This window comes from Diospyros lotus, chromosome 6, assembly GCF_014633365.1.
Source record: "Diospyros lotus cultivar Yz01 chromosome 6, ASM1463336v1, whole genome shotgun sequence".
Classification (NCBI taxonomy): domain Eukaryota; kingdom Viridiplantae; phylum Streptophyta; class Magnoliopsida; order Ericales; family Ebenaceae; genus Diospyros; species Diospyros lotus.
Genome location: NC_068343.1, coordinates 16154131 through 16291756, shown reverse-complemented (window position 1 = coordinate 16291756; position 137626 = coordinate 16154131). Strand labels below are relative to the sequence as shown.

General features: G+C 35.7%; 8 protein-coding genes, 1 long non-coding RNA gene, 2 other non-coding genes and 1 pseudogene across 24 annotated transcripts in view; 6 read left to right on the top strand and 6 right to left on the bottom strand.

The window, feature by feature from the left end:
• Positions 1-783: 783 nt before the first annotated feature.
• Positions 784-7833, bottom strand: LOC127804172 (14-3-3-like protein D). Its single transcript, XM_052340966.1, has 4 exons — positions 7247-7833; positions 3071-3193; positions 1863-1979; positions 784-956 (listed from the first exon to the last, which is right to left on the bottom strand). Exons 1-4 carry the CDS (start codon positions 7745-7747, stop codon positions 936-938), a joined length of 762 nt encoding a protein of 253 aa, XP_052196926.1. The 5' UTR covers positions 7748-7833; the 3' UTR covers positions 784-935.
• Positions 7834-16027: 8194 nt separating this feature from the next.
• Positions 16028-20654, top strand: LOC127803215 (14-3-3 protein 1-like). Its single transcript, XM_052339293.1, has 3 exons — positions 16028-16649; positions 18579-18701; positions 20309-20654. Exons 1-3 carry the CDS (start codon positions 16152-16154, stop codon positions 20432-20434), a joined length of 747 nt encoding a protein of 248 aa, XP_052195253.1. The 5' UTR covers positions 16028-16151; the 3' UTR covers positions 20435-20654.
• An 18460-nt stretch (positions 20655-39114) lies between these two features.
• Positions 39115-47213, top strand: LOC127804631 (protein CURVATURE THYLAKOID 1D, chloroplastic). 2 transcript variants are annotated; one of them, XM_052341511.1, is made up of 5 exons: positions 39126-39407; positions 39818-40047; positions 46478-46582; positions 46693-46764; positions 46864-47213. In XM_052341511.1, the coding sequence occupies exons 1-5, from the start codon at positions 39278-39280 to the stop codon at positions 46927-46929; spliced, it is 603 nt and encodes a 200-aa protein (XP_052197471.1). In that variant the 5' UTR covers positions 39126-39277; the 3' UTR covers positions 46930-47213. The 2 variants fall into 2 exon arrangements, with proteins under 2 accessions (XP_052197472.1, XP_052197471.1); XM_052341512.1 differs by lacking the exons at positions 46478-46582; positions 46693-46764; positions 46864-47213 and adding exons at positions 44726-44809; positions 44924-45064 and having other exon boundaries at positions 39115-39407.
• On the top strand, positions 43307-43396 carry LOC127805432 (small nucleolar RNA snoR128). Its single transcript, XR_008024158.1, has one exon. It is a non-coding gene; the product is annotated as a small nucleolar RNA snoR128 (small nucleolar RNA).
• LOC127805434 (small nucleolar RNA snoR128) lies at positions 43816-43910 on the top strand. The gene has a single exon (XR_008024160.1). It is a non-coding gene; the product is annotated as a small nucleolar RNA snoR128 (small nucleolar RNA).
• A 1502-nt stretch (positions 47214-48715) lies between the features above and the next one.
• Positions 48716-77397, top strand: LOC127804619 (uncharacterized). 7 transcript variants are annotated; one of them, XM_052341498.1, is made up of 25 exons: positions 48716-48876; positions 49024-49154; positions 49329-49405; positions 49517-50137; positions 51088-51217; positions 51294-51339; positions 51424-51486; positions 51643-51777; positions 52155-52273; positions 52363-52668; positions 56014-56101; positions 56188-56293; positions 56379-56492; positions 69125-69288; positions 69405-69525; positions 70962-71186; positions 71273-71463; positions 72619-72786; positions 72872-72977; positions 73910-74047; positions 74583-74744; positions 74828-75028; positions 75659-75853; positions 76064-76135; positions 76741-77397. In XM_052341498.1, exons 3-25 carry the CDS (start codon positions 49358-49360, stop codon positions 76891-76893), a joined length of 3672 nt encoding a protein of 1223 aa, XP_052197458.1. In that variant the 5' UTR covers positions 48716-48876; positions 49024-49154; positions 49329-49357; the 3' UTR covers positions 76894-77397. The 7 variants fall into 7 exon arrangements, with proteins under 7 accessions (XP_052197458.1, XP_052197459.1, XP_052197463.1 ...); XM_052341499.1 differs by having other exon boundaries at positions 48789-48928; XM_052341503.1 differs by having other exon boundaries at positions 48858-48876; positions 48977-49154; positions 74828-74893.
• LOC127804620 (uncharacterized) lies at positions 52697-55077 on the bottom strand. The gene is made up of 3 exons (XR_008023697.1): positions 54630-55077; positions 54460-54507; positions 52697-53131 (listed from the first exon to the last, which is right to left on the bottom strand). It is a non-coding gene; the product is annotated as an uncharacterized LOC127804620 (long non-coding RNA).
• Positions 77398-95611: 18214 nt separating the features above from the next.
• LOC127803779 (ubiquitin carboxyl-terminal hydrolase 17-like) lies at positions 95612-118196 on the top strand. 3 transcript variants are annotated; one of them, XM_052340257.1, is made up of 13 exons: positions 95612-96183; positions 99502-99625; positions 99729-99827; positions 99914-100495; positions 100594-100682; positions 108200-108285; positions 108696-108861; positions 108972-109086; positions 109232-109389; positions 116571-116655; positions 116734-116946; positions 117318-117379; positions 117467-118196. In XM_052340257.1, the coding sequence occupies exons 1-13, from the start codon at positions 95915-95917 to the stop codon at positions 117969-117971; spliced, it is 2553 nt and encodes an 850-aa protein (XP_052196217.1). In that variant the 5' UTR covers positions 95612-95914; the 3' UTR covers positions 117972-118196. The 3 variants fall into 3 exon arrangements, with proteins under 3 accessions (XP_052196217.1, XP_052196216.1, XP_052196218.1); XM_052340258.1 differs by having other exon boundaries at positions 95614-96183; positions 99502-99638; positions 100380-100495; XM_052340256.1 differs by having other exon boundaries at positions 99502-99638; positions 99729-100495.
• Positions 110531-110649, bottom strand: LOC127805330 (5S ribosomal RNA; annotated as a pseudogene).
• A 102-nt stretch (positions 118197-118298) lies between the features above and the next one.
• Positions 118299-119041, bottom strand: LOC127803780 (proline-rich receptor-like protein kinase PERK2). The gene has a single exon (XM_052340259.1). It carries the CDS (start codon positions 118969-118971, stop codon positions 118576-118578), a length of 396 nt encoding a protein of 131 aa, XP_052196219.1. The 5' UTR covers positions 118972-119041; the 3' UTR covers positions 118299-118575.
• A 9388-nt stretch (positions 119042-128429) lies between these two features.
• LOC127804354 (protein PELPK1-like) lies at positions 128430-128855 on the bottom strand. Its single transcript, XM_052341215.1, has one exon. It carries the CDS (start codon positions 128853-128855, stop codon positions 128430-128432), a length of 426 nt encoding a protein of 141 aa, XP_052197175.1.
• A 4472-nt stretch (positions 128856-133327) lies between these two features.
• The window catches only part of LOC127803794 (GPI ethanolamine phosphate transferase 2), a 52868-nt gene continuing 48569 nt past the window's right edge, over positions 133328-137626 (bottom strand). For 4 of the 5 annotated variants that reach the window (XM_052340285.1, XM_052340288.1, XM_052340286.1 and 1 more), the window contains exon 17: positions 133554-133831. In XM_052340285.1, coding sequence (XP_052196245.1) covers positions 133699-133831 — 133 coding nt within the window. In that variant the 3' untranslated portion in view covers positions 133554-133698. Of the gene's footprint in view, positions 133832-137626 lie in introns of all 5 variants that reach the window. The other variant, XM_052340287.1, reaches the window with a different exon arrangement.

Here is a 137626-nt window from a genome sequence, read left to right as displayed (position 1 = left end):
TTTTTAAATCGAACTCTCACAATCAATATGCAAACCTCTCCAAACCACTATACTCGTAATCCGTATCCAAGTTTAATTACGAAAAATTAGCACATACTATGCTTGAAGCTTGACAAATTTTCATTTTTTAGTTGTGAATATAGAAAGAAATATATGGAAGTCTAGAATTCATGTAACCGACCCCACATAATGGGATAAAGACTGAATATGTTGTTGTTGTTGCTGTGAATATAGAAACAAGTATTTATAAGTTTTATTTATAAAAAAATAAAATTAAATTATTCTGAAAAAAATATATTTCATATAAATAATTCTTTAGGATGGTAAAAACTTAAAACGCTAAATAATTTAAATTTTCTTATAAATAAAAATTTAGACCAATTTAATATTGAAATTAATAAAAATGAGCCAATTTCATACCATGATTGATCAACAATTCGTTTTAACTAACTGTGTAGTATAAGTTGAAATAATTTTGAGAGTTCAATTGTTCAAGTACTCAATTGATCCACACACACAAAAAAAAAAAAACATCTGTATTAAATTGACCATTGACATATAATGAAAAAAAGACAATCTCATACATGAATTGAACCTTACATCACAGAATGAGAGATCTCATACATTAGAAATACCATTTTTATGGTTTAAAACATAATACAACAGTAACAATACCAAAATTTAATCCATTAAGAAGGATTGACAACATGGATTCTAGTTCTCCAATAACTTTAAACACAATAATAACTAGGAAAACAAAATATATGAGAGCGAGAGAGAGAATTGGATTAATCAGCAACTTAAAATTATCCGGAATTTGAAACCAAGTTGAGTTTGAATACAAGCTACAGGTATATGTTCAACTATATATGCAAATTACACACAAATTATGACATTCAAGCCCACCTCCCTTGAGGAGCACCTGGCCCATCAGCTCAAGCCTCATCTATTTGTTCCTGCATGAATCCCCACAAAGTTGTAGTTTAGCTCAAAATGAATTTAGATTTCATAGAACTTGATCCTTAGAACCACGATTCATGATAGCTACAGAAGTTTAAATTAATATAATAACCAAGTCACGTTTTGAAATGGCTTTATCAAGACTATGGGAAACGCAAAAATCAGTAACAACAACAACAACATATCAATGTTGCCTAACATCATCCGAGCTGGCATTCTGCTCAAGATTTCGAGAGGTCATTGAATTGTATATGCTCCTAGCACTTCCTTTTCTTCTGGCACCTGCCACCACCTATTTTTCATTTTAGGAGCATAACTTTAGATGTTTTATCCAAGTTAGGATCACACATTTTGACTTGGATGCTGAACCACATGTTCCCAAAGATCTATGTGCTTCAACTAGGAACTGAGTACATCTCAATGTCAAAACTCTCATCCAGAGAGCAATAGTTCTGTTAAATGCTATAGCACATAAACCTTTAAAATCAAGGGATTGCTTCTTTGCACTGCATTATCAAGAAAATTAGAAAGTGAAGTTCCCTGTTGGCCTAATTTGATTTAGCAGCAGGCTTTCTGGCAAAGTGATTCATACTTGTGATCATTAATCGAATGTCATGCCCACAGAAACAATTTAGAAAATAATAATGATAAGAAGAAAAATATCCGAGGAAAAAAAAGTTGAGAACCTCCAGAACATCAAGTCAGCTTCTACACCTGTTTCTCTATACTGAATCTATAACTATAAACCTGGGGGCAGAAAGTGAGGTAACTGCTCTTCAAAATGAACAGCAAGACTATAAGCTTCTGTATGCCGTACAACTAATCTAAATCCGATTTACCAAAAACACTCTAGAATCTTGCTTAAAATGAATAAATTCCACCTAATTGCAATGTAAACTTACTTGCATATCTGAAGTCCAGAGGGTGAGATTGTCCCTCAGCAGTTGCATGATAAGGGTACTGTCCTTGTAAGACTCCTCACCCAAAGTGTCCAGCTCAGCAATGGCTTCCTCAAAGGCCTAAATACAGAAAAATAATTGATGAAACATTGATAATGTCAGGTGGTCAGGTTCTTGCTACATTCACATGCAAACAGCAATGGAAAGGACAGAATTCAAATTAGGTTAGGTTAAGATTCAGGGACATTCGGAGTCCCCTTAAAAAATAAAAAACTTTGATGGAAATGGTTTTTGATCAATCACTATTTGTCTGAAATGATGAAAACAGTGATTGATCAAAAACTTTGATGGAAAGTTGAGAACCTTCCCTATTTTTTCTCAAAAATTTTGATGGAAACAGACACAATCACTTAGATAAACATTAAAGGGAAAATGTAACAGTGAACAAGTATACCCATGGACTCTGGAGTATATAGCTGCACTCAAGTAAACAAAGGGCATGAGGAAGAGCAGAAATTTGAATTATAACTAGATAAGACACGTGGGGCCTAGATTCTACTCTGAAAACCAGAGACGTGGAAGTGTCCAGCTTCTTCTTTTAACATTAATGAACTTTTCCACATCCATTTCAAATCATATAATTCTAACCACATATCACATGTGGCATCACATATTTCTGAAACTCGCATCTTAGCCTCATAAAAATTGTAGTAACTGCAAACATTTTCTCATTTCACAATGCAGAAATGGGCAGTTTATGGTCTAAGTTTCTATCTGAATACAGTTACATAATCTCAAGGATAGGAAATAGAAGCATATGCACAACACCAACCCAAATGGATGGGCAAAAAGGCTTTTTACAGGATAATCTCATAAAGTTGATAAACTTCAGCTGTGGCTTGGGTAATCCCATCAACACTTCAATTGTTGAAGGTGCCCCTTATCACATCTCAAGCCCAAACAAAAGAGGAGGGTTACATTTCGGTAGCCAACAACAGCCAATGTAAAAATCATCGGATTTTTCAACAAGAATTATTGACAAAGATTAGAGAGTGAAGATTCACGCAGTCAACCCCACTTAGTAGGATTATGGCTTGCAATGACAATAATAATGAGCTCATAAAGAGAGACAATGCCCACAACCAATCCATGGGCAAAATTAAGGGGAAAAGGTCACATACTTCTAGCAGTGGAAAAGGAATGGAACAAACCTGTTTAGCCATGCCACAAGCTTTCTCTGATGCATTTAAAATCTCATAGTAGAAAACTGAGTAGTTGAGAGCTAAGCCCAACCTAATAGGGTGAGTTGGAGGGAGATCAGCAAGAGCAATATCCTTCAAAGAAATAAACAAACAAAAACGATTATTAATAGCGGTTATTATGTACAATGAGCAGGACACAAATTCATAATCAGCTACCATTTTACTTGATGAATAAACACAAGCATGTCAGAATCAGAGTAAGAAACAAGCAAGGAAAACAGTGATGTGAGCAATATAGCTGTGACCTAAGGAGCTCCCCAAAAAGGACCTAATTAATTGGAAGATGGTATCTGTGTTGGAATCTCTTCCATGGCTACATTAATCAAACATGCAGATTGCTACCAGAACCTAACCAGCCAAGCCATTGGTTCAACTATCTTTTCAGTCAAATGATGAACAAGGAACAAAGATCTAAATTTAAGGATAAGATAATGCTAGATAACTCCTTAAACTCTGTTCTGATAGAGATGAAGTCTCTTAGACAAAATCCAATTTGGTTGTGAATCTGAAATGAGATCGTAAGTAATAAAATTAAAGTGGCATGTACAGGAAAATCGATGTGGGAGTAATGATTAAGTTGGTTTTGACATGTGAGAGGAAAACTGATAAGATACACATCAGCACATGTCAGATGAGTGAATGAAAAATAGAGAAAGTTTGAAGCAAAAGAGGATGAGAAACACCAGAAAGAACCTGGTAGAAACCCTTAAATGTGAATAGAATATAATGGCCTTACAAAAAATTTGACCATGGATAGAGATGGCTGTGAGGTATAGAATTCATTTAACCGACCCCACATAAGTGGGATTAAAGCGTGGGATTAAGGCTTCTGTTACTGTTGATGTTGTATTTTTACTCTATCTGCACGAGAAGTGACTTATGAGAAGCTTCTTCTTTGAGATCTCCATAAACAATTAAACACAACAATCTAACATCATAATTCCTACATGTCTATGATACATCATTTATCATCTTCTACTTTTTATTGAAAATGCATTACATCGTGTTCAAAATGTAGTGTATATTTATGTATTTTCCTTCATGTAGGAATGTTTTTCCCTCTTTGCTAAAATTAGGGGCTCAAGATTTTTTTTTTTGGGTGGTCCCCTTCATATCCATAGAAACTAATCTGCACAGGTTAGTGCAATCCATTTTCTTGGGACTCCTTGCATAGTTTTTTATGTGACATAAAGAACAAAATGGAAATTTTCTAACATGAAGTGCTACTATTATTGTTAATAATTTTTCTTCTTTCCTACAAAGGAAAGACGGTTTGAAAGATGCATGTAGGAAATTTTAAAAATTTCAAGATTCTCACAATTCATAGTTGATTCTTGATGTTGTAGAACAAACAAGAAGCTAAGGGCCTGTTTACTTGTGGAGAATGTTTTCTGTTTTCTATCTCCAATTTTCATCTCTATTTCCATTTCTAAAGAAATCAGAGAAAAAGGGAAAACGCATTCGTTTCTGTCAAATAATTAGGGGGTGTGAATCTGGGAACAAACGAGGGCTGTGAATCTGGGAACCAAGGAGATGAAGAGGGCTGTGAATCGGGGAACAAAGAGGAGACGATGGGAACGAAGGAGATGAAGAGGGTTGTGAATCTGGGAACAAAGGAGATGAAGGGAAGAGGGCTGTGGGGAAAAAAAAAAAGAGAAGCAAAAGGGAAATCAAGTTGTTGACAAGGTTTCAAAGTGGGGGGTCAAATTAGAAAAACAGTGTGTTTTCCCTAGGAAATAAGTGGAAAACAATGAAAGTTTTATAAAGGAAAAGAGTAGAGAATATCTTTAAGATGTTTTCTAAAGTCTAGCACAATTTTTGAAAACTGAAAATTTGTTTTCAATTCTCCAATTAAAAAAAAAAAAAACTGTTTTGAACACAGTTTCCAGTTTCTATCTCTGTAGAGATTTTCTGAAAAATTACCCTAGTTTTCCATAAGTAAACAAGGCCTATGTGGCTACTTAATTGTGGAATATGTTTTCCAGTTTTCTATCTCAAATTTATATAAAATCTCTAGTTTTCATTTTCCATAGAAATTTTCAAAAAAAGCATTCAAATGTTAGAAGTAATGAAAACTAATTCAATTTAGAAAATTGGAACACATGTTCAAAAAAGAGATAAAGAGGTTTTTATTTTTTGTAACTTGTGTTACAGAAGGAGATAAGATGATTTTGAAAAATTTTTGTGAAGAATTGTATTTTCTAAATCTCCATTTTCGACTTAAGAAATCTTTGTATTTGAATAAGTTTTATAATTTTCTATTTCCTGTGGAATAATTTTCCAAAAAACTAGAGGAGTTTTCCACAACTGAACAGCCCATAAACTTGCTTGGGTTTAGATAGAGTGAAACAAAGATCCACTACTTGTTGACTCTTTGAATGCCAAAAGAAGTGCACTAAATCTAGATTTTCCTCTCAACTATGAATATTCAATGCCTCGATACCTAGGATTATTCACACTTGATCACTAAGAACACTAGGGTACTGAGAAGTACAGCAAGGGGCCTAGATATCTGCAGCCGCAATGTCTTATAGGAGGCATTTTTTCCTCAAATTGGATAGGATCTTTAGTGTCATCCTAATGCAAGCACTACAAATTTAACTTACACATTATGTCTTGATAAGCAAGCAAATTGAACCAATTCCACTATATGACAGATATTATTCTTTGTCAATGAAACTAATGATAAGACCCTTTCTTATAACCCACCACAAAATCAATACCCGCTAAACATAATCACAAATAAGATGAGGGTTAAATTCTGAACTCTATTTTATTTATTTCTAGTCCTTGAGTCTTTTTGGGTAAGTATTCTAGTACTTCATTCACCAATCCATTACTAAATAACCACTAGTGACTTTACAACATATATATATTTTTTAAAAAGAAGACTTTATTAAATAAAAAATAAATGCCAAATTAGAAAGCAAGTCCAACAAATAATATCAAAATAAATTTAGAAAAAATTCTCTTTAATTCACAAATTTAACAAAAAAAAATGAGATTTTTATTCACAACATAAGAAAATTCACATACAACCTTTAACCACAAATATTGCCGTCATCTATTTCTAAGTTACAACAAAAAAAGAAAATTGCATGTCTAGAAATTGTTGCATGATTATCTCATCAGAAACATATCTTTCTCAGCTGAAAAAATAACACTCCACCATCTATACATTGACCTTCCAAGTTTTGGCTTTGTTTGTTATTAACAGTATATTAAATTTTACGTTATTAATATTTATGATTATCAATTGCTCATGCTTTCATTTCTTGATACAAAAATGCTACATTAAGTGGAGACAACAACAACATAATAACACATAAGGGCCGTCCAATTACATAGTATATACAAACTACGAAAAGAAGTATAAGATGACTTCATGTATTTTCTTCTCCCCCCCAAATTTAGAAGGGTACTTGTATATTTCCTTTCCCCCTTTTAGATGAGCATTTATCAAAATTTCAATGATTTTAATTCCGTTTCCTTCTCTTTTTTGTGGAGCTGTGAGGGGGAAGGCCCTTGCTGGCCACTTTCCTTTTGTGTATGATTATCTAGTCCCATTCCCCTGTCCAGGACTGTTATTAATTCCAATACAAGTAAAAATACAGCAAGAGAACAGAAAATTGAATTTTGCTTAGTCATGACTCATGAGTAAATAATAGAACATAGAAGTAAAACAAGTACGCATAGCCTAATATATGCACACATACAAATAGATGTAGGCATCCTTAAGATATATCCAGGTACACATCCAACAAATCATACAGCGACTATCCACTCCCCCAATCAATCCATTACGCATATATCGACATACATGAACACCCTGCACATGTGCATGCATAAGGATAATCAATCCTACAGAAAACCTCAATATTAATCTAGATCCAAAATTCAACGTCCAAGCTTCAAATTTTCTCTCGTAGTCTGATCGTCCGACTATTAATTGTCAAGTAACTTGCGTGTGTACCGTGCAATGCATCTTAGGAGGCATATGTGCATAAATCTCAAATCTTACCCGATCTCACGATCGAAAAAGTCAATATAGTCAGAGAAATGGTAATACTAGAGAAAGAATTTTAAATTGGACAAAAATAGAACAAGGTAGTAGATAAATTAAACCTGGGCAGCCTTGTAGGAGAGCATGGTCTCCTCAGCAGCCTCCTTCCTTTCGGCCCCAACCTTAAATTCCGCCAGGTAGCGGTGGTAATCCCCCTTCATCTTCAAGTAAAATACCTGGGACTCGCTGGAGGAAGCGGAGGGAATCAGATGCGAGTCCAAGAGCTTGAGGATGCCGGCACAGACCAGGGAGAGCTCGGATTCGACCTTGGATCTGTAGTCCTTGACGAGGAGGACGTGGTCGTCGTTCTTGCGGCCCTCCTCCTTCTGCTCGATCGAGGACACAATCCGCCAGGCGGCGCGGAGGGAGCCGATGACGTTCTTGTAGGCGACGGAGAGGAGGTTGCGCTCCTCGACGGTGAGCTCGCGGGCGCCTGCGACGGTGCAGCCTTCTACGAGCTTCTCCATGAACTGGACCATCTCCTCGTAGCGCTCCGCTTGCTCTGCCAGCTTCGCCATGTACACGTACTGCTCTCTGGTCAGGTTCTCCGGCACAATCGCCATCGCAAATCGCAAATCGCTCCGAACTGAATACAGAGAGAGATAGAGAGAGGAGTAGGCGGGGGGGTTAAAATATATTATGTCCAATGACTTCCCAATCGGCTAATCCAAGCAACGCAGAGTCTCCCTCTCTCAACTTGGTTTCCGCCGAAAGGGGAGGGTAAATACGTAATTTAAGATAGACGGAGACCGCATGATGACATAGTTGGGAACGGCGTCGTCAGGGGCTTCAAAGTCGGCGGGCGGGAGTATTAGTCTGACACTGACAGGAGAGTATTTGTCAGACTCCACTAAAACTCTCTCTCTCTCTCTATCTCTATCCCAGTGTCGCCTCAAAGTCAATTTCAGCGCTGGCCAATATGTATGAGATGATGATGGGGGCATCACCCCCACGCCCCCTGTACGGGCAGGGGGTTTCCGTCTGATCTCAATCAAGAATCTTTCATTCTTAATCTCCGATTCATACTTGTACGGGGAATTACAGTCTACATCTTGGCCCGAGGCTAAGCTTATGGGTAAATTAGACGGTCATTTTTTTTTATTTTTGTATTTGTATTTGCTAATAAATTAGTTTTTATTTTTTAATTTTTATTGTTATATTTCTTATTTTTATTAAATTCAGATAATTTTTAAATTTATACTAATGTATCTTACTTTAATTTTTGTTAATAAAAACACTAAACTATAACAAAAAATAAATTCAGTAGTTGTGATAATAAAAATTAAAGTATTATCACAGCTTTAATATGAAGTATAAAATTTATGACCTAATAATGTAATTAGCCCTATTAATGACTATTTTCTTTATTAATTTTGAATAATTGTTTTTAAAACTTATCTTCATTATAAAAATTATTCCCCACAATAACAAACTCCATGCTTACAAAAAAATAAATAAATAAATAAAGCCTAGGATACTTAGAAAAAAGTAAAGTAAATTACACACAATCTTTGAACTTTGATAAAAATAAATAAATACGTATGATATATACTTCTAAAGCCTAGGATACTTAGAAAAATTACCCTCACATTTAAAAAAAAATACAAGCATTCCTGAGGTTTAATGCTACATTGTAAGTTTCCTTTCATCATTTAATTAACCCCATTAAATATTATAAAATAGTTAAATTATCCTTATATTCTCTTTCCCTTATTCACTATTTTCATTTCTATCTCCTTTCCCTTTCATGGCCGCTACCTTCATTGTCAGCCTCCCACCAACCTCTTTTCACCATCATAAGTTTCTTTTCCCTTTCTTTTTCTTAGGTTTAATAAAATCTAAATTTAGGTTACGTTATACATACGATTATTCTTCTTCCTCTTATTCTTTCTCTGTTATGTATTTGATAGAATTCAAGCCCAAATGTAGGTTTCATCAAACCTTTATTCTTTTTTTTTTTTTTTTTACTCTTTATCTCGTTCTTTTTTTTCTACGTTTTAGGTTTGATGAAACCCAATCAAGGCATTCTTCTTGTTCTCTTTCTCTCCCTCTCCCTTTCCTTCTCTATTCTAAGTTTGATGGAACCTAAATTCAAGTTCCATCAAATTTTTATTTTTATCTCTCCCTTTCTCTATTCTAGATTTGACGAAACCTAGATCTAAGTTTCCTCAAATTCTTATTCTTATTCTTTTTTTTCTCTCTCTCTATTTTGGGTTTAGTAGAATTTAGATATTCTCCTTATTTTTTGCTCATCCTTTTTCTTTTTCTTTTTTTTCTTATCTCTTTATCTCTATCTTTTTCTTTGTTTTGGGTCTAACAAACCCAGGCAAATCTAGATTTCGATAAACCTTTCTTTTTTTACTCTTCTCTTTTTCAAATCTAAATTCGAGTTTATCACAGTCAATGATGAACCCATCTAAGTTCATTGTAATTTGTTGCAATAAACTTAATGGGTTTCGTGCCAACATTGATTTTTTTTTTCAATTAAAGGGGAGCAGAGAGAGAATGAAAAATAAATTAGTCATTTTATCTCATTCTTTAACAATAGGGTGGTTATTGCTATTTTTTAAACGTTAGAGAATTTTTGGCAGTTACTTCTAACATTTTAAGAAAGATATATTCCTTGAATTTACAATTTTATCTACACTTTCTCTTTATTGTTACTTCATAGATACTTAAAAATTTAATATCACAAAAATATTTTCATACTTTTTCTCCCTTTCTCACCTTTTCATACAGTGACCTAACCGGAATACATGTTTATGTTGGTTTTCTTATCTAATATAGCGACCGCTAAAGCATCATCGAACCAAAGAAAGAGAAAAAGAAATCGAGAAATTATCAAATTCTAATTAGCTTGTCGAACATAAAAGAAAGATAAAGAGAGAGGTTAAAAAACATAAAAGAGATTCTCGTCATATTAATAATAAGAATAATCAATGTCATTTCTCAAATATCAAAGTCTGTCCCTTTGTTGAATCTTGAGAGTGTCAATTATAACTTTTCTTAAAAAGTAAAATAAAAATGATCAAGATCGTTTTTACCCTAGTTTCTCTCTTGTCTTTATTATTTCAAACAAAAATTATATATTAATTAATTATAAAGTATATTTTGATGTAGGAAAAATATTTTTTAATTATAAAAAAATATGTTCTAATTTTGTACATAAACAAAAAAATATTTAACATAAAATATATTTTTAATTTATAATTATTTAAAAATAAAAATTACAATATATATATATATATATACGAGACATCCTAATGTGGTTGCATGTTGCAACTCCATCGCAAAGGTCAAACTTTAACCACGAGCCAAAGGGGATGGAGCCAAATCTATTTATTTATATGACATAGTCTTGGATATATGGATTTGTCTATAAATTTGGCGTACCTAATATATATTAAATATATATTTAAAATATTAGTATTCTATATATTATTATGAGAAATATTATTAACTAATACATTACTAATATTTTTATATAATTATTATATATGTTATTATATAATTAATTAATAATTAAAATTTTTAAAATGAGTGATGGAAAAAATCAAGGTCAACCCGATTTTCGATTCACCGGTCCGATTACATTTTGACCGATTTTGATCAGCTTGAAAGACATCAAATTTTTTAAGGCAAATCGAATCGAATAGGCAATCAATAGTTCCTAGTTAAATTGGTCCGACTAACTGATCCGATCTGAATTTTAAGACATTGATGTTTTTGGGAAGCGAGGTATAAGAGAACTAAGCCATCAAATTTTATAGAGATTTGTAAGGTCAATTTTGTGAATAGCAGTAACTTTGACTCCCGTTGATCATACAAATTTTATATCATTTGTTTGAAACCTACAATCATCTTCTCCAACCATCCTTTGTCACTCAGCCAATTTAAATTTTGTTAATGAAAAACTGAGGTTGCGTTCTTTTTGCTATTTTCAAGTTATTTTTAATTTTTAATTTTTTAAAATAATGAAAACGCGTTCTCTTTACTGTTTTTAAAAATATATTTTTGAAAACAAAAAAAAAATTGTAAAGAAAACTCAAAACAACAAAAAGTTGTTTTGAGTGTTTTCATTCAAAACAAATTCAAAATTCAAAACACATTTATTTATTTATTTATTCATATTTTATTATTATAATAAAAAAAATATTACAAAATTAATTAACTTTAAAATGTAGATATTTTTTTAATAATTTATAAACATTAAATATTTTTAATTTACTGAATAATCAAATTTATTGAATAAAATATCATTAAAAATTTATTTTCAAAATTTCAAAGAGAACTCGTTTTCTAATTTTCTGTTTTGAGAAATGATTTTTCAAAATGACAAAAAGAACGCGTTTTCAATTTTCTAAAAACAGACTACCAAAATAGAAAACTGAAAATGAATTCAAAACTCAAAACTGAAAATTAAAAAGTAAAGAAAATGCAACCTAACATTGTGATGAGCGGAAATTTCCAACAATAAAATTTTATTTTTTATTACAAGGCTGGCTCTGATATCTTTAATCAATCCTCTTTTATAATAGTGGAAGCACAAATAAATATTAATACATACTTCGTGAGCTGCCTAACATAATAAAATATATTGTCAGTGTCCCTGCACATGTTTCACTCCCCCAAAATCTTTTGGGTCAGGAAAGTCCTATACATATAGTTAGACAAAGATCTGATACTACTAAACTCGACCTTAAACAACGTCTTTCTCAACCTTTATGAAGAGCAATTAAATAGAAAAGATTACCTAAATGCTGAGAAAATCTACCCCAACTTATAGCTCTAATCTAATAAGAAGAAGAAGAAGAAAATAAAATAAAAAAATATAAGAGAAAATGGAAGGAAGAATAATATATATAGTTATAGATTTGAAATCCATCCAAAACTAATTGGAATGAAGACTTACATGCACGACCTTTAAATCCCACATTTACCCTTTATCTTTTCTCATTTCTCATTCCTAATACCCTCATTAAACTTATTTTGGTCATTTAACCATTTCACTCCTATTTAATTTTAAAAATTCAAAATATTTGCACACTCAACCATTTGACTACCCTCCTCCTTGCTACAACTTAGTATCACATACTAAATAAATGCCCATTTTCTAACTTACATTTAAACCCAATAAATTTCATCAACTCTCAATTATTCCCTTCATTTACAAAAATAATAAATTTAACATTTTTTCATTAATTTCTCAAGGCCACAAATCACTTTAAATATATATATTATTTACTATATTATTTTTTTAAAAATCTAGCATATTTTATTTGATATTAAAATTAATGTAAATTCCATAAATAAGTAATTTTTTAGTTTTTGTTAATATATATTTTGTTAATAGAATTTGATAAAAAAATTAAAAGAGTGACACTATTTTATAGAAAGTAAAATTTAATTATTACAATAATAAAAATTAAGATATAATAACTAATTTATTATAAAATGTAAATTACAATTTAACCCTAGTTCTTTGAACAACTAAAGAACTAAGAAAGTGCTTAAAATATTAAGGGCTAATAATAGTTTTTAGATAATATACATTTAGTCTACTTAGTTTAAATTTGAAAACTATTGTAATACCTAAGAAATTTTTGAATGAATAAAATTGGAATTTTGTAAAATAATTGCGTCTATATGCAATTTTTCAATCTTTAGGGCTAAAATGTAATTTTTAATTCTTGGCCAAAATACAGTATAACGTCTGTGTTAAACAAAATTTTGGAGATAAGAATGTGTAAGAAAAGTTGGAGTTCATGAAACTGAAGAAACTTGCAAAAATAAGGGCAAAAATGTAAATTTTCAAATATTCAGGTTTAAGTGGAATTTCTAAATTTTGATCAAAGGTGGTCAAATTGGAATTTTGATTCTTTGGGGACTGAAATGAGAAAATTAGAGTTTGATATCCTTGAGAAAATTTTAAAAAAATAGGGAAGAATCAATCTGTAAGTTTAGAAAATAGGAATACGGGCAAATCTGTAAATATCACAAAGCTAGGTACGGCACTACAAATCTCTAGCCAGCCATCATGTCGACGTCAAGGAGGGTCATCAGAGGCTTCTAGAGTAGGTTCAGACCATCATGGGTGAGTTGTGGTGGAGATTGGTAGAAGATCGACCATGATATAGCAAAAAATCGATCGTATATGGTCAAAAAATTTGAACGGAATAATCAACAAATTTTCTCAATTTTAAGGACGAATCGAGGTGATTACGGACTAGATATAGCATCCTAGGGTATCACTAACCTAAGAATCGACGGATTTCCAACCCAAAATCGCCTATAAATAGTAACTCGCGGCCAAGAATATTTATACAAAAATCGAGTTCAATCCATAGGTTTTGAGAGAGAATCGAGCGATCTAAATAAGGAGCTTTTGTTTCTATATGGGAGAGGAGTAAATCTAGAGATTTTGGGGTGGTTTTGAGCATTTTAGAGTAGGTTTTAAACATTGTTGGAAAATCGTGAATAGTTATCGTCGGCGGACTAAAATTGTCGATTTCGGTGTATCTCCAGTTGGTTTTTTAACCATTAATCGATGCCATCGTGGTCAGAAGATCATGGGATTCATGCTGGGGTCGTCGGATCGTTCATCAAACTTGCCGGTCGGTCATCGTCGCCTTAGAAGATAACCAGAGATAAGAAAAAATAAAATAAATAAATAAATAAAAGAAATTAAGAGAAAAGATAGAAATAAATGGAAAAAAATTATGAAAATTTTCAAGAAAGTCCTAAAAATAGGGAGATTTATTATTTAAAATTTTTATTAGGAAAAATAATTGAATAAGTATTTATTTTGAATTTTTAGAAAGAAAATTTTATGAAAATAAATAGGAGAAAAATCTAGAAAATTCTGAATAAATTTCAGAAAGCCAAAGGAATTATTTTATGAGTTTTGGTGAATTTTAGTGGGGAAAATAATGAGGAAATATTTATTTTTGAGAGAAAATGATTATTAAAAAATAAAAAAAATATTAGAAATTTGGAAAAATTATGATAAATTCAGAAAAAATATGAATAATTGATTATCAAGACAAAATTTGACTTGAGAAATTGAAGATTTGAGTAAATTTTGAGGCTAGCACACATTTTGAGCAAAGACGATTTGCTATTCGAAAGTGAGTGGTACTACTCTGTGTAGTGATTGACTTGCTATATTCTCGATATTCTATTTCAAATGTTGTAGTTTAAGAGAGGTTTAACTGTTTCCAAATTCATATTATTTTACGCATATTGATCATTATGTGATATATTAACTGGACATGATATTTTGATATACATGGCACATAATTTATATGTTATTGTCATTCGAATCATGTCATTATTATGATCGGTGGGTCAGGATTTCGGGTCTCCTTATGGACGAGGTGATGTTCGTTCCTATTGAAAATGTGGGAATGGTGGTTCCCACAGGCGGTGGCCAAATTACTTTTCAATAACTAAGTACGCCAAGGTGATGTCCCAATGTTAACATATTGAGTCTAATTTTTAGCCATGCACATGATTTCTCATGCATTTCATGAAAATTACTTTTATACTATTCACTTAGATGATTCAGCATCTAACTTGGATTATATCTCTGGAACATTCAACATTCCAATCAGGGCTTGCAACAAAGAGAAAGGCATAGCTAATTAGTTGAAGAATGGTACTAAGCATGTTAAATTACTTCTGTTATTACATTTTATACGATTGGCATCTAATCCTTATTTTGGTCTATTTTAGTCACGAGACAATTATGTATGAACATGCTATGTTAAGGTAACGCATGACAATCTATTAGAATTTTGATCATATTATTTTCGTTGTACACTTGAAATGCCTTACTTAGCTTTAGTCTTTAACCCCTATATTAGCTAAATAGGTAGGGTTGAGAAATTTTGGGATTTTGAGCATGCGAGGTTTTCAAGATTGGCTGAATAAAAAAAGAAAATTAATAAATCTTGTGAATGTATAAAAAAAAATCCTAAGATTTCTTGAGTAACGACTCGATTGGAAGAACGAATCCTTACAACTATGTATAAATTGGTTGTTGGCAATTATATATAAATTTGACAAGATAAACATAATCGTGATATGTCTAAACAATCGAGTCAAATCTTATTAGACTTTATTGACGACATCATTTATCTCTTCACTCTTTCTCTGATGTTGAGGAATTTTTAAAAATATTATAATTTCTTAAATATTTTAACAAAATATTATATTTTTCAAACTATTTAACAAATTACTATACTTTTTTTTTTAACTTAAAATACAGGTCTTTCAGAGAGTTAAACTTCCCATTAGAAGTATCGTATCGAGATATAATAAAACAAGTTATTCCTAGTAATAAGTTTCATTTATCCCAATTTCTCTTTCTTCATCTCCTTGCACTTATCATTTATGCCTAAGTAATTTTTTTAATTTTCTCATACTTGTTATTTGGAATAGTGTGTTTCATTATTGTCACTATTATTAAGATAGTATTTTGTTAAAATAAGTAAAATAATATTATATTAAAATAATTTATCTGTAAAATTTAAAATAATTTATCCGAAAAGACAAAAATAAATTTATTTAAAAAAATTTAAAATAAGAAATCATATGATTTTTTTCTAAATAAATTTAACAATCACAATATCTTAATATTTTTGAGATGATCGTTCTTACACAACCCTCAATATTTATATCGAAATAAATCATAAATATAAAAATTTACATCATTATATAAGATAATAATTAAACTTATAACTCATTAAATTAATATTGGTATATCACTTGCCAACGCGTCCAGTGTACCCGTCCCGTCAACTTTTATTTCTTCACGACATCTCTTCACCAAACCCACGTGCAATGGCTGAACCATGATGTCAGTGCTTCGAATTGCGATGTTTAAGGAGAGAGAATCAAAAATGCCTCCCCCGACATTCCGTACTCTCTCTCACTTACTCAGAGGTCGGTTCGGAGCGATTTGCAATGGCGAGTGAGTCCGACAACCTGACCAGAGAACAGTACGTGTACATGGCGAAGCTAGCCGACGACGTGGAGCGCTACGAAGAGATGATCCAGTTCATAGAGAAGCTCGTGATCGGCTGCACCGCCGCCGGAGGCGATCTGACCGAGGAGGAGCGGAATCTCCTATCCATCGCCTACAAGAACGTTGTCGGCCCCCTCCGCGCCGCCTGGCGGACCATCTCCAAGATCGAGCAGAAGGAAGAGGGCCGCAAGAGCGACGACCGCGTTGTCCTCGTCAAGGACTACAGATCCAAGGTCGAATCCGAGCTCTCGCAGGCCTGCGCCGGGCTTTTCATGCTCTTGGACTCGCATCTGATTCCCTCCGCCTCCTCGAGTGTGTCCAAGGTGTTTTACTTGCGGATGAAGGGGGATTACCAGCGGTACCTGGCGGAACTCAAGGTTGGGGCCGAGAGGAAGGAAGCTGCTGAGAAAACTGTGCTCTCCTACAAGGCTGCTCAGGTATAATTTATATACTACATTGTTCTATTTTTATCTAAAATTTGAAACCGTTTTCTCTATTATTAAGATTTCTCTACCTATCTTCTCTTTCAGAATTAGATGGGTGAAATCTGAATACCTGAATTAAAAAAAAAAAAAATTCTGAGTAGATTTGACTTGTTCAATCTTGAGATTGGAGAAGATTTTGAAGATCTATGCACAAATGCCTTGTAAGATGCATTGCACTGTACACAAACAAGTCACTTGTCAATTAGTAGTTGGATAATGACACTACGAGAGAACATTTGAAGCATTGATGGCGAATTTTGGAAGACAAAGATTCCCCTTGTGATTGATTATCTTTATGCATGCACATGTGCGGAATGTTCATGTATGTCAATGTTCGCATAATGGATTGATTGATGGAGGGGATAGGATAGTCCCTGTATATATCTTAAGGATGTCTGCATCTGTTTGTATGTGAATATATGTAGGCTTTGTGCAAGTGCTTTACTTTTTTGTTCTCTGTGTACTTGTACAGGAGTTTATAATAGGCCGTGGAATAGAGGACTACATAATTATATATAAATAAAGGGAGAGTTCAGCTCGTCCCAAGACATAGATTAAGTGATTGAATCATGATAAAATGAGATTTGTACCTGTAAATTATGAGTTTGATTTTTTATCTTACGCAATGAGACAAAATCTTCATTTGCGATTTACCTTCTCTGTCAAAATCGAAAGTAGGACCGATGAGGGATCATACAAGAGTGATAATTTTAAGGGAGAGTCCAACAAGTGTCTTTCCCTTCCCAACCCCACGAAACGAAATGGAAAAAAAAAAAAATTATCATTCAAATTTTGCTAAATACCCCTAAGGGGAAATGAAAGTGGATAAGTGCCCTCCTGAAAGGGTAAATGAAAGTATATGAAGTCCTTGTATATGCCATAATTTGTATGTACTTTATAATTTGGCCTTCCTTATGTGTTTATGTAGCATCTTCTTATTGAGAACTGAGAGCATGAACAATTGTTAAACGGACAACATATTAAAGATAATTGTAGTACTCCAAGTTAGAAAAAATTTCATTTGTTCCTTATGTTACATAAAAAAAACTATGCAAGGCCTCCCTACAAAATGGATTACACTATCTTGTGTGAATTCGTTTCTAACAATATGGAGGAAACCGCAAAAAAGAAAAGCCCTTAATTTAGCAAAGAAGAAAATAAAAAAAAATAAAAAAAAGTCCTACATGAAGGAAGATGTATAAGCTAAAATACATTTTTTAGACAATCCAATTCATTTTCCATGAAATTAAGAAGACGATAAATGATAGACATGTTGAAATTATGGGGTATTATGGAGATCTCAAAGAAGAGATTCTCACAAGTCATTTGGTGTAGGTAAAGAGAGTAAAAACAACAACATCGACAACAAAAGACTTAATCTCACTAGGTGGGTTCGGTTAGATTAATTCTAAATCTCCAACCATCTCTATCTATGGCCATTATATTTTATGCTACATGCAAGGGTTTTTTATCAAGTTTTCTTTAATCTTCCTCTTTCTCTCTAACTACGAACTTCCTATTTCATTCACTCGCCTCCCATGTGTGCCTCTCAGTTTTGTTCTCACATGTGGAAATCAAATTAAGCATTACTCCCACATCTTATTTTATTACTTATGATCTCATTCTTAATTCAAATTCAAATGGGGTTCTATCTAAGGGAATATCTCTATTAAAAAAAAAAGGGAGGAGTTATCTAACATTATTTTATACTTAAAATTTAGATCTTTGTTATTTGTTCATCATTTGATTGAAAACATAGTTGAACCAATGGCTTGGCTGGTTTAATTGCTGGTTTCGGTTCTGATAGCAGTCCCCAAGACCTCTGATATACCTCCATGAAGCTGCTATTATTAACTGTTTTGTTTGTTTATTTCTCTGAAGGATGTTGCTCGTGCCGATCTTCATCCAGCTCACCCTATTAGGTTGGAATTAGCTCTCAACTTCTCAGTTTTCTACTATGAGATTTTAAATGCACCGGAGAAAGCTTGTGGCATTGCTAGACAGGTTTGTTCCATTCCTTTTTTTGCTAGAATTATGAGATCTTTTTTGCTTAAACTTTGCCCATGGGTTGGTGGCAGCCATTGTATCTCTTTATGAGCCCATCACAACCCTTAATCCCGTTAGGTGGAGTTGTGTACCTGCATTGTATCTCTTTATGAGCCCATCACAAGCCTTAATCCCATTAGGTGGAGTTGGGTACCTGCATTCTAGCTCTCCGATCTGTCTAGAATTCATCTCGAAAAATCTGATGATTGGTATATATGATGGCTGTTGACTACTTAATACAGCCCTCCTCGTTTATTTGGATTTAGACTGGTGGTGATAATGGGGATTACCTTCAATAATAGAAGTGTTGAGTGATTAGCCAACCCACAGCTGTAGTTTATCATTTTATGAGCTCATACAGTAAAAAGCCTTTTTGCTCATCCATTTGGGTTGGTATTGTGCATATATGCTTCTTGCTTCCTATCCTTGAGATTATGCAACAGTATTCAGATAGAGAAGATTGGACCACAAAATGCACATTTCTGCAACAAGATGTGTCTTATCTAGTTACAATTCAAATGTATACTCTCCCTCATGCCCTTCGTTGACTGCATCTGCTCTCCTAACTCCAGGTAGAGCCGGCTCAATCAATTTGAGGGTCTTACGAAGAAAAAGTTTGTCGGAGTTTTTCAAGAGTATTAATTTTTTTTATAAAAAAATAAATAATACATCTTTCACTACAAGAAAACAGGGGATTTGAGATGAATTTTTTTCGTCTCAAATTTGAGACTGAAACAAAAAATTTTGAGACGGAAAAAATCCGTCTCAAATCCCCTATTTTATTATAGTGTATAATGTGTGAGAGATCAAAATAAACTAAATAACTTACTACAATAAATAAAAAAATGATAAAAATTGAGAATAAAAAATTAGGAATAATGAGATTTTTTTAGGATTGCAATTGAAAGATTTGTTATAAAAAATAAATTTACAGTCTTAAAGTCTATGAAATATTAAAAAAGAAACAATAAAAATTAGGAAGAAAAAATTGGGAACAATAAAAAGAGAACGTAAAAATTGAGAAAATAAAATGAAAAAATAAAATGTTATAAATTGATTATTGGACTAAGTGTTCATGAAAATTTGGATTAAAAGTTAAATTTTATTTTGATTTAAAATTTTTCTTAATAAAATATTTATTATTAATATATATTGTAAAATTTTGGGACCTTTGTAAATGCCGGGACTTAGATGGCCTACTAAATAGTTTCATGGTTGAGTTGACTTTGACTTTAGGGTTCATTTGTATATTTGTTGACCGTTAATTACATTTTCCCTTCAATTTCTATGCTAACTAAATGATTGTTGACCATCTAGAAACGAAGCTAGCTAGGAAAACGTTCTTCATTTTATATTTGAGTTAATTTGATAATAATATATTTATTGATCAAAAACCATTTCCATCAAACTTCCTTGCGTCCCGAATCTGAATGGCACTTAAATCTTAACCGAACATGGTTGTAATCCAAATTCTTTCCTTCCCATTAACTGTCTTCATGTTAATATAGCAAGAACTAGAGCACAAGAAATCGTCCACATTTCACAAATTACTTCTTTATGTATAGGCCTTTAGGGAAGCTACTGATCGGCTGGACGCTGCGGCTATAGAGTCTTTCAGGGACAGCCCTTTTTACGTGCAAGTGCTGAGGGACAATGTCACCCGTTGGACCTCAGATATGCCGGTAAGTTGACATTGCGAGTAGGTGGGATTTATTCATTTTAAGTAAGATTATATAGACCTTTTTTTTTGTGGGTAAATATATAGGATTAGCTTATAGTCTTGCTGTTCATTTTGAAGAGCCGTTTACATCACCTCTCTCCCCCCAGGTTTATAGTACATAGAATTCAATATAGAGATATAGGCATAGAAGCTGAAAATGTTGTCCTGGAAACCCTCAAACAGTTTTTTTTTCCCCTTATATAATTCTGTTTCTTATTATTTAATAAATTGCTTCTGTGGGCATGAGATTTGATGAATGATCACGAGTACGAGTGACTTTCCAGAAAGCCTGCTGCTAAATCAAATTTGGCCAACTGGGAAGTTGTCTATCTAATTTCCTTGATTATACGGTGGAAAGAAGTAATCCCTTTGATTATAAAGGTTGATGTTCTATAGCATTTGACACAACTTTCGGTCTCTGGATGAATGTTTTGACATTGGGTGAGATGCTGTCCTCGTGGTTCCTTGTTGAAGCAAATGGCTATTGGAAACACAAAGTTGAGCATCTAAATCAAAGTCTATGATCCTAACTCGCATAAAACATCTAAAAATATGCTCCTAAAATGAAAAATAGGAAGTGGCTCGAGTAGGATGTGACATGGCCAGCTTCAGAATCAGATGCTGTTGCTTAAGTACATTAAGATATAAATATACTGTTGGTGGTGGTAGTACTGAATTTTCCATTCCTTATTGTTAAAGCCATTTCAAATGATGACTTGGTAATATTAGTTTAAACTTTTTTGAACTATCATGAATCATGGTTAGGAATGGCAATGGACTGCCTAATAGGTCTTAATTATTTATTTAAAATTGAAGTATAGAAATTGAGGTACGGACATAAGTCTTATTCAAAAATTTGTTAAAACAAAGTATGTAGGTTTCCAATGCATCTCAATTATTCATTTAAAGTTAAAATAAATATAAAAATTGAGATATAGATATAAGATTCATTTGAAAAATTATTAAAATAAGTGTGTAAATAAATAAATGAGCGATAATCATGGTTTCATTGTGAGCTAAGCTATAACTATGTTGAGATCCATGTTCTCACAACCCATCAGAGGTCTATGATCAATGCCTAACTCTTAATGAACTAAAGAGTCATTAAGATTATGGAAGTCTCTATGTGTATCATATCATGACAAGAATATCAAATAACATTAGCTGAATTGAAATAAAATCAATTTCACAAATTAAATTAATAATTATTTGAACAACTCGAAAAATCTTGGAGCAAACTACTAAAAATAATTTAAAAAAAAAAAGACTACTAAGATAAAACTATCGTCTACATGCACAAATTGGGACATACCAAACGAAATAATTAAGCTAAATTGGACTTGGACTTGATTTCTTCAAACGATTTGATGACAGTTCAACCACCACTTAAAAATTTAAAAGAACCAATAATGAGTTGAAACCCAATTAAGAGAATAAAGACAAGAAACAACGTTATTTGCATATAAAATAAATGCAAGATTTTTTTTTTCAAATAATGTACAACATTGTCAAGGTAATGCAATATTAGTAAACAAATGTGCTGTTTGAGGGATAAATTGAGTGGTCGGACAAGTGATATACCAGTGTCAGTCTGATGGGTCATGAGTTCGATTTTTGTCCTGTACAATGAGGCGAAGTCTCACACTTGCGATTTACTTTTTTTTATGTAATCAAGAGCACAAGCATCATAAATCATGTAAGGATGATTATCCCAAATAAACAAATATGCTTATAAAATAGAGTGGGTGGTAGTCAATTAAGTGTCAATAAATAAGAGTGCTAGTAAAGCATGTAACGATAATATACTGTCAATCAATAAGCAATGATGTTAGTAAAACAGTGTGGGATGTGATTAGAAGAATTTGTAATCAAAAGTGATGTGGAATCCATGTCAAGGTTGTCCAAGCCAATAAATATATCACTGTACGTGTGATAGAAGTCTACACACTTATCATTCAACTAAGGTCTTATAAACTAATCCCATACGCAAATGACAAAATGTGACCCTCACCTAACATATAACATGTAATAATAACAAAAACATAATATTTTATATACATATAATGAAGTCTCATGTAACATATGAAATCACATTTTGACAATTTGAATATCATGCCTTAGTTATTGAAAATGATTTTCCTTTTATAGAATATTTAAAACAATTCATATTGTTGTTGTCGAGATACAATAAAAAATTTATTTGACTAAAAACATTGTCGTCAAGTTGTTTGAATTTACAAAAAAGAAAACAACCAGAAGGTATGAAGAGATCTTCACACAAACACTCTAATACTTAAATCAGATACTGAGATAATGAAAACTCTATTAAAACCAGTATCAGAGACATACTTTTTTTGAAATGAGTGTATACTTATTTATAGAGGAGTAGAGTAATATTAAGTAATATAAGATTATGATTTTCACATATAACATTTATTTTGACATTTCGGAACCGATTAGGATTAGAATTCTTAAGAATGATATTTATCCTAATATTCCGAAATCATTTTAGAATTAGAATTCTTTATAAATAATTGTCTATTATTTTCTTGAAAGATTTGGAGAGATTTTTGAATATCAGAGTTATTTAATTTGCACATTTGTGCGGAACCGCCTGTTATGAAAAAAATTATGTCTTTTAGCCTAAAGAGATATTTTAGGCTTTTGGTCTTTTAATGGACTTTTGTCTATAACACAACAATTGCTCACCACTCTTTTATCTGAGTTTCTTAGATAGAAGAGTAGATTGTGTCATGACTTGTCCCTATTTTTTATAGATTATTCTCACACTTTTTGACTTTCAGATTTTGGATCATTTTCACGATTTTTTGTGTTTTTAGACTATTCTTGCGCTTTTATGCTTTGATGTTTTTTAACCATTCTTGCACGTTCCCATTTCAGTTTTTTTAATCATTCTCTTGCCCTCATGCTTCGATTTCTAAACTGTTCTCGGATGTTTGCGCTTTAGTTTTCGAACACCCGCATGAACCGAGCCGAGTCTTTTTTCTATTAACGTTGTTGACCCCCAAACATCATAACGATTTTGTTAGGTGATGCGTGTTAAGTTTCCAATGGTCTACTCCTTGATTGCTTAAATTTCTACCTAACATCCTAGTAACATACACAATATCCAAACATGTACAAACTTGAGCATACATTAGACTTCTTACTGCTGAGGCATAGGGAATCGTTTACATTTCCTTTTACTCAAAATCATTCGTAAGGCACTGATTGAGACTAAACTTTTCTCCCTTAGCCACAGGGGTAACACCTGGTTTGCAATTCTACATGCCATACCTTTTGAGAACATTTTTGATATAACCATTTTGTGATAATCTAAGAATACCCCAAGAGCGATACCAGTGTATTTGAATGCCCAATACAAAAGATGAGTCACCAAGATATTTCATCTCAAAATTCTTAAATAGAAATCTCTTGGTTTCGTGTAATAAGCCTATATCATTGTTGGCAAGTAAGATCTCATCGACATATAAAACTAGAAAAATATGTTTGCTCCCACAAAACTTCTAGTACATACAATCATCGACCAAATTCATCTCAAAACCAAACAAGATGATCACTTAATGAAACTTGAAATACCATTGTCGAGATGCCTATTTGAGTCCATAGATGGATTTCTTAAGTTTGAAAACCATATTCTTTGGGTCTCCCAACACAAAGTTTTCTGGCTACACCATATAGATCGTTTCATTAATGTTACCATTGAGAAATGTTGTCATCACATCCATCTAGTGTAACTCAAGATTGAAATGTGCCACCAATGCCATTATATTCTTGAAAAAGTCTTTCAAATATACTGGAGAGAAAGTCTCTTTATAGTTGATGTCTTATTTCTGTGTAAAGTCCTTTGCGACAAGATGAACCTTGTACCTTTTCACATCACCTTTTAAATCACTTTTGGTCTTAAATATCCATTTGCAACCAATGAGTTTTGCACCTTCTGGTAATGGGACAAGATCATGCTAGAGTTTGTTCTTCTAGAACAATTTCTTGAATAGGAGGTTCTCCGACATTGTTTTGATCTATTGTGTCTTGAATAAGGTTATGAATGAAATCTTGATCAATACCAATACCACCTATGGGAATATCAACACATTCCTCTTCAAAAACAACGTCCCTATCTACATTTCCCTCCGCAAACTCGACATCCTCAAAGAATCGGGCATTTCTCGACTCCAAAATCGACTTAGTTGTGGGATCATAAAACTTGTACCCCCTGGATCTTTCAGAGTATCTAATAAAATAACAACTCACCATCCTTGAGTCCAGTTTCATTTCATTCGGCCTATAAGGCCTAGCCTCAGTTGGACATCCCCAAATGTGCAAGTGTTATAGACTAGGCCTTCTGCCCATCCAAAATTCATAAGGGGTTTTGGCAGTCGATTTAGTTGGAACTTTGTTAAGGATATATGCTGCAATCTTAAGTGCTTCTCCCCAGAGTGATTTCGGTAAGGTAGAATAACTAATCATACTTTTCACCATATCCTTAAGTGTTATGTTTTGTCTTTCAACAACACCATTCATAGTAGGCGAACTTAGCATGGTGTACTCTGGGACGATATTGCATTCTTCTAGGAACTTAGCAAATGGCCCTAGACGTTGTTCACCTGAATCATCATATCTGCCATAGTACTCACCACCACAATTAAATCTGACGCTTTTGATCCTTTTGTTGAGTTGGTTTTCAACTTCAACATTATAATTTTTGAACACGTCCAGTGATTGTGACTTTTCATGAATGAGATATATGTAGCCATATCTAGAAAAATCATCTATGAACGTTATAAAATATTGTCGACCATTCAAAGCAACCATAGGGAATGTCCCACAAATATCCATATGTATAAGTTTTAAAACGTCCATAGTCCTACTGATTTCAAATCTCTTTTTGTTGGTTTGTTTTCCCTTTATACAATTAACACAAACATTAAAATATGTGAAATCTAAGGGATTTAGAATTTTGTCTGACACGAGTCTCTATTCTCCGTCTGGAGATATGACTTAATCTCTTGTGCCATAATGCAGCCAAATTCTCAGTGGTTAATTTTCTCTTTACACCTTGTGTACTTAATTGTGGGGATTTATTATATGGAGCAATTGTATCAATTAAATAAAGATTATCGTAGCCTGACAAAAAAATCGAAACCAACCAATTTTGAATCATAAAACAAACTAAATTTTTCATTTCCAAATGAATAATAATAACTAGATTTGTCCAAAACAGAAATAGAAATCAAATTCCGTCTAAAAGACAATACAATAAATGTTTCATCAAAATCCAAATAAAATCTAGTCTTTAACAATAATCTAAATTTTTTATTGCCTCAACTTGAACCGTCTTGCCATCGCCCACATAGATGTATCTTTCAACATCACTTGGCTTTCGGCAACTCAGGCAACCCTGCATAGACACACGGATGTGAGTTGTTGCACTAGAATCTATCCACCACGTGTGTCTAGGTACCGAAATTAAATTAACCTCTGAACAAACCAAATTAATAAGCATACATGTAATACTCGGGAATAATTTAAGGATAAAAATGATATTTGATAAAGGGCATAAATGGAATTTTGGGAAAATAAGACTATAAGACACACTAACATAGCTTTGGACGATCGAATTAGTCAGAGGGAGTACCCCGGACCCTAGATAGCCAAGGAAAATTGTATAGTATCGACGAGTGATTTAAATTATGATTTTTAGTGATAAAAGAAATGAGATCGAGAACAGTTTTCGGTACAGCAAAAATACAGCTGCCAGTTAGGTCGTATTACCGAATTTTTATAAACGATATCCAAAAAGTCAACAGAGAGTGTCAAGGACTAGTATTCGATGTATAGAACAACCCTTAAGTGGTTTCAGGTGGAATCGAATGGATTTGAGGTCAAATCAATCAATCGGGCCTAAGTGTAATTTTCTAAAAATGCCCGAGGGAGGTCAAAACGGTAAATTTTTAGAAATTTCAAGGGAGAAATGAGAATTTATAATCTTGAGGGTCTTAGTGATGGTGCTAGAAAGATCAGGGGCTTGAGGATAAGGGCCAAAATGCAAAAGAGAAATTTCAAGGGGCTAAAATGCAATTTTCAGAAAGTTGCACATGCGTGGCCGATTTGGCCAGGAAATCCAGTGATTTGGCAGCCTAGGTTCGTCAGGGCATGGCCTAGGGTAGTTTAGGAGGCGTGGGAAAGAAGCTTTGGCCGAAAATCGGCCACGTGGGGGTCGGATTTTGGCTATAAATAGCCAAAGGTTTCGGCCGAATTTGAATTATCAAATCGCTCAAGTTTGAGAGCGAATCGAGGGAAACCAATAAGGGAATTTTGATCCTTGAGGCAAGAGGAGCATTTCTGGAGAATTTGGTGAGTTTTCGAGGCGTTTTGAAGGTGGCCGGAAAAGCCCTAGGTGGACCGCCACCGCAACCTGCAACTCGATTTTTAAGGCATTTTTCGGTGGCCTTTCGACCTGAAACCGGTGCCAATAGGATCGACTCTTCATGGGCTTTCAGGGGGTACCCGTTTCATGGTTATTAGAGCAACCGCCGACGGCTGGCTCAAGGTTGAAGACGGTGGCGCGTGACTGCCACACGCCAGCCCAAACCAACCAGCCACTCGCCCTCGCGTGAGGGTGCGTGAAGGCTCAGGTAATTTTAGAATTTTTTTTATTATTTTAAGAAAAATAAATAAGGAATTATGGTGGAAGAAAATTTTGAAAAATGTTGGGGAAAATGGTCATTTTGTAATTTTCAAGGTAAATAAGGCTTATGAAAAATAGGAGGAGGTATTGGAAAATTTTTAGAAAATTCTAGGAGTTAGGAAATATTTATTTATGAATTTTTGTAAAGAAAAATCGAGGAAAAATCTTGAGTAGGCATTTATTAGAATTTTTTAGGAAAAATATAGAGGAAATAGGAAGAAAATTATGAAAAAAAATTTGGAAAAATAGATATTGATATGATGTTGAACAAACGTGATGTCTAGGGTATCGTTGAAGCTTGAGGTTGAATTATAAGAGCGTCGGGCACGAAAATCGAGGTCAGACACGTAAATCGAGGCGTCCCGCGCTCTTCGAGAAAAGTTGAGTTACAAGGTGAGTGATTCTATCGAAAAACTCGTTTGTGGCATATGAATGGTTTACTGTGAGTGTTCATCCTCATGACTAAGTTTATTGATGGTTTTACAAATGATTACTTACACATGTGTTATATTTCGTACGGTAAATTGCATACATTGAGATGTTGATTTTATGCATGTTATGATTTTTCGGCATTGGCATGTTGTGTTGTCCATGTGGGACGTGGGTTGTTAACCTGTGACGTAGCTCTCGAGTGTCAGCACTCGGAATGTGTGCCAAAGATTAATGCTATGTGACCCACTTGGGACGAGGCTAAGACGGACTTCACCCTACGGTACTCAAGTAGCGGGGCTGAGAGTGGACACCATCCCCAGTTCCTTTGAGCAATAGCGTTAAGGCCGAGGTATCGTTGATTCCGAGGACAGTGTTGATGTGACACTCTTGAGGCTAGGGTTGCGACGGGTTTTGGAATGCTTTTGAGTAGGAGCGTAAAGCCTAACAATGACAATAGGGTGATTCCCAGGTTCATATGTCGAGATTGTCCCTCTTAAGCAGGACTGGTTTGCCAATGGGTCGGTGTGGTCGTGTCGCCTTTAGAGAGATTGCATTTTCCCCAGTTAAGGCTAAATGCTGTGTGGGATTCTCTTAGGTTGGGGCATGTCAGGATTTATCGGTTTTATGCATATGATTTTGCATATCTGCATGAAAATATTTTTGAACTCTTACTTAGATGATTCAGCATCTAATTTGGACTATGTCCCTAGAATATTCAAACGTTTCAGGTGAGAGCAGTGGCGCCAAGGGAAATGAGTCGTCGAGAAGTAGCTGCTAGGTTCAGTTTTCGTAGGTTTTTGTCTATGATTATGATGTTCAGAGATGATGTAATATTTTGATAATTTCATGTGAAACATCGATTTGGTTATTGTAAAAAGAATTGTCAATTATATATATAATTGAGGTTTCAATCTTGCTTCCGCTGATTAAATTTTGATATGCTAAGAAGGTACGATTGGGATTGTCAGGAAATGACTATGATGAGGGTATGTATGTCAAGAGGCTTATGTTGTATGATATTAAAAAATATATATATATTTCTGAAATCTCGAGGTAATGCACGTTCTGGAGAAACGGGGCGTTACAATACATTTCTTAGCACTCCATGCGTGATAGTTGGTGCAATGCTTCTTCTGATGCCTTTTAGTTCCATATAAGAAACAACCCTTACCAACTAAGTCAGTCGGTTTCCTTTGTTGTTTCTTATAAAGTGTTGTACTTGCAACTTTTGTATCCTTCTTTCTTTTCCTTACTTTGTCCTTAGAGGTTGAGGCCAGATAAACACTATTTGTCTTATCTTGCTTCAATGTTTCCTCTTCTTGAACACAATGTGAGATAAGCTCATTCAGAGACCAAGTCTATTTCAAATAGTTGTAGCTTACCTTAAATTAGTTAACTGTGTTGGAAGTGAAATCAAAACCAGATGCACCAGCAATTCCTCCGAGAGTTCAAGCTTAAGTGCTTTTAACTTAGAAGCAAGATGAGACATCTCCATGATATACTCCTTGAAATTGCCTTTGCCCCTATACCTCATTGAATTTAGATTTGTCAAGATTGTACCAATTTTAGCCTTTTCATTCTTGGCAAACCTCTTTTCAATGTCCACAAGAAAATCCTTAGCCGTAGTGATCTTTTCAGATATTGTGACCCTGAATGCTTATAGAATGGCCTTCTTCATGATCATCATGCATATGCGATTTGATCTCTCCCACTTTTTCATCTCCCTTCTTTGATCAGATGTACTCGTATCCATAAGAGGTGCAGGAGAATCAACCCTTATCACAAGGTCAAGATCAATGACTCCGAGAACTATCTTGAGGTTCTCTTGCCATGACTTGAAGTTAGAGCCATATAATATAAGAATAAAATTGATGGTGGCAATGATATTAGCAGGAGTGATTTCTGAATAAAGAATAACAAACAAACAAAACAAGCTCATATAAGTCTCAAAACAAAAATAAATTCAAATAAAGGCAAATCCTATTGAAATTTGAGCGAATACTTGTGTATGCACAAGTTAAACTTGATCAGATGGATCATGAATTGCTTAGCAGCAATGTGCTCACAAGATAGCTAGAGAGAGCTCAACGTGAGTTTTGAATAGCTCACAATAGCTTAAGCTAACTCATTCCAACTCAACTCCAGTTCACCCAGCTCACTCTAGCTCAAGTAAACTCAAGGTAGCTGAACCCAGCTCGGGGGAGTGACACTAGCTGAGTGACATGTCATTGAGTGAGGTGGCAGTGATGTAATAACCTAGATTTTTAAAAGGGCTCAAGAGTAAATTATCTTGGGGTGATAGTGAAATTTGCAGATAAATTGAGGATATAGGGTAATTTCTTACCGCTATGAATGATCGAATTGACTACAGGGAGTGCCCTGGAGTCGAGATGGAAAAATAAAATGTTATGGCATTGAAAGGATTATCGAGGCATGATTTATGGCATCGAAAAAAATTTGATCAAAAACGATTTTCGGTACAACTAAATTGCAGCTGCGATTTAGGCTGCAAAATCGATTTATCATAGAGGGATTTTGGGAAGTCAACGGAATCTTGAGGGGGTTCATATTCAGCATGTAAAGCAAACCTTCAGTAGTTTTAGGAAGAAACGAAAAGGTTTGTGATCAAAACAAAGATTCGGGCCTAAGTACAATTTTTTGAAATTGCCAGAGGGAGGTCGAAATGATGTTTTTCTAGAATCTTTGGTAATGAAATGGATGTTTTAGGACTTAAGGGTCTTAAATGCAATTATGAAAAGTTGAAGGGCTTTGTGAAAATGGGCCAAAGTGAGAAAGCCAAGGTTTGAGGGGCCAAAGTACAATTTCAAGAAAACTAGTAAACAGCCATGGTAAACCAGTCCATCCCATCGTCGAATTCGGCCACGGGGAATCCACGAGGGTTGGTCGGGGACGCCTTTGGGTCAAGTCATGGCTAACAATGGCCATCGGGGTGGCCGAATTTCGAGAAAAAACCAATCGGATAGTTGGCCGATTTTATCGCGCCCGCAAGTTTCATTTTTGGTCAGCTAGGGTCGATTCCAGGTTAATCCAGGGGAGGTTGAGGCGCCTAAGAATTTGTATTGAACGGCTAAGACCACTTCATTGCTCGAATTTGCCTATAAATAACGATGGGTGACCAAGGGTTTCAAACCAAATGGAGCTTCAAATTGCTCTCGATTTTGAACGAATCAAGGCTAAAAAATAAGGGACTTTTGTTCCCCATGAGTAATAGATGCATTCTGGAGATTTTGAGGCGTTTTGGAAGAGATTTGAGGGATGTTTGAAGGTTGCCGGAGTTGGGAGGCGGTGGCATCGGCCGAGGCTTTAAGCCTCCAGTTGAGGGTCGCTCGGTGCTCCTTTCAGGTCGAAAGATAGCCCATGGTGATCAACTGGACGAGGCAAGCAAGGGGGTGGGGTCAACCAGCATCGCCGGTTAGCCATCACTGGAGAAGATGACTGGCAAGTGGCTGCATGCGCTAGGATAAGTGGCCGCGCGTAAAGACCAACCTCGTTTTGCATGCAAATGGGGTCCAAAAAATTTGAAAAAAACCCTAAAAAATTGGGGAAAATAAGATGAGAAAACATGTGCAAAAAGATTTGGTGTTTGGCTTCCCGATGTCTCAGTTTCCACACCGACTAGCCTCGTTTTGCATGCAAACGAGGGTTTGAGGTAAGTCTAGTAATTTTCCTTTGATGTTCTTAGATTTTAATGAATTGTTGTGGAAAAAGAATTGAGAAAATATCCCGAAGGTATTTATTTGGATTTTTAGAAGGGAAAATGGAAGAAAATATAAAAAAATGCATAGAAAATGAGAAAATTGATGTTTTGAGATATTTAGTGATTAAATATAATTTATAGGATTGTTGTGCTCGAGATAAAGTGATTGGTGCAACTTTTGAGGGTTGACACGAAAATCAAGGTCAGGCACACAAATTTATCTAAAGATTAGGTCAAGATAGAAAAGATTTCTACTTTAATAAATCCTGCAGATATCCTAACTAAATCAGTTCCTGTAGTTAAGTTTGAGCAGGCTTTAGATTTGCTCAATATTCTTCCAACGTAGCTGTGGAAGATTTGTAGGGGTTTCTAGTCATTATCCACTATTTAATTCATTCTTGAATCAATGTGGAATTTGTTGATTTTATGTGATTTAAAATGTTTTCTCAATTTATGCTGATTATATGAAATTGTCGAGCTGCATTTGTTATTCTTTTATATTGAATTTAAATGCTGTTGACATTCTGTTGATATATTTTTTTGGACTATTGATTATATGTGGGCTGCTGAGTTTTATGGGCCGAGCCCATATTCGTTTCTTGTGGTATTTTTCGTTGCTGGCCGAGCCCATATTCGTTTCTTGTGGCATTTTTCGTTGCTGGCCGAGCCCATTTGTTGGTCCATGTTGGCGTTGCTATAAAAGGGCAATCTGATGCCTTAATCTCTAGAATGTTCTGATATTTCACTCTTGTTCTCTCTTTCTAAAACCCTAAGTTGGCGACTCTTGAAGCGAGACACGTCATGTGAATCCTTCATTCTGATCCTTGTTTCGATCGGTTGGTTGTTTCCATGGTAAGGTCAGTCAGTAAGTAAGTGTATTGCTTAATCTCTATGTTGTTTTAAACGCTTGAGGCGTGAGAGCTTGGTTGACTGAAAGAACAGATACTTAGTCTTGATCGTGAGATCGGTATAGAACAGATATATCTTGATCTTGTTGTTTTGGTTTCTGTTTTCAGTTGTATTTTGCAATACTGTTTTTACTTTCATTTGATGATCTTGTAATCGATTGTAAACTTGAGATCTAGTGGATTGACTAGAGGCGGAGCCTCTGCCGTGAGTAGGATCTATTAATCCGAACACGTATATTGTTGTGTCTATTTGTTTGGGTGTGCGAGTTGTGGTTGGAATCTTTCATTTTTTCTGTTTACTGCGCTAGATATGTGTTTGGCCGAGGAAATAGGTTAGTTAAAACCTACAAATTGGTGAGATTAGTGTTGCTCATAAAGTTCCATCTATTTAACCTATTGAACCTGTGCTTGATAAAAGACCTCATAAACAAAGAAGACCTTTTTTCGACGTTGGGAATTGGTAGACCATGATTTGTTTGCCCACACTGAGGAAATGAACATGAAAGGGAAAAAGAGAAGGCACACCAATGAATTTTATGTGGTTCAATTGGCGTTCCGACTGCTAGCACCTGCAAGCACTCTGATGCTCAAGTAAGTAAGGGCGTAAGGAAAAAGCCGTGTATCAGTAGGTCAGAGGAAAAAATAAACATCCTCTCTCCCGAGAGATGGCTCATATAAGAGGAGGAGATGTCCTTCTCTCTGCATGCGTCGTGTGTTTGTAGGTGATGAGATTTGAGTTTTCGATGCTGGTAGAGGTACCTAGGTGGCAGCATGGTGTCGACGGGACCCTCATTAATGTGGATGTGATCCACTATTAATGAGGATGAGATCTGTAGAGGGCACATGGATACCCAATAGAGGCTGCAATGATGTTGTTGCAGGCAGGTACAGAGCCAGAATGGGACCAGCATGAGCTAAGAGATGGGCCGAAAGGGTGGGGCCAGAACGGCTTAGCCAAAATAATACCTAGTTCACGACTGTTCTCTGGTTGTCCCGTTGTCTTCTTGCTATGCGAGCTGAACAGTTAAGCCAGCGAGCTGGGAGCATAGATGGGAGCTCGCTTGGTTCCGCGGTCTGAGTTTGGGTCTCAACGACGTGTGATCTTATTCTGACGAGCTCGGCCTTGGGCCTATTGGACTTCAAGAAATTAGGCTAGCAAGCTAGGTTGAGCCCAGCCCATAAGAAGTAGTTCAAAAAATACCCATAACACCTTTTTTGTCAGATGATTATGTTGTTTATTTTGGAGAAACATATTATGACATTGGATAGATTGTGGATCCAAACCATTTGTAGTCCGCAATCTGATAAATGGAGAGTTGTCAGAAGCAAATGTCATCTATGTCCAACAATAGAGTTTGGGAATTAGTGAAGTTACCTAAAAACTTCAAGGCTATTGGATACAAATGGGCCTTCAAGACCAAAAGGGATGCAAAAGGTAAAATTGAGAGATTTAATATTATATTAGTTGCAAATGGGTATACTTAACAAGAAAATATTGATTATATTGAATCCTTTTCTCCTATTTCATCTAAAGATTCTTTTAGGATTATTATGGCCCTAACAACACATTTTGATCTTGAACTCCGCCAAATGAATGTGAAGACGATCATTCTAAATGGAGATCTCTTTGAAAAAGTATACATGCAACAATCTAAAAGTTTTATAGTTGAGGGAAAAGAGAATATGGTGTGTAAGCTAACCAAATTAGTATATGGATTAATACAAGCATCTTGTCAATGATATTTAAAATTCCATTGATATTTAAAATTCAATGGGAGTGAATTCACATGCTTGGTACTTTATGTGGATGACATATTACTTGCTAGTAATGACTTGGGTTTTCTTTTAGAAGTGAAAATAATGCTTTCCAAGAGCTTTGAAATGAAGGATCTTAAAGAAACTAGTTTTGTTTTGGGTATAGAGTTCATAGAGATAGGATAAAGAAATTAATGGGTTTTTTCTTTTCTCAAAATACATACATTGATTATGTTCTTGAGCATTTTGGTAAGCAAGATTGTAAGGCTGGTTTGGCTCATATAAAAAAAGAAGATAAATTGAGTAAATAGTAGTAGTGCTCTAAAAATGATGTTGAAAAGAAGTACAAGAGAAAAATTCCTTAGAGTAGTGTTATGGGAAGCCTAATGCACTCAGTAATATGTGCTAGGTTTGACATAACTTTTGTGCTAGTATTTTGGGTAAATATCTATCAACCTTGACTATGAGCATTGGATTTCGATAAAAAAAATTATGAGATACTTTCAGGGCCAATTAAATGGGTAGGTTGGTGAGGCAATTGCTTAAGGTCCAACCCCTTTAACTTAATAAATAATTATTTTAATTTTATTATTAAAATAAAATTAATAAATTTTTAATTTTTCATTAAGGGGTTGGGCCCCTAAATTAGTGATGGCTTAAGGCCCCCTAAGCCCTTAAATCGGTCCTAGATACTTTCAAAACTCGAGATCAAATGTTTGTTTAAAGAAGGGTTATTGACCTTGAAGTAGTTGGGTTTATAGATGTCGACCTAACAAATTGTTTAGATGATAGAAAATCTACCACAGTTATATTTTTATGTTAGTCGGATGTATTACATCTTGAAAAAGCTCTAGTCTCTATAAGCCTCTTTTACCATGGAAGCTAAGGCTATTGCTTGTTCTAAAGTTGGGGGTCATTTAAAATGGCTAAGAAATTTTATTTTAGGGCTTAAAGTTATTAATTCTATTTCAAGGCTATTGAGGATTTATTGTGATAACTCTTCTGCAGTGTTGTTTGATAGAAGCACTAAAATCACTAGCGGTGCAATGTATATGGAGTTAAAGTACTTCAAGCTTCGAGGATGGTTTGATAGTGGTGATGTTGAAATAACCCATATTCCTACTGGTAATATACTTGCAGATTCACTATCCAAAGGTCTTTAGGCCCTTTAGTTTTATTAAGCATGTTGAGAATATGGGTCATTTCTTGTCTTTTGATGTAATGGTTAGTGAGAGTTATCTTATATACTTTCTAGTTTTTGTTGTTATCATATTTAATTTGAGTATTTTTCTTAAATGTTTCCTCCTTGTGTTATTATTTAACTTGTTTGAGCTCATATATGTTAAAATCTTCATACATCTAAAGGCTTTGTTGAAGCGTCAGCCATAAGGCTAAGGCATTATAAGTAAATTATTTCTTATACATTCTCATACAAAGATTCTATGAAACCATAAAGAGGATTGGTTGGGGTATTGGCATAATTTATTACATAGAGATTAATAGTGTCAACCCATATTATAGTTTACCATAATTAAGGGATTCATGTCGATGTAATGTTACTAAATGACATAATAACTGTTATAATTCAGTATTAGTATTTATATTCAACGGAATTTTAGAATAAAATATTTATTGTATAAGACCATTAAAGTAAATTCGATCTGTGAGTCATTTTGAAATTTATTTTTTAACATGTCAAAAATTAATTAGTGTTGCCCATGCGGGAGAATGTTGAATATTTTATGTAAATTGGCTTCTCTTAATTACCTTTATATTTGTAAAAAATGATCCAATTAAGAGCCGATAAAGCCCAAATTAATTATGTGATCATACAATTGGGCCTAAGTTCATCTCATTATTTTGTATTAAAAGTGTGGTATGAAGAGGTGCAGGCCTGATATACATAAAGTTGGACTCGTTAATGGGATGACCCAAATTAAGAATAATTGTGGGTTGGGTCCCCTCCCCTAACTTAAAAACCTTGGTACATATATATTATCAAAAGGGTTATCCATTGACGACCACTTTGAAAGTTGGAGAAGGAGAGGAAGAAACTGTCACATAAACTACTTATGAGATCTCAAAATGATTGCTCATAAATCGAATAAGAAATTAAAATCGGCATTCAGAATAATATTCAATTTTGATTCATTGTTTACTTTTTGTTAGTTTTTAGGGTATGGGGTAACTGGTAAAGCTCTTAAGTTTTCTTAAGGAGCGTTTGGTATAGGAGAAATTTTAAGATTCTTGAGAATGTTAGATTAGGAATCTGTATTTTCATATTTGGTACAACTTTTTTATAAAAAAAATGCTAGGAAATAGGATTCCCGAGAATAATTTTTAAGCAACTTTCCCACAAAAAGATTTTCATGGGGGGTTGAGAATCCAAGTTTTCTATGAACTTGGGAATGTTTTTAACAAATAAAAAGACTAAAACACCCCTTACCCTTTTATAACCCCATACAAATATATTATATATATGTAATATATTTATATTAAATATTATATATATGTATATATATTTATATTATTTATTATAAAATACTATATATATTAAAGTAAATATTCATACAAATATATATATTATTATGTATATATATACACATGTATATATATACATAATGTGTAAAAAAATAACATTTTTTTATTTTCTAAAAATATTGTGGGTCCAATATTTTATATAGTAGAAGAAATTTATCATTTTTAAATAAAAAATTAAATAAGAGTAATTTTGAAAAAAGAACATGAATTCCCAAGAATGTTACATTTAAACCAAACATAGGAATGTAAGATTCTTACAAAAGAATACTCAACATTCTTGAAAATGTTTAAATCTATTCAAATATAGAATTGCATAAATCTTGGAAATCAAAGATTTTTAAGAACATTCCCAACAATCATGAATCCCAGAAATTTAAAAACTTCTCCCGTACCAAACGCCCTCTAAGAGTGATGGATGATCAACTCCTAATGAATATGTAAAAATGCCTCATTTGATAGAGATTGATCGCATATTCACTTGAAAGTATATAAGTTTGCGACCGCATCTAATTTATTCAAAAGTTAAATAAGGGGAAAGACTGGTCTCCTCCAAAACTAGGCGGGCGACGCCCAAATACCTAAATCATAAAAAAATAAAATGTGTTTTGATTTCTAATTTAGTTCAAGAAAATTTTACTTATAATTGACACCTATTTGTTATTTTTTATAGTAACGATGTTAAATAAAATTAAAATAAAATAAAAATAAAATTTACCACCAGCTATCGACTATTCTCACCTACAGCCATCTGCTTGTCGTGGATTTTTTTTTTTCATTAGCAGAAAAAAAGAAATAATATGTGTTATGAATTTGACATATAATAAAGTATTGATATTGATAATATGTGTTGTATTTTGACAGGAGAAATAATTGATTAAAATTCTTTACCCAAAAATTTATTTTTTATGGATTTATTTGTTAAAATAAGGTATATATGTTTTAATCATTTAACAACTTATATGACAGCTTATAAACTTTTATTTTACTAAACATATAATTATATAATTAACAATTTAAAATATATTTTATCTAAACACTTTAATAACTTATTCTTATTATAAACTTTTACACCTTAAAAATACTAAAAATCACTAAACCAAACAGGGAAAGCTCAAAGGGAGCTTAAAACTCACCAGCTTGGAGACGTTTGTTAAAATAAGTTAGATAAGAGGTATCAAGATAAGTTTGAAATATATTCCAGATCAAGATATAGAATGATCAAGATAAGGCTGGAAAGTATTCTAAGATTTCTATCAGAGTGTTTGTTAAATTTTTTGAAATTCATTGATAATTGTATTTTTTTCTTTTTATGTGTTTGTTAATGCATATGATAAGTATCAAGATAAAAGTTTTTTTTACCAAAATATTCATATTATTAAATTTATGATTAAAATACTATTTTATGATTAATATGAATTGTCAAAAAAATAAAAATAATATTTTATTTTCTAAATTCATGTTAAAAATAAATTTAAAAGGAGTTGAAAAGTAGAAATAATTATTATTAGAATTATAAATTGGTGAAATGATAATAAAATATAAAATTAAATAAAATAATTTAAAAATTAGTGAAATGAATTATATTAGTTAATAAAAAATATATAGAGAGAGAGAAATTTAAATTTTAAAAATAAATGAAATGAGTAATGTCATTTAAATTTTAAAAATTATCAAAACATATAATAATTTAAAAATATATTAAATAATATTAATTATGAGACTTAAATAAATAATTTGTTTAATAAATTTAAATTTTTAAAATGCATTAAATGACATTAACTATCTTACAAGGGGCATATAAAGTAATTGAGTCTTATCTTGAAAGAGTAAGATAAATTTATCCGATAGGGGAGATCGGATAAATTTATCTCGAAAGGGGAAGATAAGAGATCATGTGAGGTTTTTTGAGAAATTGTTAGATAAATTTAACAAATATGTTGAAAATACCAAACATGCGAAATGCTTCTCATATCTGACATTTTCTCCCTTTTATCTTGATTTAACAAACACCCCCTTAATAAATTCAATTTAGGTGCTCTCCTACCATGGTGTGGTAAATCACTTGAAGTTTTACATAAAGTATTAGAATTTAAATTAGTATGACAATTTGAAAGACATATTTATTGTTAAAAAATAATATTTAATTAGAAAGTAGCAATAAAGCAGGAAGACAATTCCATCGAATGTCCAGTTTTGAGTGTATCACCAGGAAGGTCACCCATTTTTAAGGATTAGTCGAACGAAAGTCAAACACTTAAGAAAATAAAAAAATAATAAATAAATTTAATTTAGGTAATTAAAAAGAACAATGCTATTGGTACATTATTGTGTACACATTGGATTACACAATGATGTTAAAATATTTCTCACTAAAGATGGTGAGCGCGATAGATATGAGGGATATTTTTGTTATTTATATATATTGTATAGCTTAAAGTATATATAAATGATATACAATAGAATAACTCAACTAAAAAACAAAAAAAATCCATTTAAAGTGGTCGGGACCAATGATTTAACGTAAGTAGATTCGATGAAATATGACGCTTGTGATTCATATTTCATATCCTAGAGTACACAATCGAGGGAGCACGCACCGCGAGAGAAAAAAAAGGCTAAAAAGGCTTCAGCGCCTGCCCACCGTTCGATCTTCATTTGCGGCAGTAGAAACCCTAACCCTAGCTCCACCGCACGCTTATAGAAGCGGCTGAGGCTCCAACCGAGCCTTCCAGGCCTTCGTTGCTAGAGATGGAGCTCTGTACTGCTCGAACCATCTCGAATATCACCCGCCCCACTCTCTTCTCTCCTCACCAAACTCGTCTCCGACTGAGAACTTCTCTCCCTTTCAATCACCTCGCCTTCCCTCGCTCCAACCCAGGTTTGTTCTCGCTTTCTCTTCAACCCCTTGGTGCTAGTCTTTGGGGTCGGTTTCTAAATTTTTCACCTGATATTGAAATATTACTGCCGATTCATATCTTCTTGAGGATAATCTCCGTTGCGTGTTATGGAGGTTTGATTCCATTCGGCATTTCAAATGTTTTTTTTTTTCTGTAATTTAGGCATGCTGATGCTGGTGGCCATATATGTTACTGCATTTGTTTGTTGATGCCTGTAGGTCTGTTGTTCAACTGGGTAACCAAAGTACCGAACTGCATTGTTTTCTTTATTTTTCTGGAAAAACCTGATAGGATCTATTCAGTTATAGTTCTAACTTGAGAATATAGGATCACCAGAGAATCTGAAAATTTTAGCTCTTTTTAAGAGTCCACCCTTTTGTTTTCTTTTCAGGGTTGCTCTATTACACCAATTCCTCTGTAAGATCTACTACATCTGAAGATACGTCCGGTAGTCCTAGCCAGTATGTTGGACTAGAACCTGGATCAGTAGCTGTGGAAGATGAAAAACCGTCTGAGAAGAATTCATATCCTGAAATTAGAGAGGAAGGAGTTCCAAAGGAAGTTTCTCCAGTGGATGATCAAGTGCCAGCATTTGAGTTTCTCGACAACCTTGATATAAAGGTATTTGACTAGCCCTTAAATTGCCATTATTTTGGATAGATAATTGCATTTGAAAGTTTTCTTGCTAGTTATTCGTCAGGCTTTGGTACACTAATAGAATGACAGATATTAGTTGTTGGGGGAAAACAGAAACAAGTAATACGAGGGAATGGATTAAACAATGGTGTGGCAAAGAAAGTTCAATTCTTCCTTCTCGTGAAATTGGTGGGAACCAAACAAATAGAGCAATAATATAGGCCCCCTAAAATCAGCATTAAATCACCATACTGACACGCAAGGTTGCTAGCAGTTTTACATGGACCTCCCAAATTCCAGCTGAATTGAACCATGAATGATATACCTTGAAACACTCATGATAAAAAAACCAGCTTGAGACTCTTCAAAACGAATATTTTTGAAAAAATTTCTCCCTCTAGGGGGTGGCTCCAATTTTTTCCTCTCCCTTTCTCTCGTGGATATATATATATATTTATATTTATAAACCAAAGGTTAGCATCTTTTTGTGACTCCCATGCAAATTGACCACAAAAGGCCATTGTCCTGCATGTGGGCTGTTGGGTTAGGTTTCCCACCGTGTTGAGGATGACCCAAGGTCTGTTGGTAGTCACTTAATGGTCATTTATTATCAGACTACCTTTCTGGTCATTTTGTAGAGTTATAATACGGTGCTAGCCCTTCACTTGCAGAAGAGTGAAAAATGCTTGGAACTTCCATGTGAAGAGAAAATTTTCCAAAAATTTCACTTTCAAGAGTGGTGCCTAATTCTTTTATCAAGAATGTGTCTAGAGATTGATCTATAGTCTGATTTGACCAATATTTGATTGGCATGTTCATGAGCTCATAGCTCTGTGATCTAAATGTGGAGATTAGATGTGGACCTCTCTGTCAAAGTTATTTTCTTGACAGGCATTGTGGTTTTGTCTCCGTTGCTCTAGCCATATAGAAGAGTATCAGTCCACTGCATTTTGATAGTGGAGATTTCTGTTGAACTATGTTTCCATAGTTTTTCTCAGTTAAAAGTGCTTGTTCTTGTGCACGTGGTTTTGATGATTTATTTGCTAATCTTAGGGCTTTATTTATTGCTTATATTTTTAGTCTATTTGTTGGATTCCTATTAAGTTTACGTAGGAGGGGAGAATTAACTGTTTCATGAATTATTTAATTGGATACTTTTTTTTTGGCTTGTGAATTGGATACTGTTTGGTCATTTATTTGTGTTGTTTTCTCTCAACATCAGTAACGTTCAACTATTTTTTGGTAAAATAACAACAAAAAGGTCTTCCATGAATCCACAGTAAGGGGTAAGAAGAGTTGGGAAAGATTTGTTGATGCTTTATGCTTGCATTAAGAATATTCCTTGAGTACACGTTAACTACACCAATATGTGGTCGTTGCTTTCAAGTGTTCAAGAATTGATTCCAGTGTTCTAAAAATCAGCCTAGGTGGCTGCCTAGGTGCTGCCGCGATTATGGCCTAATTGGCCCCCTTAGGCGCCAGCCCGACTAATCGGTACCGGGCAGTGCCTAGTCGGCCGAGGCGGCTGCCTGGGCCACATGAATCGCCTAGGCCGCCTAATCCATTTTGTATAAATTGATAGTTAGGGTTTTTGTTTCCCCTTATCCCTTATCTCTCGTCACTTTCCCCTTCTCTCTCTCGCACACCACCGTTGACGGTCTCTTGCGGAGTCGTCGTCGTCGCCATTTGCCTTTTCTGTCTCAGCCTCTCTCGTTGCACGCTGCCACCGTCTCTTGTGGAGTTGCTCCAATCGTCTCTCTTGGCCCCAATTTCCCTTGGCCGCCGTCGCCAATCATCTCTCTCCCTGTTCTTCCTCTGCCCTAGCCTGATACGGTGATACCCCAATTCATATATATATATATATATAAGTTTCTGTTTATATAACAGATCTATTTATATACATAAATATATTGTTTATATATAAATTTGTGTATAAACAACATGAAATTACATTAAAAAAAAAAGCAGTCCGCCTAGGTGGCCTATGCACTAGGCCCCAGTCTGGCGCCCGACTAGCGCCTAACGCATTTTAGAACACTGATTGATTCTTAATTCTGGAGGACACTGAAGTTGTTGTGATTAGTCTCCAGCGCTGACTTAGTTTCAGTTCTTGTGTTTGTCATTTAATTGCCATTTGACATTGTGTTTGTTCTCTGCTACATGGCCCTAATTTTTGTGCTTCTATTTAATTCTAATTACTTTACCTGTCATGGTTATGTTAAATGCAAAGTTAAAAATCATGTTACATGCATAAAACTAATTCAAACTATATATTGAATGCTTGATAAGATTGAGTTTGTCATTAGGTTGTTACTGGAGCTGATCCTTTTATTGCTTCATTATTTTTTTCAATTGCCCATTTTCTAAACTTATCATCTCCTTGCCCTCTTATTCTGTCCTCATGTTTTACCAAAAACTGATTTTTTGAGGTTATGAATGCTTGTACATCATCCATAGGATCCCATGATAACAAATGATATGATTTAATCATATCATTGAATAATGCTCTTCTTGATATGGACTTGAGGAAAAAGGCACATGCTAGTTCTTGATCTTGATTGATAAAGAACTATTTGTTTTTCCCATTACTGTTCCTATTTTTACTATATAGTCATTAAAGGAATGAATCAAGTGATAAAAAAACCTTGTAACAAAAGTGCACATGCACACAAGGCAAAATTTACATGGTTCAACAAAGAATGCCTACGTCCACTATTGCACTAGGTGCTTTTCACTATTTGAGAAGGTTACAATTACAAGAATTATGCCCCGCATATTTATAGTTGAAAACTAGGGCAAATAGAACTCCTAATTCGAATAGAATTCCTAATCTGTTTAGGTTTTGGAAACAATTTTCTGTTTAGAGTCCGAGGGCTCCTCCCCTGAGCCCCTGCAAGGGGCGCTGCCCCCCTTGACCCCTGCCTGCTGACCAGTCTTTGGGACCCTCGTGCCAGGTCAGCAAAGGTGTCATAAATTGAATTTGGCTCCTCATCTTCAACAATTGGCATACTGATTTTGTTTTTAAAGGTTGATGTAGTTATGCATATTCACTTTCATTCAAAATTCTTGCCATTTTGATACAATATTTTTCACCTGTACGTGTTGACATTTTTCTTTCTTTCTTGAGTTATTCCAGTTTTCCTTGGTTTTATGAGCTCTTCTTATATGCTGGTCAGTTCCTTCATTTTTTTTTTCTCAAAAAAAGTTGTCCTGAACAGGCGGTTTCTGCTGAAGTCAAAATTGGTTGCCATGATGAACTGTATAACTTATTGAAAGTCTAAATTCTTTATGAAAGACCGACAAACATGTCGATCCTGAGCGGTTACCTGAGCAACCTAGCTTTTTCCTTAGTTGAATGCTTCAATAGTCTGTTATTTCTTTCTTCTGTTTATCCTAATTTTTAATGTTGTTTTCTATAATTTTCTTTGTACTGTGAATTTTTTTTTTCCTTTTACCTGCAAACCTTTTAATTCTTGGTTCTTTCAATTTTCCTAAAGAAACCTTGTGCATATTGTGATAAGGATTTTATGGGAACTGGGTATATTATATCCGTGGTAATATTTTTCATTGTTGGATATTTTGAACTTTTTAGTTCTTATAGTATTCTCCACGCGCCCCCCCCCCCCCCAACCCCCAACCCCCAAAAATTATGACCGACTTTATTCATTTAGCCATTTTTTTGGTATTATCTCCTTGGATTATTGGACTCCCTGTTTTATTTATTGGATTTTCAACTATACTAAGTAAATGATGTTGCAGTGATGATTGCTATACATATGGAAAGTTTTTATGTAAAAACTTGATGACATGTGGACAACTACATTGATCCTGAGCGGTTAACTGAGCAACAGAATATTATATTTGATTTGGTTTTCTGCTGATAACCCTTGACAATATTTTCCATTCCCAAGTGTTTATGAAATTCCCCTTTCCTCCCCTCACCACAAAAAAAAAAAAAAAAGTCTCGTGGTTGGATTCATCGCTTCTCTAGTTAATCGATCTCCTATTTTGGATGATGTTATATTGTTTCCTTGATTTCCTATAACATCCTTCCATTATCAGAAGACGATGATGTTTGTGTGGAGTTGCTTGTATTATTACCCTGGATTTGCAACTATCGAAATCCTCTTTAGTACTTTGTTATGTTACTACTAATCCATTTCTGATTGCTCCCTCCCTCTTCCCTGAGTTTGATGCAACACTTCTTGATGCTACTTTTGATATCCCTCTTCGCTTAGATTTGATATTATGCAGTGGACTTAACTTCAAATCTTTGTTACCCTTTTCTTCCCCACTATGGGACATGTTCTACCTTGGTCTCTTCAGTTGTAGAGTTTTTTTAGTTTGTGTTTTTTGATGGTCAAATCTTTCATGAGAAATAGGAGGTTTCTATATATGAAAATGAATTTCATTGTTAAATGCTAAAAGTTTTTCATATTGTTATTGGTGAAGCATCAAACGATGCCGTTTTGAGTCTAGGAAGTGGAGCGCCACGATTGGCAACCTTGGGCTGCCTTATGGCGCCTGCTAGAGGGCCATGTGGCAACCATCCTTGTCTCCAGATGGCGTCTGATTGTTCTCTTCAGTGGGAATATCGATTGTGTTCACGATCTAGTCTTGGCCATCCAACTTACCTTTATGATGCTCCATCCCAATCGTCCAGGATTGCTATTTATCTCTCGCATTGGGATTTGAAGGGTCAGCCAAAGAAAGGGGAGGGTTTCTCGATCAGTCGAGCAGGTGCCTTGTGAGTTCCTTCGTTTTTGCTCTGTAAAGCTCTGTATAGGGTTTCTTCTTTGTTTTCTAATTCGATAGGGTAAGCCTCTAATCTGTATTAGTGATTATCGGGCATTTTGATTAGCGAACCAGTGATGTACAAAGAGTTTGTGTGAGCCATTTTTTGAGGGTGTAATCTCCTTTCTCATATAATGCAATGAGCTCTTCTCACCAGAGCTCAACGTGGACATAGCCCCGATTTGGGGTGAACCACGGTAAATCTCTCTATCTTATTTTTCTTTCTTTTGTCATTCAGTTTTGTGCATGTTTTTCCTTTTGTTATGATTTCTGCCTCTGATTGAGTCTCTATGATTGGGTCAAAAGTGTTTTTCAGTGGTATCAAGGCTGAGATTGTGTGTGGCTTGTTTACTGTTTTTGTCCAACAACATTCAAGTAAAAGCAGGTACCAAGCTGTCAATGGATTGGTTATTCCTGTAGTGGCCTTTAGTTTTGTGCTACTTCAGCTTTCCTATTCTTGGAGTATTTGTCTTTTCTGTAAATCCATCTGTAGTGTTTACTTTTATATATTATCTGTATGTGTAAAACAAAAACTCACAAAATTGTTTGGTATTAATGCCTGATGGGGGCATTAACAAGATGGTTGATTACAAATTGCAAATTGAGATACATATTCTTTACCTTCAGTTTTGCTCTATTTGTCTGTTTCCATTTCTTTAGTCGGTCAATTTTACCAACTCAAGTGAGCATGGTAAAATCAGTTAGGTTTAGCAATGGATAAATTGATGATTAAGGTAAGAGGAAATCAGTTGAGATGTTTGGGCATGTATGATGATGTGATGGAAAAAGCTTTCATATAGTTGATCAGAATTAGATAAGAATGGGCTTAATTTTGTTGGGTATTTGCTGAAAGATCAAAAGTTTGTTCTGACTGTGATTGATTTGTATTTTGTGCACCAAAGAGGAAAATCATTTTGGAACTTGGACCTTTTTAGTGATTGGAAAATGTGAAAGGAGTGAGTGACCAACCATTCTTTAGTACTTCCTTGATCTTTAGTTGCCAATATTTTGGTTTCTGATTTCCTTATCTGTATTACATAGAGAAAGAGTTAATTGTTAGATTTGTGATGTTGGCTGTCTTCCATGGCAAAACCTTCAAATTGTTGTTGGCCTTGGCTGTATACATGCTTGTCATTCAGGTTGTGTACGATAATGCTTGTCATTCGAGCTGTGTACAATAATGATATATGAATAAGGAATATTTATTTATATATTTGTTTTAATAACTGACATCACTGAAGAAAAAAATCTTAAGTGTGTACTTGGAGAAAGAGTAGAAAATATAGCAATGAATTGAATGCTTTGTCTTTCGGTTTTCTTTAGCCCATGCAAATATGATATTTTAGCAGGGTGTTGATAGAGATAAGTGGAAATGGGTGGGCGACAGTTTTGGTTAGAGGGAAAAATTACTTTTTGCCCTTGGATGGAGATTCTTCACACAGATTTCCATGCAGGGGCAAAATGGTAATTTTGCCTTTGCCAAAATTGTTGTCCTCCCATTTCTGTTACCACTACCATTATCCATTAAATTATGATGCATTACCTGATATGGATGACAGTTCATATATTTGCGGTTATCTGCTATTGGCCATAGTGATGACATACTTGTTTGTGGTTGCAGGTCGACTCAGAAGATACATATTCGCTGCTCCTATTTGGAGGCGGTGCCCTGATCGCTGTTTGGATTGCAACAACTGTAGTGAGTGCCATCGATTCTATTCCTTTGGTGAGTGTTTGTATTTCGGTCATGAGCTACAAGTTTCACGGAATTACAAAAAATTATTTATTTATTTATATTCATTTACCGATAACTTTGATTGGATCCCATAATATCAGTTCCCTAAATTGCTGGAGGTTGTGGGTCTTGGATACACCGTGTGGTTCAGTACCCGCTATCTAATCTTTAAGGTAATCACCAATAAATAATCTTTCCGCTCAGTTAAGTTTAACCTTCTCAATATATAAAGGAGAAGAGTAATTGAACGCGACGTTCCCTTCATTTTGCAGGAAAATAGGGAGGAGTTAGTTGCCAAAATAGAAGAGATTAAGCTACGGGTTCTTGGTTCCAAGTAGACAGATTGAAGTAGTGGGGACTCAGTACTGGACAGTGGAGACTCGTGCTGGATGCAGGCACTAGCAGCGAGCAATGTAGTGTGTTACATAATGTTTCTAGCCAATTTTTCATGCCATTTGTCATATATTAAATAGGTTTTATTATCCCCCGTCTTTTGTTCTTATATATATGGAGACGGGAAATATTTAGAAAAAGAAAATCAGATGTTTGTGGAATTGTATTCTTGCCTGCAGTGCTGTGGAACTTTTAGAAAATCACTTTAATAACTAGTTACTACTAACAAGGTGAGTCGTCCCAATATTATTTAGATAAAAGGAAATTGATAACCAATAGACATAAAGATAAAGCTTTGCTTGCCACATTAAAATTATCAAATGTTATCGGACCCTTCTTTAATATAATCACCCATATCTTTATAAAAAGCTTCATCTTTTGCTCGTCGACGCTCCCCCATCGAAGCAGATTCCAAATGCACTCAAATCTTAGCTTAGACCCACCCACCTGCCTAATTTTAAGGTTTATATTACTTAGGTGGGCGCGTCTTCTTCACTTCATGCCTTCACTATTCTTTCCCTTCTAACCTCAGATCAGATCAATTTCAAAAGGGGAATTCCAATTCAAACACTAATAGTATAATAATATGCTTCTTCAATCGGCATTTTCCCTCCCTCTTTTTTCCCTTGTTATATAATGGTGATGGATGTCCACGTGGTATTCCACTAATTCAAATTCAAAAAAGTAAAGTAAAATGAATGAGAGTAGAGAGTTGCGCTTGATCTTAGGTTTGCAGAGCTTTTAAGGTAAATTCATTTTAGATTCTATCCCAAATCTTGCATGAAAAGTACAGTCTTCCTGTGTTTTTAAAGTTGGAGCATCATAATTCTTTATAATTTAGATTTAAACAAAAGAAATAATGATTTTTTTAATATTTTTTTTTAAAAACAATGTCTTGTTTTTGTTAATTCATCGATTATGACATATTTATGCAATCAATATTGAATCAAAATATTATAAAATTTAGACAAATAGAAAAATATGGCATGATAATCATAGCAACCTCAAGGCTTAAGAAATGACAGTATTATATTGCTGTTATGTGTTTTGTCTTTTATTTCCTTTTTCTTGTTTCTTGAAATTGAAAATATATTTTTTTTATAAAAAGAATTGGCTCAGAGGAGAATTTATAGAGTGGTAAATTAACATATTAAAAAAAAAATGTGATTTACACTGTAATATATAATAAATATAATTTATTTAAAAATAACTTACAATTTACTGTACCTCAATCATTAGATAATTATAGACGTTATTCCAAAATAAAATGTAATTTACAGAACAATGAGGTTAACTGGTTAAAATAACTCTTTCCTTGGTCATTAAGGCACACGCCGAGGGGTAACTTAGTCATTTTAACAATGTCAAATACTGGAAGACAGCAGCATAGACCCAAGCTGGATCTTGGAGGCCCGCACTGAGATGGGGCCCCTTTTTCGTTCATTTTGTTTCGGGGGCACAGAGTTTCTATGCACCCAAAGGAGGCCCCGCCGCTGGCGCTAAAAACCACCGACCGTGTCGAAAAGCCAAACGTCGGCTCCACGTCAAGCGCACGTCTCCGTTAATCACTGCGAATCCTCTTTAACGGCTCTTTTTTATTTATTTAATTTAATTTTCCAGTTCAATTACCCATTCAACGTTCAGTTTTCATTTTAAATGCCGTTCATTCTTCAAGATTAAGATTTTATCACGTCAGTGGGGAATTTATTAGTAAAAAGAAATTGCCCGCTTTGGAATTTCCAAATAAATTAAAGCAGGGGGAAGTGAAACGGTGAGTGAGGAAAGCGAACATTCTGAGTGCTCACCGTCAACCAGCCTCTTCAACATCAATTATTCTTTCTCAGTCGCTGTCTTGCATCAATTATTCTTTCCCAGTCGCTGTCTTGCAATCTGTATTTACTCTCTCTCACTCTCTCTATCTCGTTTTATACATACATATCTATGGTGGGTGTATATGTAATGTTTGGTTTTCTTTTTTGTATTTATGGGAAGTGATTTTGAGATACATTGAATCAGATCGCCTCTCTATTTCGTTTCAGACTTTGAAGGGTTGATCTTCCGCGACTGTTCGGTTTCTGAACTCCGATTATAGTGGTACTACACCCTCGATACTCTGTTTGGTTGCTGGGAGGTTTCGAGCGTAATTAAATCAAGCAAAATAAATTCCATTGTGAGAAGCGATCTTTCCTTTTCTTTTCCTTCTTTCCCTTTATTTTCTGTAGGTATCAATTGGGTTATTGGAGCTTGTTTTTTTACTGTATTGAAGACAATTGGGTTGTTGTTTATTGGTTTATTACTGGAAAAGCTTTGATATTGGCATTGATTTTCTGTTTCCGTATTGAAGGTTTAGATGAAGGCCAAGTCCTATTGACAATGTTAGGAGAAGGCTTTAACAACAAGGCCCGTAGATGGGTTAGAGAGGTGAGCCTAATGCCTAATATTGCATAGAATTTAGAATTTTGTACATTGTTAGTTTTTATGCTTGAATACTTTTGGAAGTTCATTGATGAGCAAACTTTATAATTGAATTAGATGGACAATGCAGAGAACAGAGACAGTGCCTTTTTGATATCCTCCAAAAGAATTCAACCTGATCCTGTTTTTGGTCGAAGGAATTGTGACCGTGGGTATGGAGTCCCTTCTCCCGCCAAGTTCCAGAGTATACACTTGCCGTCAGGTTTAATAGCAGTGCCACGTGCTATCCCCGTCGGTCACAGTGCCAATGGGTCAGGATCAGATATGGACATGAGCACTGATTCCGATGATGAGGTTAATGGCATGCAGTCCTCACTTGTTTCATCATCTCAAGACATTAAAATACCCAATGGGGCTGGTCCTGGACATACCAATTTTGTGCTTAGAAAAGGAAAATATTTTAGTGATCCAGCTGATTCAGAAATTAGTTCATCTAGGAATAGAAATGAGGGGGACCAAGGCCATGGTTTGGAGAAATTGGGAAGTCAAGGTAGTGTGGTTCCAGCTTCGCAGCATTTCACAGATGCTGAATTATCAGATTCAGTTGCAGGCTCTGAAGTGTCGTCTGTGCTATTTAAGAACAATAATACCAATGTAGCTAGCCAGGGGACATCCACTTCAGTGGATTACTATTCTGGTATTGGTTCACAGCAAAATGTAAAGAAAGCAGCCAAACAGGTTTCAATTTTATAAAAGTTCATGGTATCATTATTGAGGGATGAATTGTTTAGTAACAACAAAAAAGATGCATTGATCAAATTGGTTTAATTAGAATATGCATTGATCAAATTGGTTTAATTGAATATGAAATTAAATAAGAATCTGTTCCTCTTATGGGTTAAAATGTAAAAACCAATTAAGATGCTTGAATACCCAACTTTAATTTCATGGATAAATGCATTTACAGCAGCACTAAAAGATATTTTTGTTAAGAGAGTTAATGCTATAAATTGCAACTTAGATCCGTGTTCCATGAGTAGGCATTCACTGTCTGGATAGCAGCCTATGGATTTGGCTGGATTTATTTAGCCGTTCTCTTTCTTCTCCACATTGTATTGATGAAATACATGCTTAGGTTTCAGAATCCATGCTTGGGCTTTTGTTTATGCTGTAATGTTTGAGGTCTTCTAAGCCTTATCAGTCATCTTACCCATTGCCTCTTCATTAAGTACTAACATCCTGCCATACCATTGCAATAGCATGAACAATACTTGCAAGCATTTTAGCTTCCGACAAATTGGTAACCAACCTCATGTAGCTCAAAATCCTACACTTCCCAACTTTTTGGGTGCCTTTCTCTTAGGTGCTATGCTAGCCAGAAGTTCAGTTTAAAATATTTTGTTGATAATTTCAAGGATGGTCATATCTTATGATAATTGGAATGTCAAATCAAATTATAATCATAACTATACTGTCATCTAGATGGATGTAACATGCAAGCAGAAATGGTTCCCATTGATTATTTATTAAATTGGATGCATATCACCAATTGTATTACCCACCAACATCCTGGCCAAACTGCCAGTAGAAAAATGTTTATTGAGAAATAAAAGCATGCAAGGAAATTGTTTTGTTGTTTCAAATTTTCATTGTACTTGTACCACTCTTAGCTGGATAGCTGGTTTCAGGATTCTCAAGGCAGAACATTGCAAAATAGGGAGTTCTTTAATGATGGTGTCTCCAGTGCAGCTTCATTTGCTGGCTCTGTTCAAGAAATCAAGTTAGTTGCTGAACAAATGCCAACTTTTAGAACACACGGTAAACCTCATCCTGGAATTTCTCATGATTCGTAACTACATGTGAACCAAACACTTCACCTAAAACATGCCCGCAGGAACTACTGCTTGTGATAATACTGGCATTAGGGATCCACTTCCAAGGTATGCATTTGAAGTGTGAGTTTTTAATGTTATTTGAGATTCCATTGGGGGAATTTTCTGATAAGGACCATTTATGCTTCACAGGGCTGCTGCTGGTGCTGTGCCTTCGAGCCCCTTACCAGTTCACCATCCCACATTTCATGCAAGGTAGCTGAACTAGAAACTAAGTATCTGTCAGTTTGCTGTTCCATAGTGAATTAACTGCCATAGCTGACTGCCTCTGATGCATTAAAATGACCATTTTTTTATCAATTGATTTGTTGCTTATATTGGCTTTTTATTTGTTTCTCAATTTGAATTCAGTGGTTTAGGTCCATGGTATGCTGTGATTTCGTATGACGCATGTGTTCGACTATGTCTTTCTGCATGGGCCCGGGGTTGTTTGGAAGCTCCCATCTTCTTGGAAAATGAGTGTATGCTGTTGCGAAATGCTTTTGGGTGCGTTTATAATTTGATTTTCTATTCCTTTTTTCTGGTATAGTATTTTATTGTTCAGGTTCATGGCCCTTTTCTCTTGTTTCCTACAGAAAGTAAGACTGATTAATGACATTTTGCTTATTAAGCTTAAAGAAAGTAGAAATTTAGTTATAGATTTTAAATTTGTGGTATTTCTCTTCACTAAGAAAAAGAATAAATATGTCGTATGAGAATGAAATGCTATTTCTTGCATTAAATCTTATTGCCTCCTTTGTCAATATTCTAATATCCTAGAAGCTGCTTTCAATCTTATACCACATTTATGATATGCCTTCCAATTGAACTTTGAGATATGCCTTACAATTTCTTAATTATCTTCTGGTCTTTGTAAACTATAGTTTGAAACAAGTATTGCTGCAACCAGAAGAAGAACTACTGACGAAGCCATCCTCAGAATTGAACAGCGAAGGTTCTGCGCTCAAGCCTAAGAAAACTTTTGGCAAATTGAAAGTGCAGGGTATTTTGTTTTATTTCAAATTTCATTATTTCAGTACTGAGGTCCTGTATCAAGTATGAAGCATCCAATTTGCACTTGCTGTTTTGCAGTTAGAAAAGTGAAAATGGGACCAGACCTACCTACAGGTTGCAGTATTTCATCTCTAAAACCTCCAATGATAAAATTGGAAAGGCTTCAGCTTCATGTGTCCAATTTAGGGTCAACTCTCTCATCTGGATGTGGAGCTCTTTCTAAAGTTCGTGTGGCCCCTCATATTCCTGCAAACAGCAATTTTTCACGTCGATGTTTGGGATATGTTCATGCTGGCACTGGGTATATCAAAGAGGTGTCTGGGCTTCTGAAAGCTAGCGTAACATCTTTGGGCTACAGTTCATCATCTTATGAAGTAGTTTCAGGTCAGTAAAGAAATATTCTTAATTATTAATTTAAAACTGAAAAATCACCCACATAATCTATTGAATGATGCATTCATATCTCTACTGAAGTGGAATAACATAGACACTCAATGTAACGGCCCGCCTCCCGGAGCCCCCGTGCATCAAGAGGATCCGTGAGAGAGTTATTACTTAAATGATACCAAATAATAATACAACTACAACTCACACACAACCCTTATTAAAACCATGACCTTTCTTTTATATAACATCTCATAATCGTCATTACATAATCATTCACAACATGAGCCCACTTGGGCTTACATAACATACACCTGACTTGAAAACATAAAAGCATTATTCTGACCCAGACACACGACACCCAGGATCTAGTTTCGAGGAAAACTCTACACTTGCTATCTTGACTCGATGATATGGACCCAACTTTGCCGAGCGTACCTGTCAGCCCCAACTATCCTCTTACCTGGAATGATGGAAAACAAAGGTGAGTTACGAGACTCAGCAAGCTCTAGAAAGAAAGGTTGTGGGTTAAAAATATGACTCTTCCCATGACACCCCATGCAATTCATGTCAATGCAACAACACCATGCCATGAACAATACGTGCCTTAATTCCAAATGCATAACTATAAAGTAAATTGCACATAAATGGTCCTTGGGGCCCACATACAACACACACTGGTCCCAAGTCCACATACAAACCTGTTAGTAGCCCAATATAGGCTACTGTATCACGGCTCACACTGTGGGTCGTATCCCACTTTCCAATAATCGTGGGTCGTGTCCCACTTTTCAATATTCACTCACATTGTGGGCCGTACTCCACTTCCCAACAATCACTCACACTGTGGGCCGTACCCCACTTCCCATAATCACTCAAAACCACACATCCTCACCATGCAATGCAACAAATAGGAAATGCAATGGCTTTTGTAGCATAAACGTGATGACAAGGCCCTCATAAACCAAGCATCAGGCCATGCTACGCCTATGTAGGAATACACACATGCGAAATGCTTCTAAATGCACTAGCTCACCTAGAGAATCCAAATTGGCTCTTAGACCAACCGAGTCATGCAAATGCTTACACATCCCATCACACACAGAGCATGTCCCCCAAGTGAATGCAACACAGTCCCTATGCAACACACACATCATGATATGCACAAACCAAGGCGGGAATCTGGCAGTACCAACTCTTCTGACCCATCTAACGCTTATCGTTATAGACGATGACTGACGCCCATACATCCAACCATCAACTGCCACTACCCACGGTCGACAAACAGTGACTTTGTACCCCATGCCTTTAAGACACACATAGACATTATTTATTCTATATCTTCTAGACTTAGCATTACATAATATTTCTCCATAACTCTTTATGTACATAACCACATAACATCATGATACCATTCTTATTCCTTCTCATTCACAGAAAACCATCTCAACATAGATAATAGACTCTTTAACATATTCCCATAATCTTGACCATAGCCACTTTTCTAAGAACCTAACCCCAACGGGTTCGGCATCATTCCCAAAGGAAGCGGAGCGATACGAAGCTTCGTAACGAACGAAATGAACAACACCAAGACATCATTCACATAATTTATTTTATCTCCAATAAGCTCATTATTAACATATAAGTCATGGAATAGTTGCCACGCAGATTATCATTATTAATGCGTGGTACCGATTCACGGTGAGGGAGAGTTTAAAATACAAGAAAACACGAAGACTTTCACAGAAAATAAAGAACATGAGGGAGGGGTTAGGAGCTTGTCTTTACTTGGTCGATTCTTGCCTTTTCTACGCTCCCGATGCAAAGTAAAATGTTCTACATAAAATAACAAGATTGCGGCTCAAATTAATTAAATCTAACTACGAAATCTGCATAAACTAACCATACAAAGTCTATAATTTAGATATATAGCACTTCTAGTAATTTTACTCACTTACCGGGATACTTTTAGACACCAAATAGCCGCAAAATCCAGGATTTCCTCCCATTTCTTCCCACTTTTTCCTCCATTTTTCTGTTGGTCGAGCTCCATCTTCTTCTCCCATAATTCCTCTCCCCTTCCTCTTGATTTGGCCTGAAAATGGCCAAATTTAGCCTTTAAAATCGCAGCAAAACGCTGCTTGAAGCGCAAGGCGCAATGGGCGGCCCAGGGGCCGCCATGTGGTGCGCCCTGCTACTGCCACGTCGCCCCCACCGCCTTATTAAAATGGCGCCATTTTGGCGCCTTAGGCTGATTAAAAACCAGCCAATTTCTCCAACGCTCGCAAGCCTCCCTTGCGGATCGAACCTGCGACCTTGGGTCCCCCCTCGCGCACGCGTGCTGCCTGCGCCGCTGCCTCCCTTCAACCTATAAGCGGCCTCCATTAATTTTAAGGTGACTTCTAACCTATTTTTAGAATTTGCACCAGCACCCCCAGAAGTTCCGAAATTCACACACACCCTGAACTCATTTTTCTTTATTACACCTATACCCCGAATATTCCCAAAAAATCCACCAATTTAATTCCATCTTTATTTTCGTAAATACTCCCCAATAATTTAATTAATTACCTTAATTGTCTATTTCCTCAAACATTATAAATTAATATTTTCTCTAAAATCTCCAAATATTCTAAAATATCCTCAAATACCGAAATTAATAATTACTACTTGTCTCCAAATTTTGGGATGTTACACTCAATAAACTGTTTATCTTCTAATGGAATAACATACAAGAAATTTTGTAGTTTGGATTCATAATCGAGCAAATGAGACTTAAAGTCTAGTTGTTTTTCTTAAGCTGAATTTACGAAAGGGAAAGAAAAGGGCCTGGTAGTAGAGGCTGGATCCAAGAGGATACAAAAAGGAGTTGGCCCTCGATGAAAGAGGAATTGACCCTTGATGGGACTTATTTTGCAACATCTGAGCTGGGCCGCATATCAAAGGAAATTATTTTTGTTCTCTTTCAATTTTTGACATTTCCCTTACTGTGATTTCAAAGGAAAGCATTAACTGAATAGGTTTAGAGATTGGCATCATTCAATTTTTAGGTGTAAGCCAGATGACAACCTGCTTGAAAAAAACCATGGAGAGGACCTGGATCTGAACACTTCCCAACCGTGGTATCTTAAACTGATATGCACATTTTGACCATGCTTTGATCATATTGCTCTTACAAGAGCTTGCCAATTTTTTTATTTTTTTTTTGTCTCAAACTTAATAGCTATGGGACTGACCTGTTGCTATAATTTCCAGCTTCAATGTTCTCAATGATTTGCATATTTGTTTTTTTTTTTTCTGGTGGATAACTGCCCTCAAGTAGGTTTGTCCTTTTCCTGTCAGAAACTTATTCATGTTTGTTGAGGCTAAAGAGTTTACCAGAGAAGGAAGCGGTTCGAATGCATCCAGGATCTAGCGAAACTCATGTGTTGTATGTTGTATGATGCTTGTTCTATCTTTATAATTTTCTTATAACCAAGAGGTGGATGGTTTTATTTATGCACTATCATAATACAGCTTGCCAGATGGTTTTGGAGATGATCTAATTATAGAAGTCCAGGATTCAAAGGGAAAGCACTGTGGTCGAGTTGTAGCTCAGGTGGCTGCTGTTGCTGAAGAGCTGGTGTGGTCCCTGATCTGAATATTAACCACTAAAAGTAGGAAGATAAATAGCTGTGCCAGAAGGCTTATATATTGGCTGATTGCAGGGTGACAAGCTTCGCTGGTGGCCAATATGTAAGGAGCCTGAGCATGAACTTGTTGGAAGAATACAATTATACATAAACTACTCGACCAGCCCAGATGAGAATAATCATCTTAAGGTACATGGTACTTCTAAATAAGTCTCATTGCTATCAGAATCTTTTTATACGTCTATGGGGAAATTGCTTAACATGTTTGATATAGGCCTATTCAAAGATTTGACAATGTTGAGATATTTGAGTAGCTTACATTGCTTCCTAACATGCTAACTTGAAGAACGGATGAGTTAGTTCCATATCTGTACCTGGCACATGTGCATACATGTTCAGTACATCCCTATATGTGTCAAAAAATGTCAAATGGCATGTTCATTTGTAATTACTCATGTGACATGTTAAAATATGTCCCAGACCTGTCATGCCCAATGACAACAACTTCGTTAAACCTATGTTTATTTAGAAGCTAGAAGTTGAGGTTCAAGTTTTTAACTAAAATAATATTATTTTACCAAAATAGTATTGAGTTGAAACTATTTACTAGATTAGTACTGGGGTCACACAGTAAGGATGCCATGCAAGAGGGTTGCTTGTGTTGCAGTTGCAAGATAAAAATGCTCTAATATTTAAGGTTTTGACTTAAAATGCTCTTGATAAAATTGTTTTTACCTTTAACTTAAAAATGCTTATCCCAAGAATGTTTTTAAGCCAACTCAAAAAAAAATAAATAAATAAGCATTGCATTGCTATTCCATCAAGGACCAAGCACTGGCAGGCAGGCAGTAAAGTTTTGATATTGTTTTACTTTTTTGGGAAATCAAAAGCACACTCCCTCTGAGTCTATGAAAGTTGGAAGTCTTTTATACACCTTCCCTGTCAAACTTGAAATAGCTTCTTAGGCATTACATGAGAAGACACACCACATTTTTGTGTTTTTCTATTGCTTTATACTCCCAGGTTTGCGGTAAAGTTCGCATTTTTCCAAGCTTTATATTGGGCTGCCAAGGCCATGTTAGCATTTTCTAAGTGCTTTAGCTTAAAAGCACTCTTGCCAAGAGCATTTTTAAGTCAAAATTATAGATAGATGCTCTTACCAATAGCATTTTTAAGCAAATCTGAAAAACACTCTTCCTAAGAGCGCTTTTTTCTTGCTGACTGCAACACCACCAACCTCACTAGCATGGCATGCAACTACTTGGTTTGATACTAATCTGGTAAATAATTTTAACCCAATACTATTTTGATAATTTTTTAAAAAAATACTAGTTAATCAAAAACTCGTTGAGATTCCTTGTTTTATTTATTAGCATAGGATGTTATTGGTGTTTTTAAACTCTAATGATGCATTAGATTATGAACTTTTTGGTTTGTGAATTATCCATTCTTGATATTGAATTAGTCTAGTGCCTTCTATGGTTTGTCAATATTATTTTATAGGCACAGCTAGCAAAATATTATAAAAATATATCCCTATAGTACCCCAAAGGATGCGCCCTTTTTATGTTGGTCCACCGTGCTTCTTATCCTAGATCACATTATATGATCCCTTTACTTTTTTCCAAGCAAAGTATGAGATGCTTGTATATTTGATGCAGTCAGATATTAGCATTCAATAAGCATTTAATTACTGACCTTCATTTGTAGAATTTTAGATGTCCCTAATCAGATTAGGGATAATACAATTCTAAAAAGAAACAAACAGATCTGTCCACAAAAAATGAATCAAATAGAGTTACTTCACTCATATTTCACAAATGCAAAATCCTTCAAAAGATCACACACAATGCCTTTAATCACATCCCATCTATATTTGAAATGATGAGTTCCTGTCGTCTTTGTTTATGATGGCTAGAAAAACAAAATCCCTAACAAGGAATATTACAAGTGCTTAAATAGGTAGGGGATGGGGCATGAAGCATGGGACCTATATCAAATCTCCTCCTTTATTTAAAGTAGTCCATACGAATTCAATAGAGACTCATTTGTGAAACTTGTTTTACATATTAATCCTTCCATCAACTAATATTCGATATAAATTTATGGGACTAGACCAATTCAAATAGTGTTGCTCCTGAACATATGTGCATGTCTCTTTCAAGATATTCAGTAAAACAATTTAGAAAATCAAATATAAAATATAAAATATTTATTATATTACAAAAAAAATATTTATAAAAGTCCTTTCCAAATTGATTGGCCGAATTTTTATCCAAAATCTAAGAGACAATCATGAGGGCTTTCTCTTACAATAGGATTAATGGATTCCTTATTTAATGACTACTAGCCTCATATACTCATTATATAATCTAGCATGTTTGTATATAGCCACCCATTAGGCATCAACAATTAAGGACTTTCTATAACATTAATAATAGTAATCTTTAAGAAACAGTGATAAGTCTAGAGCAATTTTGTAGTGGTCTCATCCAATATATATTTTTTTTTATCCAAAAAACCCACATGTTACAAGGAGTTTTTATGCAAGTGACAAACACATCACTCTATCACATATAGCAATACAACATGTGACAACCATTCTAGTGAACATCTTGCCCCACAATGTAAATAGGTTGTCAACAATTTTACAATTATAAGGAAAATAAAATCTTCTAGTTAGTAATCTTTATTCTATAACATCACTTTGAAGATGAATATTATCCAATATGACATTTAAATAAATAGTACCCAGAAATATGCATGTGAGAAATGATTGTCAAATTCTATTTCAAATAATAAAAATTATTGGCTTTGCGGTGCATACAAAACTTTCATTGGTATCCTTGTTTCCAACGAAGGAAACATATAAATTGGGATTTATGACTGTTATTTACTGAGTAGAGTGTGTGTTGTATGTTAAGATAAATCAACAACATTCAGAATTATCTTAGTAGTATTGTAATTGTAATATTTTATATTTGATTAAGATTGGTTCACTTGTTGCCTCTCTATATGAGAAGAATTTTTCTAACCACATTTGTGGAAATTCATAACTATTTGGTATAGGATACCGTTAGGAAATTTAACATGAGATCTATTACATGCGGACTTGTGGGGAACTGGTGATTTCATGAATGGAATCTGAGGTTGAGATTATGAATTGTGGAAGAAGATTCCTATGGTTTTGTGAGAAAATAATTATGAGAGTAAAACTTAAGAGATTAGTGTCTCTTAACTTGTTATTTATAATAGGCATAACGGGCCTTAGACATCTATGGGCTTAACCTAATTACAAATAAAACACACACATATAATAATTACAATTATACTAATAATTCTAATACTCCCCCTCAAGCTAGAGCATAGATATCATATACACCAAACTTGTTACAAATATATTCCACTCAAGGACCCTTTAGAGAGTTGGTGAAGACGTCTGCAAGTTTATCATTGGAGTTAACAAATTCTATAATAATAACATCTTCAACTAGCTTTTCTCTAATAAAGTGATAGTCGATTTCAATATGCTTAGTCCGCTCATGGAACATTGGATTGGAAGCAATGTGTAAGACAACCTGATTATCACAAACAAGCTTCATAGGGGACACTTCACAAAACTTGAGTTCCTGCAAAAGTTGTTTAAGCCAAATGAGCACACAAGTTGGATTAGCCATAGCTCGATACTCTTATCTCTGCACTAGATCTAGCTACTACATTATTTTTTTTACTTTTCCAATAAACCAGATTTCCTCCCACAAGAACACAATACCTAGAGGTTGACTGACGATCAAAAGGAGATCCTGCCCAATCTGCATCTTCATAACAACAAATATCTGTGTGTCTTTTATTCTTATAGAGTAGCCATTTACCTAGCGCTCTTTTGATATATATCAGAATCCGGATAACAAGATTCCAATGAGAATCACATGGAGAACTGAGGAACTGACTAACTACACTCACAGCAAAAGCAATGTTGGGACAAGTGACTGTGAGATAGTTCAACTTACCTACCAGTCTCCTATACCTTCTAGGATCTGAATAAAGCTCCCCCTATCCTGGAAAAAGTCGGATATTCAGATCCATTGGGGTGTCAACTGGTTTGCAATTCACCATATCAATTTCTTTTAAGATGTCAAGGGCATACTTCCTCTGATAAATTGAGATACCATCTCTTGACTAAGAAACTTTAATACCCTAGAAATACTGAAGTCGGACTAGGTCTTTAGTTTGAAAGTGCTGATGTAAATGTTCCTTTAGCTTTTGTATTCCAACTTGATCACTCCCTGTGATAACAATGTCATCTACATAAACAACAAGGTAGATACATAAGGAAGAAGAATGGCGATAAAAAACCAAATGATCAGCTTCACTTCGAGTGAGACCAAAGGCTTGAACCACAATATTGAACCTGTCAAAACTAGGTGGTTGCTTCATATATACCTCTTCTTGCAAATCACCATAAAGAAAGGCATTTTTAATATCGAGCTGATAGAATGACCAATGACGTGTGGCAGCCAGAGAAAAAAAGAGATGAACAGAGGCTATTTTCGCAACAAGAGAGAAGGTATCATTGTAATCCAATCCATAGATCTGTGTAAAGCCTTTGGCAACCAAGCGGGCCTTAAGACGTTCCACTTAGCCATCAGGACCCACTTTGGCCAAATCCCAAGTACCATTCGAATGTAATGCGTCAATCTCATCTAACATAGCCTGGTGCCAACCAGGATGGGATAGAGCTTCACTTGTGGTTTTAGGAATAGAAACAGAGGAAATACTCGAAACAAAGGCACTATAAGAAGGAGACAAACGGTCATAGCATAAAAAGTTATAATAGGATGGGGATTACGAGTAGAAAGTAAACTTTTGCAAAGAGCAACAGGGAGATTATCGGGCTCAGGATCCGAAGCAGAAGGAACCATAGATGGAGAAAGCAAGTCAGGAGAGTCCTGGGCTGGAGGAATGCTGGCACGGGTAGCGGGATAAGGATGGCGGTGATATGTAAAGAGTGGAGGAGTTGTGAAAGGTGGGTCGAAAAATGGTAGGGTTGGCACCACGATGGGCGCCACAGAGGAGATAGGCGAACCTGATGGGGACAGCAGAAGAAAAGAAAAAGGAATATGCAAAACCTAGTGAAGACTCTGTGAATCAAGCTGAGCAACCGAAAAGAAAGACTCAAGGTTGTTAAAATCGGGATTTTAAGTGGGATCGAAAAAGTGTCCATAAAATCGGATCGTAAAATCGAATCGTAAAATTGTAAGATTTTAGAGATAATTAAAAATACCCTTCAATTTTTGTAAATATATGTTTATAATAACATAATTTTTCAGAAAATAAATTAATATCTTTTAATAACCTGATTATTCCTTATTATAGTTCAAAAGATGATACTTCCAAAATATAGTTCAAAAACTAGCAGGTTGGTATAGGCAATTTAGAGGCAAAATATAGGTAATTTAGAGGTAAAATATAGCTTAAAATTCTTTAGAGGATTCTTTCAACGTCTTCCATTAGATTTATGCTACATTTTTTTCTTGATTTAACATTGATTAAATCAAGTAAAATCCCAATTTGGGGTTTGGTGGTCCATTAATTAATTACTTGTTTGTCTTGATTCACTTATGCAATCAATGTTAAATCAAGTAAAAATTATAATTTAAATCAAGTAAATTGAAATTTATGCAATTAATGTTAGATACTATGTGACATTGGAACTTATATAATCAATGTTAAATCAAGTTCCAATTTAGAGGCAAAATATAACAATTCATTGCATAAGTTCCAATGTCAGATGCTATGTGACATTGAGACGTTGGAAACATCCTCTAAATTGCAACTTAAATCAATGAAGGTCTTTGAATCGTAAAATCGTTTGGGAATCTCTAAAGCGTAAAATCGTAAAATCGTATATGTAAAATCGAGATTTTATAGGATTTTATCCTAAATTGGATTTTACATGGGATTTGAATCGTTTAGGGGTCTTCAAATCGTAAAATCGTAAAATCGTACGCGTAAAATCGGGATTTTAACAACTATGAGACTGATGGTTAAAGAATGTGACATCAACAAACAAAAGATAGCGGTTCAGCTCAAGAATAACACTTATAGCATTTCTACAACTAGGAATAGCCGAGGAAGATGCACTTGAGAGATTTTGCAGCAAGCTTATCCTATCCAGGTGAAAAAGAATGCACAAAACAAATACAGCCAAAAACACGAAGAGGAACAGAATAAAGTGACTGTGTAGGGAACAAAAGGGAATGAGGAATTTGGTCTTGTAATGCTGAAGATGGCATGCGATTGATTAGATAACATGCAGTTAGAGTAGCATCGCCCCAAAATTTGGTGGGAAGATTGGCATGTAAAAGGAGCGTCCGTGCAATCTCAATAAGATGGCGATTTTTACGCTCAGCAACACCATTTTGTTGAGGCGTCTAAGGACAAGAGGATTGATGCAGGATGTCATTAGCAGTCATAAATGTAGTAAATTAAGAAGAAAAATACTCAGGGGCATTATCACTACGTAAGGCACATATAGAAACTCCAAACTATGTTTTTATTTCAGCAGTAAATGTTTGAAAGATAGAAAATAACTTGGACCAACTCTTCATGAGAAACAACCAAAAGTAGAATTAACGCGATTGGGCCCCCATACATCAGAGTGCACAAAGGAAAAGAGAGTCTCAACCCTATTATGGACTTGATGAGAAAGAGAATTACGAACGTGTTTACCACGCTGACACGACTCACAATTAAACATGGATAATGACGACAAACTAAGAACTAATTTCTTCAATTTGGAGAGGCTAGGATAACCGAGACGATAGTGGAGAAGATCTGGAGAAGCGACACTGGTGCAACCTATTGGCGATCTAGGCACAACAAAATGATAGTGACCCTGTGACTCACGCCCGACGCCAATCGTCCTCCCCGTACCCTAGTCCTGAACACAAACAGAGGTAGGAGTAAAGATAACAAAACAGTTAAGGATTTTGGTGAGTTGGCTAGCTAAAATCAAATTAAAAGGACTATCAAGAACATATAAAACAAAATTTAATGAGAAAGACGAGGTGGGTGTGATTTAGCCGATCCTTTTAACTGCAGTTTTGGTACCATTAGTCTAGGTAACAGTAGGCAAGGTATTGGAATAGGTAAGTGAGGAGAAAAGAAGTTCATTATCACACATATGGTCAGTGGCGTCAAAATCTATAATCCAAGGACTAACATATGAGCCTTGAGCAACACAAGCAACGGGATTACCAGGATGGGACTGCTGGGTAGCCTGGAACTTCAGGAAGGCATCATACTCAACTATAAACATAGGTACCAATTGCAAACTTGGTGGAGATTGAGCAGGACTAGGATCGCTCTGAAATACAAGAGTTGCACTGGTAGATGATGCAGGTGGAGCAGCTGGCTAACCATGTTTCTTCCAGCATTTGTCCTCAAGATGACCCAGTTTCTTACAAAAGATATATTGTGGACGTGGGCGACCATTATTACGTCCTCTAGTTCCTCTTATGGTGGAAGCTTGAGACACAAGAACTAAAGATTTGGCTGGAAGAACAACATGAGAAGAAAAGGACATACTATGCACACCTATCATAATCAACAACCATTTAAAAGAGTCTTTCATGGTAGGACTAGCAAAGCTGGTCAAGATTTGATACCTGATCGCGTCAAACTCTGGTTTTAGGATGGAGAGAGCAATAACCATAAAAAAAACTTCTCTCGTTGAGCAATCTGTTTAGTGCAGGTCGTAGTAAGAGGAAGAAGAGTATCAAATTCTTACATGAGAGTCCGAACCTACCCTAGATAAGATTCCATGGACGACTCCTGCTTGAGATTCTTGATATTGACCACAGTGTACAAACGTTGGATGTCGTTTGTATAACACTCTTTAGCTTCCTTCCACACATCAACACAAGTTTCAAAGAGGCGAAAGAGCTGCATGATGGACGGATCAATAGACTGCCATAGGAGGCTACATAACTGGGCATCAACTTGTTCCCATCTAGCTCGATTAGCTTCTGGCACACTTTTAGCCTTTGTGGTAAGATGATCCACTTGGCATTGCCCTTTGAACCACATTTTAACAGAAGTTGCCCATGAGAGATAATTGGAAGACCTTATCAACTTGACAATGTTATTATTGGTCATCCCAAGATTAGAGGCAGCAGGGGCAACGGTAAAAACCGAAGCAGGAGTAGCACTGGTAGAAATCGCGTCACTAAGATTAGACATGGCGAGGACTTTGACACCAGAAGTAGCTTTAGGGGTCGTGAGAGGTCAAATTTGGAGAAGTCGGAGAAAAACGACCGGCGGACACTCTAGCTTGTGGTGGCGGCGTGTGGGGGCTTCAGCGGTGGCGATTCTTCTGTGGTCAGCCGATCAAGTGGCGGCGAACCCTAGGGTGATGGTAGTGTTATCAAGTGGTGGCTGGACAGTGGGGTTCTAGTATGAGTTGTAAGCACCTCTTCCCGGATATCCTAACCACCCGAACGAGAGCGCCTACGGGAGGAGAAAGAAGGAAACAGAAGACAAAAACTACCCTGGCATGCATACAAAAGAATTAGAACAACGGAAGTGAAGCTATATACATGCATGCACTACGAGAACACCGCTAACACAGCGGTCACACAATAAACAAATACAAACAGACACCTATGCCAACATCCAAGAGACATGAGAAATGACCTGGCACAGTAAAAATAATAGAGTAAATCCTACTCAGACATCAGAGTTGACAGGGTCTGACGGGACTGCATGTACACCATACCGATACTGCCGCTAGAAGCTGACTCTCTTGCCCATGGCCCACGCTGTGACCACCTGGAATGATGGAAAGCAAAGTGAGTCGAGAGACTCAGCAAGCATAAGGAAAGAAAGGCTGAAGGCTGTATAGATTCGATAAGCTTTCCCCCAGAACACCAACCCCCAAGTACACACAAGCCATGAGACGTTACCACACAATAGTATAGTATAATGAATGCCCATACCGGTCCTTGGGGCCCACACAAGACACACGGCACCCAAGTCTTATACCAACAAACCTGCGCGCGCTGTACCGGGTCGGTGCTCCCGTCACCTGTGTGTCCGTGTCGGTACTCCCGACACTCGAGCCATAGGCTCCCTCGGAACGGTCCTCCCGTCCGAGATCTGATAACTACCAATAACCATGCAATGCACATAAAAATGCAATGGCGTAGTGAGCATCAACATGATACACTGGCGCCCATACATCTAGGCATCAGGCCATGCTCCACCCACATAGTAAATCACACGCGATGCATATGCCAATGCTGGATGCAACCTAACCAAGCTAGAATGTCTGTATCCAAGCATACTCAATAAATGAATATCCCAACATGCAACCCGTACCCATGTGCATATCAAATCATAAACAGTAATATAATGAATCTAATCGTGCAGTAAATCACATACTGGCAGAGTTAGTCAGCAGTGCTCGGCACCGGTCAATGGCCAGTGACTAGGAGTGTCCACCCGACAGTCCACTTCAGGGTCGTACAATAGTCTACCCCAACGTCACCAAACAGCCGACCCCTACCCTACTGCTTGATAGCTTTAACCGAACCATAAATAAACCCAAGAAAACCGTCAATAAGCCTGCACGTCTAGGAACCTAGTCCCCAACCTGGGTTCAGCATCATTCCGAAAAGAATGGGGGCAGTACAAACCCCCGTAGGCACACAATAAATAAACTCTAGAAGTCTCAGATTTAATTTAAATTAAAACAAATGAATAATAACTCAATAAATAATGCTAGGCGCCGAATTAGAGTAAGAGAGGGGATAAAATACAAGGAACCACAGAGTCTCTCATGAGAATTAAAGAACACGGGGGGAGGGTTAGGAACTTGCATTTACACGGTCGTTTCTTGCATTTTTTGCACTCCTACTGCGAAGTAAAACGTTTAATAGCGATTAATAAAACCGTGGCTCACATTAATTAAATCTAACCGTGTACTATAAATAATTTAGCCGAACAAAATTATTAAACATAGACCGCTTCTAATAATTTTTACCCACGTAGGCACACCGCAAATAAAACCCCAACGAGTCTTATATTTAATTTAAATTAAATCACACCAATAACATTCTCAATGTATTTAATTAATACGCGACACCTAAACGAGTTAAGGGAAGGCAAGGGGTTCACAAAATGGAAAGAAATCACAAGGGTAGAGGGAGCTTGCCTAGTTTTAGCTGATTACAACATTTTTTACGCTTGTACGGCACCAAATTAATACACGCTGTAAATAGATTAAACTTCCAAAATTATTAAAATTGGATCCAAAAATGAAATTTCAACGGTACAAAATGTTTAATACCTAATTATCTACTTACCTGGCTAATTAAATCGTGATTAAACCTCTTTTAATCTTGAATTTCCTCCCAAAAATTGGCCCTACGCGTTGTTCTTCTTCTTCCATTTTTCTTCTTCTGTTGCTGCAATTTACTGCCCGCGAATTCATGCTGTAAAACAGCAATTTAAAGGCAAAAAGAAGGCAACCCAGCTAGCGCCGCGTGGCAGCCATCAACATCGCCTTCACCCTCCAAAACGGCACCATTTTGGTTCCCCCTTTGCTGGAAAATCCCAGCTTCCGCCGAACGCAGTCACGTGCCCCTGCCAATTTCCCTTTCAATTGACTTTTCTCTCATTTCTTCCCAGCACAGCGTTTGACCTTCACAAGCTAGGGACATATGCACACATGATATATTTTAAATTAATATAATGTGACCTTAGCATAAACCTCCATTAACTTTAAGTTAATAATTATTATTAATATACTATATCATTACATATATACATATCACCATTCACAGCAACTTCTCTAATTTTATTAATATTATTTTTCTTTATTAATTATAAACACTTAATGGTGATTTAATTCCTATTCAAAAATATAATAGATTTAATATTCTCCACTGAATATTTCAAATCCACAAAATCTCAATAAATCTTAGTTAACTTTAAATATAGAAATTAATGATTATTATCTGCCCCCGAATTACCGGGATGTTACATGGGTAGTGACGGTGACAACTAGGGTTTGACGGTCGCTAGAAAAAGATACACAGTGACGGCTAAGGTTTTTCTCACTGGTGGCTCTGATACTATGTGGGAAAATAATTATGAGAGAAAAATATAAAAGATTAGCCTCTCTTAGCTTGTTATTTATAATAAACATAATGGGTCTTAAATATCTATAAGTTTAACCTAATTACAAATAAAACACACACATATAATAATTACAATTATACTAATAATTCTAATAGGTTTCTTGATGGAAATGCAGATAAAGTTTGGTACGACCCATTGGAGAACCACACAATCCATGCAAATAATTCAGAAAATTATGTCAATGACTATATCTTTTTTAAGGCCATTATATCCTGTGTCATGTTTAAGGCCACAGTGTTCTCATTGGTCTTCCTCTACCTTTTTTGCTACAAACTTTTTCATTCCATCCACTTGCCTCAAAGGTGTGTCTAATTGGTCTTTTTATCATATGTCCAAATCATCTTAGTTGTGCCTCTTGCATATTATCTTCAATAAATGTCACTCCAACTTTATTACAAATAATCTTGTTTCTAAGTCTTTCTTTTCTTGTATGGCTGCTTATCTACCATAACATCTCATTCTATTTATGCTCATTATTGCACAAGTTGATACTTGATATTTAACTGCTCAATATTCTGAGCATATAAAAAGATAGTCTTGTAGCTGTTAAATATGTTTACATAAAGTGGTGCACAAACTTCCCTGTCATAACAACCATCTCTTAAGTCCATTGAGGTTGCTTCAAATGGTCCATGACTTTAATTTTGTTAAGTTGCCTAATACCTCTAAGAGCAAAAAAAAAGCTATAATATCTGTGTAACTGCATTCTGACATGTGAAAATAGGTGTCAAGTCACCCAAGCATAATCTACAATGTCCATAGGTTCCATAAAAATTTTGGAAATGCCTTTTTTTTTTTTAATTTCTTTCTATTGAATTGTTAACTACCATCTCATCTAAAAGCTTAAGTTATTAAAAAGAGGGTTAATTAGTCAAAACATGTGCAACAATTTAAATATTGGCTCAGCAGTGAGGTTTGAACTCAAGATCTTTGCATGCTTTTATATTATGTTGAATTGTTAACCACGATCTCATTTAAAAGCTTAAACTATTAGATAGAGGGTTAACTTTATCTTTTATATTACATTTTTACTCTCAACACCTTCCATGCACATCACAAACATCTACTGTACTGTTTGCAAACTGGAAGAGAGTTCATTAATGCAAAATGTTAGGTTTATTTATTTTTTATTGTTGTTGCTTTTGTTACCTTCACAATTGCAATCTTAGTCATTGTCATACTTAGGTTTAAATTGTGTAAGATTACACAGCTGTGAATTTGGTTAATAGAAAATTTTAATTTTTTAAGTGAAATTCAACCATTATTAAATTTGATTTTCAATAATTATGTATTCCCTTCACCATCATTGATGAAAAAATAATGATCATTGGATCTATGAAGAAAGATGCATGGCCATATGAAAAATAGGATGGCAGATAAATGTAGAAATCCTTTGAGTGATGTCTATAACCTGTGGAGCATTTCAAAATAAATCAGAACTTGTTGAAAGGGCACACAAACGAAACTATCATAAAGACTTAAAGAAACCCCCATAATTTGTATGATGGTAATTTCAAGGATTTATTGAGTAGATGTCTGCAGAAATGATTGAGAATATGTTTATACTGCCTTTAAAGTAACTTTCTGCTACTAACTCCATTCTCTTTCTCTGTTAGTGTGGTACTGTTGCAGAAACTGTGGCATATGACTTTGTTCTAGAGGTTGCTATGAAAATTCAGCATTTTAAACAAAGAAAATTGTTGTTGCATGGTCCCTGGAAGTGGCTAGTTACTGAGTTTGCATCATACTACGGAGTTTCTGATGCATACGCTAAACTAAGGTAATTGAATGTGGTTGTATGTTATATTGGGGAAACTATCTGAAGTACTTTTCACTCACTCTCTCTGTCCAATATATCTTTATGTAATTTGTTAAGTTCGCATTATTGTCTTGTAGATACCTTTCTTATGTTATGGATGTGGCAACACCCACTGCTGACTGTCTGTCCTTGGTGCACGAGTTGCTACTACCTGTAGTGATGGAGGGCAAGGCCAACGGCACCTTGAGCCGTCAAGAGGTGGAATTCTGTTTTAAATTTTAATATTTTCTACTTGGAGTTGGTGGTTCATTTTTTCCATGCACGAGGTTTATTAGTTTGGAGGTGTTGTCCCACACAAAATAATGGTCACTGTACCTCATGTACATGTTGTAGAGTGGTCAGTAATGCTCAAAATGACATTTGGAGTGCACTATTACTCATGGGCTTAGTGCTCTTATGGCTTCATCAAGCAACTCTTTGTGCGGCATTCAAAATTTGATGCAATCTTTCCCCACCTTGTGCATTCAGAACTTCTATTTTCTTTTTATTTCAAGTGAACTATCAGTGCAAATATCTTGGATCAACAACCCAAAAAAGATGAGAGGATTAATGAGGTTGTTACCCATATAATTAAGGCAGGATGAGTAAAATGGAACCTATTGAAAATATGATGCTTGAGACACAATTAAAATGATTTGGTCATGTGAGAAGAAGATCAATAGAGGCTCTTGTGTCTTTAGCAAAAGATGTAGAGGAATAGCTAGAAAACTTGGTGGGAGACACTTAATGTTGATACTAAATTATATGGGCCTTAGAAAACATGAGACCATAGATAGAAATGAATAAAGCTAGAATTCATGTAGCCGACCCCCACATAATGGAGGAAAGGCTTGGCATATTGTTGTTAATTAAAAAGGAAAAGTACTTTGGGGATTTTGTGGGATGGTAAGATTCTAGTAAAGCTAGGAGAAAAATTTTATTAGGCAACTGTAAGACTATCTCTGTTGAATGGCATAGAATTTGGGCAGTAAAGCACCAACATATGCAAAATATGAGTGCAACCATATAAGGATGCTAAAATAGACCATGCAATAAAAGATAAAATTAGATGGAGTTATTTGTAATAAGGTTGGATTGACCCCTTATTAACATCTGATTATCTGTAATGAGATGAAGTACTTTTGGCATTTTGTGGGATAATAAGATTCTATTAAAGTTAGAAGAAAATTTTTATAAGACAACTGTAAGACTATCTTTGTTATATGACGTAGAATATTAGGTAGTAAAGCACCAACATGAGCAAAATATGAGTGCAACTAGATAAGGATGCTAAAATAGACCATGCAACAAAAGATAAACTTAGATGAGATTATTTTTAATAAGGTCAGATTGACTCTATTGGAGATAAGATGTATGAGACGCGATAAAGATGTGTGATCATGTGAGAAGGAGACACCAATAGAGCTCCTATGAGGACAATGGATGGAATGAAATAAATATTTAGAAAAAGATGAAGAGTAAAACCAAGAAAAACTTGTTGGAGACACTTAGATTTGATATTAATTATATGACCTTATAAAAGGCGAGGCCTTAGAAATGCATGGAAAACTAGAATTCATCTAGCCGACAAATGTATCCTTTGCTAAATGTTTACATATTCTAACATTGGGAAATGATTCTTGGATTGCTGACAGAATCGCATCATGGGGGAAGTTTTTGATCAAGTTGAGAGGATTCTTGCTCTGGTTTTTGAGAACTACAAGTCACTTGATGAATCATCGCAGTTGGGGATCATTGATGCATTCAGTCCTGCAACTGGATTGGCTGCACCTGCTCTAGAACCAGCTTTGAAATTATACAATCTTTTGCATGACATACTCTCTTCTGAGGCACAGTTAAAACTCTGCCGATATTTTCAGGTATTCAGAGCTAAGTGGTGCAGGATTCTGTTTTGGCATAGCCTCAAATCTTCAATTCTCTTTCTTAAGTGTTGTTGTTTGTCCAGACTGCAGCCAAGAAGAGGTCCAGAAGGCACTTGTCAGAAACTGATGAGTTTATTTCCAACAATAATGGGAGTACATCTATGGATTCAGTTGCTCTTTCTACTGCTTATCAGAAGATGAAATCTCTTTGTTTGAGCATCAAAAATGAAATTTTTACCGATATGGAAATCCACAACCAGCATGTGCTCCCCAGGTAGTTAAAATTGAGTTCCTATAGACATTAATGCTTGATGCTATTGATTATAGCTGATTATGGTATTTAGGTGAATTAATGTTTCAGGCAGGGAAAAGATCTAAAAATGGTACATGAATCCATGTTTTGCTGAAAATGGGGTTTCTGTTGCAAATATTTCACAAGATGAAATTTGATCATGTGTCTAAATATACCAATCCCTCCCAAACATACTAGCCAAATTAGGAAGCTATGGGACTAATCAAATTCTTAACTTATCTGCTAAAAATTTATTATGGTGTAGAAATTATTAATACATTAATGAAAATTGACTGGTTCTTTTGCAAGACTGATGGTATATTAGCAGATTCTGATATGATCTAATTTTTCATTTCATATTTGAGAGAGTGAGAGAGAGTATTCCCCGCCAAAAATTTATACTCCATGTTGCTTCTTTTCACAGTCAGTGTTCTGGTATCTTTTCATACTTGTGACATTAACTTTTGTCTATGATCTTGGTGAGATCATTGAAACTCATTCACGTTGGCCTGGATTTTGTTTGATGTCTTATGCTGTTTGAGTTATAGTTAGTTTCAGGGTCGTTTATTTATAAACAAGATGATCTATGCACTTGAACGAGCTTTAAATGCTTATTTTTTGACCTCTGTAATCTGCTTACAACATTCATAACAACAACAACAACATATCCAGCCTTTACAATGTTCATAAATAAATAAATAAAAATCCAGTGGACTTTACTTGCTTAAAAGTGAACACCCCACCCCTCCCAAAAAAAAAGAGAACTTATTCATTTAAAATCAACTTCCCGTAACCCATAATTAAGATTAACTGAAGGGAAGGGTCTTTTGAATGTGTCCTGCCATGATAGATAGATGTGGTTCTCTTTTCAATATTTTCTGATTTAAATTCTTGACAATAAATTATTACTCATGCTTTATCTTTCAAAGTCCTTATTTTTCTGTGGACATGGCTGGCAACCACGTGAAGATATGGGAAAGACTCATGCCTTGTGAATCATAATTCTCATTTGCCAAGGACATGGAGATTGTCTTTTGTGCTTTTATGTTGTCAGCTCATGTTTTCTTTTTCTACTGCAATGTTAAGAATTAATTCTTACTGCCTAATACCTATGGGTGTCTATAATGATTTTTCCAGTTTCATAGATCTTCCAAATCTTTCTTCCTCCATATATAGCGTGGAGCTTTGCAATCGATTGCATGAATTCTTGGTTGCATGTCCACCAAATAGTCCTTCACCTCCCGTGGCAGAACTGGTTATTGCAACAGCTGATTTCCAAAAGGATCTTGCCCACTGGAATATTGAGTAATTATCATTCTTACACCCTTCTTATGCTTTTAAACAATATGGTTGTGTTGAATCTCTACTCATCTAGTAAATTTTTTCCTAGGCCAATCAAAGGTGGAGTTGATGCAAAAGAGCTCTTCCACTCCTATATAAAAACTTGGATTCAAGACAAACGCCTTGCTCTGCTTGACTCCTGTAAACTTGATAAGGTATGAGTCTGAAGTCTTAAGTTGCATTATCCAGTCTTATATTATACGATTTACTTATTAGTGAACTGAATGTTAATGAATCTCTCCTACTTTAATTAAGATGTCTCTCCATATCTTGAGCTTTGTATTCATGCCTTATTTTGTCTCATCCCCCAGAACAATGTCATCTGTAAATAACATAACCAAGACACCTTTTCTTCAATGTGTTTGGTGAGTTCATCCTTCACTAAAACAAAGAAATAAGGTGGTGCGGGCAAGCAAGGGAAAATAATTGAAAGTAGAGAGAGGAGAGGAATGAGGAAGAAGAAGAAGAGGAGAAGGAGAAGGAGAAGCTTTAGAAGAAAGAAGAAGAAGAAGAAGCAAAGTCGAGAGAGAAATCAGGAAAAATTCAATATCATCCAAAATAATCAAGCTATATTCTGAGTACATCCATAAGGCCCATTTATAGGCTAAAGATAAACCATAATACCTTATAAAATCTTTCTAAATGTAAAACCTAATCTAATCTTGCTAAAAATAACAAATCTTACTAATTATTAATCCTAACCAAATCTTACTAAAATTGAAAATTCTAAATCCGTAAAAATCAAAAATTATATTTCCTATCATAAGGCTCACTGGCCCAATATCTTTGATGCAATCCAATTGATAAAAGCCTCAATATCAACTCCAGAAGTTCTAACACTTTTTTTTTGTTCCATGATACATGTCTTTGATAATCTGTATAACCAGAAGCCTGTTATAAATGTACTAAATTCTTGGTACTTTGCATATGGCTTTTTATGAATGGGTCATGGCAATTTTGAATGGCTCTTGATGACCAGAAATCAAGTAAGAAGATAAGAAATTTAATGGCATAAAAAAAAAGTCCTGTGAACAAATCTCATTGTGTAATCATGCTTGATAACCAACTTGAAGTTGTTTACTTCCAGGCAGGCTGGTCTGGTGTTAGAGCACAACATTCTGCAACTCCTTTTGTTGATGATATGTATGACCGGTTGAAGGAGACCTTGAAAGAATATGAAGTCATTACTTGTCGGTGGCCAGAATACACTTTTGTGTTGGAAAATGTATGTCCTCGTGTCTGCTCTTTGTTCTAACTCTTTTTACATTCTATTTATTGGATGATAAAGGATTCAACATAAGGAAAGATCCTTTTTGGTGCCCTTTTTTTATGTTTTTCTAAAGGGGCTATGCCATAGTTATTAGTCTCTCCAGTTCTTCTGTTGAGATTCCATTCTGCCATTTTCTTTCTATGTTTGGTTTGTTCCTTCAACAATTCTGTGTGTCTAGAAATGTCATTCACCTGAAGGCACTAGAAGGGGAATTATTTTATATGAAAACAAACGGGCTGTGCCTTCAATAGATTGGCTAGACTGGCCTTGGGGATTAGAAGGCCCAAAATCTATGGAATGGGGAGGTTCTCCCGCTATATAATGCTGAGGATGATATAGCTGCTGCTCATCTGCTAGGTTTTCAAACAGTTCAGCTCTTGGTTTTTAGCCCACCAAAAATTTTCCATTTTTTCTGTATAAAAATATTTCAAGTTACAAGTTGAGAACCTAATTATTTTCTTATTTTGTGTGTGTGCATATCCATCAAAAGGCTATAGCAGATGTTGAAAAGGCAATCGTCGAAGCTTTGCACAAGCAGTATGCTGATGTTTTGTCCCCGTTGAAGGAAAATATAACACCCATAAAAGTTGGCCTCAAATATGTACAGAGAATCACCAAAGGCAGTATATGCATTTATGTTGTCCCCGAGGAGGTGATCACTCTTGCTTTTACCTAGGTTCTGAGGATTGTTTCTTTCTTATGGCACAGAGAGAATAACCTTTACCTGTTTTTCAGCTGGCAATTCTTTTGAATTCCTTGAAATGCATGATTGATGTTCTGCAACCCAAGATAGAAGCCCAGGTGAGGTCATGGGGCGCTTGCATGGCTGAGAGTGGAAATGCTGTTGCAGGAGAGTATCTCAGTGAAGTAACAGTAATGATGCGATCCAAATTTAGAAATTACATGCAAGCAATGGTAGAGAAACTTGCTGAAAATGTGGGTTCTCTTCAAAGCATTAGTGTCTTACTACTTATTAGTCACTCTTAGTCTTGCATCATGTTTTACAGTTCTTAGCTCATCAGTTATATATGGATTGCCTATGGTTAGTGAAGAACAAGTAATTAATGCAAATGAATACCTCTTAAACTCTTTTTTGGATCTTGGGAGAGAAATGCCCAATATGATGTTCGGTATATTTATATATACACTAGTAAAAGATCGCAGACTCCATGTTCATGTGGTGATGGGTATACAGTTTTTGAGATCACTTAAAATTGTAACTAAACCTGGGATTGTGCACTGTCACATGATGATTATCTGCTTGGATGAATGAATACCTTTGGAACTTCATAGATATCTTTATCCTATATACCCACATTGACATCATCAGCAGTTATTATAAGCTAGTTGTTTAGTTTTTTTCTATATACATTCCTGAAGAGTAAGTATGCTTTTAATTCAAGCAAATGATGATCTTGTCTTGGAAGTGGTCTCATATCAATAAAAAATACCTTTTAAGATATAGAATTAAAGTAAGTTTTCTTATGCAACCAATAGTTTTTCATTGTGCATAATTGTCATGCAGTACAGGAAATTGTTCCTCACCTGTTTCTTTCCCTTATATAGACAAGGATGCAAGGTGAAACTAAATTGAAGAACATAATCCAAGACTCAAAAGAAACTGTTGTAGAATCCGATATACGAAGTAGAATGCAGCCTTTACAGGAACTCCTGATGAAGACCATTGATCACCTCCATACTATCTTTGAGACTCAATTGTTCATAATAATCTGCCGAGGACTCTGGGATCGGATGGGACAGGTATATATGCTGCAGAGTTTTACCTCTCTGTTATGCTTGGAATTAGATTTTGTGGAAGGAAAAGAAAAGAAAAGACACTTTTTTTTTTTTTTTGTCCATGCATGTAACTACATGTACACAAGTCATGTTGTTTTCTTTTTCTTCTCCTTTCTGTCAAAAAATCATTGTTCCAAACATAGGCTAAGTGTATTTCTTTCTCCTTTGTTGCAGGATGTACTGAGGTTCTTGGAGAACAGAAAAGAGAATAGGTCCTGGTATAAAAGCTCACGAGTTGCTGTCTCTGTAAGCACCCTGCTTTTCTTTAGGAAATCAGTTCTTCCTTATCACAGCCTTGTTTATGCTAACCAAGTGTAAGATTGATGGCATTTCATCTTTATCTTTTACAATGGTACATGTTTCTATGTTCTTTAGTTTTTTAACCATTTATAAATGAATTTGAAGCATTGAACTTCTGCATCACATAAATTTGCATGTTAGGAGCAAAATAAAATCTTATTTTAGTCTTGGAGCCGTCTTCTAGCTCTTATGTGATGGAGACTTTTGAATTACATATTTATCACGATCAGATTCCGATACTGTTTCATGACAAATGTATTGAAGATGCCTTTGTAGCTACACTAGACTGGACTGACTATAATCATCATACTGAGTAACTAATAGTCATTTATCCTTTAATAATGCATCTTCCCTAACATCCCACTATTTGTTGGTTGTTATCAAATATATACAAACTGTATGTTAAACAACTATTTGCCGCTTTATTTGATTGTCTGATATAACGGAACAAGTGCAAGTAAAACCATTGTCAGTCTGATTAACCGATACAAATGGTTTACTTTCTGCTTCATGATCTGATTAACTGACACTGGTCTGAGCAATCTATGCAGATTTTGGATGACACGTTTGCATCACAAATGCAACAATTGCTTGGGAATGCCCACCATGAAAAGGATCTCGAGCCACCCCGATCCATGATGGCAGTGCGCTCAATGCTCTGTAAAGATGCCATGAACTGCAATGATGACAATTACTACTATTGAGCCTGGCTCCCCTACGTATACTAAAAGCGCTAGAGGGATGCATCTACATGTTCATATTTCCTTGTACTGAATGCGAGGGAGGATGCTGCCACTTTCTGATCCAGTATTTGCGGTTGAATAGTTGATATCAGAATCAGAAGGGACTGAACAACACTTCACCGGTTCGCAGGAGGAAAAAGTCAGACTCAATTTTGTAGAGGTAGAGCAACTCAGCCTGCTTGTTCTGATGAGACTACCAATTGCCATGGCCTCCATGGTCACCTTGTACTTGGGAGATCCAAGTGTGAACAAATTGGGCACTGGAATTTGATTTTGTTGCAAGTTTTATGTGCTCCTGATGGCTGCTGCTAACCCAATTATAGCAAGGAAGTTGCAGTCTAATGGCTTTCTTACAGTACTTCTTGTTGAAACTGTCATAATTTTTTTCTCTGTTGCATGTCTTTGTACTTGGGAAAGAAAGAGGAAATGAGGAAACAGAAGATTGGACGTTTGATCAAAAATAAATGAGCCGCCTCTTATTTTTCTGTTGTTGCTTTGCAATTTGAGATGTATCACTTGATGTGCAGGGGGAACATCCAAGAATTTTATCTAGTGGAGGCACAATCTATAATTAAAATTATCAATTCACAAAATTTATAAATTATAAAACTTCATTTTGCATAAAAATAAAATTCTATTCGTAATACATTAACTAAATACAACAAACAATTTTATTCGACAATAAGATTCACATATCTAATTGATATTTTTAAAAGAAAAAAAAAAAGAGAAATAAATGTATTGAAACTCTCTCTACTTGAGACAAGTTTTTATGTTTTGGAAATATTGTAAAATTGTTTTATTGTCAATATCATCAAATATATTTTTCCCAATGTATGTAATCAAACAAGTATTCATTTAAGAATCTCTTGTGTTCGATTGCGCAATTGATTCTTCACCATTTTCATAGCAAAAAAAGTCTTTCTCCACTGATGTGGTAACAAGTAGAATAGAATTAAAGTCAATCTCACAAGTAAATTAACCAAGTGATGCACAAACATTCTTTTTTGTCTTTGCTAACTTTTGAGAAAGATCACTAATACTTTGAAGTTAAGAAAACTCACTATTAGATCTCATGTCAATAATATAAGTCTCAAAGTTGGCTTTCAAGTGCTATAACATCTACTTTTGAGAAATCTAATAGATAAAGCTAAAGAAGATTGAAGCAACTTTTATTTATCAAAAGCAACAAAATAATCACATGGAATTATGCAGATCACACAAATAAGCAACTTGGTATTCACCACATTGAAATGATTGTTGAGTTTTTGAAGTACGTCCATCACATTATAAAAAAAAAAACTTAATATAGAAAGAAAAAAAAGAGATAAATGAAAAAAAGGGTGGAAAGGATGGTATAACACATGCAGCATACATTGTTGCATGCAGCACAACAGTGCTGCAGCATTTTTACTTAGAAATTTTAAAAATAAAAATATAATGTAAATTTATATATATATATATATATAAGGATGGTTGTAAAGATTCATTTCCACAAAAATGTGAAAAAGCAAGAGAGGAAGAAGCATGGGCTAAGGAAGGAGGAAAGAGCTAAGAAACATAACAATTATTCTTCAAGGGCATTACTAGGCTTAGGGTTATGAGCAAATTTTTTTTTTCTTTTTTGCATTACTTGACATAATAATTTTTGATTTCATGAATACTATTTTGAATGACTTATGAAAAATGTTAAAAATGACTACGCATATGTGTAAGAAAAAATACACTTAAGACAGGGTGAATTGAGTGAATTTGAAATTCTCTTGATTTTAAAAAATCTTTGGATAAAATAATTTGCACTTTTTTTAAACTAGAACACTAATGTTTTAAATATAATCTTGACAAAATTATATATAATAAGTGTAAAATAAGTTCAATACAAAAAGATTGATTATTTTAAAGTTTTAGAAAGTCGTTGTTGTGGGAATTAAAACTAATAATAATTTTGCTGAAAAATAACACTTGCTAGAAGTAAAATTTTAATTTGTTAAAATAAAAGAAAATAAATAATGCAATATACATAAATTTTACAATGGTTCGACTCAACTAACCTACTCCTCTCCCTTGGCTTCTTATCAAGATTTTCAATAATCCATTATATCTTTTTATAGGATAAGCTAAAATATATGTTTTTCAATGGCTTAACAGTAAGAGAATACAAACAACTTTTATAAAGAGTGGTTAAAACTTCTTACACTTTATTTTTTAAGGGATCAAGCACTAATCACAACAAGATAAGAGAAGTATATAAATTAAGCACTTTGAAAAGCTTTTACACGATTGAAATCAAATAATTAAAAATATCTTCTCACAAATAAAAAAGAGATGAAAGGAACGTGAAAGTAATTTTTTTTCTCTCTTTTGCTAGTAGGAGTTGTATGCTTCAAGGACTCTTTTTCTTGAGATACAAGTAGGAAGAATTCAAATATCAGCTATTATTTCTTCATTATCTTCTCCTTCTATATTTGCTGCCATGAGAATGAAATTTGCAAGTACAATATTCTTTTTTCTCATAAAATAATTATTAGAAAATTCAAAAATCAAGATAAAAAAATGAGAGAAAATTTAGAGCCATTTTGGAGTCTTAACGGTCAAAACTGTGCATTAAATGCATTTGCAACGATTATATTTTTCAGGTTCAACACAACATTACTCAAGTATTTTTTATCCTTACTCAAGTATTTTTTATAGATACTCAATTATTTTTGTTCTACAGAGACATCAATTAAATATTCGATTGCCACTCAAATATAATCGATTATATATTAACTTTTACTCGATTACAAATGAAGAATACTCGATTATAAAATTTGATTACTCAATTACTTTTGATCTAGTCCAAACTTGCAATAAATACTCGATTATAAAAAAAAAAATTACTCTAGTACACAAGATGTATTACTCGATTACAAAATTCAATTACTCGAGTAAAAGATGTCCAAAAATTCTAACATATATTCACTCGATTATAAGAGAAGATTACTCGAGTATAAATAAATATTTACTCAATTATAAACATGAGTACTTGATTGCTTTTGCTACACCAGAGATATGACAAAAGTACTCAATTACAAAAACATATTTAGTCGAGTGTAAACTCTTATGTTGTTACAATTGTGACTCGAAATTTAAATTTAACTAAAATTCGAACTCCTAATTTGATTGTAATTATGACTTTAAATTTGACTATAATTATGATATTGTTAAATTCAATTTTATGTGAGATTTATCTCATCTGGAGGAATAACCTCATGAATCATCTCTGATCAAGATATGGTTCCCTGTGTACATCTATAGATTATTTTAGGTCTACAAATAGGTGTCTAATGCTTTGAAATTAGTCACAGCTATATCACTTTTGTTGAAACAATATTTGCTTAGTGATATTTTGAGTGTGGTAATATCACTTTTATACCAGCAATATTTGCTTAGTGATATTTTATTCTTTATGCCCGTGATTTTTCTCGATTTGGATTTTTCATGTAAATTCTGTGTTCATGTGTGGTTGATTGGTTTGACTATGGTTTATTGTCAATCTAATTTTATAATTATCAACGTTTGACATATTTCAACCATTGGATTTGCATCATCATCATTAGCTACATCAGCTAGTTTCAAGTTACCCAGCACGTTCAACTCCCGCCATTAACAACCAAAGAAACATCTACCACCATCGAAGGTCGTCGTCATTGACCATACTAGTTATTCACTCCCCTTACATCACAACCAGCAGCCTCAAATCTGTTACCTCTGATCTTCAAATGGCCATCATTGACTACCCACAACCATTGCCATCGTTTGAATTATAGCCTTCCTCGACATTGTCGTCCGTCGCTTCGCCTTGCCATCGTTGGTCATTTCCCCATGTTAACGCGACTGTACGACCGTCTTTTTTCCTATCATCAATCGCTTTTAGTTTCTTGTTGGGCCTCCATCGTTCGCCCCTAGCTTGGTCATCGCACCATTGGCTGCCGCTCGATCTCCTTTCCCTGATCATTGTTCGCGTCTTTGCTACCCTTCGTTCAACTTCCCTTATCTCCATTGATTTCTACCATCCTGCAAGCTTCTGCCATTAACGAAGCTTCAAGGTTCTAAGCACACCTAGATCTGGGTCGACCCAACCTGCCAAGATCTGACCTACTTTAGATTTGGTAAGCCAGATTAACTAATTTAGTTCTATTTTTTTTGTCCAGATTTGGCCCAGATTCGATATTTTAGTTCTTTTTCAAATGGGATTTTATTTTTGGATCATTTGGCATTATTTGGGGTTATTCGATCTTCGTATTGGCCACTTTGAAGTATGATATTCTATTATTGAATCAGAATATCTTGATTTTCACTATAGCAGGTTAAGATGCGTACAATTTTAGACTGATGGATTTAGATGAAGGTAGAGTTATCAATGGGGATTTATATTGATAAATGCAGAATTATTAAAACCAGCAAATATATGTTGAGGCTGGTCTCTGGCTATACTTTAAGTGTGGTTGAATATATCCACTATTGTAACTTTTTCGTGGATTTAGGTGATATTTTATGTGATGTAGTTTTGGTTGATATCTAACAGGGGATTAACTCTTCTTGATTTGTTAGAAGAAAATTTTTGGATAATTCCTTATTTGAATTTCGGGTCAAGGTAAAGCTTGTTATAATTGTGACCTGAAATTCAAATTTGATTGAAATTGGGACTCCTAATTTGACCATGATTATGATTTCGAATTTGATTGTAATTATAATATTGTCAAATTTGATTTTATGTGAGATTTATCTCATATGGAAGAATATTCTCATTAATCATTTTCTGATTAGGATATATTTCCTATGTATATCTACAAATAGGTGCCCAATATTCTAAAATTAATCGCAACTATATCACTTTTGTTGTAGCAATATTTGCTTAGTGATATTTTGAGTGTGATAATATCACTTTTGGATCACCAATTATTTATTTAGTGATATTTTGTTTTTTCTACCCGTGATTTTTTTCCAATTTGAATTTTTCATGTAGATTATGTGTTCATATGTGTTTGATTTGTTTGATTGTGGTTTATTGTCGATCCAATTTTATAACATATATACTCGAATACATTATAACTTACAATCAATTATATGTTATACAAAATTGGCTTACTCGATTACAACAGAATCTTATACTCGATTAAATAGATGAAATCATAGACTCAAATACTTAGATCAATAGATTACTTGACTAATATAGAATTTGTACTCAAATAATTTTATGACTTACTCGAGTGTATCAAAAATTATCTTTAATATATTGTTTTAAATATCGTCAAAACAATTTTCTTATCAACAATAACATCTAAAAAATAAACACAAACATTAAGCTCAAATATATAAAACACAAGTGTTGTTTGCCAAAGTTGGTTAAAACAAACTTTCTAATCACATTCACTTGATTTCATAAAAAACCTTAATGGATCAATATAATGAGATAATATCATATCATGAAATTTTGCTAAATTCTCAAAAAATAATAAGTTAAGTACATTGAATGTTACGCAATTAAAAATATTCTTTTCTAGAATAAGAAAACATTATTCTTCTTAACACAATGAATTTCATAGAAATATTAATACTCGAATGAACATTCATTCACATATCAAATATATACACATGAAATATACATAATTTAAATAGCTTATTTGCTACCTAACTGAAACAAAACATATAGATAATTGCAAATATATTAAGCACATTATATGTTACTCAACAACAAAACACAACATATAATACCAAGATGCACTAGCTTGAGTATCATGATTTTTTCAATCATTATAATCAAAACAAGAACATATATAAGCTAAATAAAACATATACATGATTTAGATCCTAAAAACTTTAAATCATCATACACATTTTAAATCCAAAACATTATTACTTTAACACACTTGATAACTTAAGAATTTACAACAACTTAATCAAATACTAATGAATACTGAATGATTTTGCTTATCAAGCAATAAACATTCAACATTATAAGTTCTTCACGTATTATTCCATTAAATTTCATAACATTGAGAACCTTAAGAATTTGATACTAAAATATCAAATAGAAAATTTAAGATCATTGGATCAAAACTCAAGAACCATCCATTGAGTATATAACCATTTACTCAAAAATCTTGATATTTAACATTTAAACATCATATATATGAAATATAGAACATATTATTCTTACACTTTGAGTAATGTTTCCATATATTTCACTTAGCTTATCACGAGTTCAACAAAATACTCATGCATTATTTTTAGAATGACCCCCTAAAGAGAAGTATATTAAAAGACATATCAATAAAACATATGGTTAAAACAATTTTAACACATATGAGAACATTAATAGATAAACCATACTAAAAGATAAATCTATTAAGGTTCTTTAACCTTATATATTCTCAAGGCAACCTCAATGTATATTCTATCAATATAGGTTTAACATATCCTTAAACAATATTCTAAAGAAGGTAAAATAATTTTTACATATACAAAATATATTAATAAACCTATGAGATCAAAACATATAAGAATATCAAAATTTTGACATAATACAGTTATTATCAAAACATTCATAATATAAAAATTAACAATATGGTTGTTAAGTATTCTTAAAAAAGGCATGTTATGTGAATGTCTTGACTGTTTGAAGTTTGTTGAAAATCTAGTATATGTCAAATGTTAATGCAATGCTTGATAAAGTTCAACCCCAAATATATTTGCCCTTCTACAAAATAAATATATATATATTATGTAGATGTGAGAGTGGATCTTCCAATAATAAAAAAAAGATTGTTGAAAGAAGGAACACATTTTGAATTTAGATGTGAATGAACATTTTAATTAGTTTTGATTATATATTGTAAATTTATATTCTTGTGAACTTTTAAACTACATAGGTTTCATTTGGTAGGGTCTTTTTATGAAAATGAATCTCTTTGTAGTAATATGTAGCCCATTCAATGGTTGAGATATAAAATAATATTGTTATGAGTGTGTAATGAAATGTCTCCTTACTATTTTGGCTTAATTGAAGTTCCTATTATATAATTTTGTCCTTCATTATATTTTTTTCATGAACTAGGATGCTTTGTTAAATTTTGGGACACGAATCACAAAAAAAAATATTTTCTACAATTAGATATGGTTTTTTTTTCATAAAACCTATTTAAATGGATTAAAATAAAATAATAATATGAACTAATTTGTTTGTCAACTTCATGAGAATGGTAGACATCATATTAAATTACAAGAAAATTTCATATAATAGTTAAGAAAATCTAATTTCTAGCTGTAACGACCCATTATTGGGTTTAGAATTTTAGAATGATATATTAACTTATTTTAGTTATTTTATATAAGTTGAGCAAATTTGATTCTTAATGTTGAAATAGATCTATGGGCTTGTATGTATGAGTTTAAATTAAATGGATGGGATAATGAGTTGGGCTTCAATTTATTTAAGGCAAGTGGGCTAAGAGTTGGGCTTGGGCCTTTAAGGAAATAGAAGATGGGCCATTTATTGGGCTTAAGCCCAATACAAAAAAAAAAAAAAAAAAAAAAAAAAAACCATCTACGCATCATTATTTCCCAACCCCCATTTCTTTTTCTTCTTTCACCTTTTCTTTCACTTCTTCTTTATTTTTTTTCACTCCCTCTTTTACTTCTCCTTTCTTCTTTCACTCCTCCTTTTACTTCTTCTTTTTCCTTTACTCCTACTTTCTTCTTTCACTTCTTCTTTTACACATTCTTTTTCTTCATCTTTATTTCCTTTTCTTCTTCTCCCTCCCGACTTCTTCTTCTTCTTCTTCTTCTTCTTCTTCTTATTCTATTCTTCTTCTTCTTCTCCTTCCTCTTCTTCTTCCTCATCTGATACGCATTCTTTTTTTCTCCTCTACTGCTTCTATTCTGTTAAATTTTCTGTGGCAATTGGAGCTTCTGTGCGGGTGCTTCATCTTGATTTATTCATCCTCAGGCAAGTATCCCTTCTTCTTCTTCTTTTATTTTTCTCCCCTTCCATGTATAGCATTTCTATTAATTTTTTTTTATTATCTACATAGTATAAAAATTCCTAAATATTGTGAGTCTATTTGATGTCTCAAAAGGGGTTTGATTCACCCCAATATTATTCTGTGAATGGCATTTTTCGCCTCCATTATGATGGGAGTTTGTTCACCTTCATTGCTCATTGTAGTATATTTATTGGTATATCTTATATGTGAATGATGTCTGGATAATTAATGTCTATACCCGAATGTCCCATGAAATTGTGGAAAAATATCAAGTTAATGTGTGAAAAATTCGGATGCTATAGTACCATACAGTACCTATACAGTATCTCGATACAGTACCTATACAGTATCTCAATACAGTATCTCGATACAGTACCTATACAGTATCTCAATACAGTATCTCGATACAGTACCATACAGTACCTATACAGTATCTCGATACAATACCATATAGTATCTCGCTATAGTATAATACCGTATTCGTACAGTATACATACAGTATCTTGATACAGTACCTATACAGTATCTCAATACAGTACCATACAGTACCTATACAATATCTCAATACAGTACCTATATAGTATCTCGATACAGTACCATACAGTACCTATACAGTATTTCGATACAATACCATATAGTACCTCGCTATAGTATAATACCGTATTCGTACAGTATACATACAGTATCTTGCTACAGTACCATACCGTATCCGTATAGTACCCCGCTACAGTACCCATCCGAAAATTTTTATTAATATTAATTAAACATTTACTTAATGTATTAGAGCGATTGTATGGTGGAAAAATAACAATTTTTGCCATAACATTCTTCAATGGTATTAAATGTATATTGAGAACGATAATTTAAATTTTACATTGCTGGTAAATGCATACATGATGCATACATGTACATGATGCTCATATATATATATGTTCTTAGCGCACTTATTATTTTACGCGGAAATAAAGGGTACCCTAGGAGCGCCTGACGCGGGACGAGGTGGCCATAGCCCGGCAGGTTGTGCTCAATACATTATGTGTTGATTTACTGATATGATGATTAACGCATATTTTGCATCGTGTCTTATGAGCCTATGGGACTTATACTTATGATGTATGCACTTGTATGATTATACATGAACAAAAATTTGAAATTTATAATTCTATGAGATATGATTTCCGACTTCTATAATTGAATATTGATATGAAGTCGTTGTACACTCCTCTCGGTATCATCATGATTTCTCTTTCTTCATACTGCTCCTTTGTACTAGAACTTGCTGAGCCTTGTGGCTCACTTGATCTTCTTATGCCATTCCAGGTAAAGGTAAAGCAGTCATTAAGGGCGAGTCCAGTGGGACTACAACCCAAGGGTAGTGGTGTACAGAGGCACTCAACTCGGAGATCCTAGTTGCGTTTTGGTGAGGAAGATTGATGAGATTTTAAATTGTTGTTTTACATTAGAGCCTCATATTCGGTTTGTATGGCCTAAGCGCCTAGATGTATCAACATTGGTTTGTAACGAAAGTTATTGATATTTCGCTGCGTGAAAATAGATAAATGTGTGTGTTTATTATGAGGTATTGTTCTATATCATCCTTGTGATGACCTCCTTTCGAATGTCCTATGCTAGCAGGCACATTCGGGAGTGGGCCCTTACACTAGCAAATTTAGTTTCACATCAGTTTGGGTCTTTTGGAGAAAGAGTACTGATTGATTTAGTAATGATTGCACAATGTAACTGTTCAATCAAATAAATTAAATTGATTGGATAATGTGAGAAAAGAAATATCAGAGATGACCCCTACCCAAACACCCACAAATGTATTTAGGAGAGGGAGAAAATGAAGTAGAGCTACTTGGATAATGTGAGAAAAGAAATATCATTTCATTTGTTTTATCATGTGATCCAAAGTAGAGAACTCAATCAGTAATTAGCTATTCTTATTGGCGAATTGTCACTTAGGTTTTTGATATGGAGTTGAGTATTTCTTCATCTACTTGTTTGGAAACTAGGAAAAATGGGATTGCTATGACTCAGCTCCCCTTGGAATTGTCAGTTATTATAAGTTCATGAGTTGAGAATATTCAAGTCATTATTTGCCCGAAGATTTTACATATACCTCTAATTGATATTTGATTGCTAGGGATCTTTTTTTTTATTTGTAATTGTTTTTTTTTTTTTTGCATGGTGGTCCCTATATAAATAAAATCGTAAGTAGGTTGGTTGGTTATTTTGTATACCTTGGATTTCTTAGAACTCTTATCCAATGGACATTTGTTCTGCAGTTTCTATTGAAATTACATAGATCTTATCATATGCGCAGCGGAAATTAAAATTTAGTTTGCAGGTATCCCGTTTTTCAAAAATTATGGTTAACTAATTGGAAACAAAAACGAAAGGTTACCTCTTTTGATGAAATCCGATTTCACCGTTAAATTTCCCGCCGTTTAATCCTCCAAGTGTAGGATGCCGAGTCAGTCCACCCGAAATCACTTTTATCCAAGAATTTTAAAGAGAATGATAAGTAAAGAAATTTTTCACAAAAATTTCTAACTTACCTCTTTGAATTCAAGAAAACTTCTTCAAAACTCTCTCAACCTTCAAGTGATTCAAGAAGACATCAAGTGAAGTAAATGAAAAGATTGAGAGCTTATATATACATTAAATGGGTTGGGCTTCTCAAGCCCATTCCATTTAATGTAATTGGGTCAAGCCTAAATCATTTAAGTTAACTTGAATCCAATAGTGCTATTGGGCCAAGCCTAATGTGCTAGCAAAAGGCCCAACCCAATTAATGATTAAACAATTATATTCATAATATAATTATTTAATTATTCTTATTTATCTTATAAATAAACACACTATTATTAGTAATTATAAAATTACTAATTTATCTATTTACTCTTTGAAAGTGATTTCTTTTTGGGTGAGACTTTCTAGGTTCACAAATAAATTGGCAACAAGAATAATCAACAATTAATTCTTGTAAATCACGAATGACATCTAGCAATATGTCATGATTACCCAATTTATTATAAAGCGGGTATTGTGAACCTTTTACTACGTTACCATGCAATACGGTCCCCCTATCATCCTATATCCCGACAAAATATGAAATCATAGTCAGTAGGTTGAATCTCTTAATCTCGTCATATGACCAAATCCAAAATCAATCTTGACTAATTATGACACAACCCGTATGGAACAAATTCCATCGTCATATTACCTCGGCCAAGGATTTATCGTCAAGTGATTACTGGATCGTATAAGATATCTTCCTCATAAATCTCGAGGTGATAGATTCCATATCTGATGCACACATACCTCATGTATCACTGAATTAGGCACATAGATACGTATGATTGTCCTTAATTAGAACAATCACATAATATCATTGATATCCTAATCTACCAATACACAGATATCCATGTCATTTCAAGTCTAAGGACTAGTTGCAAAAATCGCAGCTAACATTAAATCATTGACCCGTGAGAAATAACCCATGTGATTTAATGTTAACAGTCCCGTTCAGTGAACTCGTTCTTGTAACGAGCACCCACTCATCTTCCTTTTATATCTCATACAGAATGGCACGAGACTCACCAACCTTATCTTTCAGTATCTTATACTGAATAAGGAAGAAGACGATATGCTGGCCTTTACAAGTTGCTATTATCCAGATTAGGAATTCTCTGACCAGGAACATGTTTATAGTATAACGAACTGTGAATTATCCGTAACTCGTATTCTTAATGCTTAAGAATGGTATCCACTTCTTATTGTGCTAATGGATGTATGTTTTGTAATTTAAACCATATTGCAATTTAAATAAAACATAAACTTGCCATTTAAATAATATTTAAAGAATTACAAGATCGAGTCCCTTTGTGTCACTAGAATTGGTCTTTAGGGCTCATATCTAATAGTTTCCTCGGAGCTCCTTTAGTTTTTGAGCATATCGGATCCAACGTGTTAGCACTTCCAACAAGTTTTGTTGATAGAGAATTAAGGGCCACTTATACACTTGCTTGGGAATGCATATTACTTCTACTGCCATGTATGGGTTGCGACATGAAAAATTGAGTTGTTTTAGATTCAATCCACTCCATGATCCCACAAACTTGGTTTTCATCATCAGCCGCCAAGTCTGCTACATTAGTAAAGGCATTACACATTTTGTCAAATCTTATTTGAGCAGGAGTGTTTATCCAACCATTGTAATTAACTGCTACTCTCGTGTGTCGTCTACTTACATCTTTCCTCTACCTTCTAAGGATATACCTCTTGGGAAGTACAGTGGCATCATTAGGGAGCAAAACTGATATCGCATGCCTGCACATTATTCCCTTGAACTCAAATAAATGACAACTACAAATAAATTCAGTAGTTTCTTTTTGAAATAAAACTGTGAACATTTTTTTCCTAACTCCTCCATTAAGCATAACATCTTCTCGTACATCGTACCTTGGCATCGGGCAACCCATATCAGAAGATACAACTTCATAGAAAACCTTCCCAATAAATTCCTCTTGAAATTCCCTAAATTTTGATATTATGTATACTGCTTGAAATTGTTTTTCAATTGCATACTTAGTAGCATATGGGACCATTTGCGAGAATGACTTAAAATTTGCTTGGAACTCCTTTTCAAACTTACACCTGAGTGCCCGCTCGTATTGTTCAAAAAATTACTTGAGAGAAGTTTTGGAATGAACATACCCATCAAAAAATGCATTAATACTCTCACTACATTGAGTTGTTGACATCCCTACCCAGAAAGTAGTTTTCAAGAAGCATGGAACCCAATGACTTCTATTTTTGAATAGTCCAGACAACCAATTGTTCTCATGCAAATCAAACTAATCAACCATCGCAGTCCAACCATGCTCAAAGTCTTCTTGATATTATGAGTCATACACTAGACCATGTATTGTCGAAAGTATCAATCCCTTACACAGATGGCTCCTAATTTTTTTTGGCAACTTCTTTAATATATGCCATAAACACCATTTATGCTTCGTATTGGGAAAAACAATCTCAATTGCTGCTTGGATTGCCATGTCTTGATCGATAATTATTCCATTGGGAGCCTAACTATGCATACATTCAAGCCACGCCCTAAAAAGCCAAACAAATGTTGTCGTATCCTTATTCGACAACATACCACAACCGAGTAAGGTTGACTGTCCATGGTGGTTCACACCAACAAAAGGGGTAAAAGGCATCTCGTACTTATTAGTTAAGTATGTCGTATCAAATGTTACAACATGTCTGAACTCTTTATACACTCTTGCCTGCACTTGTTATCGGCCCAAAATACATTTTTCAATTGACATTCCTCATCCAAATCTATATTAAAGTAGAAACCGGGACACATTGTTTGCATTTTTAAAAAGTAAGCTTGTATTGTTATAGCATCTCCTTCCCCAAGTCGTAGTCGCCTTACTTTTTCGATATAGTTTCTACAATCCTTTTCTATGCTTGTCAACTGGTTGTATTCACCAGTTTCAACAACTTCCCGGCTAAATCATTAATTTCAAGCCCCCATTTAATATGTGCATTAACTTCACGATTGCCTCAGTAAAGCCTTGATTTGGACGGACTTATTTTATGATTGTGTTCAAGATATACCTTATTAATACGCCAAACATTACTTAAATTTGTACCAGCTGTTATCTTGGCTTTACAGCCTGTATGGATTGTTGGTTGGAGCTTTAAGGAAGTGATTGTGTTACCAACTCTATTACCCCCTCGACTACATTCAAATGTCACATATCTCAAAGTGCCATCATCACCCTTCTTCAAATTTCTTTTTCTAACTGGAAAGCCTACGCTATAAGCATAACTTTTGTAAAATTCAAATAATTCATTGACATCATTAAACTTCATCCCAACCTCCAAGACAACGTGACTATCTTTTACTAAGGTTTCATAATTATGTACATCAAGATTTTCTGTAACTACGTCAAGCACTTCATAACATTCATCTTCGGAACTACGAACTACGTTTCTTGGATTAGATGATACAAAATAATTTTAAAAACAATTCTTATGTAGTGCATCTACGTGTTAATATGATAAACCTTTATTTGAAATTAATCGGCTGTGAAAAAAGAAAGATCATGGGATGTAAAATAACCAACATTATTACCTCTGTTTGTTATGGCCATTGAGACACTGTATATTGTAAGTGACAACTTTGCTATCAACAGTGTTACAATTAGTCAAACCCAATAGGATTGGCACCTAAACTTACATACATACAAAAAATGTACTTTTTTCTCCACAATATGAAAATAATTATATTACATGAATTTTAACTTTTCGAATACTAAATTTACACACCCAAATAGCAAAATTTGATCAGAATTACAAGGAAATTGTACTTATATTTTATCTTTTCAAAGAAATGAATGAGTGAGATTTTCCTTGCAATATGAAATGGGTGAGTGATACTTTCCTTGCAATAAGAAATAATAAACCATCGAAGTACTTTATATACCATTATATGACATAAGAAATGCATTTAGAGGCCAGCTGCAATTCCATTAATAGATATGCTCCATTTGCTTTCACAAGATTATATCAAATTACAAGTATTAAAAATCAATTTTTAAAGCTGTAATTATCAGTGGAAGATCAAATTGGTGAATTGAAGTTCACATACCAAAGTCACCTCACACAATTTTAATAAAAAAGAACGATCATTTGATTAAATTGAAATAATCATTTTTAGATTACAAAGCAAACACACATAATGCAAAGCATGAAAGTATTGGATATTGTGATCTAGACAACAATAGTTGGGTTCTTAGGGCATGCATAGGCTAATCCTAGGAGAGAAAACCTACAAAATGCAACAGATGCAACTATCAAGAGTATATGGCATTAGAGGCTGCAACAGATGCATCTTGTTCAACAACTATCAAAAAAAAATTTGCTATAGAAAGACTTATTTGAAAATTATTAAGCACAATATATGTGTTCTTCATTATCCAAAAAACTAAAAATCAGTTAGAAAACCTAACAACCGCCCTCAACTCAAACAACCTCAAGTCCCAATCAGCACAATCATCAACAATCCAACGCACACCAAAATCGGTATAAAACTAACCCAAACAAAGACAAAATCAAAGGAAAAACAACTGATCCGTGCCAAGAAAATCAAACTTAGGGTTTTTTTTTTTTCTTTTTCAGATTATGAAATTTACCAGAAACAACTGCGTATCTTTATCTTGTAACAACGATCTCGGCTGTCGAACTGGAATCTCGCTTCTGAAAAGTGAAGACGAACAACGGAAGAGGGTGGTGAGTTACAAGAGAGGGAGGGACGTGGACGGCGAGGCTGGGCCGAGATAGGTATCCGGCAAATGACGAAGGTGGGAGGTAAGGGTAGCGGGGAGAGAGAGAGAGAAATGGAGAAGGAAAGGGGGAATTTTCAGTGAGTGGGCGAGAGAAATTAGGGGCGAGGATGGGGGATGGCGTAAATGCCGAGAAAGAAAAATGAAAATTAAAAAAAATTCTGTAAAACTTCCTGTAAGATTTCTGGGACATGTAGCATTACCCACCCAAAGTTACAGGGTTATAGTAACATCGCCATCAGCCTCATCTCTAATCTCCATTCATTGACTTCAATCCTCCCGTCATTCTCTTTCATCTTTGACCCAGCATAGCGGCTGCCCGATCCAACTCCGACTTTGATAGTAGAATACAACTCCATTGCCGCCTTCATGTCCATTCTGCATCCCTTTCATTCTTTTCTTTCATCTCTGATATAGCGCAGTGGTGGATTGATCCGACTTCGATAATAGTACATTGGTACAACATTGTGGTTGCCTTTATCTCCATTCATCAACCCTTCCTCATCTCCAACTTAGGTATTTGGGTTCTTTTAAGCTTGACAGTTTTATTTATTTTTTATTTTTAATAGACATATAATTAAATAAATTATATAATATTTAAACTTTGGATGACCGTCCTTGCGCAACTTGCAATACCCCAAGAGCCCAGAGAATGGTAGTATATATCGAGGATAAGTAAGGAATGAAACAATACTAGCTGGATACCTTTTAGGCTGAATGTAGCCAAATAACTCTGGGGTTAAGAGTGCTTGACCTGGGGAAGCTCAAGCATGGGTGACCCCCTAGGAAGTTCGCGCAAGCCCATTAGGGTAAGTTGTTCCGTTCCTTCATATCGCTCGATGCGGGATGTTACAAGTAGTATCAGAGCTGACAGCCGAGCCTTTGAGTGCGGTGGTAGGGCAAGCCCCAGTGAGAACGCTGAGTCTCTAAGGGGGGTGCATGTAGGCACCTTAGGGGAATCCTACATCGGCTATGTAAAGGGGAGAGATTTGGGACCGATTGTAAGGTTACATGACGAGGATGTCATGTGCTTAAGGGGGGAGAATGTAATACCCCAATAGCCTAGAAAATGGTAGTATATATTGAGGTTGAGTAAAGAAAAAAATAATACCAACTGTATATCTTTTGGGTTGAATGTAGATAAATAACTCCAGAGTTAAGCGTGCTTGAGCTGGAGAAGTTTAAGGATGGGTGACCCCCTGAGAAGTTCGCGTAAGCCCATTAGGGTAAGTTGTTTTGGTCCTTTCCATTGCTCGATGCGGGATGTTACACGGCCCCCGTCGCTCGTGCTTTCAATTTCAACAAATGAAGTAAATTATATGTGAAAATTTTACTTCACTTAGTAGAATAAAGAATCAAACCCATAACCCATTAATATACAATACAATATTTAAACTTCACTAATAAATAAGTGGTCAAATCTCTCAACCACCGACCTTCCTAATCTCAATACATTTTTCTTCAACTTGGGTTGATTTTGAGTTTGTTTTTTATTCAAGGAATAATTTAATTGGAGATAGAGGTGACCATGGTTTGATTTTGGACCGTGAGCCAACTCGAATCAAATCGGTGGATCGGAGCCGTGGGCTGAGCCAGCCCTCACAACTATTTTTGAGTTTGGCGATAGTAATGAAGGCAAAGAATTTCCTCTTCTGGAATGGTGGAATTGACATGTCAACACTTATCCCATCGTTTATATGATCACTAAATAACTTCCAACGACCCTCACCTCAACAATTACTATAAAATAAGCGTTTAAGGTTGATGGTAATATATTAGATGAAACTCGTTTGAGTTTGTCCCCCAACTCCCTTGGAGCCCAAAGCAGAATTAAGGAACTAAGAGATGAAGGAAGATGACGAAGATAAATTTTTTGACACAACTGATAGTACAACCACTGGAAGTATAGATGGTGGCAACGATTGGACCATGAAGGTAAGGTACTGAAGGGGTGCACAATTAAATTAAGATAAGTGAACTACCGGATCTTTGATTTTACTAAATCCCAAGAAATGCATAGGCAACTTAATTCAAGCCTTTTATTTTTTATTATAATATAAAGAATTGGATAATTTTTTTAATATCCAAGTCACGGGTCATCTGCATATTCCAACATCAGTGGGCATGAGATGGATTGAGAGGTGAAAATTTGGAGAAAAAATTTATTAAATAAATTTAAAAAACCCCTAAAAAATTTAATTTTACAATTTTATATTCTTACTAAGCAACTATATAATATATGTAAAAAAAATAGTTATTGTTAATTTTAGTAGTATTTTTTAAAATTTTAAAAAATTAAGTTCATAACCTAAATTTAAATAAATAATTTTAAAATCAAAACTGAACCCGATAGCTTTAGAATTGGAATAGGAATCGCTCCTTAAAATTTAGGTTTAGATTCATAATTTTTGAAACTGTCAAATCAATAGTTCAACTCTAGTTTAAGGGCAATTTCGAATTGTAGTCTAAATTTGAGATACCTTGTATGCCAAATCTTAAGCAATCAGTTTGAGCAGTCCTACCATTTCTTAAATCTTGTGTGGGTGGGGGATGAATTTGGAGGTGTTCAATTTGGCTTTGTGTTTTCATACAATTAGATATAGAATAAAATTTTTTTGAAAAATAATATTAGGATTCGAGATTAAGGACAAAATAGTGCTGTTGCCAACTCTATTGAGTTGACTCAAGATAAATTTGAAATTATCTATTTTATAATTTTTTTTATATATATGTACCTATTAAGTTAATTAATTTACTATATACATTTTCTATTTTTTATATAAAAGAGAAAAAATTATAATAATCACTTTTGACATTTAATTTAATTATTACAAGAATTACTCCTCACATTTTTTTTTAAATAATAACTTATTTTATTATTAAATAAAAAGATAAAATATATATTTTATAATTCATTCTCTCTCCTTTTTCATATTTTATCTAATCTAAATTAAGAAAAAACCACAAAGAAAGCAAAATGATAACCAAATGGTTGTCGTTTGTATGATTGTAGTTGGTGAATGATTTTATCTAATCTAAATTTGAATAATGTTATTCGAAAGAGAGCTGCCTCAGCGTTCATGTTTTAGCCGTGGTTGCGACGTCACATCAGGTGTAATTTTCAACGCGTACGGCTTTCGTGTTTTTTGGGTAAGCATGTTCGGTTCTTTATTTTAATTTAATTATTTATGTCTCCGTACAAGCCTCGGCTATGCCACGCGCGGACAAAATGGAAAATTTGCCATTCCTAGCAACCAAACGCGCCAATAGATCAAATCATAATAAATGAATATATCAATCCCTCATTCCCCGTCTCTCTCACAGGTCCTATGTCTCTCTCACTCCTCTCCCGTCGCCTTGTGAATCTGTCGCTCGAATTTTCCGCTCCCGCCGGCGTTCATTCTTCGCCGCCCCAACCGCCGCCTCCGCCCCCACGGTGCCTCCTATTTCGCAAAAGTACCCCTGTATTTCCCCGTTACGTGCTTCTCCGCCACCACCAACATCGTTGCCACCGCTTCTATTTCTATGTATAGCAAAATCACTCGGATTCTAGGGTTTCTCTGCTCTGGACTCATCCTCGGCCCCGGTTAAATGCTACTATCCGGTGGTCTAGGGTTTGCGAGCGTCGTCTTCGCGCTGGTGATTCTCTGCCTCGTAGTCCGCCTGAATTGGAGGAAGACGGCGGCCAGGAACGAGGAAGTGATGAAGCTCCTGACAGTCGCCTCCGAGCAGGCCGCTGTGGCCGAGGTCGAGGCTTCCGCTGAGTACTGCTGGATGCCGGCGGTGAAGCCTTACCTCTGCGCCGTGTGCTTCTGCCCTACCACCACCCGATGTGCTCAGTGCAAGGCTGTTCGATACTGGTGCGCCGGTCTTGAGCCCTCAATTCAATTGGATGCACACAAGCACTTGTTTTGTTTTTATAACTGATTTTTATTTCAGCTTGTGCCCACGGCAACATTCATAAATATACAATGTCAGTCCGACAACTGAATTCCATAAAAAGGAACGGGATATTCTATCATTTGATGTTTTTCATATAGTCACTTTGCTAATTGGCTCCAAAGTTGGAAAGCCCATCTACCTAAAAGACAGGTTTTGAATTTGGAGTTCAGAACATATAATAATAATAATAATCAAATAACAGTTAAAGTGCGCCTTTAAGTATTTTGATGGATGTTCATGAAGTATGCAGTTATGTTGTATTGGATGCTGGTCCTTCTGCCTTTGAATGGTATCCCATCCGGTCTGCATTTTCATTTTTATTTTAAATTCCTTGTGTTCTCCATTTTTCATACATTAGAAATAATAGCCATTGCTTAATATATTGATATTTGTCTTCATGATTGCTGCAAACTGGGCTTTTGATTCCTAGACAATTGTGAGATTTTATTTTCCTCTTGAAACATTAAAGGGGTCTAAACTTAAGTGCGAGTGGGAGTGTGAGAGTGCCCTTTATGAAAATATGTAGGTAAATAGGCTTGAATTAGTTGTAGTTTTGTTCCCTCTCTGTAGAAGTTAAGTTTCTTCTTTTCTCTTCGCTGAATGTTTAAGTGAAACTTTACAAGGAAATGAATACCATCATTAGATACAAGAAAATAAAATGAACCAATGTGATTAGATAAAAGAAAATAAAAAACTTGTTATGGTAGTGATATATGGAATTTACGTCTTTGTTAACTATAAAAGATATGCATTGAATTTACTTCATGTTCAAATCTTTTTGTAGCATGGTGAAACAGTGACTTTGCAACAGATGCTATGCATGTCATGGGCTGCCTTTTTGGATGGCTGCAATTCCATATCAACCAATTGTTTTTCAAAATAGAATTTGTCTTCCACTGTGGATCGAAATGAATTTGCTGTCCTTAGGTTGGTGTGTTTTGTCAAGATTTTGATTCATCACTTGGCCCCAAAAAAAGATGTAAGAAATTATGGCATACTATGGCACATGGATTATAGCCGTGTTTGGAACAGTTTTTCTTTTTATTGCCATATGTTTTTTTTTTCCTAAGCCAAGAGGCTTACTGGCACAACAACAACCAAGGTTTTATCCCATTATGTGGGGTTGGCTATATGAATGCTTATTGGGAAAAAGGAAAAAAAAAAAAAAAAAAGGGTAAAAGCAAAAGATGAAATCTTGTCTATAGAAGGATCATAAATTCAGTAAGCCATGCAATTAGCAAGGGAATGTAATTCGTTTCAGAAATCTTTTAAAAATGTTCAAATGCGAAAAAAATATAATTTTTGAATACCTATTTGTCACGCTCCTAGGGTTGAGAATAGAATTTGGAAGAAACTGAGGGGGAAATCAGACAGAATGGAGGGGGAAACAGAACAGAAAGAGAGGGAGAACAGGGGAGAACGGGAAAAAGAAATGTAGAGAGAGAAAACAGAATTCAAATGATCATTTCATAAGCTCGTATTGTCTACTTCTTTAGCCTATTTATAGGCTATTACATCTCTTAAGTTAGTAACAAACTGAGAGTACAATACTACAACAGCCTAATGTACAACAAAGGAAAATACATGCAATAGAACAATTACTTATATAATCTTGGGGAATCCTTGGGGTCATGACACTATTGTGCACACCTAGGTCATTTGACCTTGGCCCTCAATGCAATTGCTTGACTCCCTTGACTCAGTTGCTGAACTTGGTACCTTGCTACAAGAGCCTTCACCTTTGACCCTCAATTTAGCTATGCAACTTTGTCTGTCAAATCAGAGTCACTTGGATTGGTTTACTTCGTCCAAACCCCTCCCCTCCTACTTCAAAGCCCTTGAGGATGGGCTTTGGAATGACCTTCCCTGTGGGGCTATTTGGGGTTTTGTTGTTTGGTGGCAAGAGATTAGATGCTTGTCATGGGCATTGTTCCTTTTTAAGGAACTTTGGCTCATGACTTCCAAAAAGCCCTGTTAAGGTTGCGTAAAAAATGTCTCTAGACCCTCACAAAGTGGGGAGCTTTGTGCACTGAGAATGCTCTTTTTAATATTGGGTTGTCAGCCAAGATTTTTTTGTATCATTGTCAAGGAATTTTGTCTTAGTTCTCACGGGGGTTAAATTCTTACCTTTTATAGGACTTTGGTAGGGTAGGCCACAAGTCCTTGATGGAACTGTCATTTCTAGCCAAGGTACATCCAGGAATTATTTCAGCAACTCTAAGCTGCCATTAGCAGTGGATTGTTTGATATACTTTTCAATGTGATTATATTGTGTCAAATATGCTGGTACTTCTAGTTAGCTATTATAGTCACAACATATTTTTCATGATTGTGACTTCTGAATCTATCCACAGAATTACTGGCTATGATGTAGGGGCTGTGCAGACACTGTAATGCTTGCTGAAAGTAGACTGTGATTAAACTACATATATTTGATTATCTCAAGTTTTCTTGCAATAATTTCTGTGAATATAATAGAGCATTAAGAGTTAGTAAAGCGTTATGAGGGTGAAGATTCTGGGCTCTGAATTAGCCAACAAGAATACGAAACTGTGGAGCTGTTGTGGGCTGAGTGTATCACCTAGACTTGCCATCCTCTGAAAATTTTTCTTTCCATTTCCGCTTTTAGTCATATGGGTTAAGTGTGTTTTTGATAATTTTCGTTCGTTGATTACTTTGTAGTTTTTGTTTTTCTTAACTCTTTACTGAATAATTTAATTTTTGATGTTACACTTGAGTCATTTCTCTGAAAAGAAAAAAGAAAAAAGAAAAAAGAAAAAAAGAAATGGAAGAAGATTCACTCTAATATGTTAAATATATTTATTGAAGGTTTTCATATTTTGCTATTTAGGAAATAAACTTCCAATGGCAAAGCTTGCTTGCTTTCAAGGACTATGAGTTACTTGTTTTAATCCAGTCTGTAGATGTCATAGTTTTTCTTGGAAATCTAAGATTATGATTGTCTGATTCAAAAATATGTGCCTTTCTTAATCGCTATAAATCTAAACAATATGTTGTTACTTATTATGGACTCAAGGGATCAATTTATTGTATTGTGTGAAGTCTGAGTTGTTCCTAGTCTTTGTAGCTTTTGAATGGCTTGCATGTTATGCCACTTCTTTATGGATGGGTATACATCTTGTATTTGAGGTGACTGTCTATTATATTTGCTTTTGTGGTGATTCTGAGGTTTGCCAGTTCTGTTAACCACTTAATTTACCCTTTGCATGTTCTAGTTCTGGTAAATGTCAAATAATTCATTGGAGACAAGGTCACAAGAATCAATGTAGGCCCTCATTTAAAACCCTGCAACCCAATGAGGGCAGTAATGTTTCTGAGAGAGCATATGCAGTAAACCAGGTTGAGCTATGTGGTAATGATTTTCAAATTAAAAGCAACCTCAATTTTTCTTCCATTACTCCATTGATGATGTATGTTTATGATGGAGTCACACATTGTGCAGACACAGATGCATATAATGGTTCTGCATCCTACAATACCTCATCAAATTTCATCTCTTCATCCACTACCGGAGGTGAATCATCTGTGGATGCTTCTAACTGTGAGTTTTCTGACTTAAGTATTCATTTAAGGTCAGAACTACATGCTCCTGATATAATTCAGACTAGTGCTAGTGTCAATGTTCAGAAATTATCCACCTTGCCACACTCGAATTCCATTGCTGATTTTGAGAATAGCATGCCATCTAGTAGTGAGGCAAAGGTGGTTAAATCCAGGCGTGGCCATGAAAAAGATCATCCCAAACTCAAAATTCCCAGAAAACAGACTTTGATACTTGATGGTGATCAGATAACAAGCCAGGGAAACAAAATGACCAATGGAGATACTTTATCAGAACACCCAGTAATGGACACTTCTAAGCAGAGGACCAAGCGGTCATCAAGGTCATATTCTAAGAGTGATGAGAGGAAAGGTGGTTCCCAGCTATTTGAGGGTAAAAAAGTTGGGTCAATGTCTTCTAGTGATTCTAGTGATCATCCTTCTGCAAGTACTGAACATTGTTCAGTTGTGAGTGTGAATTCAGCAAAATGTGGTACTTCTCATAATCTGCCTTCCAAAATTGGAAGCGTTCCGACAATGTTGTCTCCTGCAGGTAGAGGTTTGAGAAAATCCGTTCGTAAAGTTGTGCAACAGTTCACAGAGAAGCAGCAGCCAAATCCCGACTTTCCAAAGGTGAAGATGGATGCAGCCAGAAAGCAGAACTATGAGGTTTCTTTTGCCAATTATGATAAGTTATTCTTGAGTACTACATCTTGCCTCTGTTATGTTTATTCATTAATTTTCTTTTTCCTTTTCTGTTTCAACAGATAGTCTTTCCATACAAGCTGTTCATGCAGTTGTATTCTTGTGAAATGGTAGAACTAAAGCCCTTTGGCCTTGTGAACTGTGGGAACAGGTAATATAGAATGTTTCATCTCTCTCTTTTCCGCTCATAACAGCTGGAGATAATATTAGGGTTGCACATAATTTGGTTCAAACTGTTAAACCAAACTGGACCAGTAAGTTTGATTTGGTTTGAGGTCTTTTACCAAATGGTTTGTTCTGGATTTTTTTTAATAAAAATGGTTTACGGTTTGGTTTAGGTTTGTGAAACAAAAAACCATAAACCAAACTGTAAACCATATTATGCTATATATCATATAAAATCTAAAATTCTAAACTAGTTAAAAAGAGTAAAATATTGTCAAAGATTAAAGCAATGTAATGCAACACATATAGCAAAAAATACAAAACAATACATCTTAACTATTTTATTTGTGTTAACTGTTTTATTCTATTTTATTTCTATTGAACCAAACCAAACTACAATTTTATGGTTTGGTTTCACCAATAAAATGGTTTGGTTTGCTTGGGAATTTTTTCAATCTGTAATATATGGTTTGGTCTCAAAATTCTTTTAAACCAGACCAAACTGGACTTAGTACGCCCCTGGATAATATTTAATTACCAGGGCTTTAATGAACTTCCTATAAGTTGGCCTTCCAAGGGTTTCTTTTGCTCAGGTTCAAACTGTTTTAGTTCTTATCTTCACTCTGAAATGAAAGGCTTCTGAATTTCAACCTGCTATTTCACTCAATATCTTTTTCGGGTCAAATGAACAAAACCATTTCAAGTTTGAAGGTGTTTAGGACAGGTTTAGTTAGAACAGAGGGGTTTTTGATTGGGTTGTGAAAGTTTGATATCTCCAAGCTTGTTTGTCTATTTACACCAATCATAGCCTTGGCTTCAGTTTCCACTTCCAAAGAATAATTAGAAGTCCCAGACTTAATAATGTGGAAAAGAGAGAAAAACAATGTTGAACAAGATAGAAAATAGAGAAAACCCTTTTTAGGAGTAGAACTCTATATTAGGTTTAGCATTCTTTCATTGAAATTTATAGTAAGTTGTACAAAAATTAAGGCTACAATTAAAGCCTAAATAATAGTTAAACATCTAATCACATGCTAATTGACAAATCTTCTTTCCTTGATTTATGGCAAAGATACTTTCCTTGATTTATGGTCTTGATTCACGACACTTTCTCTCAAGCTAGTGAATAGACATTATCCATTCCTAGCTTGGCTATAATCTTGTGGAAGACAGGACTAGAGAGTCCTTTGGGTAGAACATCAGCTAGTTGAGATTCACTTGGTATATAGGGAGTACAAATAAGTTCTCTGTCTAGTTTCTCTTTAATAAAATGTCGATCAAGCTCAATGTGTTTTGTTCGGTCATACTGTACGGGATTGTGTGCAATGCTGATAGTAGACTTATTATCACAATAGAGTTTCATAGGGTTGTCCCACTTGAGTCCCAAGTCTTTAACAATAATTTTCAACCATAGCAACTCACATATACCTTGTGCCATTGCTTGAAATTTTGATTCTGTAGTCAACCTAGCCATAACAGTTTGCTTTTTACTCCTCCAAGTAACTAGATTTTCTCCCAAGAAAGTGCAATACGCTGTAGTAGACCTCCTATCAACCATTGAACTTGCATAATTTGAATCAGTGTAAGCCTCTAGGGTAAGTTTAGCCCTTTTTTTGAACAAAATTCCCTTTCCTAGGGTTCCTTTGAGGTAATGCAGAATTCTATAGACTGTTTCTATAGACTATTTGCAGGTGAAGCTCCTTGGGTTTGTGCATAAACTGACTTACTATACTCACTGCGTAGGCTATGTCTGGCCTTGTGTGAGGTAGATAAATCAACCTGCCAACTAATCTTTGATAGGCTTCTTTGTCGGTATCCTTGTCTCTCTCTACTTCTCCCAGTTTGTGATTAGGATTAATCGGGATGCTGGTTGGTTTGTGAGCCATATTTTTCCTATGTCCTTCAAAAGATCAAGAACATACTTGTGTTGAGATATGAATATCCCATGCCAGGATCGTGACATTTCAATACCTAGGAAATATTTTAAATTCCCTAGTTCCTCGATCTCAAATTCCTCAGCCAAACATCTGCCCAAGTTTTGTTTCTCATTTTCATCATTTTCTGTCACTATAATGTCATCAACATAAACAATAAGAGCTACGACAAAATTTGAACCTGAGTGTTTTATGAATAGAGGGTGGTCCCCTTGGCTCGGTTTGTAACCCATGACTTGCATTACTTTGAAAAATCTCCCTAACCAAGCTCTAGGTAACTATTTTAGGCCATACAGTGCCTTCTTGAGTCTAAACCTTAGTCCTAGGTCTGTTTTTGTTGAATCCTGGGGATATGTCCATATAAATTCCCTCCTCAAGGTCTCTACGTAAGAAAGCATTCTTCACATCAAACTATAATAAAGACCAATCAAAGTTAATTGCTAGGAATAAAAGAATTCTCACCGTGTTCATTTTGACTACTGGGGCAAAGGTTTCTTGGCATTCTATTCCATATGTTTATGTATAACCCTTAGCTACCAACCTAGCCTTGTATCTTTCAAGTGTCCCATCTGTTTGATACTTGATTGTGAAGACCCATTTGCACCCAACAGGTTTATTCCCTTTTGGTAAATCCACACTTTCCCATGTATTATTCCTCTCAAGAGCCTGCATTTCAACATTCATGGCATTCCTCCAATTTTCACAGTTTAAAGCCTCTGATAATGTGGTAGGAATGGATGCTATGTGTATGTTTGTAAGAAAGCTTATATGAGATGGAGAGCATCTTTTAAAGGATACAAAGTGATAGAGTGGATATAAGGGATGTTTTGTGCACTCTCTAATTCCTTTCCTTAGTGCCATAGGAAGGTCAATATCAGCCATTGAATTAGCATTAGAAGATGAGTCAATAGATGTTACCTCATTTCCAGGCATTGGAACTGATGATAGGTGTAGCCTTGGTTCGAGTTCTGGATTATTTCTTCTTGAGTAAATTTGGAGAAATTGTTTGTCAATGGTGGTCTTCTCCCCAGTAGTTTGGAGGGAGGATTTAGGTTCATGAGCTTGTGAGGTAGAGTCAAATGCAGGTTTGGGTAGTAGATCAAGGGAAGGTTCAAATGCAGGTTGTTTAAGTAGAGGTTTAGGAGCTGGAGTTGGCAGATAGTTAGGAAGGAGCAACTCATCCTTATCTTCCACGCTTGAGGTCCCCCTTTGAAAAGAAGGGTGAGTAAAATAGGGGTTCAGTTTCAACAAAGTTAACATTCACAGAAACCAACTATTTTTTAATCAGTGGATGATAGCATTTGTACCCTTTTTATGTAGAAGAATATCCTACAAAGACACACTTAAGAGCTCTAGGATCCAACTTCCCCCAATGAGGGTTGTGAATATGAACAAATGAAACACACCTGAATACCTTAGGACTAAGCTGATTTGTGGTAGAAAGAGCAGGATAGAAGTGGGATAAGATTGCCATTGGAGTTTGAAAATGTAACATTCGAGAGGGTAATCAGTTTATGACATGAGTGGCTGTGAGGATAGCTTCTCCCCAAAATTGTTTAGGCACATTTTTGTGAAACAACAATGCTCTATTAGTATCTAGGAGATGACTGTTCTTTCATTCTGCAATCCCGTTCTGTTGGGGGGTAAAAACTCACGGAATTCATGAATAACTCCCCGTTGAAGGAAATAGTGGGAAAGTGTTTGGTTGAAATAATCCCTAGCATTGTGTGACCGAAATCGTTTGATTTGTGCCCCAAATTGATTATGGATCATAGAAAATAAATTGGGAAGAATATCACTCACATCATATTTAGATTTAAGAAGAAAGACCCATGTAACCCTTATGCAATCATCAATGAATGAAACAAACTAGCGTGCCCCAGAAACATTTGGAATGGCACTATGAATCAATTCAAAAGAAGTAAGACATTTGTTATTACTAGTTGGAAAAACAACACGTCTATATTTAGCAAACTCACAGACATCGCAATGAAACTCTCTAATATCAAGGTTTTGAAACAACGAAGGGAACATGATTTTAAGAGTAGAAAAAACAGGATGTCCTAGCCAGTAATGATGCAGCCAAATAGTATCCTTGTGGGGTATATGTGGTTCTGAAAGACATGTTAAGGGTTGCTTCCATCTGCTAACATGTAATTTCTTAGATTTCTCAAGATAGTATAAGTATTTCTTAGCATGTCCAATCATCAGGCTTGAGTCCTTGTCCTGAAACCAACAACAAGACGAAAGAAAAAACACTATGCAATTAGTGTCATAGGATAGCTTGGATATGGAGATTAGGTTGGTGGACAGTTTAGGCACATGAAGGACATTTTTTAGGGTCAAGGGAGCGCTGATTTTGACCTTTCCTATTCCAGCTACTGTGATCAAAGAACCATTAGCTGTAGCAATTTTTTGATTGCTAGAACATGGTGAGTATAAGAGAAAAAACTGGGAGGAAGGAGTCATATGGTTTGTGGTTCCGGAGTCAATAATCCATGAGTCTTTAAGGGATGTATCAAAGGCATTTAAAGCATGGTGCCTCAAGGATACTTAAAAAGTACTGCAGCCTTTCAATCTCCTCTTTGTTGAATTCTTTTGGTTCATGTGACTGTTTTTCCTCTTTTGGAGTTGCCATATTAACTTGCCCCTGGCTCCTATGTTGATCTTGTCCACCTTTATTTCTCCATTCCTTACTTGGTGGCTTTCCTTGTAGCTTCCAGCACATCTCCCTAGTATGTCGTGATTTTTTGCAGAAGAAAGTACACCGCATATTTTCCTGGTTGTCATTGCGCATGGATTTGAGACCTGCTTTTCGATTTTATCCCGGCAATTGGTCCTTCTTAAACCCGCGATTTCCTCCTCCTTTTTCCACCATTGTTGAGGCCTCAACTGGTTTGGGGTCCAACATGACATCCCTCCTGCCTTCCTTAGCTATAATAATTGAAATCACTTCATTAAGTGAAGGTAAGTCATCATTGCTTAGGATTTGAACTCTCACTTGATCATACTCCACATTTAAGCTTGCAAGAAAATCATAGGTGCAGTTTTTGTCCATAAAAGCTTTCAAGGTGGCTGCATCATCACTGTTCTTCATCTCAATTACCTTGTAGTGATCCATTTCTTGCCATAGTCCCTTTAGGAAATTGGCATACTCGGTGGCAGTTTTGTTATCTTGCTTTGTTGTAGCTATTTTGGTCTTCAACTCGTAGATTTGGGCTGCATCCTTCACCTTTGAGTAAGTTTGTTGGATAGACTCCCAAATCTTCTTTTCTATTGACAAAAACATGTAGGTATCACTGATTTCGAGAGCCATGGAACTCCACAGCCATGCAATGATCATGGAATCTTCTTCATCCCATGCCGCATAGGCTGGATGTCCTTTCTTTGGTCCGGTTTCTATAATATGGTTAATGTTCCCTTTTCCTTTCAAAATTGTTCGAATCAAATGGGACCATTTAAGATAATTCTTTCCATCTGACCAATAGGTAGCATTGATTGGCTGCATTCTCCTGACGGCTGAAGCATCATGGGTGCCGGTGTTTCCCTTGTATCGTGAGAACTAGCTTCATCAGTGGTGGATGAGATCTCCAATTAATGGGAAGGGCCAGGGAAGAATGGGAAATAATGTACTATTGCAGTAATGAAGGCTGCTCGTGATGGCTATCAGTAGCAGTAGAAGAGTAGTCGACTATGAAGGCTCTGAAAGAAGAGTCCTAGGGTTTCTTAGGCTCTGATATCATGTGGAAAAGAGAGAAAAACAATGTTAAACAAAATAGAAAAGAGAGAAAACTCTTTTTAGGAGTAGAACTCTATATTAGGTCTAGCATTCTTCAATTGAAATTTATAGTAAGCTGTACAATAATTAATACTAAAATTAAGGCTACAATTAAGGCCTAAATAATAGCTAATCACATGCTAATTGACAAATCTTCTTTCCTTGATTTATGGCAAATATACTTTCCTTGATTTATGGTCTTGATTTACGACAAATAAGATACATTGTAACACCATTTAAATGTACATTGCAACAGAGCCTGGATTTTGTCTGCCTTATTAATATTATTTTTTGGGTGGGGGGAATGGGAAAATGATTCACTTTTGCTAAATTAGTACTAATATTTGGCCTTCATGCATGCTATAACTTATATCAAGGGTCTCTTTTCTGAAGATCAGGGGTGGGCATTGGCCTTGGACCTTTTTATCCTTGTATGTACATTAGTGATGGAGGATGTTGGAAGCAACCTCTAAAGAATTTTAAGAATTGTCTTAAAATTGGTTCTAAGGCCCAAGCATTCATTTTGGATGCTTTTATGAAGAAAAGCCCTCCTAGAGGCTTTGCTTAATTTTGATAATGTTTCCTAAAGTCTTTTTTGATAACTGTAATTATGTTAGGGTTTTATTTATCATATTTTCCTTATCTTGTTATTAATAGTTTTAGATTTTATTTAGTTTCCTAATAGGAAAAGGCTGTATTTCCATTTTTTTTGTTTGTTTCCTAATAGGAACGGATTTCTTAATCCTAGCAAGAGTAGGAATACTAGAACTCTATAAATGCTATTGTTATATCTCATTCCCATTAGCGAATGAATAATTTCAGTTTTCTCTAAGCGTGATGCTTCTTTGAATTGTGTGATGCAATTCTAACCCTAGGTGTGGTGCCTATGGGACCTTAAGATGCAATGCGTACAGAGGCTTATGAGGTTAGAAGGCTAGGAAGGTTGCTGAAGAAGTTAGGGTTTTGGTGTGTAACAGGTTGGTAGGCAATTTTAGGGTTTTGGGGGTTGAGCACATGACTATAAGTAGAGTTACGAAAATCAAAATTTGAAATTGACAGATTAGAAGAGAGAAGAGATTTTGTTGGCATCGCACCTAGAGTTCCATAGGCATCATACCTAGAGTTAGAACTGAGTCATACAATTCAATGAAAGCATCAATGCTTAGAGAAAAGTGAAATTCATTCATTCCCTAATGAGAGAGAGATTACAATAGTATTTATACAGTTCAGTAACCCTATTCTTACTAGGATTAGTTAATTTGTTCCTATTAGGAAACTAAATAAAATGGAAATCCTTCCCTTTGCTATTAGAAAACTAAAAAAAAATATATTAATAATAAGATTAGGAAAAGACTATAAATAAAACCCTAACATAATTAGAGTTGCCAAAAAGACTAGGAAACATTATCAAAATTAAGCAAAGCTTCTAGGAGGGCTTTTCTTCATAAAAAGCTTCCGAAATCAATGCTCAGGCCTTAGAATCAATTATAAGACACTTCTTAAAATTATTTAGAGATTACCTCCAATGTCCTCCATCACCAAGCTTTTCCTTTGCAGGCCTAATATCTCCATAATGATTTGTTGACAAATTATGATCCTTGTGCATTACTTTAGCAGTTGCAGTAGTTAACCGTTTTTCTTTTATTTCTTTTTCCCTTTTCTTTTATTTTTCCTGTACCCGTTAAAGCAAATACAGAATCAACTTCTGCATCAATGTGAAGTACATTGTATTCCAAGATTTAAAACTACTTCTATTGCCTATAATGTGACCTTAAACTGGATTTCCTGCAGCTGTTATGCTAATGCTGTGCTTCAGTGCCTTGTGTTTACTCGCCCTCTTACTTCTTATCTTCTCCAGGGGATCCATTCAAGATTATGTCAGTTTCTCTTCTTGATTCTATAGTGTTGACAACATGTGTAGTTTGTCTTTTATGAGGAATTTTTAAAAACACTACAACTTCTAAAAAAATTTAACAAAATACTACAGTTTCTAAACTAATTAACAAACTATTACACTTTATCCACCATGGCAATCCACACTGGGAGTGGGGCCAATGCATCAATTTTCACTGGGCAAAACTCGCTCCCCCGAGGAGCGAGTGTTTCAGACTTTGCAAAGCAGCCTTGTGCTGATAGTGAAGCTCGCTCCCATGGTCGAAGAAGTGTTGTAGCTCGTTAATTAGTTTGGAAATTGCAATATTTTGTTTATTTTTTTAAAATTGTATTATTTTTAAAAATTCCTGTCTTTTAAACCTCATTCTTTCTCATTTAAAATTTATTTCCCCAGGTCAAAAGGAAGAAGAGTGGTGTTTTGTCTGTGAATTTGAATGTCTACTTTTGAAAGGAATGGAAGGACAGTCTCCATTATACCCTATTGGAATATTGTCTCATATACAAAGGATAGGTAGCCAACTTGGTCCTGGTAGAGAAGAAGATGCTCATGAATTTTTGAGGTGGGATTTAAAGAGTGAGCTGAAGCTGATTAGATGGGATTCCTGTCATATTTTCCAAGATTTTATCTTTTTATGAATGTTTCAGTGTTATTGAGTTACTGAGATGGCAGGTATGCTATTGATACAATGCAATCTGTTTGCCTCAAGGAAGCGGGGATAGTGGGTCCATTGGCAGAAGAATCAACCCTAGTGGGCCTGACATTTGGGGGTTATCTTCATTCCAAGGTAAGTTGTTGTTTTTGATGGTTTATCAGTGCTTGCATATTGTAATAGGATTATTTTACAGATCTCCTGATGTCAGTGATAAATTTATAATATCCTGCTGTTTAAACACCTATACTGATGCTAAATTCATGATTCAAAATATCAGATAAAATGCATGAAGTGCCTAGGAAAATCTGAGCAGTCTGAGCGGATAATGGATCTTACTGTTGAGATAGATGGAGACATTGGAACTCTTGAAGAGGCTCTTGCACAATTCACAGCTACTGAAATTTTGGATGGGGAGAATAAGTATTGGTGCAGCAGGTTGGTTCAGTTAGTATGTTTTGTTGAAGTTGATTTTGTTTTTGGTTTCCACCCAAATTCAATATCCATGCACTATTCAGTATGTGTCCTTGTATGCAATCGCAATGCAATCAATTAGCCTGGCATAATATCTTTTAGGTCCTGTTTTTGCTTAACCCAGGAAGGATAAATATTATATATATATTTTTATTTCCTGTGATTCCTCAAATGGGTACCTGATGCAATTGGGGGGGTCACATTCACCTTGCTTTTGTGTCTGATGTAAAAAGTATGCTTTCATTCTGTTGCCATTAATTATGTTTTAGCATGCTTATTTTCTGTTTCTAAAGGCTCAAATTCTTTTTTCTTTATTAGATCATTTAAACCCGTAAAGTTCCATTTATGACAAGGAAAATCTGGAAAGTTTTGCAAAAGCATTTTTTTTCCTTTTATGTTGCTTTTACTTTTGTTATTCTGTTTTATCAACTGGAAGCTTTACTTAGTGCCTGTGGCGGAGCTATAAGTTTCACTGGAAGGGGCCCGATATTGAAAGACTTGGGAGTTAATTCCCCCCCCCCCCCCTCTGAAAACAGAAAAAGGTGAAATTCTCAGCTTCTTTTTGGGGGTGGGGGGTTTATTCATTTTCATTAGAAATTTTTGAACTTAAAGATGGTTTGATAAGTCGATTAAGAATTACAATGGTTTAATTGCCTGGATTAAATAAATAGAGACCATGCTGCTAGGTGGTCAAACAGTTCAAATCAAAATGGAACAAGCACCTGCGACTGAGGGGAATGGGAGAGTTGATCTTTTAGTCATCTGTCAAAAATAGTTGGTGACCCTTAAGCTTGGTGCCTTTTCCTACATGGGAAGTTTTGTTGTGGGCATCAATTTGCTAAGGTGATTTTGGCTTGGTGGAAGTTTTTTGGACTTGGGGAGGCGCGCAGGGGGCTGGGGAGGGGTGTTTGCCCCTGCTGGTGCTTTTTCCCAACAAATTAAAAAGAATAAAGAGCTAGGCATTATGAGAAAGTCCTCATCAGCGATTTCATCCTTTCTGCAGTCATATCCTGAATCTTCATGTCTTGAGGCATGCTTCTTACATAAGCATTCTTTGGCTGGTTCCTACCTGAACTTTTTTTTTTTTCTGTAAATCTTCTAAAAAGGGGTGCAACACGAGGACTTCCTAGAGGGTCATCCATCTTAGTACTGCTCTCGCCCAATCACACCTAATTTTGGAGTTCTGACGAGATCCGGTGCATTAGTGCTGGTATGATCGCACCCCTTCCTACCTGAACTTGAATGAGCACTCATCTAGGTTAGGTGCTCTGATGTATTGGACATGGATATGTCCTTTCCAATAACTTTATCTATCATTCTGTCTACGTGTTTGAGATACATGTCTACCTGGGTGGGCATCCTTGAGACACAGGATGGGGCAAATTATATTTGGAAAACTTTTAATGGATGGTCAGAAAGAAAAGTAAGACTTACATTGTTGCTTAACAAGGAATAGTGGAACTATTCAATTGTCTTCTTCATTCAACACTCCAACCTGAGACTTAGATCTGAGAAATGAAGACAAGAAAGGAAGTAGATGGAGGGGCAAATAGATGTAGCTCTATCAAGCAGACTTAGAGGTTTTAACCAATCTTGAAGAATGGCTTTAAGGGTGGTGGGAAGTAGGAGGAATAGCCGAATAGGAGAGGAGGAACTGAGACTTGTCCTTGATGGTGAACCTGCTTCAATCTTCACCATTTTTCTCTTCCCTTTCCCTTCTGTTCTGGTCATGTGCAAGTACTGTCTGTGTATATATGTGTAGGAAGTAGGAGATACTAATAGAAATTTCTGGACAAATAGTATCAATTCATTTGGCTTCAAAATGGAGCCAATTTAATTCATTGAAATCTTGTGCTATGCTGTTTTCACCTCCTCTCACCGGCATCCTTCTGTTTTCACTTTTTTTCTCAAAGTTGGTTTTCTACATATTTTGGGCCACATTTGGATGAGAATTGGACATAGTGTGTTACATTTCTCCTGGATCAACCTCTACCTAATTCTTGATAATCATGTGATGTAGACTGCTAGCAGAAGTATAATAAGAAACTTCACAAGAGGGGGCAAATTTGGAAGTTGTGAAATTTAAAAATTCAATGAAGAGCAAAGTTATTTTTAAACTTCTTTTGCAAAGAATCTGTTTGAAATAATGAATGATTCTTGAAATTGAGAGACTTGTTTTATTTGTATTTGTAGATGACAGTACTGTAAAGAAATGAAAATAGCAAGAACACAAAGGATTTAGAGGCATTCGGCCCAACCAAGCCTACATTCACTTCCTCTTAAGTTTCACGTTCAAGGATTTCCACTAATCATTAATAGGAGGTTTTAATTGTGCCCAAGTGATTTTCTAGGCTAATCACTTGAACCTATACAACTAAATGGTTTTCTCTTGGCTAACCACAAACCAACTTTCCAAGGTATAACAATAAGTTGATACAACAATGTGCATCAGTATCTCAAATATTAAGTATCAATCTTCCTAGAAGGTTTATGTTGAGTTGTATAAAGAAATGATTGCTATGTTTGTATATTGTACCTAGGGTTAGTTTATGTTAGGCTTGAGGCCCATGGTCTATTTAGTATTTGTATATATAGGTGTACTATCTATTAGTTTAATATACAGAAATTTCCTCGAACTAGGATTTTCTCTCTCTGTGTTATTAAGTTCACATGGTATCAGAGCCAATCCTAACCCAACCCTAGTTCTAGTTGCCGCTATCGCCACCATCGCCATCGCCGTTCGAGGAGTCAATGATCGTCACAGCCAACCATGCCGTCCGCTTCCTGTACTCGTCGAGCGCCTAAGAAGCCGAAGGGTCTCCCGCCAAATTTGAAACTGTCAGCCTTTCTGACCACTGTTTGCCTGAGCCACCACCGCCTTTGTGTCCGCGGGCCTCAAATCGGCCTAACCCTGGATCCCCGCCTCTAGTGTCGTCGCTATGCGCCCGTTAGAATTGTTTGCCGAGTGGTTTTTTGCTCCGATCTCTCTCTCTCTCTAGTGCTCCAATCGCAAAGTTGTCACCACCGTTGGACTTGTCTCACTCAGTTTGTCCCGATCTCAGTAGTTTTGTTGTTTGCTGTCGTCGGTGCTCCAACGAGCCTCTGTCGCTCTATTTCTATGTTGCTTTGATTAACCAGCCTTTCTTTTTGGCTTATCTTAACTCCTTTTGTCTCAGATCTTTTGATCTTGTGGGGCTCCCTTTGATGCAACAACATGTCTAGTACTAGTAATTCCGGATCCTTCTTCGGTATTCTGTCTCCCTCTCTAGCAATTGCTATTGAGAAGTTAATGGGCAGTTCCAATTATATCTCTTGGTCTAATGCTGTTGAACTGTGGTGTATGGGTTAAGGTTGGAAGGATCGTCTAACCACCGTCTGATGATGTGACCACAGATAGAATTGAGTGGATGAAAGCTGATGCTCTATTGCGCAGTCTCCTATGACAGTTGATTGATCCCTCTGTTCACCTAATCTATATCAACTATACCACGTGCTGTGAACTGAAGCTAAGGCTCTCTATACAAATGATATCCAATGCCTGTATTCAGTGGTGTCTAATTTGATTAACTTGAGACAACAAGGTTTGACTCTTCTCAATTTTCTTGGTCGAATGGCTTCTATTAAGGCTAAATATAACTCTCCTTTTACCTGCTGGTAAGATTGTTGTAGATGATCTTGCTTAGAGAGATAAGTTCTTCATGGTCTGTACTCTTGCTGCTATTGGTCTTGAGCTTGCTCTTATTCGTGATCAGATCTTTGTCAGTTCCATTGTCCCTACGATAGATGAAGTGTATTCCTGTCTTCTCCGGGTTTCCTATATTCCTACAATGACTACCTCTTCCATAGGTGATAATTCAGTTATGGCTTCCCAGGTTCAGAGTAGTGGCGAACATGGAGGAGATTGTTGTGGTAATCGGGGAAAACGCCCTAAGTGTAACTACTGTCACAAGTGGGGGCATACTAAGGACCAATGTTATAAGTTGCATGGCCGCCCTCGTGCTAATGTTGCTCATGTTGATGGTTTTCGGTCTGAGTCTTCTGATGGACAACCACAAAACTCTTTACTTCTCACTAGGGCTGACTATGAAGAATATCTCAAGTATAAGACATCAGAGGAGTCCTCATCCACAGTTGCCTCTATCGCCCACTTTGGTGACTCCACTGCCTATCTCGCTTAGTCATCCTCTTTAGGACCGTGGGTCCTGGACTCATGTGCTTCTAACCATATATTTAGTAATCTCTATCTATTCTCTCATTTGACTAGTTTTGCATGTTTTCCTTCGGTAACTTTAGCCAATGGTTTCAAAGCGTTTGCTAAAGTTGTTGGCACTGCCAAATGGATCTTCTCTACCTTTAGATTATGTCCTTTATCTTCCTCATTGTCCTTTTAATCTTATATCTATCAGTAAGCTTACACGTGTCTTAAATTGTTCTATCACCTTTGATGACAATTCTGTTACTATCCAGGATTGCGGTATGGGATGGATGATTGGCGCTGGATGTGAGTTGCAGGGTCTCTATCACCACAACATTCATGCTTCTCTTGTTGCTTGCTCGGTGACTGAGTCTCCTACTCTTCTCCACAACCATTTGGGACATCCTAGTTTGGCCAAGTTTTAGAAGACGGTTCCTAGTTTGTCTGGTTTGTCGTCTTTTCATTGTGAGTCTTGTCAACTTGGAAAACAATCTAGAACTTCTTTTCCAAAGCATGTCAATAATCGAGTTGTGCCCCCGTTTGCTTTAGTTCATTCCGATGTTTGGGGTTCTAGTTGGGTCGTGTATGTTTTGGGTTTTCAATACTTTATAATGTTCATCAATAATTATTCTCGTTGCACTTGATTATATTTAATGAAAAATCATTTTGAGTTATTCTCAATTTTTGAATCTTTTTGTATTGAAATCAAAACACAATTTCATACATCTGTTCAAGTATTGGCAGTGACAATGCCCTAGAATATTTTTGTGCCTCCTTTACTACATTTATGTCTTCTCAGGGGATCTTATATTAGTCGTCTTGTGCCTATACACCACAACAAAATGGAGTTGCTGAGTTTAAAAATAAACATTTGATTGAAACTTCTCGTACCCTTCTTTTACACCATCATGTTCCTTTTTGTTTTTGGGCTGATGCTATCCTCAATGCTTGCTACCTCATTAACATGATGCCTTTATCTCTGTTCTTTAGCACAAGATTCCTCACTCTCTCTTGTTTTCTGATCAACCATTATATGTTCTTTCTTCCTATGTCTTTGGTTGCACATGCTTTGTCCATAACATGTCTCTGGGTCAGGATAAATTGTCTGCTCGGTCTATCAAGTGCATTTTTCTTGGTTACTCTCGACTTCAAAAGGGTTATAAGTGTTGCTCTCCTAATACCCGACAGTATTTTCTATCTTCTAATGTTACATTCTTTGAGTCCTCTTTGTTCTACTATTTGCTCCTGTTCCGAGTGTCATCCCATTTTCGAGGCCTTACCTATTCCATATAGTCCTCCTGTTCTTGTTCTACTTGTTTCCCCTTCTGCCCCACTACAGGTTTATCATCGACGCTCTCAAACGCAGTCTCATGCTGGTCATGACGTTGTTATTGAGCATTCACTCACTTCTCCTGTTACACCATCGACACCTACTAACTCACATCTTGCTCCAACATCTCCACCTGTTGCGACCCTACCTCTTGAGGAACCATTTCCCATTGCCATTCAAAAAGGTACCCATTCTACTCACAATCCTATCCCATTTATAATTTTCTTAGTTATCACCGTTTGTCTTCCCTTTTTAGTGCTTTTGTTTCTTCCTTATCCTCTGTTTTTGTTCCCAAGATCGTTAGTGAGGCACTTTTTGATCCGGGGTAGTGACAAACAATGGTCAATGAGAATTGTACCTTGGGATTTGGTTCCATTACAACCCCCCTCCCCCCCTCTCGAAATCTCTTGTTGATTGTCGATGGATCTATACTGTCAAGGTTGGTCCTGATGGGCAGATTGATTAGCTTAAGGCCCGTTTGATTGCAAAGGGATACACTCAGGTTTATGGTCTTGATTATGGTGACACTTTTTTTCCATGTGGCTAAAATGTTCTATGGGCGTTTGTTTCTCTCCATTGCCACTATACGCCATTGACCGTTGTATCAACTGGACATAAAGAATGCATTTTTACATGGCAAGCTTTAGGAGGAGATTTATATGGAGCAACCTTTTGGGTTTGTTGCTTAGAGTCTGGTTTGGTTTGTAAACTTTGTCGCTCACTGTATGGGTTAAAACAGTCTTTGCGAGTCTAGTTTGATCAATAAATTTTGGCCAATACTTGTGATATTGGAAGGTACCACAGCATGGAATGAAAACTTTTTTTGGTTTGAAAAACATTAAGGTTGGACTTTTGCTTGATCTCTAAGAACGAAGGTTGTAGGGTTTGGTATGGGACTGAAGTCAAATATGTGGGGAGGGGTTATGATTGTTGGGGAATGATGATGCTCTTGTTATGAGAGTCAAAGATAGAATTAAGGGGATTGTGAATCTTTTTTAAGAATTGTGATCTTGTGGTTGGAAGGAGAAAATAATGTAAATCGACCTCAACTTCCTTATGAATTATCTAAGGTAAGCCTGCATGTCCGTGCCCATCACATATCTAAGTATCTAATTATGTTAACTAAAACAAGAAACAAGATTCAAATCATTCTGGAAAACAACTCTATTTCTCATGCCGATATGTTCTTTTTATGTATGTATGGTCTGGATGGAAGAGCGCTGAGATATGTGTTGGTTCTATACACATGGTTCTGATATTGGGTCCTGGTGATGGAGTTTTTTTGTTGGCAAGCCTCAGATAGGTAATGGGCTATAAATATTCACAACTCTCGGACTTTATCAAAGTTAACACAAGTACTCATGAAGAATTGTGTGCGCATCAGGTCCTGTCTGTGTGTGTTGTTTCTTTTTCATCGTTACTATCATCTTTTGGCTGATAGATGCTAGTCTTTGATTATGATCTGTGCCTTCTGGAACTATGTTTCTGCTTATTATTTATTGCTGTCTGGTATAAAATCTTCCTGTTTTTTTGTTTGGCCTAACCCACCTTTAGCTGCTTTCAAGTGTTTGGAGCCCATATTTACTTTCTTGTTTCTTTTGTTTTTGTTTTTTTCACTAGATGCCAGTCTTATGAGAGAGCCAAAAAGAGGTTGACAATAATGGAGGCACCTAACATCCTTACAATTGTTTTGAAGCGTTTTCAGGTACTTCTGGTTACAAATGTGGAAATTCCTTGATATATATCTTTGAATTTAATGCTTGTTCTTCATCTATGCTTGCAGTCTGGTAACTTTGAGAAGTTGAATAAATTGGTTCGATTCCCTGAGGTTTTGAACATGAGGCCGTATATGGGTGGAACAAGTGATAGATATCCTTCGTACTGTCTTTATGGAGTGGTAGTTCACTTGGACGTTATGAACTCTGCATTTTCTGGTCATTATGTGTGTTATGTTAAAAATTTTCAGGAGGAGTGGTTCAAGATTGACGATAGCAGTGTAAGTTGCTTATCTCAAATATATGCTTGGGTAATACTTTTATGCATGGCCACTGAGCCACTTGCATTTACATGGAGTCAAGTTACCTTTCAAATTTAAAAAAGTGGTGTTGAGTTGAGATTTTTGGTAATAATTACATTGGACCACTACACATCATCAGCTATACAAAAGGTCAATTATGAGCCTCTGAACACCCCAGTGGTGGGGGTGCTTAATTTTGTAAAATGTAAAACCTAGTCCAAATTAAATGGGAAACTTATTTAATCCTGTTTGTCTATATTTCAGAACTCATTTTAGGCCATATGAGAAGACACCCGAACTTTCATCTTCTTGGACTCAAATATCTTACTGGAGTCTGTTTGTCTTTCTAGGTTATTCCTGTGGAGTTGGAGATGGTTCGGTTAGAACGGGCATACATGCTCCTCTATGCAAGGTTAACACTTTTTATAATTCTGCTTTGTAAAAATTCTGATACCTGCAGATTGCTAACAGGAACTACATCTTCACTCTCTTACTTTAGGCACTCTCCTCGATTGCCATCTCCATTAAGAAGCCTTAGAGAGTCTTCCGAGGGGAAAATCAAGAGGGACTTTGAATCCATTCCTTCCAGCTATAATGGACGGAAAACCACTCGCAAGTCGAGAATTAACAGCACCATTCCAAGCATGAATCCTTCCGCGCAACAATTGAACCTTGGGGAGTTTCCTCACAGGATTAGCCCTGAAGTCCCTGTTGGCAATGAGTTCCCTGATCCATATGAGTGGAGATATCACTCAATTCACAGAGTCCCCCGAGTAGATTCATGGAGCGATAGTTCTTCCATTTTCAGCTGTTCAGATGCTGGTTCCTGTAGCACGGAGAGCACCAAGGACTCTTCAGGCGCTGAGGACATCTCCGGCTACATTTTTGGCGAAGTAACCCCAAGATGGTACTGCCATTATGGGGTTTCACCGGGCTTGGATGCGTCTTCATCTCTCATGTATAGGAGATCTGTTGTTGCAGATTCAAGTTTTCCAGAGAACTAGGGTTATGGTCTCCATTATGGCACATTTGTTAATGAAGCTGTTTGAGTATGGGGAGGCTATCTACAGCGGCCGTCGTTAGTCTGTCCTAACCTTTTCCTGTGCATTTTATTTATTTACCCTGATCAGAAGAGAAAATAGATAGCATGTAAATTGACTTTAGGTATTGATAATGTACCTTATTAGAAACTAATAATTTATTTTATAAATCTTGAAATTTTCCTTTGATGGGCAGGGGGTGACCTTGATTTTCCTCTTCTGCACGTTGCTATTTTTTTCTGAGTAGTACTAGGCAATCAGTGGAGAGAGATATTAGTCAAAAACCACAAGTATTCAAAGATATATAATGCTTGTATGTATGTAGAATGCTGTGGAAGCATATTCCACCTCAAACAATGACATGGTACAAAGAGACTCAGCAAATCCTTAAAACTGAAAGAGACCTCACACTTTCCTCTCAATACAATAATTAATACCAGAAGTCACTCAAAACACTCAAACCAGTAAAAATAAGGACAATTATAGAACCTCCCAATGCCACCAATACGCCACCAATCTGTGCAGGGAAAGATGAACGATGGTGGCGGCCGGTGGTGGTGTGCTGCGCCTAGCTGGATGGTGGTGGTGAGAGGAAAGGGATTGAAGGGATGGTTGCTGGGATGGTGGGCAGAGCAGCAGCAGTTGGCAATGGTGGTAGAGTCACCTTAGGAACAGTAGTGGGCAAGGTTGGCAAAGACGAAGGAATTTGGGTGGCCGGCAGAGGCGGCAAGAGTGTCGGCTTCGGCAGGGCTGGGGTGGCTGGGAGTGGTGGCAATGTGGCTTGGGGAATGGTTGGCATTGCGGGCAATGGAATTGGAGGCAATGCAACTTTAGGCAGAGACGGAATTGGAGGAAGAGGAACAGTTTGCAGGAGGCGGCGAGCTGCCAGGGCCGTGGGGAAGCTTGATGAAACTGACAATGCCAGGACTAGAGACACAAGCAGACAGCGATGAAAAGCAGCCATTCGTGGACAGGTATAAGAATATTCTCAGCTGCTCTGAATCAATTAATTATTGTGGATGATTGATAAAAATGCGTGCAGTGTGTATGAATTTATAGACCAAGATCGTTGAGAGGAGCAAAGAGGTTGGGGGGAAAAGACAACTCTGATGAGTTTGATGAGATGTGGTTGGGCGAAACAGCAGTGGTTTGTTCACCTTCCAAAAGACTCATATCTCTAATTAATACCATCGAGATGATATTATTATATATATGATGTTGGAGTGTTTTGAAGTGGCTTTCTGTGGAATAATTTAATTTCATATAGCTCAATTGTTCTGTTTTGCATATCGTGTCTCACTTCGACTTTTGAGGTTTCGACTAGGTTATATGCAGGTTGCATGTTCTGTGGCAATTAAAGTGGTTGAGATAACTTAAGTCCATCCTCAGTCCACAAACTTTGGAAGGTGAACAAACCAACCACAACTCCCTCTTTCTCAGGTCGCGCCCAACCACATTTCATCAAATCAAACTGATCGGTTTGGTCTTTCCAAATCAGTGAATACCCTTCCATGAACACCCCCACCCCTTTTCTTCAACCCAGAAGAAAATTCCTTCTTCTGGGCCAAACAAAACAACCCACGTCCAGAGCATTATTAATCCCAGACCATATAGCTCTTTTATGAAGTCTTCTTCTATTAATTAGTACTACCAGACATTAATGGCTACCTTTCACCGCGCCACTTCCTTCTATTCTCTAGTTCTACAGGTTGTTAGTCTTAACATTTTCCGACGTCCGCACCACCATACTCTATATCTTCTTAGAAAGACAGACTCCGGTCAGATATTTGAGTCCAAGATGGAAGTTTAGGTGCCTTCTCATATGGCCTAAAATGAGTTATGAAATATAGACAAACGTGATTAAATAAGTTTGGCTAAAGTAATACCCAGCCCCCTCACCTTTCACCATTAAACCATTTTGCCCCCTTAACTTCAACAAGGACCTATTAGCCCCCTCAACTTCCAATTTTGAATCTTACACATACTTGGGTCAACACATGTATTACACACGCGATGGAGGTGCGTGCAGCACATCACCTCCTTCTTCCCCCTTGTCTCCGGCGACCTCCTCCCGCTTGTTGCCTCTTTCCCCCCGCCCGCTGCTGCTCCCTGCCTCTCTCTCGCTCTCTCTGTCGGTGGTCGCCAGCAGAGTCCGAGGCGTCGACCGAGGTTGGGGGGGCCGTCGATAGTAGCTGCCAGGCGTGGGCGGGCAGAGGGTGATGGCGTCGATTGGGGTCGGGGGGGCGGCGTGGGAGGTGGGTCGCGGGCAGATCTGGGCGTTGGGCGTCTTCTTCCTCTCTCTCGCTCTCGCTCTCTCTCTGTCGGTTTCTCTTGCTCTCGTTATCTCTCTGTCTGTATCTCTCGCTCTTTCTCTCTCTGTATCTCTCGCTCTCTCTCTCTGTATCTCTCGCTCTCGCTCTCGCTCTCTCTCTCTCTGTCTGTATCTCTCGCTCTGTATCTCTCGCTCTCTTTCTCTGTATCTCTCACTCTCGCTCTCTCGCTCTCTGTATCCCTCGCTCTCTCTATATCTCTCGCTCTCTGTATCTCTCGCTCTCCCTATCTCTTTGTCGTCTCAGGCAGCTATTAGCCGGCGGCAGCCGCCAGCCTTCTTCCTCTCTTGCAGATCGAGACAAGTGGCACATTTTCATTGGCTTGATCAATGTGGGCCCCATATCAGATGGCATGTGCAACTCACGTAGCAATGCTTGCTGCAATAAGGTATGTAACTATTACAAAATTAGTAATTAAGGTATATAATAGGTTTAAATTTGAAAGTTGAGGGGGCTAATAGGTCCTTGTTTAAGTTAAGGGGGCAAAATGGTTAAATGGTGAAAGGTGAGAGGGCTGGATATGCCTTTAGCCAATAAATTTTCGATTTAATTTAGACTAGGTTTTACATCTTACAAAATTAAGCACCCACGACACTAGAGTGTTTAAAGGTCCATAATTGATCTTTTGTATATCTGATGATTTTATGTAAATGTAAGTGACTTAGTGACCATGCATAAAAGTATTGCCAATCATATATTTAAGATAAATAACTTACATTGCTATTGTCAATCTTGAACCACTTTATAAAATTAATTAATTAATCATCCCATCATTGGGGTGTTTTAAGGCTTTAAACTTGGCATTTTTCAATTCTAAAGATGTTTTATAAAATTGATATGTTCTTGTTGTTGGACTGAATTATTCAAGTCATCTTAATTATTACAAACTTACTATAATATATGTATCACGGGTCTTATTATGTTGCTCGACGCGGACAACAGAACAGATTTATATATATCACTTACCCTTAAAAAAATATATGTATTAGTATTTTTATATATCTATACTATTATATAAACAAATGCCTGGTGTTGTAAAATTATATCAACAAAGTATTTCTCTAAAATATGTTTTATATTTCTTGTTTTAAAAATAACAAAAATTAACTACAGTAATAATATTTGAACTCGTAATCTTTAAACAATAATTGATGTCTCAAATAATTTTATCATTACACTAAGGATCAATTTATTTAAAATTTTGCATGAAAAAAAGTAAACGGTATCCACCAAAGATTACTCAATAAACTTTCATTTAATTTTTTTTGCATGTGTGTAGCAAGGACCACCTCTCTAGTATGAATAATTATAATCAATTAATAATTTTTAATAAATAAATATTATTGAAAACAATTTGAATTCAAACTATGAAAAAACTTAATAATTTTAATCACATTTCAAAGTTTAAATTTATTTTAGCATTGCTAAATATTTCCTTTTAAAATTTTATTAAAACTTTAGGTGTAAATGATATAGTGAACAAAATATTGAATTTGTTATTGATATTCTATAGTAGTAATGATATCGAGTACTGTTTTGGATATATCACTTTAATTAATAATCTAACAATATATTTCATAACAATGTATATACAATTACAATAATTTTTTATTATTATTGAATACCTAACATTCAGTATTTTTTTTGATAAACAACAACAGAACCATAACAATCATAGTAAAAGAGTAGCAAAATACTTTCTAAGATACACCAAAATAGTACATAAAACGAATAGAAATGACACATCCACGTACGAGTAATACATTTATTCTTACTTCACAACAGCTTAATCACACGCGCACACACAGTAGTCTAATCACGAGAAAGATGAAGAGAAATGCCAAAGCATTAATTTGGCGGGTGTTCTAATTTGATGGAGGCGGTGAGAGGAAAGGAATGGACGGGATTGTTGTCGGGATGGTGGGCATGGTAGCGGGCAGCGGCGGCAGTGTGGCCTTAGGAAGCGTCGGCATGGATGGCAGCGGCGGCAAAGTCGGGTTTGGGAATGTTGGGACAGATGGCAACGGCGGTAAAGTGGCTTGAGGAACGGTAGGAATCGCCGGCATCGGAGGCAGTGTGGGTTTGGGCAGGGATGGGATCGTGGGCACTGTTTGGAGCAGTTGTCTGGCCGCCCAAGTTGAACTCATCTGGGTGCTGCAGAGACATAGCACCAACACCAGAGATGGAACCCAACGGTAATTTGAAGCAGCCATTGTTAACTTGATTGAAGTAATTTAAAAGTGATGATGAACGTTGTAGTTTATCTCGGATGAAGAAATTAAACAATGTGCGTGCCGGTAAATGGGTATTTATAGAGAGCTTAGCCTTAATCACGTGCTAGAGGGAAAAACTGCTGTGAATGGATGGGATATATGTTGATGAGATTTGGTTGAGCGAGGTGGCCATAAACACAGGTTTGTTCAACTTCACCTTTTTGACTGATTACAAAGTTCTACATTTTCAATCAACCAACCAATCATGAACCAACCAGTAGCAGGGAAGGGGGGCGCTATAGCTAGTTCATCAAGTCACCTAACAGAACAAACCTGGCGTGGCTTGTGGTGACTACGAAGCTGTTTGGCTTAGCGTTTTTTTTAATAATTTTTAAGTGATTTAGCTTTTAACTTAAAAACTAGATAATATTTAAGTTAATAATGTGTTTGGATAGATGTGCTTTTAAGCTGTCAATTATCGGTTATGTGTTTAGTTTGTAAAAGCTGATAAGCTGTCAGAATTTGACAAAAAGACTAAAATATACATGATGCTGAATAATATAATTAAAAAGCATAAAAATATTATTTTTGATCAAATAAATTATAAATTAATTTATAATTAATAGAATACTTACAATTACAAGTTAATAAATTATATATAATTATCAAAAAAATATTAAAAAATATATGCATATAAATACAAGAAAAGGAAATTAAATAATACACAACATATATATATATGTATATAAACTGATGAAAGAAAGAGATATACCAAGGGGACAGATCTGGAAGAAGGAGGTCATTGGACGATGAGATAATGGTGACAAACGGTTAGCGATGACCTAACTGGAAGCAAAGGCGGCGATGGCTTGACAAGGAAGAGACCTATCAGCAACGACGCTCGATCTGGAGAGGAAGCCCGACGGATCTGGAGAAGAAAAAGGCGGCAACGACGGATCTGGAGAAGAAGAAGGTGGCAACGATGGATCGAAGAATAAGGAAGCGGCAGGTGATGGCACGACGAGTATTTTGGTATTTTTATTGGTCAACTTACCAATGTTTTCTGGCAAAGTTGGGAGTACCAGCTTTTACTAAACGCTGCTATATCAATTTTTTAGTGGGATAGCGTATAAGTTGAAACGCTAAGCCAAACAGTTAACCATCAAATGCCCCATGGCAGATCAGCTGCACAAATGACTTATACACGGTTAAACCGCTAAGCCAAACAACATCTAAAGGCTGCCAATAGTTTTTAAACAAAATTATTGGAAAATTTTGCATGCCTTTCAAATTTAATCTGAATTACACATCATCTTTGTCTTTTAAAAAATGACACTAACTTCTCGACTTTCATGTTTCTCACCACTTTTTCCCTACCATTTAAAGGTGTATTTAGTAAATAAAATACCCTCATTTATCTCCCTCTCTCTCATCTTTGAAAGAACATAACAGGATTTGAGTTCGTTTTTATTGAACACATATTTTTTTGGGTTAGAGATAGACCTTTATATTTGGGTTCATCCATCTCGAAACTAGGTTTAAGATCATTGTTCATCTAAGTCTTAGATGTACCAGATCTAGGTTCATTTTGTGTTTGAGCAGCAACTAGCAGTTGGTGACTGCTTACCAGCAATTAGGGGTTAGTAACTTGTTATTGATAATTGACTAGTAGCGAAATATATGAGAGGTTCAAGATAGACAGACGAGTGAGAATGAAAGACAGAGTAATATATTTAAGGATAAAATGATTATTTTTCTTTTCATTTTAATAGCAAAGGGGTCAATGTCATTTTTGAAAGTAGAGGGGGTGCATTATGTAATTTACACAAACCTCAGAGGTGGTCTTTGAAATTTATCCAAATTATTATCAATGGATCCTTTTAATATATAATGACGTGGTCTACATTTTTATAATTATTAATTAGTTTGATGGGATTTTTTTCTTTTTTAACATATGAATATTTGTGAGTTAATTATTCTAAATTTCACTTACTAATTATATTTTATATCTGGAGATGAAATGTCACATAAATACTTAAAGTGAGTAACCATTTTTTATAGTGACACTTTTAGAGCTGACCGAGCCACAAACTCCATCTCTTCTACTATAACAATCTTGATCGAGCCACAAACTCTATCTCTCACACTATAACAATCTTTGTTAATAAATTCGCAACTCCATTAGTACTTTGAAACGAAACTTATCATTTGCATGTTCATAATCAACTCATTTAAAGAAGTGTGATATTCAGTACAGAAGTTGCTTTGGTTACGAGAACTTATCTGTCTAACCTAGAGTTTCTAAGCAAATGTGTCAACAATATGCTCCGGTCATCAACCATCGATCTTCCTTCATGATTACCACTGTCCAATGTCCCTTAGTTTTCTCTCATAATTCTAATAGTTAGATTTTCCATCAACATCCGAGCACTAATTTTGAAGCTCTTTGCCCCATTTCGCACTGCGACCATAGGAAAACTAGTATTCTTTCACTATTGCTTGTTGATGGCATCCTTATCATAGAAGTAAAGATCCTTTCTTCACAACTTGTAAACACGTCATCTCTAGTTTTCCCATCGTGGATTGCCTAATCCCTTAGAACCACCCATTTCTATCATTGAACTTGAAGATTTCCCAATCCTTACAATGGCAAGAATATTCCCCAAATCCCAAGCCCCTAAAAACCTTTTACATTTTGCAATTGTCCCCCAGAACCACATATTCTCCATGGATCCTTTAAATCCAACCATTATACTTTACTATTATCTTCACCAATGACCAGCAGCAGAGTGATAGATAAAGTTGAATGTTTGCCCTATCTATAATGCAAGTTTTTTCATCAATGTTCAACCCATGACCATTACATGTTCCTATTCCCAAACTTCCCAAGTATGGATTTTTGTTTAACTTTTTCCATCAGTTTTCTTATTGGATAAGTTCCTTTCAATAAATATGTTCTCTTCGACAAAATCACAATGGGATCCAATGATTCAAGTGTCAAAACTACAAGATGTTAGGTCGATCTTGCTTTTGTTTAGGCTCCCACTTCAAGTGATTGCGTTTTGTGTTGTAGTTTTAGATCATTTCTCTCTTTTGTTGCATTATGTTTTCTAGGATGTTTGTATGTTCTTTGGGCTCTGTAGTTTTAATTGTTGGTTATGGTGTCTTCATTGCCTCTTGGCCATTTGATTATGGGGAAAGGCTATCAAGAGGTTTGGTCTGGTTCATAGATTGTGGCTTGTTTAGGTCATTTTGTTTCCTTTCACTAGGCTTCAGTCCTTCAGGGCCATTCTCATGCTTTGCATCGGGGTTCTCCAAGCTACATTATGGTAACCCCCTACATTCCTCAGGCTCTTTTGTTCTTTGCATTTGATGATGCCCTTTCTAGCTTTTTCTTTGAACTAATTAATTCTTAGGTCTATACTTGTTTCTTTGTTAGGCTTTTGTTTTATGGGTTTGATCCTTCTTGTGGGTTTTGACTCTCACAGGCAACATGCACAAGGGATTTTTTTGTCGCTGGGAGCCACCATTCCTAGCGATTTTAATTGTTGGGAAAAGTCTTTCTTTTTTCCTTTTTTCCTGACGCCCCTTTTCTCTAATTGAAACCGTCAAGAAAACTTTCAGTGGTGATTTTTGGCCAACAAGAAAGGCCTTTTTTTCATGTAGTGACTTGAGAGCCTGCTAGTAACTAATGCTTCTAATTATTTACAACAAAGTATGGGAATGCAGCATTTAAAGCAGACTCGAGGATATAGAGTTATCCATAGTTAGGTGCAAGATTAAAAGGAATCGTGTAAGGATTTTAACATTAAAGCTCCTATTGCAAGCTACTCTTTATATATGTAATTTAGACTTCATTAGTTATTTAGTTAAATCTATTCTAATCTTGATTAGTGACCTCAAGGCTTAAAATAAAAAAAATAAGTTTAGAGGAGCATTATCATACTTTTTATCATCTCGAACAACAATTTCTCTTAATTAGGAATAACACTGAGATGATTTTGGGTTGGAGACATTTTTCCATACCTATCCTCATGCTGTATTTTTGTATTTATAGGTATTTTGTTTAATCCCTAGCCTTGTCTCCATCAAATAATGCATACTCGATGGGTACCTATGGCCGATAAATTTTATATGAAAATTTGGTGAGAACACTTATAATTGTTTCTCACGTATCCAAAAAAAAAAAAAAAAAACACAGTGTAAAGCTACAAATATTATAATTTTGTATTATTGTCAAGTTGAAATATGTTATATTATTATAAATAAGCAACTTTTATGGCTCAGTATAGTTTTTGACTAGATTAGTAGTAAGGTGCTTATTTTAACTATATATCATCTAGGTCTATATATATATACTAAGTAAATTATCTCACAAGAAATACATAAAACACTTTTAAAATATTATCTTGCATGTACAAAGAAACTTCTGCACATTCCTAAGGCCTAAAGATTGAATCTAGGACCTAAAGATTCCTAAGACCTTTATCTTGCTCCTAAACCAAGAAGTCATTGACTATGGGTATCATGTTAACACACAAAAATGTGTGTGGGTTGCTGCAAGAAGGATTACACTTCAGTTGTATTGACAATGCTACAATTATACAACACTTTTAAAATATTAAAACTCATCTTAAACCAATATATATATATATATATAGTATATTTGTACATTTATACATTTAAAATGTTATTATGTACAATTTTTTTGTTCCTCCTTATTTCATTTGATAATTATACTTAATGTATTTGTAACACTAATATTAATTTATTTTTAAATTAATAATTTTTAAATATTAATATATTAATCACACTAATATAGTTTATATTAAAAAATTAACGATCCATCTTAGTTCGTTCCTCTCTCTCTTATATGCTCATGCATATAAAATTTTTCTTTAAAGTTGAGAACCCAAATCTAAGTTTTTTCGTCTATTTTAATTAAACTCACACTCCCACAAGATTTACCTCAAAGCCCACAAGATTTACCTCAAAGCCAAGGAGCCAAAATCTTGGCTTATTCGACCATTTTAACTAGGTTTATTCCTCTTAGAAAATGAACCAACCCCAACCCACCCACCCCTTCCCTAGATTTATTGGGCTTCTCTGGGCATTCAACTTTGATGGAGGAACCTAGGTTCCTCCCCTTGGCTTCCCTTTATTTTATTTTATGTTTTATTTCTCTATAGTTACATAAAGATTAAGAGAGGAGGTAGAGCATTCTTGGCCTTTGTAAAAAGTTAATTGCCCTCTATTCTTGGTAGAGGAAAAAATGATGCTTAGTCCATAATCTTAATTAAGAGAAGTTTTTTTGTCATTTTGATATGTGAAGGTTATATGTTATTTTGTCAAATTTTATCTATTTTTAATATTTTGCTTTAATTGTTGTGTTCTACAATTTAATTCTTAACAAAATATTAAAATATATTTTATCAAATTAATTTATCAACAGAGTTTGAAAGATTGAAGTAAAATGTTTGGCCATATAATATAACAGGTGTTTGCATATATTTGCCGGCCCTGTTTATGTGACAAATGAACACGTTTCAAGACAAAATCTTGAAATCAACCAGAGCAAGATTAAGGAGAGAAGTTGATATACAAGACAAAAAGTACGTAAAGTTGGTTAACCCATATGTAGCAGTGAACTAGAGTATATATTCATATATATATGGCACTCTGAAAAATGGAATAAAAATGACATAAAATGAATCATCACACAATCTACTGAAATCTCCTCAGTGCAACACAACACAACACATTCACGTCACGATAGAGCCCAAACAAGCAAACTGGTGGCTAGCTAGGGTTTATTACATACATACTCCACCAGCCACCCGCAGAACAAAAGAAAGACGTAAGGAATGGAAGGGTACGGACTAGTTTGATGGAGGCGGATAAAGGAAAGGAAAAGGAAAAGGAAACGGAATTGTGGGCATTGTTGTTGGGATTGAAGGAAAAGGAATTGCGGGCAGTGAAGTAGCCGCCGGCATCTGAGGCAGAACCACCTTAGGAATGGTTGGCAGTGTTGGATTGGGGAGAGGCGGCAAAGTGGGCTTTGGCAAGGATGGGTTCGCCGGCAGAGGAGTGGTGGTGGTGGTGGGTTGCGGCGGCGGCAACGTGGCTTGGGGCATGTTTGGCATTGCGGGCAATGGAGGCAAAGCGACCTTTGGGAGAGATGGAATTGTGGGCACGTTTTGCAGAAGGTGGCGATGAGCTGCCAGGCCCATTTGGACGATGCTTGAAAATGATACTATTAGTGCCACTAGAAGAGAGAGCATCAATCGGCGGTGAAGAGCAGCCATGGTTGGACTACGTACGTACGTACGTACGTACGTACTGTGGTTGAAAGGTTAATTCAAGGAGCTGCAGGTTTTCGTCTTGAAGTATAGAGTTAGAGATGGATTGGAGAGAAGAGGCTTATTGGGTATTTATGGAGAGGCAATCTGCAGATATATAATCAACTGAGGAAGGTGAGTTTGATGAGATTTGATTGATAAAGCTCTAGTTTGTTCACCTCCCAAACTATGATTTGCTTGTTGCAGGTAGGAAAAGTGTAGAAATTAATCCCACAGGGGGGGAACTAATTAGTAGTGAGACAAAGATGGATATGGTTGTGGAGTCGTGGTATTAGGGGCCGAAGTTAATTGGCAGAAATAAAATTTATGTCTAAGTAACCTTCTTTTAGTTTTTATTTTTGGAAAATGTGAAAATTTATATTTTATTCATAAAATAAATAAGTGCAAAAATATATGAAACCTTAAGAAACCCATTAATTGTGGATCACAACCAAATTCATAACTTTCTTTTCTTTTAACTATATTTATTATTATTAAAATTCTAATTCGATGTATACGATTTTATGACGAGATATCCAAATGATTCAAATTACATGCAAAATCAGAATTAGGGTAAAATGACATAAAATCTAGATTTTAATTATGCTTTAAATTTTGAATATCATATATACTTTGATACAAACTAACAATGAATTTGAGATAATTTTAAAATTACATAAAATAGCATAAATTATGAAAATTAATAATTGATTTGTGATAATTTTAATCACGTGTTTGATGATGGATGGATGAATGATGATAAATGGACTTATAATATTTAAAAATTTTATATTATTTAATATTTCTAAAATTGATAGATGAAGTAGTTTTGAAATAAGTACATATATTTTTTTTATTTATAATAAAAAATAATTAAGTTATTAAATAATATTAATTTATTTTTTATAAAATTATGTTATTATAAATATATATTTATAAAAATCAAAAAATATTTTTAATTATCACTAATATTTTTCGATTCAATTTTATGATGCAATTTTATAAATCATTTTTCAATCCCATTGGACAACTTCATTCCGTCGTTGATCATCTTTCCCAACAGTTTGTTTCAGTGGCTCAAGTCATGTCAATTGCGTTTTTGTTTAGCCGAGGCAGAAATATCGTCGCTTAGTTGCCATGTTTGGTTTCCTCTGGCAGGAATAGGATGGTTGTTTTTCCCATGCTGACGTTAGTTGTTTTTCTGTCGAAGTTTACATTGACACAGAAATGGTCAACTATTAGCAGTGGGTTTAATTTTCTGGCAGTACATATTAAGTTGTAAAGCTTTAGTTCATGTTTTCAGTAATGGAAGGAATACATCTAGAGACAATAAAAAAACATGAAATCAACACTGAATAATAGCAAAGATATGTCCATATATATAACAGGATAGGAAAACTTAATAATAATTATAACAAAATGAACAACAATGTTACCATACAGATCACAACACTCTGATGATTCTCTAGGATATGGTGACTAAAATGACGCAGAAATGCTCAATTAATACTCCTAATTGCTAGCTAGCTAGGAACTAATCAATGGAGGTCCTCAAAGCAACACAAACATGAAAATCCTCGTGTAAACTATTTTTACACAATCCACGCGTGCAAAGCAGGATTAACAAGTACGTAGCTAGTAAATAGCAGTTTGAGGGGTCTAGTTTGATGGAGGTGGTGAGAGGAAAGGAAATGCTGGGATTGAAGGGATTATGTTCGGGATGGTGGGCAACGAGGTAGCAGCCGGCAGCGGAGGTAGAGTCTTCGGCTTAGGAGCAGGGCTTGGATTTGGGAGAGGCGGCGAAGTGGGGTTCGACGGCAGGGGCGGCAATGCTTGGGGCATGGTTGGCATCGTGGGCAAAAGAGGCAAGGTTGCCTTTGGCAGAGATGGAATTGTGGGCATATTTTGCAGAAGGTGGCGATGAGCTTCCAGGCACAGGCTGATTTGGACGCTGCTTGAAAGAAACGATATTAGTGCCACGAGAAGAGAGAGCACCAAACGGCGGTGAAAAGCAGCCATGATTGGACTACGTACTGTGAGACTCTGGTTGAAGGTTCAAGACGATGAATTGATTCTTCTTCAAGGATTTCTTAGCAACATGCACATGCATGGGTTGTTAGTATTTATATATGTAAGAGGGGAAATGTTGAGAGAATGATCAACTTCGGGAGACGAGCGTTAATGAGACCAAAGGTTGATAAAATCTCTAGTTTGTTCACCTCCCAAATTGGGATTTATTGAACACAAAATGTGAGGAAATCCGAGAGGAAGGTACTAATTAACGTAAGCCAACCATGTACACGAACTTGGCGGGGGATTCACAAGATATATAGGGGGAATTAACAATTTTTGCGGCATACATTCACAAGATACATGATCAATAAATTTTGTAACGATTTTATTAGTTTTTTGTCTTTTCGGTGTGCAAAAAGAAGCAGAAGAAAAAGAAATTTGCCATATGTTTCTTTTGCTTTTTTTTGTGTGTGATTGATATAATTGATCAGGCAATGAAGGAGTTACACGTAGCAGGAAGTAATATTTTTAGCATTGTCATTGTCATCTAAATCAAGAATCGTCAGAGAATCTTAGTTCATAAGCAAAATGCATAATTAAGCAACTAATTAATAATTAATTAATATTCAGAATTAAGGAGAACTGAATCCAAAGATACATGACAATACCATAGCTAGAACGAAAGAAAAAAGGTACAGAAAAAGGGAAAGGGAAAGAAAGAAAGATAGAGCTTCAAAAGCCCTGTACTAGACAACAAAAGCCTCATTAGAAGAGGCAATCCATTACAAGCAAATGACGTAGAAACACCTCACATAGTAACCGTATGACAGAAGTATAAGCCAAGCCAAGATATAAAATGATAATGGAAGTTATTAGGTCCATAATGGTGATTGCATGGGGATGGGGTGGTGGTGGCATCTCAAGGGCTGGTGGTTGATGGTGGTGGAGAGAAGAAAGGAATTATTGGGATTGTCGTAGGAATGTTAGTGATTGATGGAATTGTTGGGATCGAAGGGATTGTCATCGGGATGTTAGGCAATGGGATGGCCGGAGTGGCTGGCAGAGGCGGCAGTGTGGGCTTGGGCAAGGGGGGAGCCGTTGGCAGCGTCGGCAGAGGGGTGGTTGGCAGCGTCGGCAGAGGGGCCGTGGGCACTTTTGGCATCGCTGGCAATGGAGGCAGGGTGACTTTCGGTAGGGATGGGATTGCAGGCTGTGCCTGCAAGAGGTGGCGAGCCGCCATGGTCACGTTGATGCTAGAAAATGACAGTGCCACGGCCAATGACAGCAGGAGGAGAAACCCGCGAGAAGCCGCCATTATTGTGGAATAATACGAGGAAGTTGTGTTTAGCAATTAACGCTTAAAATTAGAGTTGAATGAGAGAAGATTTGGGAAGGGATACTACTTATAGGAGAGAAGGAGTGAAAGGTGGTAAAGAGTTGGATGGAAATGTAGATGGGTAAGTGTGGATAAGTGGCCTGTTAGTTCAACTTCTCAACTAGATACCATCTACTAGCTTCCTTGCAAATTCAAATATCAATTCATCAACCAAGTAATATTTGATTAGTTTCCTTTCTTGACGCATGCATGCATGCATGCCACGTTAATTACTTCCCAGCTTTGAATTTAATTAATAGAAAATGGTATTCTTCCAAAATTTATCGAATAAAATTATCACAAACATGGCTTATTCTCTGTCCTCTTAGAAGTGTAAGAATTTACAAATACATTATTGAAGATTCTCTACAAATACATATACATAATTTTACATATATATATATATAATTTACACTAAATCTTTAGTCAGTAAAGGGAAAAAAATCTCTTCAATTTTAGTGAGAATTTCTAAGAAATTGAAGAAAAAAACAATTTTTTTAAAAAAAATCAATAATTTTTTAAAAAGAAAACGAATCTAGTGATGGATTTTTTCATTGCACAATCAACAACAACAATTACTAATCATGAACAACAATTACTTCTTAATTTCTTTTTTATTTTATGTATCTACCACCCCGTAATCATGTGACATAATCTAACAAAATTTTTAACAAAAACTAAATTATAACGAGATTAAAAATTTAATGATTGGTGTGAGACACATTAATGTAAAGTTTAATATCCAACAAGATTAATTACCCAAAACTAATGACATTTTTTTAAGTATAAGGCTCTCAAATAATTAAATATAAAAATGTAAAATAATTCAGATTGTGTTTAGTATTGCAATTTATTTATATGGAAAAATTAGGAAATTAGCAGATGGAATAATAATTAATGACAAGGGACAAGGCCTAAATGACAATACTAGACAATTTAGAAGATAAATGTAATCTACATTTAAATAATAAAAATAAATGGATTTTCTAGATTTTGCTTTCAAAAAGTGTCCTACTAATATAAAGCTTTGCAGGGTTTAGAGAAGGATCATTTTGGTAGGTATATATATTATATTTGTTTGGCAAAGGGGGCTACGCTACTTATCTATTACCCAGACCCATAACAATGCAAGCAAAAGGGTCACAACGTGCATAAGAGGAACACCATCAAAAAGCTATATGTTCTTCACAAATGGGCAGTCATACTGAAATTTACAATTGAAAATTGAAAGATGTTCCTCACACTTTCCCTTAGAGTTGGGATCAGAAGCTCAGGTGTTGGGAAAAGAATGCGAAGATGTACAACAAAACTGCTCACCTTTGCAGGATGGCACAACAAAACTTCCTCGGGACCAAACAAATCCTGAGAGGAATAATTGAGAATTGAAGTAGGGATCGCGAGCACACCACGCAGGCTCTCCAGTCACCTTTGACAATAAGGTGTTGATAACATTTTGTTCCGAAAAACAAACACGAAATATGCATAAACTGCAGTTATAGATACAACGAATATTCCAATGTAGACGCAGGCAGTCGTTGCGCAAACGTATAGATACCTGGAAGAAGAAGAAGAAGAAGAAGAATAGACATTAAGGGTGCGTTTGATTACAATGGTGGAATTTGGATAGAAAGAAAATAAATTCTAGGGAATTAAATTACCTAGAATTAAATTCTAGAGAAAATATCAATTGAAGGCGTTTGATTGTTTTAATTTTCTACTTAGAAATTACCTAAAAATAAATCAAATATATTATACAAAACATTCAAAAAACCAAATATAAATACACAAATATTAAAAAAATCAAATATACTATACAAAATATTCAAAAAAATCAAATACATACACACAAATTTACATACATACACACACCTAGCTTTGTACGTGTATGTATATACACAAATATACATAAATATAGAGGATCAAAGTAGAGCCGAGAAGAGGGAAGAGGCGATGATGGCAGCATCATCTTCAACCAAGCAAGTTCCAGCGAAGCAGCGCGAGGCCGAGAACCTGGCGGCGTCGATCAGAGCACTTCACACACACCCATACATACACACACCCATCTTTGTGTGTGTATGTATATACACAAATATACATACATACATAGGAGCAGAGCCAAGAAGAGGGAAGAGGCGATGATGGCAGCATCGTCTTCAACTAAGCAAGTTCCAGCAGAGCAGCGCGAGGCCGAGAGCCTGGCGGCATCGATCAGAGTACTTCCGATGCTTCAGAATGCTTTCACCGTCCTCGCCCTCTCTCTCTCTCTCAGTCGGTCGCTGCCATGCCCGACTGCCGACCGCACTTCCCTTACTCGTCACGATCGCCGACCACGCTTCCCCTCCTCATCGCAATCACCGGCTACGCTTCCCCTCCTCATCGCAACTGCCGGCCGAGCTTCCCTTCTTCTTCTCCTTCGCTTCTGCTCTTCTACTGTTCGCTGTTGCTGCATCTTCTTCTTCTTCTCCCAAATGCCTGGAATTTCTTTTCCAACCCCTCTCCTAAGAATTGATTTTCTAGCTAAAGCTAGAATTGGGTATCACGTGAGCAAAAGTGGGAATTTAAATTACCTAGAAAATATGGTCTATCAAACAGCACCAAAATGTGAATTTACATGGAAAATGATTATTTTCCATGGAAAATAAAGTCAATCAAACAGGCCCTAATTGTTAATCTAACTAACTAGGCATAAATAAACTCAATCTAAAAGGAACAAGGGAATGACATTAAATTTGGGTGAGGATGCAGAATTGACCCTTGCCTTGCCCCTCCTACCCTAGTGACATTTTTTTTTTTGAATTAGGCTAGGCCACTTTGCTGTAACGGTTAAGGGAGGGTTGTATTTGTAAGCAACATGTCCTTTGCTACACCTAATTTTAGCCACTTTGCTGTAACGGTTAACGGTTAAGTTAGGAGGCTGGGATCCAAATCCCCAAGGAAGGCGGCTAAAGAAGTAAATCCAGCGACAATTGTCGAAGAGGTCATAACAGGTAGGGGTGTGCAATCAGTTATAACCGAATCGAATCGTCCAAAAATCACTAACCGTGACTGAGTAACCCCAACTAACTAAATTAATTGAAACCTAAATCATGGTAATTGAAACGAACCGAAAACTGAAACTAACTACAAAATAAAAGAAGAGTTATTGTTGCCACCGGCCAGCAATTCTAATGATTGTAATCGATCATCGGATTCTTCCAACCACGATAGTTTATATATCCAAAAATGAATTTGATCAAACGGTTAATTTTTTATAGATCTAAATATTAATTTTATGGTAAAAAAAAACTCAAAACACGTTTCTAGAAAAATGTTACTAGCCACCATCCATGGTAGATTCCGACAATTGGAATCGACCATCAAATTCACCTTGGCTTAGTGACTCACATACCCAAAAATCAAAATGATCTAATAGTTGAATTTTCGTAGATCTAGGTTTTAAAGTAGAATATTCACCTTGGCTTAGTGACTCACATACCCAAAAATCAAAATGATCTAATATTTGAATTTTCGTAGATCTAGGTTTTAAAGTAGAATATCCACCCACAGAAGTTGCCAGAAAACTTACCGAAGAGGCCATTGATGTCAATGGGCAAGCACAATGGTGAAAATTGGAGGGAGAGAGAGAGATGTTGGGTTGGCGTTGGAGGGAGACAAAGATATCGATGTCTGTGCAATGGTAGCCTGGTAGCTATGGCTGCTGAGGTGGGTTTGATGGGCGATGGAACGATGGTAGCATGGCAAATGAAGATGGGTTCAATGGACGAAGATGCTAGTGTGGGCGTCTTCATCAGAAGGAGTGATGGGCTGCCAAAGAGTTGAAGATGAAAGGGAAGGGGAAGGGAAAGGGCCGAAGGCTAGGGCCACTAGGTGCCAGGCAGTTCGGTCCTTCTACCTTTCTCATTTTTGTTATGTATTTATTTTATATTGCACCCAAAACGACGTCGTTTTGGTCGGTTCGGTTAGTTTAAAAAAATCGAACTGAAAATTGAAAACTAAACTTCTCAATAAAAATAACCTAACCAAACTTTTGCTATAAAATAACCAAATCGAATTGACTAGTTTAGTCGATTCAGTTCGATTAGTTCGGTTTAACCGAACTTTTGCTCACCCCTAATAACAAGCAAGATAAACCTACAAAGTGGGTCCAAGTGATACCAGGTAGAATTCTTTGGCTGTGAAAATTGTCATATTCTTTATCTTCAATCTATGGCTATTCTAGAGAACAGCCCCCTGCATGGTACCTACCATCACCGAGGCGGAGTATGGCAAGCAGCTTCTTTCAGCCATGCAACTGGGGATGGGGGTCACTAAAGGCAAAATTACCTACCTTGCAAGCATCTTCGGATTCAAGGAGCTACATAAAAGCACAGCCAAGTCTAAAGTGTTGGGAATGTCAGGTTTGACCATGGGAGACACACAAGAGACGGTTGATGCATAGTGAGACACTCGTTTAGGGTTCCATGATAACCCCGGATGCTACCAAGGTAAAGGTACCCAAACTAAGGGTTTACCATGGCTACTAGGATTTCAGGGAGATCTGTATGCCAAAACACCATGCAGAGTCTAATTCTGCAAATGGTGAGGGAGACGGGGCACAATAGGCCATTTACTAGCAAGGTTTGTAACCAAGACAAAAAGGTCACCGAAAGGGACATCTTCAATCCCAGGACTACTTTCTATGTAGGGGAGCCTACTAGATAAAAGATTGTGCTAAGGGGGCAGAACTTAGTGCCATGATTGAGGGGATGAAGCAAGGGACACCAAAGAGTCAAGAGCAACCAATTGGATTATACAGTCTTTACACAACTCTGCAGCAATCTTGAGGTGAGTCACTGCAACGAACAAAGGAAAGAAACTGGTTGAGACACATGGATGTGGAGGAGAATGGGCAGGAGATCCAAGCTTACGTCAACACGAGAGCTTCTCACAGTTTCATCACCTTTGAGGAAAGCCCAAGAGGTGGGCTTGAAGGTGATGAATAGAGGGAGTGAGATGCAGATTGTCATCACAAACATCAAGCTACTTGATGGAATAACTCAAGGTAAAGAATTGTGTTGTGATTCATGTAAAGAAAGGGTAGACTATACAAGCAGGCCTATGGATGAATCCAAGGTGAGGCCTGGGATGGAGTTCCTATGGAAGGTGCAGGCGGCACCTATATATACCACAATTCAACATGGATCTTAAGAGGACTTACTATGAATGGTGACAGCCTTGTCAAGAATCAGCCAACCAAGGTGTTCTTCAATACAACTAGTGAAGATCAATCAAAAGGGAATACCATTGGAGCTGCCTAAGACAATGCTACCAAGATGGATGGTGGGTTATGAGGAGAACATCAAGATGGGTG

Coding starts and splice junctions, on each gene's coding strand:
- LOC127804172 (XM_052340966.1), bottom strand. CDS start 7,747: ATGGCGATTGTGCCGGAGAACCTGACCAGAGAGCAGTACGTGTACATG. Junction 3,194..7,246: donor TCTCCTACAAGGCTGCCCAG/GTTTAATTTATC, acceptor ATTTCTTTGAAG/GATATTGCTCTTGCTGATCT. Junction 957..1,862: donor TCTGGACTTCAGATATGCAA/GTAAGTTTACAT, acceptor GGATTCATGCAG/GAACAAATAGATGAGGCTTG.
- LOC127803215 (XM_052339293.1), top strand. CDS start 16,152: ATGGCGAGTGAGTCCGACAACCTGACCAGAGAACAGTACGTGTACATG. Junction 16,650..18,578: donor TCTCCTACAAGGCTGCTCAG/GTATAATTTATA, acceptor ATTTCTCTGAAG/GATGTTGCTCGTGCCGATCT. Junction 18,702..20,308: donor CTTGTGGCATTGCTAGACAG/GTTTGTTCCATT, acceptor CTTTATGTATAG/GCCTTTAGGGAAGCTACTGA.
- LOC127804631 (XM_052341511.1), top strand. CDS start 39,278: ATGGAGCTCTGTACTGCTCGAACCATCTCGAATATCACCCGCCCCACT. Junction 46,583..46,692: donor CCATCGATTCTATTCCTTTG/GTGAGTGTTTGT, acceptor CCATAATATCAG/TTCCCTAAATTGCTGGAGGT. Junction 46,765..46,863: donor CCCGCTATCTAATCTTTAAG/GTAATCACCAAT, acceptor TTCATTTTGCAG/GAAAATAGGGAGGAGTTAGT.
- LOC127804619 (XM_052341498.1), top strand. CDS start 49,358: ATGTTAGGAGAAGGCTTTAACAACAAGGCCCGTAGATGGGTTAGAGAG. Junction 51,487..51,642: donor CATCCCACATTTCATGCAAG/GTAGCTGAACTA, acceptor ATTTGAATTCAG/TGGTTTAGGTCCATGGTATG. Junction 69,526..70,961: donor GCACCTTGAGCCGTCAAGAG/GTGGAATTCTGT, acceptor GATTGCTGACAG/AATCGCATCATGGGGGAAGT.
- LOC127803779 (XM_052340256.1), top strand. CDS start 95,915: ATGCTACTATCCGGTGGTCTAGGGTTTGCGAGCGTCGTCTTCGCGCTG. Junction 100,683..108,199: donor CTTGTGAACTGTGGGAACAG/GTAATATAGAAT, acceptor GATTTCCTGCAG/CTGTTATGCTAATGCTGTGC. Junction 116,947..117,317: donor TCAAGATTGACGATAGCAGT/GTAAGTTGCTTA, acceptor TTGTCTTTCTAG/GTTATTCCTGTGGAGTTGGA.
- LOC127803780 (XM_052340259.1), bottom strand. CDS start 118,971: ATGGCTGCTTTTCATCGCTGTCTGCTTGTGTCTCTAGTCCTGGCATTG.
- LOC127804354 (XM_052341215.1), bottom strand. CDS start 128,855: ATGGCTGCTCTTCACCGCCGATTGATGCTCTCTCTTCTAGTGGCACTA.